General features: G+C 50.3%; 13 protein-coding genes across 13 annotated transcripts; 6 read left to right on the plus strand and 7 right to left on the minus strand.

The window, feature by feature from the left end:
• Positions 1-4069: 4069 nt before the first annotated feature.
• Positions 4070-4799, plus strand: MIND_00987400 (Avidin family protein; the record flags this gene model as incomplete). The annotated part of the gene is made up of 2 exons (XM_037366479.1): positions 4070-4251; positions 4298-4799. 2 exons carry the CDS (start codon positions 4070-4072, stop codon positions 4797-4799), a joined length of 684 nt encoding a protein of 227 aa, XP_037217891.1.
• A 4435-nt stretch (positions 4800-9234) lies between these two features.
• MIND_00987500 (Streptavidin) lies at positions 9235-10068 on the minus strand (the record flags this gene model as incomplete). Its single annotated transcript, XM_037366480.1, has 3 exons — positions 9235-9723; positions 9768-9868; positions 9912-10068. 3 exons carry the CDS (start codon positions 10066-10068, stop codon positions 9235-9237), a joined length of 747 nt encoding a protein of 248 aa, XP_037217892.1.
• Positions 10069-11532: 1464 nt separating this feature from the next.
• Positions 11533-12036, minus strand: MIND_00987600 (Structural origins of high-affinity biotin binding To Streptavidin; the record flags this gene model as incomplete). Its single annotated transcript, XM_037366481.1, has 1 exon — positions 11533-12036. The coding sequence occupies one exon, from the start codon at positions 12034-12036 to the stop codon at positions 11533-11535; it is 504 nt and encodes a 167-aa protein (XP_037217893.1).
• A 12378-nt stretch (positions 12037-24414) lies between these two features.
• On the minus strand, positions 24415-25677 carry MIND_00987700 (putative zinc finger protein; the record flags this gene model as incomplete). Its single annotated transcript, XM_037366482.1, has 2 exons — positions 25603-25677; positions 24415-25551 (listed from the first exon to the last, which is right to left on the minus strand). Exons 1-2 carry the CDS (start codon positions 25603-25605, stop codon positions 24415-24417), a joined length of 1140 nt encoding a protein of 379 aa, XP_037217894.1. The 5' UTR covers positions 25606-25677.
• Positions 25678-29068: 3391 nt separating this feature from the next.
• On the plus strand, positions 29069-31386 carry MIND_00987800 (uncharacterized protein; the record flags this gene model as incomplete). The annotated part of the gene is made up of 14 exons (XM_037366483.1): positions 29069-29230; positions 29278-29349; positions 29399-29513; positions 29565-29602; positions 29649-29660; positions 29717-29782; positions 29829-29946; positions 30002-30144; positions 30202-30430; positions 30483-30522; positions 30574-30837; positions 30892-30978; positions 31031-31150; positions 31212-31386. The coding sequence occupies 14 exons, from the start codon at positions 29069-29071 to the stop codon at positions 31384-31386; spliced, it is 1641 nt and encodes a 546-aa protein (XP_037217895.1).
• A 5095-nt stretch (positions 31387-36481) lies between these two features.
• Positions 36482-37923, plus strand: MIND_00987900 (uncharacterized protein; the record flags this gene model as incomplete). Its single annotated transcript, XM_037366484.1, has 2 exons — positions 36482-37609; positions 37666-37923. 2 exons carry the CDS (start codon positions 36482-36484, stop codon positions 37921-37923), a joined length of 1386 nt encoding a protein of 461 aa, XP_037217896.1.
• Positions 37924-39040: 1117 nt separating this feature from the next.
• MIND_00988000 (uncharacterized protein) lies at positions 39041-39925 on the plus strand (the record flags this gene model as incomplete). Its single annotated transcript, XM_037366485.1, has 3 exons — positions 39041-39558; positions 39612-39620; positions 39661-39925. Exons 1-3 carry the CDS (start codon positions 39083-39085, stop codon positions 39923-39925), a joined length of 750 nt encoding a protein of 249 aa, XP_037217897.1. The 5' UTR covers positions 39041-39082.
• Positions 39926-45230: 5305 nt separating this feature from the next.
• MIND_00988100 (uncharacterized protein) lies at positions 45231-46398 on the minus strand (the record flags this gene model as incomplete). Its single annotated transcript, XM_037366486.1, has 2 exons — positions 45231-46113; positions 46175-46398. 2 exons carry the CDS (start codon positions 46396-46398, stop codon positions 45231-45233), a joined length of 1107 nt encoding a protein of 368 aa, XP_037217898.1.
• Positions 46399-72172: 25774 nt separating this feature from the next.
• On the plus strand, positions 72173-73337 carry MIND_00988200 (GATA-type domain-containing protein; the record flags this gene model as incomplete). Its single annotated transcript, XM_037366487.1, has 3 exons — positions 72173-72383; positions 72442-72516; positions 72565-73337. The coding sequence occupies 3 exons, from the start codon at positions 72173-72175 to the stop codon at positions 73335-73337; spliced, it is 1059 nt and encodes a 352-aa protein (XP_037217899.1).
• Positions 73338-73867: 530 nt separating this feature from the next.
• MIND_00988300 (uncharacterized protein) lies at positions 73868-74829 on the minus strand (the record flags this gene model as incomplete). Its single annotated transcript, XM_037366488.1, has 3 exons — positions 74696-74829; positions 73944-74641; positions 73868-73896 (listed from the first exon to the last, which is right to left on the minus strand). The coding sequence occupies exons 1-3, from the start codon at positions 74815-74817 to the stop codon at positions 73868-73870; spliced, it is 849 nt and encodes a 282-aa protein (XP_037217900.1). The 5' UTR covers positions 74818-74829.
• A 170-nt stretch (positions 74830-74999) lies between these two features.
• On the plus strand, positions 75000-76237 carry MIND_00988400 (uncharacterized protein; the record flags this gene model as incomplete). Its single annotated transcript, XM_037366489.1, has 3 exons — positions 75000-75629; positions 75679-75829; positions 75882-76237. 3 exons carry the CDS (start codon positions 75000-75002, stop codon positions 76235-76237), a joined length of 1137 nt encoding a protein of 378 aa, XP_037217901.1.
• Positions 76238-81858: 5621 nt separating this feature from the next.
• MIND_00988500 (GATA-type domain-containing protein) lies at positions 81859-82692 on the minus strand (the record flags this gene model as incomplete). Its single annotated transcript, XM_037366490.1, has 2 exons — positions 81859-82497; positions 82549-82692. The coding sequence occupies 2 exons, from the start codon at positions 82690-82692 to the stop codon at positions 81859-81861; spliced, it is 783 nt and encodes a 260-aa protein (XP_037217902.1).
• A 3349-nt stretch (positions 82693-86041) lies between these two features.
• MIND_00988600 (uncharacterized protein) lies at positions 86042-87367 on the minus strand (the record flags this gene model as incomplete). The annotated part of the gene is made up of 6 exons (XM_037366491.1): positions 86042-86053; positions 86102-86582; positions 86637-86737; positions 86798-86865; positions 86926-87150; positions 87199-87367. The coding sequence occupies 6 exons, from the start codon at positions 87365-87367 to the stop codon at positions 86042-86044; spliced, it is 1056 nt and encodes a 351-aa protein (XP_037217903.1).
• Between the last annotated feature and the right edge of the window lie 40522 nt (positions 87368-127889).

Below are 127889 nucleotides of genomic sequence, written 5' to 3' on the forward strand. Positions count from 1 at the left end.
TCCCTAGTTGATTTCGTTTATAGGTGCTTTGGTTTATGCTTTTTTCTTAGACTAGCTTGAAGGATAAGGGCTAGGGTGTAGTATCAGGTAAAACTCTCAGAGTTAAATGGCGTGTAGAAAGACCTGACAGAAGGTACAGTGGACTTTACTGTCATTACGGTCATTTTATTACCTGTTTGGCAATCTCTGAACTAACTAAATTTAGATCATACATATCATCTTTACTGAAACCAGCGGCAAAGCCTAAAATTATATAGGACGTCACAGCAAGATCAACTTGGAAGCTATATTTGATAAAGTTGTTCTACATTTGCAAATAAATTAGAACTCTCCCGAATGCAATTAGTCACACATGGCAGAACCATAACTGATTATGTTTCAGAATCCTTATAGACATTTAAATATCCTCATACACCTACCTGAAGGTCCAACACTCAGTCTATAGACCTTACTATTTATGTAAACCAGTCCTGCATGCGCATGTCTTAGAATGTTTATCATAATTTATCCTCCAAGAATATACAGAGATCACTTCACATATTCTGGTAGGTGTATACACCTCATTTGCCCAGTTTTACATATTTGACCTTTTTTGAAAATTTGTCTTTTTTTAGCATTTCACCCTCATTAGGGAACAGATCTTGGGTAAAAGATGCATTTCCATGACTTTCTGGGTAACACGGCATGAATCCGCGCCGTAAAAGGCCCAGTTTCTCACAATGTTTCACTTTTTGACCCTCACAAAATCACAACTCTGTCAATGCTTGTCCGATTTCTTAGATATTTTATTAGCAGGTAGCCACAACTAAAAGCTTTCGATTTAGACACTCATCAAAAATTTGCCAGGCCATGGGAAAATGAGAACGTGAATCCTTCGGGAGATGTTACATTGCCACTAACTGGCAATCAAGATGTGCCCGGGCGTACTGTACCCCTCAAATTATTCATCATTATTGATACTAGAATGAACTTGGACAAAAAACAAGTGTTGGAACTCAACATTATTCATCCTTATATCCAGGAATTATTTATTATTTGCCAGTATCCCTAGCTAGCAGCTGCAATACATTCAGGAATATGGCAATATAACTTGTATCTACAACTTAAGAGCTCCTTAACCTTCTAATGTACATCTTTTGCACCAAGACTAGTATGGCTTAAAGTTGGCGCAGATGGCGCAGTCTGGCGCAGGTCTGTGGCGCAGACTGTGCCACAACTGGCTCGGCTGCGTACTAGCGGCTGATGCCAGTGATGCTCGGCGCCAAGACCTTGTCACCCGGTCACCCACGTGCACATTAACCGATGTTAATCTCTTGATCTACAAAACGCGTGTTTGCCTTGTTTCTCGAGGATCTGTGGGCCCGATAAGCACCATTTAAAGACAAGCATGCTGCTGATGCCAGTGATGCTCGGCACCGAGACCTTGTCACCCGGTCACCTATGTGCACATTAGCCGATGTTAATCTCTTGATCTACAAAATGCGTGTTTGCCTTGTTTCTCAAGGATCTGTGGGCCGATAAGCACCATTTAAAGACAAGCATGCTGAGATGAACTGTCGCCTTCGACCCCGACCATTATAGCACGCTGAACACACCACGACATGGCTCTGCGGGCCTATATGGTCTGGATGATCATTCGTGACACCTTGCTTGGAGAAGGCGGCGCTGGGGACAATGGTGAGGATGACAAACTTGCGGAGTTTCTCGACAGGATGATGGCCGACATTAAAACACTCAAACTCCTCCAAAATACGCGCTATCTCAGCCCCCGCGAGTGTGTGATTAAGGCCGGCAATCTGCATTTGGCTTGGATTTATGCTCAGGGCACCAAAGATGACCAGAAGCGATTCAAAAACATGCTCCGTGTCTCGCCCTTTGTCTTCTCGCTTTGTCTTCTCGGTCCTTCTTCCTATCTTCTCCAACAACTCAAACAGCCCTCAAAAGCACGAACCCCAGATGTTGACGGCCGCAGCAGAGGTCTGCTCGTTTGGACCCTCGGCTGGGATGTACGAGTCGAGGTACTCGTGCACATTGTTTCTCTCACCCTCGGTATCCCCATCCTCCACGTTCTTGTCGTCGTCTGCGCCAACGCCTCCACCAGTGACCCACAGCTTCTTGGCCTCAGTCTTGTACTGGGTCATCGGCCTGTGGAGTTATTACTCAAGTCAACAAATGAACAGGAAGGTCAGTGGGGCACACACCAAACTTGGCCTTGATGCGGAGGGCTAGCTTGTTTAGTGAATGTTTTACGATTTTCGGACGGATTTCCTGGCCAATCTCCTTGAAGATGACGATCTTGCGCTTGCCAACAGTGTTCTGGAGATAGAGGTAAGTGATAAATAACAAGAACAGGACATAGGTGACTCACACCGTCGGCCGCAGTGTTTTTTCCAAAAAGCACTTTCCGGTTTTTCTCAGTCTGGATGGCAGCAGCGAGGGCCCAGGTAAGCACGCTATTATCCACGGTCCACGCAATCGGCGCAAAGTCGGGCTTGTGCTTGGCCCCACCTTTCGCACCACCCTTCCGTTTCTTTGAGGCAGCGGTGACGTGACAACAGTGACACTGTGACAGTGTTCTTGCCGCGAGGGGAACGGCGGACAGGAGAGGCGGTGACTGGATTGGCACGCGAGTGGCCCTTGGCCTTGGGGCTCTTGGGCATGGGAGAACGAAGCAGGAGGGTGAAAGGAACAAAAAGAGGCAGTGTTACTCGACGTGTCAGTGTAAGGGCAACCCTGGAGACTCTGGCAAAAGCCCACCAGGGGAGGATCCAAAGCATGAATATGAGCTACGGAAATACACAGAGGGACCGACCTAGAAGGGGAGGATCCAAAGAGAAGAAACTCTAACAGACTAAGGGTCCACCTGCTAGGGTGCCAACTATATACTGGTCGTCTGTAGCTGCCGATGTAGAGCGCAGAAGGCCTGAGCGGCGTCGCAGGCTCTGTCCCAAGGTGATTGTTGGGAGGGTCTTGATGGATCGGTGATTGTGCGGGCGAAGGAGGCCGTGGACGATGGTCGGGGTGGGTCGGAGCGTCCGAGGGGGCGCCGGTCGGATGCGCCTTGGATGCGTTCGGAGGGTCCGAAGGAGGCCGAAGTGGGGGTTCCCCTGACATGATCGCCTAGACAGTGCGGCTCCTGCCACTTGCGGCCTTATCCCTCCTTGTATATATATACCTTCAGGCCCATGAGCTTGGATAGCCTCCTATCACAGGCCCATCATCAGGTAATTAATGGGAGGTGAGGATATTGAAGAGTTTACATGGCCTGCTATGTGTGTTGAAAGGTTCCAGGTACATACATAGTATGTATTACACATGCACATACATGTACACGCACACATACACCTACACATATATAAGTTTTTAAAGAAAAGAAGTTTTGCAAAGATTGAATTTTTTACACCACTTTTTGATCAGATCTCCCTGCCCCGAGTGCTGTCCTAAGCGAGTTCCCCCCGAGCTGTCCACATTCCAACAATAAGTATTAATTTTGTCCTTTTAAAAATGTCAAGTTTTCATGATCTGTGTGGTATCTAACGACACCGTGGGAAGGACGCCGGTCGTGACGTTGTCACTGTGACCGGCGTTGTCACTGTGACCGGCGTCCCAAAATGGAAGACTTCTTTTTCTTTCGGCGGTCATGACGTGGCACTCCCTGCGGGCGCTATGCCCTGGTTTCGCGGATGGTGTCAGGTGGGACTGGCTTTGCGGGTCGATGGGAAGTCGATGGCTGGCAGCCAGAGTACGGCAGATGCCGAACGAGGAAAGGTGCGTCGCGCGGGTTCTCTGCATTGAATGTCCAGCTAACTTCGTTCTGCCGGTGCCAGCAGTTTATTGACTGCGAATGAATGGATGAATGGATGCGCTCCATGCGCACCCAGGGTCGGGGATGAAGCCCGCGCGGTTCTGGTTCTGCGGCCCCTGCGAGTTCTCTTCTGCGACGTCGACAGCGATTCTTCCGAGGGGCAATGATCGTGATGGCCCGGGCCCTCGGGGCGACAGCTTCTGCTGCATCTGAGCGTTCGTGCCTCGCACGTCGATGGCTGCAGCGTGCGTGACCAGCCGCTGAATGGCGCCGCTCGCGCGGTCTGTCCGGCGTGGGGGTATTCTTAGCGCCTGCTGCCGTACCGCCGCGGCAACCACTGAGCGTCGTCGTCAGGTGTGCGTCACCGTGCTTCTGCTGGCTCCGCGATATATATACGGGCTGGCAGCAGATCGCTGCCCCAACTTCTCGCCCCAGCTCCCTCCCAAGTGCGTAGCCTCCCCGCCAGACGGCCCGCGTCTAACCGCTCCACAGACAACTGCGAGTAATGAGCGTCGGCGCCGCCTTCGACTTCACCCGCCTCACGCGGGTCTGGTTCAACGAGCTCGCGTCGGTGATGAACCTCACCGCGAACGCCGCGGGCGGGCTGAGCGGGACGTACAACTCGGCGGTCGGCACGGCGGAGGACGAGTACGTGCTCACTGGTCGCTTCGACACGACGCCGCCCAGCGGCACGGGCGTCGCGCTCGGCTGGGTCGTCGCGTACAAGAACAGCCTGCTCGACGCGCACTCGACCGCCGCGTGGAGCGGCCAGTTCTACGCGGGCGCAACGGAGCTGGAGGACATCATTCTGACACAGTGGTTATTGACGACGAGCACGACGCCCGCGAACAACTGGGAGAGCACGAATGTGAACACGGACACGTTCATGCCCGTGGTGCCGACAACCGCGGAGGTGCAGAAGGCGCAGGCGCGCGGGGCGGGGTCGCCCACCGCGCAGCAGATCGTCGCCAAGAACGCAAAGCGCGGGGAGTAGGCAGGAAGCGGAACAAAAGCGTGTTGAGCTTCTTCCGAATAAATGTACTTGTCTGTTATGTTGTGTGTTAGTAAGTACCTCCTGGGTACTGGACCTTGGCGCATAGGAACGAGCACATGGATATACACAAACTGCACGATATCGTGTAAACTGAGAGTTACCAGAAAATCATATACATTGTTTTTCTGTACTACTTAAGCACTTCAAGTTCATTTTTTTACTACATGGAGATTATACAACTATGCCTGTATCGTTATAGATATTATCTATGATGCATAATAAGTACAGTCGCATTGATATGAGAGATAATAAGTAATATCATGGAATATTATTTTGTTCAGAAATACGATATCTAATAGCCGATCCGAGCTTGGTCCAGCCCTCAATTACAGGAGTTCCTGTTTGTAAGGACAATATGAAATTTTTTGCGCTTTTTGTCTGTAGTGTGTCCCAATAAGGAAATCAGCTGTTTCTATTCACCTATTCATTTCTTGCACCGATACCGAGTTCCTTTCGCTTCCAGGCATTCTTACAAACTAAATAACGCTCTTGGGCAACAGGAAAATCAGTCTCGACATGAAACAATGTGCCTTACGTCACCCGTAGGTGTAAGATTTAGCCTGGGCTCTAGGAATAGCTAGAATAGCGGTAGCCTAAAACTCTAGGAAGACTTTTCCCAGCCAAGAAAGACTTTAGAAATAGGTTATTAATACATCAAATTGATAGATATGATGCTAAAAATACTTTATATAGTAATGCTAACTCCTTTTCTTCAGGCCAATGACCCGGTATATAGTGGGGAAGGCCTGTGTCCAGAAGTATCCTAATTGGGACTAAAATGATGTAGCTTGACACAGTGATCAAAACTACTGATGGCCATCAAAAAATCGTTCCACATCAATAATATATATCAAGGACTACAATCCCCATCAAAATTAAGGCAATATAGAGGCAGAAAATAAATAAATAAAGAATAATATCATAGTAATTGCACTGCTAGAACATAGGGACTAGGAATACCTAGATTTCTAGGCTACCGCTATTCTAGCTATTCCTAGAGCTGTTTAGGCTAAATATTACCACTACAGCTCCTTACATCTCTGGGAATCTGGCTGGGCAAGAGATGACATTTGCTTGGCACTGAGCGTGTCTGCGACTAGTCTCTTCCGTTGGCGGCGTATCTTTGAGGAATGGGGTACACCGTGCAAACCTCCTTCGACTCTGATGGGACGGGATCACATTGTTTCAATGGCTGTTCTGACCGCGGTCCGCAATACGCAATATCTTCAAGAATGACCCCACTGTGATGCTCCATGAGCTTCAGTTTCACTTCACAATCCATCATGATCTCCCTATCTCTATCTCTGCCCTTCAAACAACTCTGGAGCGTGCTGGCCTGACTCGCAAGGTCCTCCGAAAGCTGGCCAAGGAGCGTGATGAAGCTCGACGCACAGATTTCAAGAATTTGATTCAGAACCCAGATTATTTCTCGGGCACTGGTCTTGAGTTTGTTGCAGTTGATGAGTCAAGCAAAGACGAGCGAACATTGTCGCGGCGCTATGGACGGTCTCCATCTGGAAAACCTGCCGAGTCAGCAGAAGTCTTCATCCGCAGTCAGCGATACACATTGACAGCTGCAATGAGCACCTCAGGCTATATTGCAACACGGATTGTAGAGGGTTCTATGAATGCATCCGAGTTTTTTGATTTCATCGTCGAAGATGTCGTGCGTTACTCTATTATTTTATCTTGCAACAACTCTAACCTGTCTCCAGCTTCCTGAGATGAAGTCTTATCCAGAGGCTCAGAGTGTCCTTGTGCTTGATAACTGCAGAATTCACCACACAGAAGCTCTGAAAGAAGTGCTGAATGACAATGGTACGAGACCTGGTATTCAAGTATCTATACTGTAGTATTTTATTCAATTCGGCACCCCGAATTGGGTGTGACATCGGCGCCGAAATGAAATTTTCGGCGTCCGGCGGCTCCGAGTGTGACCGCCGAAAATTTTCGGCATATTACGGTGCGGCCCGCAGGGCCGCGCCACCCAAAAATGGTAAATCAGCCAAGGGAATTCGGCATCTGGGCTGTGGGGTGTGACCGCCGAAAAAATTTCGGCATTTTGAGGCCGGTGTGACGCGTGACTGCCGAACTGAATAAAATGCTACAGTACTTACTCCCAGTGGACTCTAGGGGTTATGATTCTGTTTCTTCCTCCCTACTCTCCAGATTTGAACCTAATTGAAGAGTCCTTTTCAACATCTGCGTTGGCTGAACAATATACTATTTGTGCTGATTGTACTATCCGATAGGGAAAAGCTATCTACGCGCCAACAGCCGAATGATTGCTACCGAACCAGATCCATTTGATGCTCTTCACAAATCAACTGCATGCATCACTCCAGAGAAGGCGACTGCTTGGTTTAGACATGCAGGCTATATTTGGGACTGAACACTTGTATCAACGTGAATATGCGAGGGCAGACAGTAGACTACAGTTACAACAGCTATGATATACTAGTAAAAACAGTCAATGCATTGGGAATGTATAGAGAGAGGAAAACACTAGTAAAGTCCATGGTCAAACATACCAGCCTTCAAATCGGCTTTGAAGTGAGTATTGGCCTGGTAAACACGCTGCCATGACAATGTTTTGAACCCCGCCACCTCCGCATCTTTGTTGAACTCCGCTGAAATTGCATCCCCGGGACGGAAGTCCGCATCTCCTCAAGACACCGAGCGTCCTTTATATCCAAATTGTAGTGTGCAACAAAATCATCGACCGTAACATTATGAGGCTTGATTGGCGATGGTGGGAGAGGTTAAGTCGATGGTGTGTTCAGTGTATTCAGGGGAAACCCAAATGGGAGCCGACGGCCGCTTTGTGTCATCATTGTAAGAAGAAGAAGTTCAGGGAGAGAAGCTGAGGTTGGGAATGTAGAGACGGGAGTCGAGGGAGAGTGTGGTACAGCATGCTGGGTTTCAAAGGTCGATTTCCGGATCGTAAGTTTCTGACTATCATCGAAAAAGCGGCTGTCAAATGGCGGTGTGTGGATATCGGTTATCTTATCAGCCTAGAGACAGACAGGTCAGTGCTGAACAAATACTTAATGTCAATACACAATAGCCTTGGCCCACACATTGATGCGTGTTGTTGTGAGGTCGAAATAATGGTCATGGTCTTTGTCATGATATATACGTTTCTTCGGATCGATATGCAGAATATTGCCCTCCTGATATGTCGCAAGGAGCTGTGTCTTCTCATCAATAATAGCGGCATTGAATGTGCGCTAATTTTCTATAATCAGTTGGATGATAGAGAGAAAAGGCAACATACTGCTTGGGCTTGGACAGAGTCACTCAGAAAATCTGCTTGCAGTTTGTCATAGTCAAATGTTGCCTCCACCTTATCTTCTCCTGTATCCCAATGCTATCAAAGCTATAAGCAAGGATGACGGTCAGCAGCACAAAAGATGATACCAAATTCTCCGCTGGCTTTGTTGGTGGCGGCATAAAAACATGTACAACACGTTCCCCTGCCAGTGGCTTCAGTTGGATGACTTTGATGAGCAACGCCGTGAACGCGGGTTTGTCAGGTGTGGGCCGTGTGGCCTCGAGTTCGGGGACAACAAGATTAGTGGGAGGACAAGGGAGAATGGCAGCCATGCTGGATAGGAATTCGTTGAATGTCAAGTGAGATGTGAACTTGAAAGGGCCTCTTTTCAGATACTCTATTACTGTCTTCCGGCTGCGAGTCCCTCCCGAACGTGAAGCGGCAGCAGGTGGCTTCTGAACATGCGCCCAACCAATAATTGTGACCTCAGAGAGGTCTGCGGGGACAATATCCTCCTCAATTTTCTTCGCCTTCTTCTTTGGTGGTGGGCTGATGTCCGATTCACGGTCAGAGTCAGAGTCAGAGTCGATAGAGATTGTGTTGGAAGAATGTTTGGATGTGGTAGCTTTGGCAGTAGTTGTGGCAGTGGCTCTCTTCGATGGTGGCTTAGTCTTCTTCTTCTTCTTCTTTTTGCCCTTCTCCTGGGGTGGTGGAACCATGTCTTCAGTGTAATGGTAGGGAATGACTCGGAATCGATTATGGCCTGCATTTGCTTGGAGTCTAGAAAGAACGAGTGATAGTGACGCACCTCCTGAGAGCTCAAGCATAGAGTAACCAATCATCTGTAGGTCGGTTTCACCAGCTGGCATGGACAAGCCAGCATCGAGCTCGTCTTGCTGCATGATGACAAAGCAAGAGAGGTGCAATTTCCTTATTGGGACACACTACAGAAGAAAAGCGCAAAAAGTTTCATATTGTCATTACAAACAGGAACTCCTGTGATGAAAAGATTTTATATGTTCTCGGTTCCGGAAAGACAAGTAATACAATGACCCATGTTAGTTAGTACTTGGTTAGTACTACTAGTACTTAATCATATTTTTACAACACACGACTCCGCTTGGCGACTATCTGCTCGGGATGCGGGAGCGCGCGGCCCTCCATGGTGGCACGCTTCACCTGCGCGGCCGTCGGCTCTTGATGCTTGAACAGGTCCGTCCCGACCTGGGTGCTCTCCCAGTTATCCGCCGGCGCCGTGCTGGTGGTCAACAGCCACTGCGTCAATATGATATCCTCCAATTCACTGGCCCCGGCGTAGAACTGGCCGCTCCACCCGGCCGCGGAGTGCGCGTCGAGCTCGTTGTTCTTCCACGCGACGATCCAGCCGAGCGCGACGCCCTCGCCCGTGGGCGGGGTCGTGTCGTAGCGCCCGGTGAGCACGTAGTTGTCCTGCGCGTTGCCGACCGCGGAGTTGTACGACCCGCTCAGCCCGCCGCGCCCGTCCGCCTTGAGGTGCATCACGGACGCGAGCTCGTTGTGCCACGTGCCGGTCAGGCGCGTGAAGTTGAACGCGGAGGAAACGCTCATGGGCTGCGGAATGTGATACGAGGGTAGTATGGATGAAAAGACCGCACCTTCGATTGATTGGTGGGGAGTTTGGTTGGTTTGGGTGGTGAAGGGTCCACTGGAGCGGCCCCGGCAGAGTTGTGCTGTTTATATACCCCAAGAATGGCCGCTCAGCATCCAGAGCGCACGAAAAACGTCGAAATCTGACGCACGACTGGCGACAAGCTGCAACTTGAACGGCCGGCGCAAAAACTTTATTATCTTCTGCCGGTCTTCCATTCCGCCCGTCCGTGCACTTCCTAAGATGAATGATGCTTCGTTTCGTTGCGACCAGGCACCGATAGACGTGTTATGGATGCCCCACGCCATGCCAGTGGGGTGTGTAAGATCGACGTTGTGATGGCTTTGGAATGATAGCGTTGGCCAGCGCGGGGCGGCAGGGACAGTACTTAGTCCACCACCGAAGATGGGAGCGCCGATGCCCGTGCGTGGGACAGAAATGGATGGTGGTCGTCAGGAACAAGAAGCGGGTAAACGATCAGCCGGTGGTTGATGTGAGTGGCACGTAACAGATACTTAGGTGATGCGGCTGACGTCACGGCTGACGTGGCACCTTTTCTTCTTCTTCTGCTCTTCTCAGATGGGCCCAGCTCACGGGCCTTTCGGCGGCGACGGCGCTGCTTGCACTCTGAATCAAGATTCATTCGCGGTTAAACAACAACTTAAGGAGCGCATCGCTCACTGTCTCACGCGGCCCACATCCAGCCTCCAACGGCGTGTGTCAGTGCCTGCATCTTCCGGACTAGTACTGACTACCCTCAGGCCCTTGAACACGGAGCGATCTCCTACCCGCTCGCCGTTCGGCGCTCCGCTGGCTTCCGAGGACGTCTGTGCCCACCATCTTCCGACGGTCTCCAGGACATCGCCCTTCTCAGACTTGTTGGCGTGGTATAGCTCGTTATGTCGCACTTCAATCGTTCCCAACTGCTCCTCTTCGGCATAGATATCGATCTCCATGCTCTTCACTACTAGGTGGTCCGTCATCCAGAGCACTTTGTGCTGCAGCATCGGCGGCGGATGGAATACCGGGGGCAGTTGTTCTCCTTCTATTGTGGACTTGTCGACTCGGATTCGTTCAAGACATTCCGCGAGCCAACCCAGCGGATCGGGCGACAGGGCTTCAAAGGGAGGCACATATTTGAAGTCTACGGTGTCGATGAGCGCGAAAACATCGCGGACTCGAGACTCGGCCACTTCCGGCTGCTTTGAGCCAAGGGTACTGGCATATGCGCACAGATCGAAGACAAGCGGGTCACATAGCTCGTCGACCTCAGGATCCAGCGCGGGATGGAGTCTCGACTGCTCCCCCGCGTCATGGCCTTGCGATTCGGACGCGAATTCGGACCCTTCGTATTCCCATGTCCAGCATTCCATGGCACCCAGTCGCCCACTCACCCCTGGGTTCACTAGCTCCTCCAAAGCCGGGGCCGGGTCTGTCGGTGACGTTCGCCCCAACTCTTGCGGATCGACCTGCGAGTAATTCTTGCGACTGTCCATCCCGACTTTCCTGGGGGAACGTGGTAGAGAGGCCCTCGTTTTTATAGCTTCCTGGTGTGGACGTGCCACGCGTCGGATGACTCTGAAAGGCTATGCCGTTGATGGCAGAAGCGTCTATGGGCTTCGGTGAGATTCTTGCCGGCCTTGCCGGCAGCATGACTCGGATTTGATCCTTGCCAGTGGCCGCTCCTTGACGAAAAGCACTCATCAACTCAGCTAAAAGGAACTTCATTGTGGACTTGGTAGGACTGCACTATTACCGACAATACACGATATCTAGTCAAGATCGTTCAAGCTGCTTCTCTTGGCGACGATCTGTTCCGGAGTGGGCGACGCAAACCGCGCGACGACAGGCCCCTCGCTAGCGCTGCGCCCCGAAACAGCGGCCTTCGGCTTGAACAGGTCCGTGCCAACATTAGTGCTCTCCCAGTTGTTGGCGGGCGTGGTGCTGCTGGTGAGGAGCCACTGCGTGAGGATGGTGTCCTGGAGGTGGCTGGCCCCGGCGTAGAACTGGCCGCTCCAGCCCGTTGCCGAGTGCGCGTCGAGCTTCTTGTTCTTCCACGCGACGACCCAGCCGAGCGCGACGCCCTCGCCCGCGGGCGGGGTCGTGTCGAAGCGCCCCGTGACGATGTACTCGTCCTCGGCCGTGCCGACCGCCGAGTTGTACGTCCCGGTGAGCCCGCCGGTCTTGTCCGCGTGGAGGACGAGCACGGAGGAGAGCTCGTTGATCCACGTGCCAGAGAGCCGCGTGAAGTTGAAGGCTGCGGTGCCGATGCTCATAGTGGTTGCTAGGTGCTCGGTCAGAATTGAACGGGGAGCGGGAGGAGAAGGAAGACGAGAAGCGCACTTTAGACAGGGCAATAAGCACTAGTGGACGGGCGTGTGTATGCCCCCGCTTTATATACCCTGACGACTGGCAAGTGCCGAGCGCCGCGCGGGACTGACGCCAGACTGACGGCAGATGGCAGTGGGGCGAGCTAAGATGGCTGCCCGCGCGCCGCGGCGTAGAGCATACCGCGGGAGCTGATGCCCCGCATAGAGACGCGCTGACGGGGTGTAATTTGAGCGTTGAATGATGCAAGAGCACGGGACGCCTCCGCGCGTCGGATTCGAGGCACGACTGCCACCTGGTGAATACCCATGAGCGCTAATGAAAGCCAGTTCGACGGATCCGTTCCTTCATTCCCCAGGAACAGCAATGGAAACTAGCCTGGCAGATGCCATCATGCCAGCGCGTCTGTTCAGTCTGTGTGAGCGAAATCGAAGCCGCGGGGAAATACCGGGCGGCCCCGATGGTGTGTTTCCTGGGGAGAGCAGAATGGAGGACCAACATGGTCGTTGAGAGGGTCGCCAGCCAGCGTGAGCGTGCCACGTCACCGCTCGTCGTGGCAGCGGGAAGAAAAGAAGACTTCCATTTTGGGACGAGTGACATGTCACACACCTACCGGACCCGGGCCGATGGCCGCTTACGTGGCACTCACGACTTGTCTTCTCCCACCACGTTCTACCTCCGAATATGAGCACTCGCGGCCTCTAACGATGATGTACAGGCCGGCCTTCGCACCCTCCAGAAGGCCCTGCCCTCGACACCGCTGGCCACGGGTGGGGACAAAGTGGGGGACAAAGTGGGGACACATGCTACGAGCCACGTTGCAGCGAGGGCTTCCATATGGTGCGCCTTCTTCTGAATTTCATTCCGGTATCTCTTTTTAAACAATACATATAATCTATACATGTGTAGGAAAACCTTCTATGTTTTTAGTTTTGTCAAAAACTCTTTGTTGGTACCAAAATAAAATGAAATTGTAAATAATCACCTTAAGTTTGAGTACCTATAGTAGTTGAAGGAAACATAGACTTATGCAGGGCAAACTGTTACCTGTTAAGTAAGCTCCATCCCTACACCCCTGATCAATATCTAAGTCGCAGATTCATCCTTCACAGACTTTATCTGCACAAACTATAACTGATTGAAAATTGACATATATGGTCAGTTTCTTGTTGTATAACCTTAGAAATAAGGTGGTCAACTCTTAACACATATATCTTCACTCAAAATAACAGAGCATAATTCTTAGACCACTGGTTGCCTTACTGTGTGGATTGTGGCTGCCATCAAACCTTGTTGATTCAATCATTTCTTGAACATAGGCCAATATTGCAACAAGCAGAACATGTCTCCCACTCTAAGATGCTATCCATCAACCCTCATGGGCAATATTCCACACAAGTCTGAGTTTCTACTGTGTCAGATAGGCTGTAAATTGTTGGGTGAACTCGGTGTCAATGAGATCACATCAATATAGATTGAGATGCTGTGCACATCAAGCCACGTGTCCGTGGCCCTTATCTACTCACCGTTTTGCCTCACCATTGTGCGAAAATGCCTCACCGTCGAAAGGCGAGTATATATATATATAAAACAATGCCGGGCTGTGTGGGTGCCGGGCTGTGAAGCTGGGGGCTGAGTTGAGACGTGCTAGGTCGTTTTGTCGAGAACGGGGGGCCACGACGTTGGCAATGTTTCATCAAGAGAGACTTGTCAGGTGATTTCCCGTCTTATGTCAACAGTCGATGTTTGCACTTCCTTGCCAATAAACTCGCCAGCGTTATTCCTTGGATCACTCTGAATGAAGCTCGACAAGGAAATAAAGCAGCTCTGTTCCCTGGCAGTCCGTTCACGCCGTGATGCTAGCATCATCCCGGGGTATTGTGGGTGGATCAGCCAGGCATATTCATTACAATACCTCCTGCAGCTTCAAACTTTCAAGATCGCCTGAAGGCGACTTATGCCTGGGTCTCGGATAGACCACTCAAAGGGCAAGTCATAGGCATCGGGAGTGCTCTCGGAACCTCTATGGGGCTCAACAAGGAAGCATGTAAAGTAGATAAATATTAAAACAGAGGACAATCGTAGAGGTTCTATGAATTTTTTTCGAAATCCGAAAGAGCACCGAGTAAGGCCCGTCACGAGGTGCGATTGAGGATTGAGAAAAAAGAAGCCTAAATGTTTGTCGCAGTCGACTGTTGATGATTCTCCAGAGTGTCTCGATTGCACACATTCAATCGGTCACCCAGTGAGGCTGGTTTTCTGTATGATGCCATGAAGCTCACTGGTAGCAAGTGCAATGGCAGTTGGCTAAGGGGGGTCCAACGGGAGTTTAAAAGCAAATTTTTTTTTCTTTGTTTGAAACAAAGAAATCTTTGTCTTTCTTTCCACTCCCGTTGGGGCTCCCATTAGCAAACTGCCTTTGGGTTTGCACCCAGTGTGAAGCGGTATTCAGGGAAGCCGATTCCGAGATTTTTCCAGGCATCATCCAGCTCACTCCATATCGGGTGAAGGTCTATTTCATCCCAGATAGGGTTGTGGGTGACTTTGAGGACATGCAGTTCGGCACCTCCAGTCTGATCAGGGGTTCTACACTATGTTTAATAGGGTCAACCCAAAGTGATCACTCCTGACACTTGTTCCTAATAGGTGTAATGTATGAATCACCATAGATAATAGATAATATGTGACTAGACAGGGCTGGGGCTACGCCCCAGCTCTGAATATGACTTGAATAACTTGAAAGTGAATTTCTAAATCTAAAGAAATCCCACTAATTACTGGCACAATAACCCTCTTAAATATTTGGTCTACCAATATCCACATAGATTGCAATTTAAGTCTGTAAATTTCATATACCTAGTTATTCATTTGTGGACAAATTGACAATACTTAGTACACACTCAGGTATTAGCATGGGAAATAACTCTAGATATAATGTTTTTAGGGTACTGGGTGTAAGATATCATGTACAGCTTTGTATCCCAATTAGGATTGGTCCTATTTTACAGCTTTCATTACCAATTCGGGGCCTCAACAGCACTGATCCCAAAAATGGAAATGTGGAGCAAATGAATTGCTGGGGCCAGCGCCAAACATGTACATACATTCACACGACATCTGCTTAATATAAGAGTAATAACATTTATCAGAAGTAGGGCTAACTCAGACTAAGATTAGTACTATGACTGAGTACATGGACTAAGAAAATAGCTGTGATCATCCACCTTACTATATTTGAATATTCTGGGCCTATAATATAGTATAGTCATAATATAATATAATATACTCAAACATAATCATATTCAAGTGATCCACCAAGGGCATAATATATTCATAATATTCTGAATATATTCAATATTTAATCAACCATAATATAATTCTGGCCGGCACTACCTCCACAGCTGATGTTGGTCAGCTTTGGATTGAGCACGGTTGGGCGTTCAATGTCGTACTGGATCTCGTCAAAGACGTTCTGGAGCCAACGTCCTGGGTAGCCTCGTGCTCTTAAGCGTTCGCCGAACTTTACTGCAATAGTGAGGTAGTCGGTTCTGCGTGAGCAGATCCGTATGTAACGAATCAGCTCACCCTTGATCCAGGCGCGTTTGGATTCGGGTTAGTGGCTAGATAACCAGGGGATATAGAGGTACGCATTCAGTTCCTTCTGGTGCACACTAGTGACTATCCTGAATTGTGGGACAGACACTGGTTCCCTCTCGTCAGGTTTGAGGGAAACCTGGATGTCCAGGAAGGGAACCTGAAGTCAGGATGCATGCCATTCCAATTTCATGTTTGCGGGAGTCGGTAAGTCAATCCTGTTACCCATGTATCTATCACTCACTTTTCACAGGATGATCCACTCCGGGTGCAGCATCACCGTGATTCCTTTCTGTCAGAACTGCTCTACCAAGAAGGGCGAGGCAAGCAGCAATCCTCCGCTTGCGGCGTCTGTCAGAAGGAGCCGGGTCAGTATCGATGCCAAGACTGCTTAGCTGGTAGTAGTCTGCCGGGCCGGGCTTTGAGCCCAAAGCCCGGCCCAGCCCGCGTCGGGCAGCCCGAGCCCGGCCCGGATCAGGGCTCGGGCTTAGTCGGGCCTGAGGCTTGGGCCTGGTGGACTTGACTTCTGTGGCTGTTTGACCAGCGGAACACCAACTCAGCAGCTTCTTCGATCTGGCCTGTATCCTGCAACAACAATAAATCCACGCACCGCTGCTACCATCAATGTTTGCGTCACTTTCACCTCAGCTTCTTGGAGTCCAAATGCAGCGTTTATGACTACTATTATTTGCTTGCACGTCAAACCGATAATATGGGACTACTTGCGATCCGGGTATGCCATGTGTTATTGACAATCAGACGGTTAATTGTCGCATCAGGATCAGTATGACGAGTTCCTTCGAATGACAAAGCAATGGCGCAACCTCCAAATGCTCAAGCGCGCGGGCCGCGGAAACTCCTCGACTGGTGTTGCAGGCACCCAACCAGGGGAGTGCGCACTTCTTTGCCCTGCATGCCCTCAACCAGGGAAAAACCTTCCCGCTGATTGGGACAAAGCTCCCGAGGATCAACGTAGTATGATATGAGTGCATGGACGATCGGCATGATTAATTTTTTCCAGGTTTTTATTTGTGTTGTTCTTGGCTATCGATGCAAATTTCCGCTTGAAATGGAAAGATGTATCATCTGAACAAAAAGACCCTGGACTGGGTCATGGTTGGGCATTCTATTGTGAGGTTGAAGAGTACATGTCCCATGTCAAGAAGCATTGGAACGATTGGCAGCCAGTGTGTGTTTGATGTCATAAAGATTTTCCCACTAACCGGCATTAGAAAAGTCGCTGTGTTGCCCACGATGCAGTCGATAAGCCGGATCGTGAAGCCCGCGGGACCGCATCATCGGGAATTGGGGCGGTGGACTGCGCAAGGCACAACATGAAACGGCCATTGAGTGTTGGTGATTTACAGCTTGGTGAACGGTGTGTTTGTTGCCGTACTGCAATGCGCACACTAGGGGCATGAGATACGGCGTGGCTGGCTCGTACCTACCGCATAACAGCGGCGTACCTCCCAAGTGGCCACAGTATGAAAGAAAAATGATGTCATGCCTCATGGCTGGAGTTCGGTTATCCGGTTGGACTAACTGCCGACTTTCACATGCGGTATGTATGGGTGGCCGTGACATGCGGCTGTGCATCCCTCTTGACTCTTGACGGCAATGACCATTGACAACATGACTCGGACGACGTGAAACCACTGGCAATGGCCACGGAAGGAATTGAATTGTCATGAGTACGATTGGGCCAATGGGCATCTGGAACAAGGGCAAGAGATGTACTGGGAAAATACTGTGGTACATAAAGCGGGGCAAACTTAAGAAGTGTGTCGCAGTTCCTCCCCACTGAAATACTCACGCAGATCGATAGTGCGACACACGGGGAGCTGGAGCGAGCGCGAAAGGTGATGAGGACATACTGGCCACCGAGAACGAATGTAAACCAAGTTGTAGGGACCCACCAATCGACAATTTTCATCCCAAACAACAGTCTGTGAGAACGAACGACGCTTGCAGGGCGGATGGCAGTCAAAACCTGCCGCCCGGGCCCAATTGTCGTGTGCGGAGGAGGAGGAGGAGAAGATCGATCGGCCATCGGGATGTGACCTGATGCACCTCCCCGATCGGCGATCTCCTTCTCCTCTCCCCGGCTCGCTCAACCGTCCCGCCAACCGCCAACACCAACACCAGGCACAAGCGGCCTCTATCCGCCTGCCCTGGCCATCCCCGCTGCCGCAAATGGCAAGCCGACTACTGGGTGCTAAGGTGCTAAGTCTAACTATGGCCGTCTCGCTCGACTAACACGTCTCACACGATCTCCTGCATCCCGGGACCCGCCGAATCGAGTCTGCAAAGGCCAAATTGGTCAGCGATCTGGGCGACAGCGACAAGTACAGCCTACGTGGGACGGTCTGGGCGAGCGAGGGGCATTGGCGCTGAGGCGGAGGGCGGTTCTGACCGCTGGAACAAGGTCAGTGTGTTAAACGGGCAAAGTAATGAGAAACTGACCTTGTTTCTCAATGTTGAAGCCAGCGGGCAGCGGTTTTGGCGTTGCTGAAGGAAACAGACAATGGGCTGGAGCTGTGGAAAAGGATAACGCACGTCTGGGACGAGGTAAGCACGGTCAACGACGTCCTTGACGATAAACTGACCATTTGAGCAGTGAATGGGTTCGGCCTGTCACAATCTCAGTTTGGGCAACGCCCGGACTGAGGTTATCCCAGCATTTGAATCGAATGGAGGCGAGCGCAAGGGTTGCTCCGACCAGCGGGAGCATCTGGTGCAATCTCAGTTCGATGACCAAAATCACAAAGCTGTCAGGGGAACCTCCCTTTCGGCCCGGAGACGCGTCCGATTCCGGTCCGATTCCAGTTCCGACTCCGGTCCAGCCCTCCATCTCGCCCGCACAATCACCGATCCGTCAATGCCCTCCCAACGGTCGCCCTGGGACCTCGCCTGCGACGCCGCCCAAGCCTTCTGTGCCCGACAGCGGCAGCTACGGACAAGCAGTATATAGTCAGCTCCCTAGCAGGCGGACCCTTAGAGTTTCTTCTCTTTGGATCCTCCCCTGCTAGGTCAGCTTCATTTGTATTTGCTTACCAATGTTCATTCTTTGGATCCTCCCCTGCTAGGACCTTGATCTCAGGCCTCCGGAGTTGCCCTTACAAAAGCCTAAAGATTATTGGCCTTGGCACGTAATATTGCTGACCCTTCGGATCAATTCGGCTGAATCTTCGCAGGAACAACGTTGCTCAAGAAAATCAAAGAGGCCGCGCCATTGGTAATTGAAACCAAGCAGGCTTATATTGACTTGGAAAGCAACTTCGAACGTGCATCTATTGCTCGATGGACGGTAATGATGGAGCAATGGGAGTCTGGTGCATCGCGGCAAGCAAATCCATATCGCAACCCATTTGAAAGTGAGGGAAAAGATACATTCTTGGCAGGCGTGCATCATACGCTGGCGGAAGAAGCTGCCGCACAGGGAGGCGGTTGGAGCGGAGTCTGCTGGGGCGGTCCGGGAAGATATGCATGTCACCGAGTTGATTGCCGGCGGTCTTCAGCTCAAGGAGCAACAGTGAGTGTCACGAGCGGCAAATGTGATCCACTAACAGCCAGCAGGCGCACACTCTCAGCTGATATGCGGGCAATGGGTGATCGGCAGCGCACCTCACTGGTGGAGCGTGCGAGCAAGCTTCGTCTGAAAGTTCTTGCTTAGGCTGATATTCAGGTGCAGTTCTTCCCTATAGTTGATCAGCTACGGCAACAAGAGGACGAGGCACGAGCAGACATTGCTGCGTCGCAAAGTCAGGCAATCCCAGGCCTTGGCGTGGCCGACATTAAGTTGTGGCTACCTTCGGCAATTCATTCTCGCGCAGGGAGCAATCATATGACCCGCGACGGTTGTACGGAGGAGATTATGACGTACAAGTTTCGTCTCCGGATTGGACAAGCTAATGAAGCCCTGGACACCGTCCGCCGTCTTCTTTTGATCCGAACTCACCTGTACAATCAAAAGGACCGATATGCCCGAGGTGTCAAGGCAAATACCCGATCAAACACAAAGATTGCATCGACAGTGGAACAAATCCGTCGGGCTGCTGCCATGTACCAAGCAGCCTGGAATGCTTTGCGAGTACTTGGCAAGGAGATGCTCACCGACAGGCACAGCAACAGCGTGATTTAAGAGGCATGTTTACTCATATGTGGGCCGCTCTGCCAGCAAACTTGGTGTTAATGGCCTGTGTCAAATTATTCACCTTTATTCTGTTAATGGCCTGTGTCAAATTATTCACCTTTATTCACCCATACATGTTGGACTTAGCGAAAAAATGACCTTGGACTTTGGAGATATTCACCCCCATCTCCACCAATTATTCACCACTTAGGCAAAAATGAAAAGACTGGCTGTTATCAGTGCCAACCCGCTGGGTTGCCACTGATAATGTACAGTGGTGTCGAGCGTGGAACACGTCGAACGGTGGAAACTTGCTGGAACGGCCATCCGGGCCATCTTTGACCGGTCGGACATCGGCCGACACGTGACACGACCGGGCCGGGGCCGGCCGAGCCAGAAACACAAAACTAGCCAATGGCGGACGCGTTTCGGCTCGAACGGCGTCGCGGGTGGTTCAAACACACACCCAAACGCAGGGAGGTGGATAAAACGCAAGGTGAAACCAAACGTGTGAGGTGCGACGCGTCGCAAGTGGGCGAAATATTACAGTGAAACAGCACGTGACCGTGGCCGGGGCGGCCAGGGCCATCAAAATTAGATAAGCGAGTAGTATATATTGAGCCCGAGTTTGTGCTAGATACCTCAGAATTCAATGCACCCCCATAGCGGTTGTCTTGCTCCCCATAGTGGAAAGGTCTTTGACATTGACGACGACGACGACGAACACTGTGATTACGTGATCCGAACACAAGAACGCTACCCGACGACACCGAGACTACCTGAGAACGCCGAAACTATCGCCAATTTGTCTGATATACTGGAACTATTGTCAAATTTTGGACATTGAAGTGCCAGGTTGATGTGAAGACATAAAGATGGGGAAACTATGCTCAGATGTGCTTCCCTTTATGGAACGTCGCCCTCTTTGGATGGAGCGACCCATATTGGAGTTGTTTATGCCATTTATGGTGTGGCAACTGATGCTCTTGATGCTAGCTGTTCTACTCTCAAGGATGAAGACAACACAAGGGACAGGTAATGTATCTACTTTCATTAACAACATACCAGCTGTGACTGTGACTGTGACTGTGACCACTACCATTTTGGGTTTTGGTGTTGGTTTTGGGTTGGGACCATTGTGGAGTGGGTTGTTGTTGTGGGGATGTTTGGCCACAAGAGGCATACTCTGTATGTCATATTTGTCCTATCCTACATCAACACCTCCTTCCTCTCCACCCAACCTAACATCTTCACTACCACCACCACCACCACCACCACCAGCTTACAAACTATCAACATCATCACTGTCATCAGTGATCCCATCACACACACACCACCTCAACTTAGTCATCATCATCTTGCTGCAATGGGTTGCAGCATGGATATACTTTCTATGGAGCCCCGAACACACAGACCTTGATTTAGGTGTTTTGGTTGTTTGTGGAGTTGTTTCTGCATTCACCATTGCTCTCATGTCACGCCTTTCAGCAGGATTAAGTTGCAGGTGCAGGTGCAGGATAAACAGGTGCAGGTGCGGTTAAATTGCAGGTTACCAACATTGCAGGTGCAGGGGAGTCGAGCCATATTGCTCCTCCATCAATACAATCACATAACTCTTTGTTTTTGTTCATTGCAATTGAAAGCAAACCCAAACAATTAACAACAATTCTTTGAAGTAAACTTTAAATTCGCTAGTTGTTTCCTGCAACTCAAAACCCCGAACTCACACACACACAATAGTCAGGATTTGGTAAGCTAGCTGGTCACACTTGGCTAGCATCACGTAGGTAGTATATAGGATGTAGGTAGAAGGAATATGATAAGTAATATCTCCGAAGAGACTGGAGAAGACAAAAATTCATGTATGAATGCATAAGCACATTATACATAGATGGAAATGTGCCTGGCTTGGCCACAGGCTACATGAAGCACCCCCAGCCCTGAGCGTACTGAGGCGACTCCAGGGAATGGACGACGCTCACCTGAGGCGCTCCCAGCCACAAGAGCGCAACAAGGCAGCTCTGGGCGGGAGACCAAACTCGAGGCAGCCTGCGGCCAGCACGACACACGACTGGGTGGGAACCGACGCCAGAAGCGAGCAGCCGGCCCCCTCAAAGGAGCAGCGCTCCAAAGCGAAGTGCGGCCGGCAAACACAAGGCAGCAGCAGGCACCCCACCCGGAGTGCTGCGACAAAGGGAAGGGGGAAGTGGGAGAAGAGAAAGGAAAGGAAGAACAGGATGATAGAAGCGCACCACAACCCTAGGAAAACTCAGGGACAGCTGTCTTCAGCCTAAGAGGAGGCTCCAGCAGTGCTTGAGGTGACAGAGACCCAAGAGTTGGTGAGCTTGATGCAAGACCAGATAGTGCTGCCAGTAAGCAAGAAAAGGAAATGTCTCAAGGACAAGGAGGGGAAGGTGTCACAAGGACAAAGAAGGGGATGTGTCACGAGGACAAAGGAAAGGGAGGTGTCTCAAGGACAAAGAAGGGGAAGTGTCTCAAGGACAAGAAAGGGGAAGTGTCACAAGGACAAAAGAGAAGAAAAGTGTTAAAATGTCACAAGGACTGGTCTCAAGGACCAAGAAATGAAGAAGGAACAGAAGCAATGTAAAGAAGGAAATAAAATGTCACAAGGACATGTCTCAAGGACAGAGAGAAAGAGAAAGGAGTCACAAGGACTCAGGAGAGGGAGATGTAACCTAGACAGAGGGTAGAGAACCAGAGAACGCGCGAAAAGGCTTGAAGGCGAGGCTAGATGGTGGTGCCGAGCTAAGGATGAATGGGAGTGACCTGTGTGACATATCAACTGATGGCCGCCGCCGAGTGCTCTCCAGCTAGCTTATCTCTCGCTAACCGCGGCTCGTTCCTCGCCCTGGCTAGCTGCCAATTTGGTTAGACTTTGATTGATCATTGATCTGCTCTACTGCTCATTTTCTAAAGTGTATTACCGGAATCGAAGTTTTCGGCTAGGCAATGGCACAGGTAAGCCATACCCGCATGGGTACACGGGTTTTACCCCCGTGGGCACGGGTATGGATTGGAAAATTCTTACCCGCCGACCCATGGGTACATGACTCATGGGTAGATCAGATAAGATATGCCATATCAATTGTTCACCGCATGCAAGCAAGATCATGTCCGCATCCAAGCAAAAGCACTTCAGCAGCATCTATAAAGCTCAAGCAAAAATGTTAAACTAGGAAAAATATCAGTCTTTTGGGTTTAGAATTGACAATACCCATGAGTAAAACCCATACCCATGGGTATGGGTATGGGTATGGGTATGGGTATGGTGGCTGTGCAGGTATGAGTATGAGTAAGGCTCTGGATACCCAGGGGTTTACTCATGCCATTGCCTACCAGCAATGATGTTTGGGGTCCGCCAGTAGGGCTTGGCACCGTAGGTACCATACATGGTACAGGGCCTTTTACAGGCAATATGGACCTTACGGCGTACGGACAAGGCACTGGCCGGCCTTACCGTACGGTACGGTGTACGGGATACGGACATCTACGTCGGGTAGACCGGCCGCGTATCACGGCCTCAGCAATGCCAAGCCTGTGTTTTCGACCGGATTGACCGTTTCCAGGCGGACACCAGTCATCAATTACAAATCCGTGGCCCAGGGAGCTGGAACAGTGGCCCAGTGATCCCATCACCATATCAGCCCCCACATACGGAAACCTGGCAATCCTGTCCAGTTTAGGGTGCTGTGAGTAATGCAAAAAGCATTACTCACACCGGTTTCGAAACCAGTTTCAAAACACCCCCCGTTTCGAAACAGTTTCGAAACCGGCCGGCCGGGGAGGCCTGCTGACAGTCGGCAGCTGGGGACGGGCCCGGGTATGATAATTCTGAGGAGTATGCCATGGGCCAAGGCCAGCTGGTGGCCGAGACGGCTCCACTGCCGCGGGAACTCACCTGCTTGGCCTTCGGTAGGTGATCGCAGGTGATATTCTGAAGGGATCAAGCCCCGGCAGTCAGGCCCGGGCCGCCCGGAGGATCACATGTCGGTTTCGAAACCAGGTCGGCTGGCCATCGATTTCAAAACTAACACGTGTTTCAAAACCGGTTTTGAAACTGTTTTGAAACCACCATTACTCACAGCACCCTAGTCCAGTTGATCCTGTAGAGAGTTTCTTCTGCTGTAAGGGCAACCCTGGAGGCCTGAGATCAAGGTTCATCAATGCACCTAATTGAGGCGGTGATGCGATCATCGGAGTCGGAATCAGAATCGGGGCGATTCCGGCGGGCCGAAAGGGTGGTTCCCCTGACAGATGCTACCAGATGCAAATTTCTTTTTCCTGATGAACAGGCCTTGGTTGGTCCGGAAAGCCACTTTCCACTCATCACTTTCTTTCATCTGGACGTTGTTGAAGTCCCAACAAATGTTGAGTTTGGTGAAGTAACAAGCACAGTTGAGCCAGTTGATGAGATTTTTGATCAGTGGAAGGGGGTACCGGTCCTTGATAGTCATTGCATTCACACTCACTAGTGCAGACTATTACCAGGATGCAGGCCGCTACAACTTGACATCAACTTGCAAAAACAAAGTTCAGGACTATTTGCAGTAGCATTGGTAGCCGGACATTTGTCCCTATACTACGAGAAGTGCGGGTTATCGTGATCTACTATTTGTTGCAGATTCAGATTTATCACCAGCTGCTCAATAGCCGTCTTCATATCCTCGCAATTCCAAGCGTCACATTGCATGCTCTCGACGTGTGCCCAGAGACCACTCAGCGTGGTGAACCGGCGCTCACACTCAGGGGCGCGACAGATGAATGTCGTCGCCCCATGCCGGGGACTTTTAAGGTGCTGTTCGAGCGCGGAGCGTGAAGGGAACTCCGTGAAGCAGATAGGGCAAGGCAGGCCGTCGTGGTTGCTTGCTGGGTCTTTAAGATCAAGTAAGGCGAGCTTGAAGTCAGGATAATCCCCGCGGACCGCGCGTGGTTGGACTGTAATCATAGACCGAATGTCGTGCGTGCTGATCCAATCGATGATGGACTCGAGATTTGCACCAGACACACAGCCGCCGGACTCGAGGTGCGCTACCGCGGCCGGGCGGGTGGCGAAAGACTGATGGCACCATGGACACATGATGGCATAGCCGCTCAATTTATCGTCTAGATGATCTTGGAGCGCTTCGGCAGAGTCAAAGAGCTCGCTGCAGGGCACACAATAGTAGGGATGGACTGTGGACAGTGATTCAATGTAATGCTCGTGCAGCGCTTCCTCGTCCTTGAATGCCTCCTGGCAGGGACTCGGATCGCAGTGTGCGCAGCGGAAGTCATCATCTCGACGGAAGTCATCATCTACTCGATGCCAGTGGTCTTGGAGCGCTTGAGCAGAGAAAAATATTTGGCGACACGGAACGCAATAGTAGGGATGGACTGTGGACAGTGATTCGATGTAATGCTTGTGCAGCGCTTCCTCGTCCTCGAAAGCCTCCCTGCAGGGATCACAGTGGAAGTGTGTGTTTTTCATGTGCGACCACCCAACAAGAGAAGCCTTATTTTCGAGGTCCGAGTACTTGTCGCAAAATCTGCAGTATGCATGTGCGACGCTTTGGTGTTTGCGCAGCCCCGTCCGGGTTCGGCAGTCGATGTCACATTTTGCGCAGAAGAAATCGAAAGTTTCCCCGCGCATATGACTCGCAAGCGCGGCGTAAGTCTTGAAGTACTTGCCACAGCAATCGCAGCCGCCGTGGATACGATTCAAGTTGGCTTTCTTCGTCACCTTCAAGATGGTGGTCAGCTGGTGGTCGGCACCGGAAAGCACAAGGCGCACCATTTCAGTGGGCGATGTACATGAGGTCGGACTCCTAGGTGGTGGTGGTGGTGGTCTGCCAGCAAGCAAGGCGTGTTACAGGTGTCACAGCGACGTAACACGCCTCGCACAAACCTCGTGGCGACTCTTCTTCTTTCCCAGGTCCCATGGTCGTCATGGGGCAGCCTCACGTACGCCTGTCGTCGACGACAACCTAGTTCGGCTGAAGTTTCCTGCCTTTCTCGCCTTCTGAGTCCGCAACTTCCCTCCAGAGTACGGGCACCCAGAGCGGATCTCGCGACTGGCGCGACGACCCATCGATGAATCCAGGGCCCCGGTCATCGGCTGGCCAACACGCCGAGCGCCTAAAGGCTGTGCAACACGCCGTCGCAGTGTGGCGCCTGACGTGTAATCCAGGGCCAGTCCTGCCCCACGATCCACGGCAGCCAAAAGGTAATCGAGTTTAATCGCGTTCGAGTATACTTATACTTTCACAGCTGCATTGCGTGTGTGCATCGCCGTCCGCCCATCGACAGACTTCAGGCTGCCCGAATGGAGCGCATAGCTCCGCCGAGCTGGTATTCGATGTGCCATAACCGCTGTCGCCGCCGCTGGCCGGTAGTAAGTGTGCAACGCCATGCCTTATGCTCCGACCCAGCTGCGTCCCTGTCCATCTACCTTATCCCAATCGTATCCATCGATGGCGATGGGGCCGCCAAACCTAAATCTCCAGCTACTCGCTATTTTCTGCGTGCGCCGCCCTCGAGGCACACTTTTGCCTCGATAGAGCGCTGCTGTTGCACCCACCACCGCAATCCTGCACTTTTCTTGTCGAATGGCTGCCGGTGACTCCGATGCTGGGCGACGACGCGGCGTTTAACGCAGTGCCAGCGCTATAAATGGCACTCGGTTGCGGAGACGGGGATGCTTTAAAGATGGGCTCCGTAGTCTCCGCTTTCCAGACACAGATTTAGCTGCTCTACCCTCCCGATGGCCTCCAATCATGCACCTGCAGGCCCTAGCAGCGGCCCATATCCCTCGACATCGCGGCGCCAGCGTCGCCGCGAAATTGTTGGTGAGTTCCAGTTCGCTGCTGCCTCCCCGCTTCCACCTGACAAACACGGCAGACGACCGCGAGGAAACCAAGTTCGTCCCGAGCCCGCCCCGTTCCCATACGCCCCATCCTCGAGGCAGCGAATTCGACACAGCGAAAATGGGCCGCGAGCTCGTTCGCCCGCTCACCGCACCAGGCACCGCACCAGGCCATCGTCTGCCTCGGCCAGCCACAACCAGCGGTATATATCGGCCCTGATGATTGTTTCCCCCACTGAGCGTTATCAGGCCAGCGTTCCCGCCATCCAGGTAAATGCTATTCAATCGGGGGTGCAATGGGGTTGTTGAAGCAAGTTGGTAGCGGATATGCACGGCGCAGGACATCGATCGCCGAGCCCAGATGCTAACGCCGGTCGCCCAGCTTCGCACCGCGACTACGAGCAATACAGAGCCCAGACTCCGTGTATGTCGTGTTCGTGACATCCATCGCGCTCATAACACTTGGCAGTCCAGCTTGCACCGCCCGTGCCCCCGCTTCCGCCTCTTCCACCCCCGCCTGTCGGCCCAAGCCCGGTCCCAGCGGTTGGCCGTCCCGCGCGGCGCGCGTGGCCGTGTAGGCAACTTCATCGTGGCGACTCCCGAGACCCAGGGTGCACCTGCAGCGCCACCGAAAGCGTGTCCCGTGTGCTTCAACCCTTCGCCAGCAAGCTGGCGCTTCGGCCAAATTAGCGACACGATGGTGTGCCAGCCGTGTAGCTTGTATGAGCGCCGTCTGGGCAAGAAACGCTCGCCAGAGTTGGAGGCGAAAAAGATGCTTCGGGACATGTCCGGCTGGAGAGGATAAAACATGCTATGTTGTATTTCAGGTACGATTAAACTCCAATAATGAATGTGCGCACCGGTATCATAATAATCCTTTTGGTGACCCGGTTATGAGATCCGTATAAGAAGGGAGGTATCAAAGAGCCGAACAACAGCAGGACGTGGCGTAGCAAGTTGGAGATGGTAGAGCGAATACAGCAACTTTGCCAACGAATGTGTGAAATGGATAGAAGTCGGCCGTGATTGGGGCTTGTAGTGGAAAAGTAGGGACTCAGAAGGGAAAAGACAAGTATAATGAGGCGGGGGGTATAGTAAGTAAGAAAAATAGAGAGCAGACCAGAAGCTGGGGCGATACGGATGGAAACTTCAAGAGGCATATGAGGTCAACCTATCGCCGGCGCAGAGAAGTTTTTAGGGTTGGAAGGAGAAGGAAAAGGGATGGAAGGGCGAAAAAAGGCCCTCGGCCAGCGAAATTTGGGCCTGGGACTGGTAAAAAGTACTTTTTAGATACCTGGTTTGTAAACCGGCCTATAAACCTGGTTTTTGGGTTCTCAGTACATATAAACTGTTTTTGGACCAACTGAAAAATATAAACAGCACCCTATCAATGGTGTAGTAAGGTGGCTGGCGCGAAGGCTGAATTGGGAGGATAGAGCGTTGCAGAATACATGTTGCAAGGAGATAGGATGAGTCTGAACAAGGCATGAGTATAGCGCGGTGGAAAGAGAGATGTTGGGACGCACGGTGCATCCGCCACCAAAAAACCGCTCTCCACCCTTCTGATTCCCTTCATACTCTTGTCGTGTGTTCATGGTGAGCAAATATGCCCATTGGAGCCGCACGAAAGCGCCGTTAGGCCGTCACCGGCTGGGTTGGTCGGCGGGCTCGCCGCAGTGTCATTGACAAGGCCCGACACTACAGCTGTCGACAAGTGGGCTGCGACGACGGTGAGGTGGCATAGCAAGGGGTGACACATGGCGGACCTTTTGTCTTACCAGCATGCTCGAGTGGCGCAACAGGTCGAAGGGAGAAAAAAAAAAGTGTGACGTGTCACATTTCCAAAACGGATATCGGTTGCTTCCGCCCTCCATCTCGCGTAAGTTATCGATGGGTGAACACTGACTCACATGCCACAGACCTGGCCTCATGTATCCTGACTACCCTCCGCGAAGCTTTGCGTGGGTCAACGCTTACGTCGTCCACTCGGCGCACAGTCAGCGACGCAGTCGGGATATGTCATACCGCTCAGCCGATAGATTACTTGGAGCGCCCGCCGCTGTGCAGGTCGAGTAAGCGGCCAATTGTCAATGCTGCTTCTTTTTCCACGCCTCCTGCCATGCTGCTGCGCCGACGAGCTTTCGAAGCTTGTCCGCCTCGAAAACGTCCCACGACATGCAGACCTTGACTCGAAAACCGTGGAGGGGTGGCTTCTGCCGAGACATAATCGACGGTCCTGGCGGGAAATGAAGACGCCTTCACCTGCGTGCGCTTACTCGACGGGGCCCTGCGGCACCCGTTTCAATGAATCCTGACGAACATACTCTTGACAAAGCGAGAAAGCCCGTCAAGATAAAACTTTGGAGGCCCTCTGCCAGCTCCCCTCACTTTCTCGATGCTCTTCCAAATACTCGTCCCAATCTCAATCACGCTCGCCGTTTACGTCGTTCTCCATGCGGCACATCTTGCATATCGGACTCTATCCTCGCCGTTGCGCAACCTCCTGTCTGGGCCGCCCATGACCAGTGTCATCTTTGGGAACTTTATGGAGATGGCTGTATTTGCTCGCACTAATGGTATTGTTTATTTATTGAATATGCGTAGGACAATTTGAGCCGGCCCAGTGCATGGCGGAAAGAGTATGGACCCACCTTCATGTACCATGGGTTATTCGGGGTAGCCTTCCATCATATTCTCTGATCTCGTGCAACTCACTCTGTTCCAGGTTCCGGAGCTGCATACATCCGATCTCAAAGCGTTGAACCACATGATGGCCCACCCCCAGATATACCAACGAGCTGATACCGAACGCGATATGTCGCGGCGCCTAATGGGCGAAGGTAAGTACCCCGCCTGATCACGCTGGACTCTGTTCACTCACTCGGGAATAGGCATATTGTACGCAGAAACTGATCAGCATCGGCGCCACGTAAGTTTACCGAATTTTCCCGTTCCTTTTCTGATGACATTTTCAGCGACGCGTTTTGGTCAGAAATTGCAGAAATTCTTTTTTAATGGATCAGATCACTCATTGCCCGGACAGAATCCCGCCTTCGGCGTTGCCCAGATCAAGTTGATGACTGAAATATTCATAGAGAAAGCCCTGCACGTATGTCGGACGTTCGATACAACGATCGTTCAACTCACTTTTCTAGTTGCGCGATGTATGGGCCAGAGAAATCGAGCGTCAATCCAGTGACGAAGGCGAACACGGGACTATCGAAGTCCTTTCCGGTCTTCGTAAAGTCACCTTGGACATTATCGGTCGCGCAGGTGTGTTGTTTCATTGTGGTAGAATTGGACCTGCTCTGATCGTTGTTCTCCTCAGGCTTCGGCTATGAGTTTAACGCTCTGGAAGGCAAAACCAACGAGCTTAATCAGGCACTCACCGATCTTTTCCATTCACCTCAGGCCAACTTCTACGGAGCAATCCGGCTTATCCAGAGTTTTATTCCGATTTTGAAGCTTGTCGTGAGTCCCGTAGCACTAACTGGCTGCGGCTGTGATCAGTCTGACTCAAATCAATAGCCACTCCCGGGCACACGCGTTCTGCATATCGCACGTACCCGGATGGACGATATTGGGAGCCATATCGTCGAAGACAGCAAGGCGGCGCTGATCGCGGACAAGACTATTCCAGACGATAAGGGCAATATGCTGAAGGGACGGCGTGATCTTCTATCTGTGCTCCTGAAGGCAAATATGTCGGATGGGTTACCCGAGAGCCAGAAGCTGGCTGATGACGAGGTTCTTTCACGTACATGGCCACTTTCTCATTTCCTGATTCGAGATTCCTGACCTATTGGTAGAAATTCCTGCATTCTTCCTTGCGGGTCATGAGACAACAAGGTCCCTTTTGTCATTATCTTCTCGCCATATCCAACTCAATCCCGCCTTCAGCGCAGCGACATCCTGGGCCCTCCACGCTCTCTCGGTGAACAAGGCAGTTCAAGACCGACTCCGCGAAGAACTCCTCTCCGTCGGGACGGACAATCCGACGTTGGATGAGTTAAACGCGCTTCCGTTGTTGGAGAAGGTGATCCGTGAGACGATGCGCTTGCACGCGCCAGTCACGCATATACTCCGCAAGTCCATGATAGACGATATCCTGCCATTGAGCAAGCCCATCGTCGATCACACTGGGAAAGAGCACTGGAGTTTGCCGTGCGTAATTCATGGTTCGCTTGAAGCTTCTTGATATCATGATGCTCTTCGTAGGATCGCAAAAGGTCAAATGCTCCATCTTCCCCTTTGGGCGGTCAATACGTCAACCGAAACATGGGGCGAGGATGCGTTGGAATTTAAGTGAGTATCACAAACTCAACAGTTCTCCGAGTTAAAGACTGATTTCCCCGAGACCCGACCGCTGGGACCACATCCCCGAGGCCGCGAGCGCCGTACCGGGTGTCTGGGCGAACCTGTTCACCTTCTTCGCCGGACCACACAATTGCATCGGTTTCCGGTTTTCGTTGGCGGAGTGCGTCTCGCCCGTGTTGTAACTTCCGAGGCTTTCACTGACCCGGGCCTGCTCTGTCCAGATTGAAGGCCATTCTCTTTACCTTGCTTCGCGCATTTGAGTTTAGCCCGGCAGTCCCTGAGGGCGAGATTGGGCCTCTGGTAGCCGGAGTTCTGCAACACCCGGGATTGTTGACCAACAAGGAGCAGGGATCGGGACTTCCACTGGTTTTGACACCTGTGAAGTCGGCTGCCTAAGTTACTTCCTTACAAAAATTATAGAGGCAATGTCAGACCAGTTTTTCATATATGCGTGGATAACGATAAATTGTGGTTCCGAGTAGCCCGGTTGACTCAATAGTTCAGTGTTATGGGCAGTATATTGTATCAAAAGTTTTACAACAACTCTTCCCAAAAACAGTCAAAATTTAGGTACAACTTTGATTGTACCCTAAATTCAATGATACAACTTATTTTTACAGGTGCAACTTGCAACTTTTTATGCACAACTTCATGGCTGACAACTATTCCTCTCATCAGCAAGTTCACAGGAAGATGTTGCAGCTTAGAACTACTTGTTGCAACTTTTAACATGCAACTTGTAACTTTACACATGCATGTGCAACTTGCAACTCAGCATCTGCAATTTGTTACTTACTTTTAGCAACTGACAATCTCTTATAATGCAACTTTCAACAAGTATGATACAACTTTTTGACTTGATTCTGATGGAAGTAGAAACCAGGAATTTCTGAAAGATGGTCTTAGATATATGATAATATTCAATCATATCCATCACTTTGATCTACAATCATGGTAATTTTAGGCTAATTTCCTAGCAATGGCTAGACTAGCTGTGGGCTCGTAGGCAATAGTCTCTCACCTGAATGCCAGGGAAAATATATGAAAATATCTTGTGCACTTTTGAGGAAGCTATCTACCTCTTGCATTGAATACATTATTACAATTGATTAAATAAATGAGCTTCTTTAACTATCACTCTAAGTTCCACATTGCTCTGCATATAGTATATTATACTGTTTTTTTTAGTATAAGACTTGGATTTATTGTAGCAGTATTGCAGTTGTAGAAAGGAAGTTGCAGCCAACAACTTCCAAGTTTGTGTTGGTTGTTTAAAAGTTGCAGTCAACATGTTTGAAGTTGTAGTGATAGTAGACAAAAGTTGCTAGCAAACAAATTGAGGTTGTAGTTATAAAAATAAAAAATGCAGCTAACAACTTGCAATAATTGGGAGTTTGCAAGTGTCCTAAGGAAATTGTTTGAATGGTTTTGGAAGTTGTTCTCCATTAAAACATGTTGAGACTGATAAATCAGAGTTGTATTCAAAAAAAAAAAGGGCAGAAAAAAAGTTGAAAGTTGTAAAATACTTATGATACAGTATGCTGCCCATACAGTGTGAGCAAGCTAGTACAAAAAGTATGATATTTGGAATAGATTTTATTATCAAAAATTGTTGGTTTTCACAAAATCAAAAATATAGCTTGTCTTATGACAGTCAAAGTGGGGAAGTATTAATTTTACACACACACTTTGTGAAAATTTGAGTTTTCTGCAACATTTTGAAGGAAAAATTATTTTCCGCAACTTTCTTTTCTAAATTGAACAGAAAGCTGCAGATCACAGCCATTCTCAAAATCTGCAAAATATTTTGAGAGTTTACTGTTTTTGGAATGAGTTTTTACAGATAAAAACCAAGGCTTTTGAAAGGGCAACCCCAGAGGCCTGAGATCAAGGTTCTCGCAGGCCTACTCGGATTTCAGTTAAATGGTTCCATAAGCAGAAGTTATATATATATATGCAATAATGGTTGAAAACAATGTTACCATTCCTTTGAACCTGTTTTGAAACAGGTGATTACCTTGGCCACATACCACCGCCAGCCGCCAGTGATCAAGAACCAGGCTACAGGTTGCCGGGGCTGTGACATCCCGGGCCTGTTTGAAACTGCCTTTGACCCCCAAGGAATTCAAAACTCACACCTATTTGAAAACTGTTTTGAAACGGGTTTTGAAATGCCTTCAACTGATAGCACCCTATATATTGTGACCACCCCCTGACTAGCCTTGTTTTGTAATTGTAGACAAGAAGTGCATCTCATTTAAGCCCAAATATTTGCCAAAGAATACTGTTCATTATAATTACTTACAGTTACACAAATTTTTCATCTATAATGGCAATTTGTGACTTATTTCTGATATGCTAGGTACCCTTTAATGCTAGCCCTGATTCTTGATTTTATATCTGTGACATATCTGGTGCATTAATTTGGTGCAAAACATAGCCACAAAATTGTCAACTAATAGTGGGTTCAAGTTGAGTCCCTTCTGCCCTTTTTTCTCTACAAATCAAGTCTACTTTCCTGGAGTCTATTTGTCATCATGTCAATTTGTTAAAATAAAGACTTTTTCTTGAGTATAAATCCAATGGGCCCATTCTTTGACAGAAACCCCAGTGTGAGGGAGGATCCAAAGAGTAAAAATTGGTCAGCAAATACAAAGAAGCTGACCTAGCAGGGGAGGATTTAAAGAGAAGGAACTCTAAGGGTTCACCTGCTAGGTAGTCACCTAGGAGAATTGACAAATCTGTGATAGTATGAGTGAGGAAGAGTATCAGACTGGATGTCTGGGGGGCCAAAAGGGAGGTTGTCCTGCCAGTCTTATCTCAAATTTCTAAAGAAAGAACTTTATTATTATTTCCAAAGATGTACAAGAAGATTGTCAGGCTTCAGGTCAGGATTTTTATGAAAAAAGGGAAAAAAAAAAGACATAATGCTAATCATAGGAACATACTGCCCTATATGGCAGCAGGGGAGGGGGGATCTCCGGAGGGTCAGAAAAAAAACTTTCCAACCCTATATCTGCAATCCACATCTTGAACCCCCTTGCTTAATGATTGCTTTCTTGGTCAAACTGTTCTTTTGTGGAAACTATTTTTGTGAGCAAAAAAGGATTTAATTAGAAACCAATACTATTAATACACCTAGAAAATGAGCAAACAAGGAGATTACCAGGACCTTCAACTTAACTAATCAACTGCTAACTTTGTGCAGTTTGCATTCGAGGCTTGAGCCGCAGGAAACGGCTAATGGATTCAGATGTTCTTATTGATATCAGTTGTAATTGGATGTTGTATAAGCTCACTGTGATGAACCGAAAATAGCAGTCATTGGGTAAGAGGTCTGAGGAGTTGATATTTGAGAGGAGCAATCTGGCTCTACTCTCTTAGCACTTGCACTTGCACTTGCACTTGCACTTGCACTTTGCACTTAAACCTGAACTTGCACTTTGCACTTTGCACTTTGCACTTTGCACTTTGCACTTTGCACTTTGCACTTTGCCCTTGCACTTAAAGAAATTCAACTGATGTGACGGTGGTGGTGTCACAATGGTGTGGCAATCAGGGACACCAATTGTATTGATTTGAAAATTTCCCCTCTAAACCTGACTGATATGACGCTGGTAGCTGTCACAATCAGGAGGTCCGCCAGGGGTTTCCTTGTCATTCTATCTAATTTACAGGGCTCCTTATATACTACTGTGGAAATAATTATGTAATGTGTGACACTGTGACATGATCCGCTGATCCGCCTCTGGAATGTTCTAGTTCTGATTTCTGGAATGTTCTAATGTTCTATCTGGTTCAGAGTTGCCAAATACAAACATGTTACCACTTATTGGGTTTGGTTTCTAGACCGGGTCCATACCTAGAATTGGTTCACAACTGTGTAGACCATCCAGATGGTCCCTTCTGGAACAGACCTAAAGTCCAGCACAATTCTACTGGAAGTTCTATATATATGGCATGATTATTGTGCTTCAAAATAAATTTATAGAGCCCTCCTGACATTATTTACTGGTTGTCATAATAGCAACCTTTGGTGCATGCAGCTGCAGGTGGAGACCTTGCTTCACTTTAAATTTCCATTATCAAATTCTGTGGAAAGCTGAGGCTTGGCCTGAGCTGGAGCTTCACTGGCACCAGATATAAATATTAGCCAGAAGCCAGAAAAGCACCATAAACTAATTCAAAAGATTTGTAAGGGCAATCCTGGAGACTCCGACGAAAGCCTAGCAGGGGAGGATCCAAAGCGTGAATAAAAGCTACAGGAAATACACGGAGGGACCGACCTAGCAGGGGAGGATCCAAAGAGAAGAAACTCTAAGGCTCCGCCTGCTAGGGCGCCAACTATATACTGGTCGTCCATAACTGCCGACGTAGAGCGCAGAAGGCCTGAGCGGCGTCGCAGGCTCTGTCCCAAGGTGATCGTTGGGAGGGTCTTGACGGATCGGTGATTGTGCGGGTGAAGGAGGCCGTGGACGATGGTCGGAGTGGGTCGGAGCGTCCGAGGGGGTGCCGGTCGGATGTGCCTCGGATGCGCTCGGACGGTCCTAAGGAGGGCGAAGCAGGGGTTCCCCTGACAAGATTCTTGGAGAAGCGGGCCAGGAGGATGCAGGCTATCATATTAGTTTGATATTAGTGTGACTTGTTTGTTCATGTTTGTTCCTGACATTTACACTTGTTTGGCTGATGGAATTTCAACTGGATGGGCCCTTGTGGAGCAAGGTAATTGACAGCTCATTACTGCCATTTAAAACTATCTCTGGGGACTCAAACTGTAGGGTGCAGGATTGAATTATGGGGGGTTATTAAAACCGGTTTGAACTCCCAGCTGATTTAGAAACCGGTTTGCAAACAGGGATTGATTAAAATTGCCTAAAATGGCAATTTTTGACCTTTTGAATCATTTTCTGGGCGAGCATATGTATTCACTTGTTCTTTTACACCATTTCTTAAGCTTTCAGGGTACCCCTTGCTATCCTAAGTTATATTCTATGTTGTCTGTATATGGAGAGTAACAATAGTTGATTAGGATGTTACCTTTATAGCTGTAAGTATAGCTGCTGCAGCATGAGCCAAAGTCTGTCTAAAACCAGTGAATTGCCTAATTTTCCCACGGGTCATGTGTTTTGAAACAGCACTTTTCCTGGAAATAATTAAAAACAGCGGTTTGAAACAGCTGTTTCGGAACGCGGTTTGAAACACCACTTCAATCCTGCACCCTAACTCAAAGCCTCTAGGCTTGGATTCACCGGAGTGATTGCCCCATTCCTTCATGTGAGACAAAACACCAAGAGGTCTTGGGTATGTACTTGTAGTACCAGCGCGTTCGATTCTTTGTCGGCGCTCCTCAAACGTGTTTCCATCCAATCGATGGTCCAGGCCCATTGGCCATTCCGCCAAGCCTGAGAAGGCTTGGCAGCGCACGTGCGGGCCTAGTATCAGATGTGATCATACAAATTCTCACGTCACCGGCTCTTCTCTTGACCACCACATGCTTCCCGACGAGCTTCTCCTCGAAATCCTTCGCCATCTCCCCAAAGGCGACCTTTTCAGTGTCACCTACGCCTCGCGGCACCTCTGTGCACTTGCCCGCACCTTCCTATATACGGGCTTCACCTTTCACCCGTATGTCTTCGAGGCAGAGGCCGCCGTGCTGCGCTGTCCACCGCCAGAGCAATGCAACGAGCTGTTGGAGCAGCTGGCGTTCTTAGCGTCACAAGAGATAGCGCCGTACGTCCGCTTCGTACACGTTAGACTCAACCGGCTGCGCAGGAACCATCCCGACTTCGTGCGGGTCAACAGCGGTATATCCTTTGCGCTGTTTGCGGACGAGGACGACACCGATGCCATGCTCCCGCCCTTCTTCTTCACCTTGGAAGCTTTCCGCAATCTCCGGGTATTCGATGCACAGAGACTTCTGTTCACATCCACCGCGCTCGCGGCATTGGCCCAGCTGCAATCATTGGAACAGGTATCCATGTGGGACTGTACCTTGGCACTCTCCTTGCCTCTTTTGCCCACTCAAGCCAAAATGCACGTGGTGTCATTGAGCCTACTTCAGGGCGATGACCCGGATCTCTGGCTTCAGCTCGTCGTCCCTGCCGCACTCCGCAAACTGTACGTCTCGGGGGCCCACGAGTTCGGTTGCGCCGATTTCTCGTCGCTCCCTGTATTCGCGAATCTGGCTGACGTAACGATCCCGCTGCGCCAAGCCGAGCTTTCCGCCATGCTACCCCTGCTGAATGCTGCATTCCCGAGCATGGAGCTCCTTCGAATCGACGGCGGAAGTCGAGGCGAAGCCGACGCATACGTGTCGCCATCGAATGCATTTGACCACTTGAAGGAGCTCCATGGACGACGAAACGCTGCGGTTGCATTCCTGGCCCTTGCCAGCATCCACGTGCTCACGCTGCATATCACCGACGCGCCGACGCTGCTGGCCTCATTCGGTGTGCTGCCGTCCGCGGCGTTTGCAGCTCTCACAAATCTCTCCTTGCAGCTTGAACGCTGCGACACGAGTGAGCTGCTGGGCTCCATCTTGGGCCACTTCCCCGTGCTGCAAGCGTTTACCGTCGACCTCGCGCTTGATCGCCATGCGCACCGCGCGGCCCGCCATTCGGTGCGTCCCTTCTTTGCTCTTCCTTGTTGTTTGTAGCCAACAACTGTCCCCCACAGATCCTCGCGCTGGTGACGACCCTCCCGCCGCTGCTCCCTCCCACGTTGCACATCCTCCGACTCTATGCCCAGGCATACGGGCGCCCCGATGCGGTTGGCCCCGATGCGGACTACGCTATCCCGGACCCTCGCGTGGTGCACACGCAAGCCGTGGAACGCTGTCCCAAGCTCGCGGTCGTCGAGATTCGTGTGCCGCTATTTCGACTGCGTTGGACGGAGGGCCAGGGGTTTGAAGGGGAAGGCATGGGGAGCGAGTGATGTGGAACGAAAACGAACGCCACTGAAAAGCCTCTGGTGGGGGCTGATATAAAAAAGGCTCATTGAGCCCACGTCGGAAAAGTAGAACCCTGTCTCTTATCACGAAAATTGCGTCACTCGATTGGCCACCTTAGGCCCCAATCGCTTCTTCTTAGAATCCATATTATATATACATAGACGGTGAATTTTGAACAGAATTATAATAGAGGTACATAGCCATGAATGGCCACTGGCATTGATATTCTAGCTCTAATATATATATTATATTTCTCGATATATATATATATATATATATATATATATGTATGTGTGTGTGTATACACCGAAATTTACAATTTGTTTTTGTTCAATTTATCCCCCCCTTTTTTAACAGCCTACTTCCATCCTTCCAGAGAGTATACTAAGCAACAGCTGACTGGAAATCTGGCGGTAATCGAAGGGACGTGAGAATATGTGTCTCATATGATCACCGGCGGCTCTTTCTCGTTGACAGCGCGCCGCCCAACCGCCGCGAGCCCCGAAGCTATTCTGGTCTGTGGTACCACGCTCCGGTATGGACAGCGCCCGTCCGGCGGCCCCCATTGGTTTAACGGGGCCCGCGTCGTGCCATGATGCTGATTTCCGCTGATCCTTCGTGAACGACTTGTGGCGCTGCCCGCAATTGATAATCGCGGCGCCGTTTAACTTAGCGTTTGGGCATGCGACGGGTTCTAATTGAGGACGGACCGCCGCTATGTATTTGCCTACGGACGCAGTTGGGATGCAGTCTTCTGCGCTCATGCCTGCTACACCGACAGATTGGCGGGAACCGCATCCACAACTCGTGTGCGGTGCAAGTGTCCAAGAATGACCACGATCGGCAGAGTGGGTAGTGATCTTCCGGCGCCACTGGCATGCTGGGCTTCTTGACTGGCAGAGTGTCGATCCGTCGCGTTCATTTAGCCGCGCGGCATGTCATCTACATCCCCATTCAGCAAACGGGCGCGGATCGCACACCCACACAGCTCCCGATTACACAAGCTCCCAAGCATGATGCCTGGAAAGCCCGAGGTGTCGGCTGTATACCCGACAGTATTAATACTGCCAGGGCATAGCTTGACAATTTCCCCTCTTCCCGCGGATCCCCCCACCTCACCTTCTCCTCGCCACCGTCTTCCGTATGGCCACAATCCAGCCAGTCGTCTTGCCGAGCATCCACGAGATGTTCCCTGAGCATCTTATGCACGGCAAGCCTTTAATCCCTCGTCACCGAAGTCACGCGTTCCCCACAAAGCCATACCTTCGCGCCACTCCACTGCCCAAGCCTCTCACCATCCTGCCCGTCGACCTGAAGGATTTACCCGTCCCTTTCTCTGCGCGGCGGACGTCCAGCTCTAACTCCCCTATAACCGCCCCACGTGTTCCGCCTTCCCCGTCCTCCTCCCGCTCCCGTTCGCATTCTCCCACCGGCAGCCACTCCGTCGGGAGCGCAGAAAACGCCGAGGCGGATACTCCGAGTCACGACCCGGAGGAGCCCCGACGAGCGCGAGCCACGCGCGGCGACAGACCGGAAGCACGTCTGCCTGCAGTGCCAGAAACGCTTCAACCGCCCCAGCAGCCTGCGCATCCACCTCAACACCCACACCGGCGCGACGCGTAAGTGCATCGTGCCCCGTCCCCCTTTTAGGCCGCTCACGTGCCGCCCACAGCATATCTGTGTCCGCATCCGGGCTGCGGACGCGCGTTCAACGTCAACAGCAACATGCGGCGCCATCTGCGGAATCACGGTGACTCCGCAACGCAAGTGGCAAGCCCGAGCCCTCCGATGACGGCGTCTGTCATCGCCTCGCCGTCATCCCCGCATTCGCCGCATTCAGAAGTCGCAACGCCGTCAAAGGGCCAGCGCTGGTACTTGCGCGGCGATAGCGGTTCCCCGCCGGCAGGTGCAGGAGCGACAGCGACGTCGCCGCGCTACAGCCCGTGGATATCGCATGCGGAGAGCGACATGCGGAGCGCGCACTGAGCCGGGCCGGCGCGCCACCATCAGTCCAAGGGTTCTGTCATTCGCACACCCACCGGGCCGAGATCCGTGGAATATTCGATTCATTTTGCTTCCCACACCTGCGGCGGGCGAGGCGCTTTATTTGTGGCGCCGGCGCCCGACGCCGCGCCCAATTCTCACATTTGACTGTTTTACGCGCTGTTTTGTTCATTGAAATATATACTTACTTAGAAGTCAGCTTGTATCTGTGTTGTATCAATAATCTGTGTCCCACTGTATCTTGCCATGCTATGTGTTCAAGAATTCAAGAAATAGTGTAATTCTAAAGTCAGGGGCAAAATTTATGAAAAATTTTGCGGCTGCTGATGCTTTTTCCGACTCTCATGCAACCCCTCCCGGGCCTGCTATATTGGGTAATATGCCCGCCATGTGTAGATGCAATCAAAGGTGGCACCAAATTTGACGTTTGTAAAACTTTCATGAAATGGTATATGTACACCTATCTATATATGTACCTACACCACAAACCTGTAGTGATATCTGGGGTACATATATCCCTAGAGAATATCCTCAGATATTAGCACTATATATCAGACTAATGTCCTGAAAATATACTGTGAATGCCAAGTCAGTCAACAGTCATTTGACATTGACCTATGATATACAGATAATATTCTCTTCAATAATGCCCTGATTGTTGTTATGAGATCCCACCGAAATATTGATTCATCTCTTATAAATATTATAGCTAATCTTTCACATATGTCTAGGCCAATATTTTGTAGACTGTTCTGATATCAAGAATATGCAGGAAGAAGATATACATTAGAGTATACGACATAGGTTACTAATCAACAGCTATGCCCTCCACATTTCCCTGGGTCTTATAATTCTCCTTCTCACTGTCAGGGGAACCTCTCTTTCAGCCCCTCGGAGACGATTCCGGTCCGATTCCGGTTCCGACTCTGGTCCGGCCCTCCATCTCGCCCGCACAATCACCAATCCGTCAACGCCCTTCCAACGGTCACCCTGGGACCTCACCTGCGACGCCGCCCAAGCCTTCTGTGCCCGACAGCGGCAGCTATGGACAAGCAGTATACAGTCAGCTTCCTAGCAGGCGGACCCTTAGAGTTTCTTCTCTTTGGATCCTCCCCTGCTAGGACCTTGATCTCAGGCCTCCGGGGTTGCCCTTACACTCACCCTCCTCATCATCATCTGACTCGACTGCCTGATTACGTGTTCTCTTGTGCCCAGTGATAGTGGGGTTTGTCACCTTGGCATTCTTGACCTTGGGAGCTAACTTCTGGATCCCTTGCCACCACACAGACCAATATTAAGATAAAATACCACTAATGAGTAAATACACTACATTCTCAGTATTATGTTCAGTTGGAATTGGGAATGGACATACTAGAGGCTGAGTTTGGAGGCTCTGGATATATAAATCCTCTACCGGGCTAGATATTCCATTTTATATGACGGAATGGTAACTGCCATGATTATATCATAGGATGGTGATCAAATACCATGGTTTAGAAATAATACTGGTGAGAATGGTAGTTATGAAGACTTTTTGGAAATTTGTCATACTTATCGCTCACAATAGTTGTTTATACTTGAAAATAGATAACTTTCATTTGTGTGACATATGTGACTACCCATGACTCCTTAGCTGCTTGCCTAGAATTTTTTTTTGTGAACGTCAGACTATGTGATAAATATGACATACCCGTCATTTTGTTTATTCAGTATACTAATACGGTGCATGTGACCACCTGTTGAACACTGGATCAGTGGTGCTGTCATCCAAAAAAAAAGATGACCACTGTTCTTTTTTTGGTAATAACCATACCATAGTATTCCAAGATTGTGGGAAATGAAAGCTAGATATCTTGAAATATCTAAGGAATTAGTAAAGGTTTTCAGAAATGTTACCTCGGAAAAGGTCACCCGGCAGATCAGCAGTCATCACACCCATATAGGGAACGTTACCACCTGATGAGTCTCTTTAGACAAAACACCCAGCGTCATGGGTCCCCGCCTGTCTTCTCCTACTCTCCCATGTGATTGCATCAATATATATTATAATTTTGTCAGCATAGCATGACCATGCTCCCCATCAGCACATCCGTCGGAACCTTAGTGGATCAATGTATACTACTGCCCCTTGTTAAAGCATGCAAGCTCATAGTCCTACCTCCAGCTTCAACCACCCAATTTTCATCTTTCAGAGCAGTTTTGAGGCTTGTCAGTCAGCGGCAGAGCCTCTGGCCCGGTCTTCTGAAGTGGTGAAATCTGGTCAAAAAGTGATACACCGTGGGAAATTTGAGTCTGAAGTGATAAATTAATGTTTTTTTGCAGCTGATTTCCAAAAAAAAAAATGTCTCAAATCTTGAAAAAAAAATGACCCATCAGACAAGTGGTCACACACACTGTAGACTAGCTGGGTAAAGCCCCAGCTTAAAATATTGCCTGAATTTTTTCTTGAAGATCATATGTTCCAATTTGTCTATGAGCTTATGGAATCTCAAGACTAATGTTATGTCTGTATACAAGTATAATCATTTGTGCCTGTGTTATGGTAATAAAAAAAGAATTTGCAGCACCTATAGAGCCACTCGCCTGTGGCTTGCGACTGGTAGGCAGTATCCAAGGGATGCTCACATGAATTTCACATGACATCAATCAAAACACATGACTTTTTGCATGACTTTATTAAAAGGTGATATTTGCGTTCATCTTTCTATAGGAAAAGAAAGGTTTTAATTTACCATGTATATGTATATTAGTTCATAATCTCGGTCCCAGATCATTTGATAGTGGTGGGGGACATGCCGGACGTGATGCAGGGATGTACCATCACCCATCACACCAGAGAAATCAGCCCTTGAAGATCTGGTGCAATTTCACCAGGCGGGTTGTGCGTGCTTATCAGTTGCTTATCAAACAGACCAAAATTCCTTGCTTTCTTGCTGTTACGGCTTTATTTACCCCATTGAGGGCAGACTTACTTAGTCGATCTATACTTATACCTATTCCCCCAAGAAAAAATAGTATCTTCAACATCTTTGACTAATTTTTTCACTATTTGACATCATTGGCCCATGTAATAAGGCCCATGACATGTGAATTGGCTGCTAAAAATTTGCATGACTGCTTGAGAAACCCTTGCCTTGAGTATACACCATGAATTATTGACACTCTGAGGCTTATGGGCCACGACTGAGCCATTCCAAGGTGACCACCAGTAAATGTACATTGAAACGCAAGAAAACAGCACACCAGCACTAACAAAACTCCAACACAACACACAAAATCAGCACACAAACACAACAGAACACAAAACCAAAGAGCCTAGTACCAACACACGCGGGCCGAGTCTCGGATCACTCGGATCACTCGGATCAGATCGGATCAAGAACGGATCACGTCGGAGTTTGAAGTGGGTGGGTAGTTTACTGATGCGCGCAAGTACGGGGGTTCCAGCTAAAGTATATAGCTGTTGCAATCCAAATAAACACGTTTAACGGCTCGGAATGATGGGGTTGGGGTGATTAGGTAAGCGAAACAACGGGCGGGACCAAGATCAACAGTGGGCGGGACGGCGGGCGGGTACTCGGAACAACGGGACGCAATGACAGAGGTTCTCCAATACAAACGGCGATAGTGGACACGGCGATAACGGCGACAACGATAACGGAACGGCGATAGCAGACAAAACCCGCGCAGAGCCGGGCACTCGAATTCTCTACCCTAAAGCCTACAAACGCTGCAAATATATACACCTTGGACCACAGCCTTACCACTGCCCACCGGCGCGTCGAATGGCCTATCTAGCCTGTGCCCACAGCACGCACAGCGCGTACTGCTTGCCCTCTTACGCGTCTGGCCCTTTTCTGCTTACGCGGGCTTGCTTACGCGCGCGTTTCACCTTTGCGACGCGTCTGGGACGCGCCTCGACGGCGGCGGTGCCGGCGTTAGCCACCCCCGGCGATCCTCTATGGTCGTCCCGACTGGATGGACACGCGCCAGACGCGTCCTGTCCTCCCCAATAGCCTCCCATGGCTCACCATCCTCTAGGTCGCGGAACGGAGCTCGGTGCGGCCTTCGGACCGGCGGCTACCCAATCGGGAAACCCCCGCTCCGGTCCGGCTGTGCGGCGGCGTCTGCCAGCGAAAATGGCGCATGCCAATTCACAATGGCTGTGGTCGGGCTGTGTGGCCCGATCCCACAGCTGCGCAAATCTCGCGCGCGTCAACATCATCAGATATCAGCACACGGAATCATCTCTGATCAATTTGCACCAGATGTTCGTGAGTGGCCTTATCCATTACCTCTCCCATCAAAAACTACCCTGGCAACATCAAGTGTATGTTCCAGCGAGCTTCAGTCCCCCCCCCCACTCACGAACGTCTGGAATCGAGACTAATTGGTTCAGGTTGAACATCCTCTCACCCTAGTGGTTAATAGTCCAATATATATCATATGTAAGTCTTCCTCTTCAACTGACAGTATCATTGTCAAGTTACAACAGGTAACAATCAACCTGATCTATAAAAACACTACCATGCCAGCATTGACAGAAAGTCATGTGGAAACATGTGAAACTCACGTGACCACCTGCTGGCTGCGAGCTGCAGGCGAGTGGCCGTGTGGGCGCTGCAAAAACCTTTTGTTATATTCCATGCCACAGGCACGGACATATATGCTTGTCACTATGAAAAAGAGGACCATTCATAGTATGAGACAAGCATAGGAGTAGTACTGGTTAGTGTACAAGCTGGTTTTGTACAAAGTTCATAAATTTAGGACTGATATATAAGTTGCTAGAATGATATATTATAAGATATTATGATGAAGCCATAATAATAATATAATAATATCATAATATAATATAATATAATATAGAATAATTTAATATTTGTTCCAGCCCCCAGCCATAGTATAATTGTAATAATGATATGGAAATCATCATATAATAATGGGAAGCATGCCAGCATCGGGCTCGGGCCGTATAAGAACAACACATAAGTATTGGTTGTTTGCTCGAGCCTCGAGCTCAGGCTGTATCTTCAAGGAAACTAGCAAAATCTCAAATGAGGGCGGTGAGAATATGGCAACAAGTTACAAGCTAAAGGTTGATTGTTTGTAAGTAACAACTTCCACTGGCACCGGGCCAATATACAAAGTATTACAAACAATCAACCTTTATCGCTGACAAGGGAGAAAGCACACTTGCTCGGACAGCGCCATAAGTGGAACAGCCTGCGGCACATAAATTGCGGAATTCCGCCTCACTCTACAAGTCGCCTACACGGTACATAGCCTAATATCCCCTCGGCCGGAACTCGGAGCGCCAAATAGCCTCGAGCTCCGCCAACGCCTCATCAGAGACATCCGTCCACCCCTCCGTCTGCTCCTCTTTCCCCAGCCATTCCCCGCCGACGATATCGAAGCAGTGCCCCGCCCAAACACCCTGGCAGATGTTGCCGTCATAGAGCATCGCTGTCGAGTCCACGCTGCTCCAGCATATCCGGCAGTGCAGCAAGTCCCCCAACGTCGTGTCCCATAGCTTGAGACCTGGCCCGTGGGGGTCGAACTCGGCGCGCAGCTCGTCGGACCCGCGGAAACGCTCGCACATTTCCACGAGCGCCGCCTCGCGGACGTACACTTGCAGGGTGAGGTTGCGGAGGACGGCGGTGCGAGGCGCGAGGGGCGGGTCGCACGTGATCGCGACGTCGAGCAGGCCGTCGCAGACCCACATCGCGTCGCCTTGGTACTTTGCGTGTCTGAGCACAGTGTTGTGCACCGCCCCAGCCGTGCGGTGCACCCACGATCTCTGTCCGCACTCCGTCCACCACCAGTCCGGGATCGGGCCCCTGTCGCCGCCGTCCTCCTCGTCGCTGTCGCTGTTGTCCGCCCCGGTCGGTCTCCCCCGGCGCATCTCCGCGCGCTCCTCCTCCGACAGTATATGATCCGGCGCCTCCCGGAGCAGCATATAGTCGCCGAGACACGCGATGCGGTCGCCCGCCCAGTTGCACGTCTCCGCGGCCTGCTGCACAAAGAGAGTGTACACATGTCGGCGCGCGACGGCCCACAGCGTCTGGCACGTCATCCCCAGCATCAGCCGCTCCACCACGCCATGAATCGTCTCGAATATTGCGTCCAGCAGCTCCACAGGCAGCGCCACAATCCCCGTCGGCGCCACACTAGTACTCTCCCGGACCCCTATTAGCACCCATCTGCTTCGGGAAGTGGAAAGAGACACACCTGGAGCGCTGCGCCAGCCGCACCCCCCGCCCCCATTGATCCAGCATCACATGGGCCCCTGGGATGTACGGTTTGATGCACTCGTCCAGCGGCCGATGCGCCACCTTCCGCAGAAAGAGCAGCAGCTCCTCCCCGTTGCCCTCAAACAGGATCTCCCCGAGCTTTGCGCCATACTTCTGCTGCCGTTTCGTCAGGTTTGACATCCACCAGCCCTGGCCGCCCATTGTTGTCGGTGGAGGAGGAGGACAGAGGAGGGAGAGGGAAAAGGAGAGAGAGTCACCGGCGTCACACAGTGAGTTGAGTCATGCGTGACTGTGAATCATGCCGCCAAGCGAGACACCCTCTCACAATTGCATCTGAGCTGAAGTGTTTGCCGGGCATTGGCCGGGCAACTAGCGAGGGGCGGAGAAGTATCCTCATCTGGGGAAATAATCAGTGATTGATTCTCATTGTAACAGCGGAATCACATTATATTTTCTATCTGCAAGGACGTGCTAGGAGGGTGGAAAGCAATCAAGCCAGCGTGTACATCGGCGGTTGCGTATCGACATCAGTGCCCAGATTACTACGATGCAACAGCGCCGCTTCGAGCTCTCGAACGCGGTTGCGAAGGAGATCGTTCTCCGCAAGATACCTTGTCTCGCGCACTTTGCGTAGCGCATATTCGTCATAATCATGATAGTCGCTGCGTTGCGAGACACTGCTACTTGTGAATGGTGTGGGATTTCTCGTGCGTGCGTGAGAACGGGTGCGGCGGCGACGGTGAAGCAAGATAACGGCCAATAGGAGCGCGAGAAGGACAAAAAAGACTCCGGCCACGATGCCGCTGATCGCGCCGCGCGAAAGTGTCGACGTTTTCATCAATGGAATGGAGGTGTCCCAAGAGGAGGTACCGGCGGGGGAAGGGGACGGCAATGATGATGATGACACCGACGATTGAGGAGTGGAGGAGCCAAAAGACGACGACCCGGGCTCAGGATTAGCCATGTTTGTTACTGGCGAAGTTATGGTCATTGGGGGAGGGCTGTTGAGTAGAGTCGAGGTTGACCTCGTCTGCGTGGTCTGCACAGTCACCGTAGATACCAGTGTCGTAATAGTTGTCGTGTGAGCTGCCGCCGCTACCACGGGACAGCTGCGCGGGCCAGAAATCAGCGCGCCGTCCTACATGGATGGTAAACTCGCAGGAAACGTCAGAAACAGATGCGGCACGTACTGACACGGCGTAATCGCACTCGAGTGGCTCGCCGGAAAATCCACTGCCCAGCGGCGGGATATAGAAGCACCTGAAGGTCGATGCCCCGTGATCGCTCTGGAAGGGATCTAGAGGGTCCCCGTTGTTGTTGTATGGCGCACACCCGGGCCTGCGGGAATGTTGCATGAGGGAGCGTGTTCTGAGCTACTTGCGCAGTGGTTGCGTCCAAAGGCAAGACATGATTGGGGCATGCTGTGAGTCTGGAGAATGATGGGTTGCCGACAGAGGTTGACAGGCTCGTGAGCAAACGCGACAGTGGGTGACCAGAGGTGACGCTTTCGCCGAGGGGCATGTATGGCGCCGGTTTGACCGATCCTCGACGCGAACGAACTAGTAAGGAGACGGACGATAGACACAGAGCATGAAGTGCACCACATTCATCCAAGATGGCCTGCCGCCTGCGCGCTCAGGCGGTGCTCTTCTCGTCGAATGGGGTGTATTCTAGGTGAGGGCTCATTGTGCTGCACGAAACGGCGCAGCACCTATACGGGAAGGCAGATGGAAGGAGATGGAAGGATTGAAAAGATGAGTCATCAGCATCGTCATGGTAACGTGACAAAAATCGTCACTCGGTCACGTTTCCTTCTCACGCTTCTCGATCTTGTCCTAAACAACGGTGACTCTCAAAGACCACCAGCTCTCCATGATCTCACTTTTCACATACCAGGTATGGCACTACAAAGTGGCTCTCAAAGGACATTTTCAAAGATTATTAAATCAAGATATAAAATACCTGTACATAAATCAACTTTTATCAATATAGAAAGAACCCACCTGTTTAGCCCACAACACACTGTACATTATCAGTGGCAATGACGCAGGTTGCCACTGATAAGCCCCAGTGTTATCAGCAATTCCCCAAGTGGCGAATAATTGTTGGTCAAGGGGGTGAATAATTGTGAAGTGAAGTCCAAGCAAGTCCAGCATGTAGGGGTGAATAAAGGTGAATAGTACGATCTAGGCCATTTTCACCAAGTCTCCCGAAGTCACACTATGTGACATGTGACACAACATCCCAAAAAGGAACTTTTGTCAATAGATAGTAGAGCTGGTAGTTTTAGTGACTATGTGATATGGTTGTATACTGCAACATAGAGTGATACATGACAAACTTCCAAAAAAGGAATTTTTTGCTATTGGACAGTGCAGTCATCAGAGAATGTCACAGATCGTCACAAAACCAAAGTTGTATATTTTGTCTATACGGACAACTTTCATTAAGTAACCTATAGTTACAGCTTAATGATGGTGTCTGGACTAGTCAATCACCAGCTGAGATATAACTGATAACCCTCTATCTCTATAACTGAACAGGCCACAGAGCTGATTGAAGTACTACTAGGGATATCTGGATGGTGGGGTCAATGTTCCTATCAATAAAATATTATCAGGATATCCATAGTAGCTAATGATTATCTATCAGACATTGTAATCTAGCCATATCTCCACCAGTTCTCCATGGATTCAGATGATTGTTTCATTAGTAGGCAGGTGGTCATATTGCCTTTACACCGGGCGCAATAGCAATGGCGGCTGTCAGATCGGAGCATGTGCAGCAGACCCAACGGCGGTTTGCACGTCGGACGTAAATGCAGTAGTAGCCTCTTTGTAGTCTCTTTGTTCATTTTGCCTCATGTAAACCATATGCACCATGAAAGGGGAACATGGGTAAATTTGAATATACCAGCTGTCGTCTTTGTTCAGTTGCAGAGACCAATAATTATTAAAAGCAAGTGAAAGCTTATTCGAGGGCCATTGCATCCATGGCCCCCGCAACTACATACCGCAGGAAACGTAAGACAACCGACACTGCCGATAACGCAGGCCAAGGTCGCGAAAAGCGTGCTCGGCAGCCGGCAGCCGGTCCGAGCACTGCTTCTGCTTCTTCTTCTTCTTCTCATCCTTCCACGACTGCCTCTGGCCCACCAATTAGCCCAAGGCCTGCAGCTGCTTGTCGCCGTCCCAAGACTAAAGACGTCAAGGACATTGAGGAGGCTACTGCAGTGTGTCATCCTTCCAGCAAAGACCATTCTCACCGCTCACTTTTCCATAGGCAGGATTTAGGCGCTGGGTTCATGTACTCAGTGGGGCAATCACACAGTCCTCGGCGCTTGGTCGCGCAACGGACGAGATGGTCTGGTTCGAGCGGCGGCACATGCCTGTCGAAGACATGCAGGCCCATGTTGATCAGCTTGTCGTCCAAAGTAAGCAGCCTATTGCTGCTGCTGCTTACCGTGCGACACGCGTTCTGGCGCAGATCCAGGAGGCAAATCAGGACAGTGCTGGACGACAAGCCAAGGGGACAAATGCGTTGGCCCTGGGCCAGATTCCACATTCGTGGCTTGCCCACGCCTTTACAGTCATTGCTGCTGCTGGGCTGCGTGCTTTTCTGCCCGACGTCTTTGGCCCACTCCGCTCCCCATATAACGAGCTTCACTGTCTTCTCGCCATCTCCACATTCCAATCGGCTGCTCGTGCAATGGTCTTCACTGAGCAATCAGTTTCTTCGGTGCTGGCGATGGACGGAGTCTTCCTCAGCGACATATTCTGGAAATTTCTTCAGTGTACGCTGGGCCCCGATAGTCACAGTATCGAGAACGACCCCGATAGTCTTCACCTGCGGTAATCAAGAAGCGTCGTGATGGGGTGCGTGTTGCTATTCTCTTCGCTATATTTTGTTGACCTCGCTCTTCGTAGTTGTGTGCCCGTCGCCTGGCGATAGCCGCACGGAAGAATTTCCGCCCGACCGGTCCTTCGCATCGTTGCCCAGCCAGCCTGTCACTCGGATGATGAGGACATCCCACCTGAGCAGCGGGACCGACGGGAGAGACATGCACCTACTCGCGTTGCACGCGAGAAGCCGGGCCGAAGTCTTTGTGTCGAGGCGCTGTTCCGCTATCTTGACCACGAAGGCAAGGTCAAGTGGGAGTCAAATCCCTCAGGCAAAGCGTAAGACTTGGTGGACTTGCCTATATATTGCTTTACTAACAGATGTCATGCAGGCCACCGAACCGCAAAGTTGTTGATTGACTGGAGCCCAGTCATCTCTCGCGCATTCTACCCCCCGCCATCTACTATGCCCAGGGTCAGGACGACCAAGAGCAGGAACTCATTCTCCCAATGGACTACTTCGAACCTGCCTTCTTCAACGCAATGGACCTGCATGATCGCGCCAATTACTCTGATGAGACCACAATTGCCTTGCCCGACATCGCATACTGCCGCAGCACAGAAGGCTTCGACATGTGGAAAGACAAGAAGACCTCGATATTCATGCACCAATTCGGCAACACAGTGCGCCAGTGTTACAATGTCCCGACCGACGAGCAAATGGCAGAAGAGAGAGCCCGTCGGGACCACGAAGCAGAGGGTGAGCCAGAGATTAGCGACATGGAGGATTCAGATAGTGAAGAGGACGAGGATACATCCACTCCGCCCCCGCCCCCGCCCCCGCCCCCACCTCCTCCAGCACAGTAAATGCGACGCAGTTCTCCCATTAGATGTAGAAATTGATTTGTTGTGGTGTTTACAGTACATATCTCTTATAATTTCGACTTGTCCTTTATTCAGAACTTGTTGTGCATGCCCAAAAATATCTGTGGAGAAGAAATTGGTCAGGAGTAGGACGGCGAAGGTTGGAGACGAACATTATCTCAAGACTTCCCTATCCCCACCCTTCGCCTCCATATCAACGCCAAGGCCGCAACGACTAGCGTTTTCTCTCTGCTCTTCTGCCGCTTCACCACCTCCATCTCGAATCAGTGGTGCACCAAGGCTGTCTACTATGGGGTTATAGCTCAATCAGTGATCTTCAGGATAGCCGTGCTTGGAGAGATATGCAAGACTATCTGACTTCCAAATATAATTTGGTCTTTAGGCTATATATTGACTGGTTCAATCCTCTAATGAACAAGACAGCAGGTGAGCTCAAATATAAATTGTTTATAGAATATTTAATTTTTGCTATGTCTTAGGAAAAGTAATATCCTGTGGAACACTCTGCCTCTGTTGCTTGAACCTACCTCCTGAAATACGCTATAAGCTGCAAAATCTTTTCCCAATTGGACTTGTCCCATCACCTTCCAAGCCTGACTCTACCACCTTACCTCATGTCATAGATCCTATTGTTAAGAAGGTTTTAGAGTATGAACCACCTGGAAAGAAGGTGGCTACCTACTTTCACCCAGATGGTGTCTTTGTGCAGGCAAGAATCAAGGCACTGATTGCAGACTTACTTGCCTCAAGAGAGGCCAGTAGCTTCTTATCTTATGCAGCTACCTGCTATTGCTGGTATTGCCTTCTACAAAGACCAGAGAATGCTCGTCTAGACTATCAAAACTGGGAACTGCGTACTGCAGAGAAGGTTTTAGAGCAGGCTGCTACTTGGAAAGCCAAGACAACCATCAAGGCAAAAAATCAACAGGCTACAGATACAGGTGTTAGACACTGCTCTCTTCACTTGCTTCCATATAGGGATCCTATCAAAGATACAATCTTAGGCTTTATGCATAACTGGCTAGAGGGAATTTTGAAGTTCCATCTTCGTACGGTTTGGGGTATTGGCCGTACAAATGAGAAGGATCTAGAACTTCTAAACAAGATTCAAGATTTAGACTCAACTGAGGAAGAACTTAACCCAGATGATGATTCTAGGGATCTCAGATGGGAAAGCTCTACAGACTCTGTAGCATCAAATGCTACTATCAGACCAATTGGTCATACTATCCTAGACCAGGATATTGAAATGGAAGACATGCATGACTCAGTTTCTGCAGTTTCAACACCTAGGCCCTCAAGTGATAGTGATTCTTCCTCTTCATCTGGCTCAGATAGTGAAGAGGAAGAGGATAGTGATATAGATGATGACTTTACTGGAGCTGCTGTCTTTGGCAACTGGAAGCTCTCAAAAGCTGTAGTGCAGAAGTTTCAGACCTGCATCCAGGAGATTGACATGCCTTCATATGCAACACGCCTTCCTCATAATCTGGGGGAAAAGGATCTTGCTGGCAGCTCTCAACAGATTTATACAAGCTTCTACTATCATTTTTGAACAGAAGTGGTGCTGGATACCTGGACAATAGTGCTGGAAATGCAGATCTTGTACATTTTCAGATGATTGTTCCTCCTGTGGCTAGATACTTGCACAAATACAGGGTTGGTGAAGTCACATTCAGCTCCTGCAAGTCTCACTATAGTAACAGTCTCATCCAATACTGGGACCCTGTGGACTATGAGGAAAGCACTGGTATTATTCAAACAATCCTTGAACTTCCTTCGCATGGGTTTCTCAGAAAATTCATTGTTGTCCAAAGAGATTGTCCACTTGATGTCACAAACACACCCTATTCACACTCTCCACATCTGCTATCAACACTTGTTGCTTTTGAGCCAAACCAGAAGCTTGAAATGATTGAGCCTGAACATATTATTACACACCTTACCTCTTGGACACGGCCAGCTGGAACATATGGAATCCAAGAAAAGTTCCGAGTTGTATGTTGGGCACTCAATCGTGGAAGGAAGCACAGAGGCCATTAGTAGTTATGACATACAAATGTTATTTAATTGTAAATGAATACTTATACTACTTCTATCCAAGTCCTTTATTCCCAGATTCACTATGGATCCCACATCGGGCCTGTCCCAGTAGCAATTTTCACCCTCAAGTTGTCCACAGGTGGCCGTGCACCTGTCAAAACTTGCGCCAAATGGCCCAGAGCGCTGATTCCGGGATGCACACGACTCGGACAGGCGGTAGGCATTTGGTCGTTGACTGTGACAGCACAGGTCAGGTCACCGAAGCTGAGCAGCAAACAGGTGCGTCTGCCGTCCTGTCTCCGACTCGGATTCCTGGCATGCCGGGCCCAGGTTCGGTTCTGCTCGAAGGTACAGTGAACACGTGAGATGCCTGCATCTTGTGTTGTCGCTTGTGTAAACGAGGCACAGGGCCTCCGGGGCTGGGAGGTGGCGGGTATGGGAAGTGCAGTGGGGTTGGCCAAGGTGCCGGCTGAACACCTGTTAATCCCACATATCCCTTGTAGTTAGAATGTACGCTACAGCGCGGTGTGCATTCTAACTATAAATGTTTCTGTAAATGGCCCAATGCTGCAATAAATAGAGTTTAAAGTTGTAATAAATGTAATAATTCTGGGGCCTAAGACTTGAATGCTAAGTCGGCAACCTATGCTGCAATATCTACTATAAATATTAAGCTAACAGATCATTGAGGCTTGCCAAAAAAGGCAATTTCAGTTGAAAGGACTATAAGGTGTGTAGACTGTAATATCTACTATCTCTGTGATATATTATGATTACATCATTGAAAGTTAGCAAAAGAAGAAATACTTAGTATTAAGGATCTAGTACTTAAGTAACTATAATATATGACACTGTTATATGACATCTTACTATATTTGTTATATTATGTCATACTATTCATATTGATGGTACTCATTTCAGCTCTATATGTGCTGTTATATCATATGTGCTGTGACAGGTGTAACATATCTCTTAAAAAGGAAATTTTCGCCATTTGACAGTACAATTATCAGATAATGTCACAAAGCATCACAAAATTAAAGTTATATATTTTGACTATATGAACAACTTTCATTGAGTGACCAATAGTGGCAGCTCAGTAATTATGTTAACATTGGCCAATTATTAGCTGATCTATGCTTTATACAGTGATACTTTACTATGTAGACAACCCACATAGGTTATTGAAGCACCACTAAGGGTACCTGAATATTAAGACCAGTACTCTTTAAAATATAATGTTATTAGTATACCTATACCATCTCATGATGATTCATCATATCTATTGATGTTGAAATTTGTCCACCAAATCTGTATGAATTCAAATGATTGTTGTACTGATAGGTAGCTATTTACTTAAGCTTTAGATGTTCTGATGTGATCATAGTCCTATATCTTAATACTCCAATATTATGCCACTTTTCCCTGGTTTCCATGTTTTAAATTGGATCAGGCACAATGATCACTTGATATCTTGCTGAGAAATGCATGGATAATCATGATCCAAGTTGCATTCAGGTCTCATAGATGTCTATAGTAGCTGTGTGTACCCCCCATAATTTTATATATCACATGCACCTGTATACATGGCATAAATTCTATCACTCTAATCTCTTAATAACCTACTTGAAGGTGAGGGGCCCCCTAATGGGATTAAGGTGGGAAACATGTAGAGGGATACCCCTATGAAATGGTATGCCTTACATCACATACTATGTCCAGAAAATCCTGTTATGCTCTATTAGACTGATGAATACTACTATATATTATATTGGCAATGAAGCTATGATCTATCATTTGATTGGAGATCAAATATGTAGAACTCAACAAATATGGTGTATACACATACCCACATACTCTGATTGATCTCTCTATATTTCCAGAGGATGAATTGGGGTCAATATTCCGAGATGAGTTGAGTGCAGAACAGGTTTACATGAATGGTGGGGTCTATAGACTGAGCACCAGACATTAAGATGTATAGATAAGGATATTTGGATGTCTAGTAGGACTCCATACTATAATGCATTGTGGTTGTGGCATGTGTTGCTACAGGTAGCTGAACAGAGGGTAGGTATGCCTAGAGCAAAAGAGAGTGCCTTCGCTATTACAATAGGTCAGAAATTAATTTCAAGTATGATGCAAGCCTTGAGCCTAGAATTGTATAGGGCTCCAAATGAACCTGTCCAGCACTTGAATCAACCTTATATCTGTTCTGGATCCCTCACAGTACTATTATCAGTGTTATCTACCACAAAGATGATGGGTTCACCATGGTATCACCCATGCGGTTCAAGGAAATCTAAGGATATATACTGGTAGGGGTATGCTCCACCTCCCAGAAACTGGTGGCCCTGACCCTCTAGCATATCTCTATCCTGTGCTATATAGCACCTAAGGTCTTTGGGAATTGAATCACCCTAGCACCTGCTGTGTGGTTATAAATGAGTGGAGGCATGGTGGACCATCCTATGGTCTCAGATCAACTTAGATCATGAGATTCTATGCATGTGGCCCTAAGATATCAGCAAAATACTGTTCAACTTGGTATTTTAACATGCTTGGCAGTGAATAGCTCAGGGTAATGGTAATGAATGATACAGAGACAAGGGCTGAAGGATAGATGGATGGTACACCTTTCAAATGAACTCTCTCCCAGCTTTATCCACCAAGGCTAGCTGGAGATCTGTGCTTATCTTCCAAGGGTGATAGGGATCAATACCACTGATGAGTGGATGTATTGCATTATCAGTGCCACATTCACTGGGAATTAAGAAGGGACACATCAGAGCCTTAGGTCAGAGTAGGCAAACTTACAAGTCAGCTATCTTATATTTTAAAAGTACCAGATATTCTCTTTTTCAGGACCGAAGGGACAATGTAGTAATTATACAATATGATAATCATCAATATATCTGATCAATCAATAGTACTTTTGAGACCCTTCCTGCTAGTACTTGATTCATGCTTTTAGCTCAAGTAGCTATAAAGATAGAGGCCCATCAGTTATACATGAGCTGGTGATGGGTTAGTGCTCACACATTTATTGAGCTGCCACCATGGGTTACTTAAAGAAAAGGTGGTTATATAGTTAAAATATACAACTTTGATTTTGTGACGATGTGTGACATTCTCTGATGATTTCCCCGTCAAATGGTGAAAATTTCCTTTTTAAGAGATATGTGACACTTGTGACCTCATATGACACTGTGTAACAAAACTAGTACCATCAATACATATAGTATCATATAATATCACAAATATAGTAAGATGTTATATAACAGTGTCATATCTTATAGTTACTTAGGTACTAGATCCTGCTGTATAGTAATACCAACTCTTTCCTTTTTTGGTAACTTTCAATGATGTAATCATAATATATTACTGGAGATAGCAGATATTACAGTCTACAAACGTTATAGTGCCTTTGAACTAAAATTGCCTTTTTTGGCAAGCCTCAACAATTTGTTAGTTCAAGATTTATAGTAGATATTGCAGCATAGGTTGCCGACTTAGCATTCAAGTCTTGTGCCCCAGAATTATTACATTTATTGCAACTTTAGACTCTATTTATTGCAGCATTGGGCCATTTACAGAAACATTTGTAGTTAGAATGCACACCGCCGCTGTAGCGTACATTCTAACTACAAGGGATATGTGGGATTAACAGGTGCGGCTGAATCGCTGGGCCTTGGTTGCCAGTGGGGCAGCAGCGCGCACGGTTGACTGCAATTAAGCAGTCAGTTTCTGCATATATCAGCCAGTGTTTGGGAATCCAGAACCTACCCTGGGGTTGCGTGGCAAACACCTAACAAGGCTATGACAAGGGGAACACAAAATAGGGACGGCCGGTTGGCCCGGGTAGGATTGATTGTTTTTCCCGGTGCGCCTGGGACGCTCTGGGCCGGCTGGCCCGAGGCACACCTTCCAGCGGGTGCCGGACGAAAAGCAACGGTGTAGACATTGCAGAAGGAGTTCCCGACTCGGAGCGCAGCAGCGACAGGACATGTGCGACGTCAGCGCAGAGTCTGCGGACCGAGACCACCCGGCGCCGAGCTGTCCGAGTCGGCCCAGTGCTAGGTGGGAATCGTGGGATACAGTGCTCAAATGACTGTGAAACCCCGCGCGGTCGCAGGGCCCATGTAGAACGTGCAGTGTGTGCATTTTCACGCTGATTGCGCGGCTTAACAGCATGCTGTGGCAAATTTCTGTCAGAAGGGGGCTTAATGGCGCACATGGCGCACCACGTCGCGCGGCTGTCAGAATGTTTAGAGGTTTTGAAGACCGCAAGAAATGGACTATGCGGCGTTGCCTAGCGAACTTCAAATAGGTAGTTGAAGAATTGGGCGGAGGAGAGCCGCATGTGCTGCCAGAGCCTGTGGTGGTGGTTAAAAGCAACAAGGCCGCTGTGACTCAGTAGGTGACGTCAGCATATTAGAACCCGTAGGGACGGCTCAACAGCATGGGGGACCTACCACAACCACTGTAAACATGCGCCTGAGCGCAGTTCCACTGGCCATGCTGATGTGTGCTGCTGGCCGGGGGCACGTGTGCGGTGGACGCCACGCAGGCGCTCAATTATTAGTATGCTTATCAAGGCCAACTTAAATTAAATGTGACTTTAGAAGGAACAAAGAATTCTCTTTGTTCAACTGGCTCCCAACCATACCGCCGTTTGGTCCGCCATGAGGGCTGCCAGCCACGCTGTCAGCGGACCTGTCAACCGGCCGTCATCCGCCAGCCGCCATTGGCATTGCCACCGGTGTTATATAGTCTGATATGACCCTAGTGTCATACCTTTGAAATAGACTGTTATACCACTTTTTGGTAATTTTTCTATCTCAAATTTGATCAAGCACAATGATAGCTTGATATCTGGGCAAGGAATGCATGGATAATCATAATCTAAGTTGTTTTATAGTTTGATGAATCCCTATAATAGCTTGGAGAGGTATATATATTTTTAGACATTCTGTATGCCTATGTATATAGCATATTGTGTGTTATGCCAATCTCCTAATATCTCACTTGAAGGCAAGGAGTCTCCCATGAGATAAAGGTAGGAAGCATACAGAGGGTTACCCCCAAGAGATATTATGCCTCTCATAATGTTTTATCTATGTAATCTCATGTAATTCTCATTTATACACATGACTGCTATTACACATTATATTGACAATACAGCCATGACAGAGGGTTACCCCCAAGAGACATTATGCCTCTCATAATGTTTTATCTATGTAATCTCATGTAATTCTCATTTATACACATGACTGCTATTACACATTATATTGACAATACAGCCATGATCTGTTCGTTGATTATGGATCAAAATATGTCAAGTGCAGTCAATGAGGTATATCCAGGTACCCACATACTCTGATTGATGACTGTGTGTTCTTGAATGATGAATTGGGGCAGACATTCGACTATAGGTTTGGTGCAAAACTGGTTTACATGAATAGTGAGGTCTATAGACTGAGTATTGGACATTAATATGTGCATATGAGTATATTTGGATATCTACTAGGACTATGTACTGTAATTAGTTGGGGTTCTGGCATGTGTTACAGAAAGTAGCTGAAGAGAGAGTAGGTATCCATAGAGCAAAAGAGAGTGCCTTCGCTCTTACAACTGGTCAGAAACTAATTTCAAGTATGATCTAAGACTTGAATGTAGGGTTGTATAGACTGTCAAATGAACCTGTCCAGCACTTGAATCAACCTCATAACTAATCTGGATCTCTCACAGTACCATTATCAGTGTTATCTATGCTAAACATGATGGGTTTACCATGGCATAGCCTTTGTGAATCTGGATAACCTGAGTATATGGACTAGTAGGGGTATAATCCACCTTCTAGAAAGTGGTGCCCCCTCATCACCAGCATATCACCATCCTAGGTTATATAGCACTAAAGCCTAAAGGTCTTCAGTAATTAACTAACTCTAATACTTGCTGTATGGTTGGGAATAAGTAGGTGTGTGGTAGACCATCCTATGGTACTATATCAACTTGGATCATGAAGTCTTATGCATGGGGTCCCAAGATATCAGTAAAATACTCTGTAACTCAGTATTCAATCATGCTTGGTAGTCAATAGGTTAGCTAGAGATCCATGGTTATCTTTCAGGGTTGATAGAAATCAAATATCACTGATGAGTAAATACACTGCATAATTGGGATTATATTGACCTGGGATTATAGATGGATACACTAGAGCCTCAGCTTGGAGTCTCTGGCTATATAAGTTATCTTTCTTATAATGTTAGAGTACCAGATATTCTCTTTTATATGATGGAATAGCAACTACAGTGATTATATTATATCATGCTGACGAGATACCATGTTTTATTGATAATACTCCTTGAAACCTTCCTGACAGTACTTAAATCATATATTTCCATCAAGTACTTATGGAGATAGAGGCTTATCAGTTTTAAATCAGCGAATGATTGACCGGTACTGCCACAACTATTCAGCTGCCACTATAGGTTACTGAATGAAAGTTGTTCATATAGTCAAAATATACAACTTTGGCTTTGTGACAATCTGTGACATAGTCTGATGATTGTACCGTCAAATGGTGAAAATTTCCTTTTTTTGGAAAGTTGTCATGCTTATCACTCCGTATTACGGTATATAACAGCACAGCACAGGTACCGTGGTTATTGACCAAAAGTTCCTTTTTAGGACACTCTGTCACATGTCACATAGCGGACTTGGTTCCAATAGCCTATGTCGTATTATTCACCCAGCAGATGTTCTTTGGAATGCTTCTGCAGACTGAAGTTTATCACTTCAAATGCTACAAAAAAAAACCAGCTCTCCGGCCGCCAATGCAGCTCCGAACAGTTCAATGTGCCACTCTCATCAGACTATCTTTTGCGGCCTCCTAGTACGGTTGGTTTGTTTTTGGCACTTACGATGGGATGACGTGGCAGCTTCTGCTGTCACCGCTTTCGTGCGTCGATTGATGTCTTGCAGCAGGACTACTGTAAGCATATTTCACAGATTTCGACATGCTCCGCAAAGAGGTTATGGCGGCACAATGAGAACGGTACAAGGACTGGGGCGGCCCACAGGAAGAAACCTGGCCCTCCACGCTGCTTCAGCTAATTCCGACAACCAATACTTGTGTTTGCTAGCGATTGACATAGGCATAAAATCAGTATCACGATGGTTGGGACCCCGTACACTGCCCGGCCAGCAAATGCAGGAACACAGGTTGTGATGTGATGCAGCAACACTGTGTCGGTCAAATGGTGTGTGTAAACATGCTCTCTCTTCTCTCCCATGGCCTTCCGCGACAACAGGGCAGTGCAGCAAGGGGCAGCCGCGCTCTGCCCTAAACGTGACAAGGCCGGCAACACAGTGGAAGATTCCCATTTTGCGAAGGACTTCACAGTTGTTTGCACATTTCATTCACCGGTGGGGCATGTACATATGCCTTCGCCCAGCGCCCAAGCCCCTCGTCATGCTTGTTTGACGGATTTTACCCTGCCATCCACACTGTGCACTATCTCTGCTATACTCATCTGTTTCAACCTGACTCTACTGGTAGACCGATTGTCACTGTTACCAACACCCAGCTACCTTACTCGGTGATAATTTCCACAATGATCCCAGTGTCTGGCACCTTGGCATTTTCCTCCATCCCCAAGACACTCGTTACAAACACAATTGACAAAGAGCCGAATCTACCAACTGCAACAGTATTTACGTGTGCCTCCCTTTTATACCTATTTATCCTATCATATCGATCCAATGACTAATCCATGTTATCCCAGCATGATTGCACTGTCCTCAGAGTTAGCAGCTGTGCCAAGTCCCTCAAACTAAAATGTGACACCTTTGCCAAGCCCCACTATGTTGTTGTCCCTATTTCCTTACTTTAAATTACACATCGCTCCACCATCCTATGCATCTGACCTGCCTGGTGGGTATTCATATCCCTTTACAGGACAGTGGCTGGAGGAGAAGTTTGTTGTTAGGGGAACCCCCGCTTCGGCCTCCTTCGGACCGTCCAAACGCATCCAAGGCACATCCAACCAGCACCCCCTCGGTTGCTCCGACCCATCCCGACCATCGTCCATAGCCTCCTTCCCCCACACAATCACTGATCCGTCAAGACCCCCCCAATGATCACCTTGGGACAGAGCCTGCAACGCCGCTCAGGCCTTCTGTGCTCTACGTCGGCAGTTATGGACGACCAGTATATAGCAGGCGGACCCTTAGAGTTTCCTCTCTTTGGATCCTCCCCTGCTAGGTCGGTCCCTCTGTGTATTTTCATAGCTTTTATTCACACTTTGGATCCTCCCCTGCTAGGCTTTCGTCAGAGTCTCCAGGGTTGCCCTTACATTTGTGGATATGAAGAGGTTGAGGGAGCGAGAACTTCAATTCAACTATGAGTGATCAATTGTGATTATTAGTTGAACACATAATGTATATATTTACTGTATAATTATACTTCACAGTGCCAACAGATAGTTTAAACAAGAGTTCAAGATTCTTATCAGGCACATGGAGTAGGGGGTCCCTGAGGGGTAAAAAAAAACTTTTTATATATAAAAGATTTAAGCCTTACATAGGTGTAAAGACAATAAAAATATAGTATAGAGACTCTAACCTAACCCTCTTTGAAGTCAGACACCCCGACAGCCTGATATGGCCCGAGCCCAATGCTGATAAAACATCTGGGGGGCTTTATGGTTAGCTGGGCAAGGTGTTGGCAGAGCACATACACAGTCATGATAGTCTAAATTAAGAGTGATAAAATGTGACAATGCGACATTTGTGACTAGTACAGTTTACACTAAAGGTCGCTGTTGTTGGAGGAAAACTGCTCAATAAGGGAGGAAGAGCACTCAACCACCTGGGACTGGTCAATTCTGCTGACTTAATAGTAAAGGATAAAGAGAGGGCTGGAAAGGAACATACAGGATATGTGCTGCCCTTTACTGCCTTAAGCAGTAAGCTTAAGGCTATAGTAGACCCCATAAAACTCGAGAGTATAGGCCACTAAGTTATAAGTACATGTAAACACACCACTACATACAGCTATGAAAAATGTTATAAGATAGAGAAGTAAGCAGGCAACGGCTCATAATACACCACTAGGAGCACTAGATATAATAAGAAGAAAATGTGACTGTCACAGCCAAGACGTCCTAGCCAGTCACTTTTGCTACAGGTGTTAAAGCTGCCAGTCACTTTTGTCACAGGTGTTAAAGCTGGTTTGATCAGCTGGGCTTGAAACTAACTGCTAAAATTAAGACAGCTCTAATGACAGGTGTTAAACTAGCCTCGATCACCTAGGCTTGGAAGTAAGTGGAACAACAGATGTTAAAGACACTATAATTAGCAAGGCTTAGAGGCAGCACCCATGACTCGAGTGACAATGGTCATATCACTTAAGTAACTATTTTTTTCCCACACTCCCCTTTGATATTACAGAGCATATTATTAGTCTCTGCACCAAGTGGTAGTGGCTAGCAATATAAGAAACCTCTACAAGTTAGCAAATCCCCTGCTTTACCATTCTATTATAGTTAATAATAGCCAAACAGCTAAGTTTCTTTTTAAGTCTATTCATACCAAGCCTTCTCTAGTAGAATAAATTATAGGCTATGCTCGCAGCAACGGAGAGTGCCTATTAGCTAAAGATATCAATTCTGTATCTTGACATGGTTGACATTACTGAAGAGACCAGTAAGAAGAGTCGGGGACTTTGCAAGATGGAAGCTCTAGAAGAACTTTTCCTTTGCATTAAAACTTCCACTTATAATACCTATAACATCTTTACCATGCTCGCTAACGTCCCCGTGGGTGTGTATCTGAATGGGAATGTGCCTCCCGACCTTATAAATTATAATCTCGCTCTCTGTACCCCCATGCACTTTACCCAGCTTTAGAAGCTTATAGTTCTTAATACTAATAGCTATGACACCAGCATGTTCAAACAACTTATCCTGCCTTATTTCCAGCTGTAGATCCTTCCCAATACTCTAAAGATATTAGTATTTGCAGTATGTGCAGGCAGCATACTAGTGTCACTTGTACAGCTGTGGAGGGGAATTAATTATCGAGCTTGACCTTATAGGTCTGCAAGTTATAAAGGGCATACTGCTTATAATTAGGGCCTTAGTGATAAATATGGTGCTGACCTATTTACAATACTTCCAAATCTAAAGTGCAGACAGAGTTCTAAAATCTAGTGCTAGATAATAGTAAACTGCTAGAGATTTATAAAGTGCTAAGCTTTAATAACAGCTAGACAAGCAGTTAAAGTGTTAGAATATGATAATCCCAAGGATAATAATAGTATATATACTATTGCCCAAGTTAAAGTATTTAAGTTAAAATGTTAAAAGTTATTAGTAATAACAGCTCTAAAGCTTATATTAATGCTCCCCTCCTTAATAGACATAGCTATTTCTGTGATCATTCTTCTCTTCCAGTGATTTAAAACTCTGAAATAAAAAGGTGTTGGTATTAAAATGAATATAGTACTTATCCAAGTTAAAAATTACTAGTTCTTAAATACAAGATAAATATAACATAATTATAATAGCAATCTCTGTCTTTGTCTAATAATTGTTAATAAATGTGGTAAAGAAATAGGGAATGTTATGCACAAATTGCTGGAAGAGCTTGCAAACCTGACTAAGCTGCCGTTCAGTTCCAAGCTCTGTTATAATGATACCGCCAACAAAAAAGTCAGCCTCTGCATTGAGAAACTGAGCTATAAGATATATCCTCCTACTCCTCCTCTGCCAGCCCTTTTCTATGTATAAGTTATCTACTCTTTACACTCTGCATCTAAGTTATCAATCAATGCTTTGCATGACTGTGCGCCAAACTTCTTGAACTATATTAGGACGATTGCTCAGAACCTTAAGTGGAAGAGTAAACCAGATCCTTGCAAAGAGAAAACAGTACATGTTCTTAACATATAAAAACATCTATTTAATAGGCACTATGTCGGTTTTGAGGTGTTATAAGCACTATATGTTGCACTTTCTGCTGGAATATGTTCTATACTCAGCTCATCACTGAGGTCTATAAAGTAATATCATAGGGGTGGGCAGTAAGAGGGTTCATCAGGCCCATTCCCAGTAACTCTTTACAGCAAGAGGAGAATTCGGAGTGCTTGAACCTGGTAATGCAGTATCAGGCTTCAGGTCGGGCCATGCAAAGCTTCTTATGAGAACATGCACCGGGAGCAGAACAGATGGATTATCAGACCCACAAGCAGAGCGAGCAGGGTAGATCGGCACTAAAAGGGCTGGTTAACTTGGTCCCTTGGCATTGTCGGTGGTTGAAGGTTCGAATTAGGTTGTTTTAGGCCTGATAAGTCGGTGATTCCTCCTTGCACAGAGAGAAGTAGCTTTTTTAGACAATCCAAGTGATAGAGTATATGGTAAGCTATCACGTGTTTATATATGTGGGCTAGCAAAGGGGTGATCGGACACCCTGGCCTCTCCTGTTCCTCCTTGCCCCCGTTCCTGTTACCCATCATCACGTGCTGCATGTTGTGGGCCCGCAATAGCCTGACACCAGTGCCAGAGCAGACAGGCCAGGTCTTATCCCTGACATGCGGCTCGACAAGGTTGTTACATACATGCAAAATGTGTGTACCAGCTATATATAGTGGAAGCGCATATGACCAGCATCTGGTCATAGTGGTCTTTTGGCCCAGTTAGATTCTGTGTTAGCACTTCTGCACAGATTTCACAAAGGTACTGATTATATATATATATAAATCTACTGCCGAACAATCTTTTAGATTATGGTAGATGCTGATAACGGCTCTTGTAAGGGCAACCCTGGAGACTCCGACGAAAGCCTAGCAGGGGAGGATCCAAAGCGTGAATAAGACTACAGGAAATACACGGAGGGACCGACCTAGCAGGGGAGGATCCAAAGAGAAGAAACTCTAAGGGTCCGCCTGCTAGGGCGCCAACTATATACTGGTCGTCCGTAACTGCCGACGTAGAGCGCAGAAGGCCTGAGCGGCGTCGCAGGCTCTGTCCCAAGGTGATCGTTGGGAGGGTCTTGACGGATCGGTGATTGTGCGGGCAAAGGAGGCCGTGGACGATGGTCGGGTGGGTCGGAGCGTCCGAGGGGGCGCCGGTCGGATGCGCCTCGGATGCGTTCGGAGGGTCCGAAGGAGGCCGAAGCGGGGGTTCCCCTGACATCACCCCCCCCTTTGAATGCGGCGTCCCGACGCATAGTTCGGAAGGGCAAGGAGTCGAAGGTCGCTGAGGCGATGTGCCGTGGTTTACCTGGGTACCTCCGATAGAAGTCCGCAATTTTGTCTGGCGCGAAGACACGGTCGAACCGAACCCACGAGTCGTGTGAAGCATCGTAGCCTTTCCACCTGACGAAGTAGTTAAGACGCTTATACCTTATCCTGGCATCCAAGATTTCCTCGACTTCCCATTCGGGGACTCCGTCCTCTAGTTCGGGGGCGGTTCGTCGTAGCCGGGTCGTCCATTGAAGGGGTCGTCCTGAGCGAGCCTCGAGTTTAACAACGGGGAAGACGGGGTGGAGCTTGGAGTAACGCGGGGGGAGGTCGAGCTTGTAGGCACCTTTGCTAACCTCTGCGAGCACCTTGAACGGTCCGAGGCGCTTGTGGGAGAACTTCTCGGAGGGCCGAGTTGTTCTGATGTCAGAGGCATCTAACCAAACCTTATCACCAACTTGAATATTCGGAGCGTCCGATCGTCTCCGATCGTAGTACCGTTTATACTCGTCTTTGGCTTTGACGAGCGCGGCCTTCGCCTCGGGAGACGCCGTTCGCTATCCGATCGCGAAACTCGTTCACTGACTCCAACTCTGAGCGGGTGCCCGGCTCGAAACCCATTCGGGGGAGCCGGCCAGTGTCCGTCATAAAGGGTACCTGTTGAGTGGAGGAGTGAACGTGGTTGTTATAGGCGAACTCAGCGGCAGGGATAAGCTCGTCCCAGTCGTCTTGTTGGTAGTTGGTGAAGATTCGGATGTACTGCTCGAGTTCCTGGTTAACGCGTTTGGTTTGTCCGTCGGTCTGCGGGTGGTAAGCCGTAGAGGTAGCCGGCTTGACACCAATTAAGCGCCAGAGTTCGCGCGTAAAGTCAGCGATGAACTGCGAACCGCGGTCCGAAATGTACTTCTCGGGGTTCCGTGGTGTCTCCAGACGTTCCGATAGTACAAGCGGGCAGCTCCGACCGCGTCTATTGTCGTATGGCATTCGGTGAAGTGAGCGCGTTTCCCGAGGGCGTCAACCACTACCATAACCGCGTCATACCCATGGGCCTCGGGGAGCTCGACGATGAAGTCCACAGTGACGGTGTGCCAGCGCTCGGGGGGGACTTCGGTTGGATGTAGCTCCCCGTGCGGAAGCCTTCGGAGGGCCGTGACGACAGCATAAGTCGCAGGTCGCGACGTAGCGTCCGATATGGCGGGACATCTGTGGCCACCAGTAGTTGCGCGAAACCAACTCCAGGGTCTTGAACCGCCCGGCATGTCCGGCGACACGCGTGTCGTGGCAGAGCTCTATAATGCGCCTCCTCAGGTCTTTGTCTTTGGGGACTACGACCTTGCCGCGGAAGTACAGGAGGTCGCTTGAGACGGCCCACTCGTCCGAACGCGATGAGCGGGGGCCCCGAGCTTGACCTCGGACCTTCAAGAGTTGCCGAGCCGCAAGTGCGACGGGTTCCTCTAGGTCAGGCTCACCGGATAGCGCTTCCTTGATGTCGCGGACAAGTTCGGAGCCAGGCCCAGAGACAGTGACGGCCTCAAGCGCGCGAACGTGGAACAGCTCGGGGCGTAAGAGGGTGACATCCAAGTTGTCGTCAGAGATACCGTGGTCAGGCCGGCGGGAGAGAGCATCGGGACGGCCCATCTGGCGACCTGGGACGTGGTGCAGCGTAAAGTCAAACCTGGAAAGGTACAACGACCATCGGGCTTGCCGACGATTAAGGTGTTGCGCCTTTCGGAAGTATTCCAAGTTCTTATGGTCAGTCCAGATCTCAACCGGATGCGCGGCGCCCTCGAGGAAATGCCGATACTCCTCGAGTGCGCGGATGATCGCGAGCATCTCCTTGTCGTGAATCTCGTAGTTGCGCTGGACATCATTTAAGCTTTTTGGAATAGAACGCTACAGGGTGCCACTTCCCGTCCGGGGCGGATTGTTGTGAAAGAACCGCCCCCATCGCATAATCTGAGCTGTCTGCTTCAAGTCGGAAAGGCCGAGAGTCGTCCGGGATCGCTAAGACAGGTTCTGATACGACCGCGTCCTTGATGGCTTGAAAGGCGGCGGCCTGGCGTCTCCCCAGGTCCATTTCTGGTCTTTCTTGGTGAGCGCAAAGAGAGGTTGCGCTAGGGCCGAGAAATCCCGAATGAACCTGCGGTAGAAATTAGCAAACCCCAGGAACTGCTGAACGTCCTTCTTGTTTTCGGGCGGAGGCCATGCGGAGACTCCGGCGACCTTAACGGGGTCCATTTCGACATGGTTGTGCGAGATAATGACCCCCAAGTACTCGATTGACGATTTCCTAAGTCGCACTTTTCCTTGCGAAGGTACAACTTGTGCATTCGAGCCGCCGAAGGACCTCCCGGACGATCTCGCGGTGCTTTGCGGAGGTCCGAATGTGCGATAAGGATGTCGTCGAGGTAGATCATAACGTCGCCTGAAAGAATGAGATCCTGGAAAATGTCATTCATCATCGTTTGGAACGTCGCGGGGAGTTTGTCAGGCCGAAATACATCACCAAAGGTTCGAACAACCCTCGGTTAGTCCGAAAGGCCGCCTTCCACTCGTCTCCTTCTTTAATCCGGACGTTATTAAAACCCCAGCGAACGTCGAGTTTGGTGAAGTAACGAGCGCCCTTGAGCCTGTTGATAAGGTCGTTAATCAACGGAAGGGGGTACCGGTTCTTAATCGTCATTGCGTTGAGGGCGCGGTAGTCCTGGACAAACCGAAGCCCTCCGTCCTTTTTCTTAACGAAGAAGACGGGGGAGGCCATCGGAGATTTCGAAGGGCGAATACGGCCTGTGGCAAGTCCTTCCTCGATGAACTCGTCAAGTTCGCGCTGTTCGAGGGGAGAGATCGGATACACCTTGCAGTTAGCGGGCTTCACGTCGGGGACGAGTTCGATAGCGTGGTCCCAAGCCCTTCGTTCTGGTAACGTGTCAAAGGACTCCTTGTCGAAGACGTCTTGGAACTCCTTGGCCCAGTCCGGGATCTCCGAGGCGGAGGGGCCGAGTTACGGGCGAAGGCCTCTGCAAGGCGTTGGGACACTGTACTGCCAGCGCGGATCTCCTCAACTGGGCGAAAGGAGGTGTAGAAGATGCGGTCGCCGTCTTCAAGATGCTCGTCGCCGTCGAGATCTGGTGAGGGCTCCGGAGGGTCCGAAGCAGCTCCGAGCTCGTCGTCAGCATCATCTGGGCCAGCGATGTCGATAGCGCAAACAGTGGGGAAGGCGCCCGCAAGTAGTCGTGATTTAAGGAGTCGGAGCCGCCGAACCTCAGCGCGTTCGGTCCGCTCTTCGTCACGGCAGGTAGAGCAGCTGCGGGGGCAACGACTCATTTTCACCTCCTTTGTTTCCCAGTTGATCTCGGGGTTATGCTTTTTGAGCCAGGAGTATCCGAGTATCAGGTCCTGTTTCCCAAGGTGGGTTACAGCCAGCTGAACGCGTTCAGAGTGTCCGTTGTACCGTAGAACGAGGTCCGCGATTTGGCGAATAGACCCAGCATCATTGGGGGTGCTGTCGACGTTGTAGACCGGGATGGGTACTGAGAGATTTCGGACTGGCACATTATTCCGGTTGACATATTCTGTGTCGATAAAGTCCGAAGTAGCTCCGCAGTCGACCAGACCCGAGAGGGAGAGCTTGAGCGCGTTCGCAGTGGACTCAAGTTCAAGGGGGAGGTGCAGCGAGTTAACGCCAGGAGCGGCAGAGATGGTATAACTGCCAGGTAGCGTTTTCTCCCAGGCAAGTCGGCGAATCCGAACGGGGGGCTTCGGAGGGGGCAGAGGGTGCGTCTTTCGTTTCGGGCTCGTTGTAGGGCAAGGGAGTTGATTCATCATACAAACAAGTGAAACGATTTATGGACGCGAACGAGGGCACACCAGTCACTCGTCGCGGGGGCAAAATCCTCTGCCGGAGCCTCCGAATGCGCCTCCGCTAAGGCCGCAGTATCGGACAACCGCGCAAGCAGCTCTCCCAGCATCTCATCGCCAAGTTGCTGGATTACCTCGTCGAGGATGTCCACATGGCGGACGTCGGCGGGGAGCGGACAGTCCCGAGCCAAATGGTTTGGGGTCGCCGCATCTGAAGCAGGCTCGACGAGGGGCACCCCGAGCCCTAGTACGATCCAGCTCCATAGGGACGGGAGCCGGAGGTACCGGGACGGGGGCGCGGGCCGCGGGTGGCACAGGCGGGGCCACCGGGCGGATGGGGAACGGAGTTGCCGAAAGAGTGATGGGGAAGGCGCCGCGCGGAGCTCCCGAAGTGGTCCGCGGGGTAGCCGTTCCCTTAATGAGCTTCGCTCGCACCAGGGCTTCATATTGTCGGAAAGCCCGAGTGCGCCAGCCCAGATAGTCACGGAGGTCTGGGGGGTCGTTCGAAGAGGTGATGCCGTTGTTGATCAAGGGGTCAAGTCCGTGGCGGTACTTGGTTACCTTAACCAACGCGTCTTGAAGCCAGCGAGGTCCATCAAGTCCTCGAAGTCGTCGGTATATCCGTAGACATCCCGCGTTCCCATGTGATAACCCGCGCTTTCCAACTTAGCGGCGCGAGGTCCTGTTCGTTCTCCTCGACGAACCGAAGGCGAAACTCGGAGAGGAACTGGCTCCACCGAGGGAAGGGGAAGGGGTTTTTGCTCCCATGACGCTCTGCCCATTGCTGAGCAGGTCCCTCCGCCATATAGGACATGGCGTAGCGGGACGGCCTTTTCTTCGCTCGGCTCTCCGTTAACTACGAAGGCCTCTGGGGCAAGCCGAGCGTAGGTTTTGACCGCGTATAGGAAAGGCGCGGCCGCGTTTGCGATCTCCGTTAAACGCAAACGGGGGGGTTTGGTCGTAAGACCAGTTTTGAGGCGACAGTAATGTCACCAAATAACGCATCCCGTCGGGGGCATTCGGAGATGCCAAGGCGGTTCGGGAGCTGCCGGAGGTGGTGCGGCAGCGGAAGCCTGGGAAGCAAGGTGGGTGAGGATATTGGTGAGGTTGTCTAGTTTTGCCTCAAGTGCGTCCATGCGCGTCAGCGTCTGGAGCAGCTCCGGTAGACATAGCGGGCGTAAAGACGACAAGAGCAGAGGAGGAGGGGTCAAGTGGCAGGGGCGGTGACGAGGGGGGGTACGGACTCGTACTCCGAGCCTGAGTCAGCACCAAACCTGGCAATCTTGACCGGTTAATCCCGTAGAGAGTTTCTTCTGCTGTAAGGGCAACCCTGGAGACTCCGACGAAAGCCTAGCAGGGGAGGATCCAAAGCGTGAATAAAAGCTACGGAGATACACGGAGGGACCGACCTAGCAGGGGAGGATCCAAAGAGAAGAAACTTTAAAGGTCCGCCTGCTAGGGCGCCAACTATATACTGGTCGTCCGTAACTGCCAACGTAGAGCGCAGAAGGCCTGAGCGGCATCGCAGGCTCTGTCCCAAGGTGATCATTGGGAGGGTCTTGACGGATCGGTGATTGTGCGGGCGAAGGAGGCCGTGGACAATGGTCGGGGTGGGTCGGAGCGTCCGAGGGGGCGCCGGTCGGATGTGCCTTGGATGCGCTTGGACGGTCCGAAGGAGGCTGAAGCAGGGGTTCCCCTGACAGAGGAGTTCAAGGATAAGAACATCTTGGACAACTTCGAAGCTTGCTCCGTGCGTATAGATATACTGCTGTATAGAGACTATGTGCAATGGAAGGAGCATAAGCATAATTGTAAAACTATTGCTCAGAATGACCTTTTGGAGGCTTATCACCTAGTGAGTTGCTGCTTTCCAAGCAATATATTCGAATGTATTGACAGCTAGGACCACATATGTTTCTCAATCCCGACTTCTCGCTTGAATACCTGTGACCTAATCATACTTCCTCGGGGAACCTGCTCTATACTTGTACAAGCTGACTGAATTGCCTGCTCCCTGTCATATATTCTTATCTAAAGTTGGCAGTTGCCCATTTGGTGCGGACATTAGCTATAGTGTCTGGTGCAGACTTCTTTTATTGTTTATTTTTTAAACATACTGTGACTAATGACTTGAATGCTGCACTGTTCTAACCCAGCTATAGGCCAGTGAGTGGCACCAGGATCTCCAATAGCCCCGCCACACAGGTGGAAGTTGATCACCCTGCCCCACAAGTGGAAGCCGACCATAAACTTGCCAGTTACCCGTTCGTCCCGGGCATCGGCCCTGACAGTTTGATAGAGGTCTCCTGTTTTTTGCTCTCTCTCTATATCTCCGTGCCCGCGCATACCGCTGTCGCAGCTCGTAGCCAGGACCGCCGGCCCGGCCCGCCGGACACAGCGCCGCTGACCACGGAGCGCTGACTCATCGCCTCGATGGCCAATCAAGACGCCATCGATGGCCAATCAGCGTCCTGGGAGGCCGCGTGATAGCGGATCGCGGCAGGCGCTTCTGGCGCGGCGTGCTGGCAGCGCGAGAACTGTTTATCGTGTTCGCGTGAACTGTTCACCGTGTTCGCGTGATGCACCACGCGGCGTGCCGGGCCCGGCGCGGGGATGACGTGGGAAGCCCCCGGCTTATCTGCGCGGTGGGACGGGGTTGTGCGCCTTTGATCTCCGCGCCGCTGGAGCGTGCTTGGCGCTGCACGATCGCTAGCGCAGGAGGGATGCCAGCATGCCCTTGTCCGGGAATAGCAGGCGCCGGGCCACGCGTTGGACTAGGGAACCAGAGCAGCGGGAGCCAATGGGCGCGCCTGGGATCAGACGGGAGAACGGTGATATCAATGCTGTGCATCATTCAGTCAGTCGCTCACTGGGCGCCCGTCGCCCGCTGGCCCTGCCTGCGCCCGCACGCTTGCCTGGGGAGGCTGGTGGCCCCCGGGTGTTTAGCGCCCGGGGGGCTAGAGAGCGAGGCGAGGCGAGGAGGGAGGGAGGAGAAAAGGGCGCCGGCCCCCGGAACGCCGACGCCCGTTGGTAACAATAGATTCGGTGTTGCGTGTTCCAATCAGAAGATCACGCGATGACATCTATCAGCGAATCATCACCGATGCCACGAGCGGACCCGGGACAGCGGGTCGCGGTGCCGTGGGTGTTGATAGTATATAATCGCCGTGGCGGGGGCATTTTGCGACCGCTTCCTGCCCCCCTCCCTCGCCCCGCTCGCCACCCCGCTGTGCTTGGCGCCCCCGCCCGTCGCCCGCCAACGCCCGCTGATCCGCATAGGAGGAGCACAAGTTTTATCCCCGCCACTGGTACATGTCAGCGCCCACAACCGCGTCTGCCCCGTCCTCGTACCCGCCCCCACCGCATAGCCAGCGCAAGCCCATATCGCCCCCGCCGATCGCCACCCTCCCCAGCCCCAGCTCCAGCATGTCCTCCGCCGCCGACCAGGTGCGTCCGTCACAATGTCTTTATACTCGCCGCTAAGACGTCACACAGCGTCCCAGCGCTGCCAACACCCCGCCCGCGTCCAACCCGGGCACCCCGCAGGCCCCCCGCCACCCCCGCCCGGCGCCTACCCGTACGACCCGCGCTACTACTACCCGCCGCCGCCGGGCGTCCAGGGCTACCCGCCGCCGCCGGACCCGAGCCACCCCTACGCGCACTACGCGATGCACCAGCACCCCGGCTACGCCATGCCCTACCCGCTCCCCGTGCACGCGCAGCACCTGCCCCCGCCCGGCCCCGGCCCGCAGAGCCTCTCCGCCGGCCCGGCCCCCGGCGCGCCGCCCGGCGTGCAGGTCATCCACACGGACGACGCCGCGACGAAGCTCTCCGACCGCGTGCGCCGCCGCTGCTTCAACTGCTGCACGACCGACACGAGCACGTGGCGCCGCAGCAACCTCTCGCCCGGCAAGGTCCTCTGCAACAAGTGCGGGCTGTTCGAGCGCACGCACTCGCGCCCGCGCCCCGAGCAGTTCCCCCACAAGCGCGGCCCGCTCGCGACGAGCTCGCTCCCGCCGGCCCCCGGGTCGACGTCCCCGGGAAGTGCGGCGCGGGCGCCGGCCCCGGCGGGCGCGCCGTACCCACCGCCCAACTACTATCCCCCGCCGGCTGATGCGCCGCCCGCCGGGACACCCGCCCCCGCGCCGACCTCCGTGTCCGCCCCGCCTGCGCCTGCCACACCCGCCGCTCCGGTCCCCGCTCCGGCCCCCGCCGAGGAGAAAAAGGACGGCGACGACGGCAAGAAGGACGCCCCTGCCGCTGCTTAGAAACCCTTATCTATATACCTCTTGTATTGCCTGCCCTCTCTGTTTCGTCTAGCGCTGTTGTCTGCTGTCGTATCGTAGAACTGTTTGTTTGTGTATGTATCCCGAATGCTTAGTCTACCGCTCTAAAAAATTCAAAAAAGTCTCGTAACGCCTTTCATTCGAATCACTGCATGCGCCGGGGTCGATCTGTGCGACGTCGGGTGCGCCTCCGCCCAGCGCCGCGGCACTGCGAGTTCTTCAATGGATGTTGCATATGATTATAATAAGCTCAATGGACACTAGGGAGACTTCTGATATAGTTATAAGCTGAGCATGAATGTGGTTCTACAATAGAGTCGAGAAGACGAGAAGTGGAGGACACGCTAGAGAGTGCGGCTGCCCAGCGGGGAAGTTGTGCGGTTATCTTGAGCCAAAGCTCGGGCGGTAGCTCGGGTGCAGGCGACATGAGGAGTGGCACTACAGGCTCGGGAGATGATCAATACTGATATTGATGCTGCGACGGGACCCACACAGCCCAAGGTATACATCCGCTATTCAACGCTCGCCCAGGATTCATCATCTGAAAACGAGTAAGACCATTATGTGTTGTAAATCACAACACCTCACCCGGAATCTCGCGCCGGACCTTTTTGGCAACATGACCTTCCGCGAGCTCCCAATAGCTGGGCCCGTCCACGATTGCATCGAACCACTCTTCATAGAGACACATAACGACCCGCGCGTCTGTGAATACGAACTGGGACGTGGATTTGCGACGCGTGGACCACCTGTTGATGCTCCATACGATGCAAAACACCTGCAGATGCGGCAGCGATCGCATTATGTCGTTTACTGCCCGTTGGCCGTCGATTGAGGGCATGCTTATAGCGATGTGCGTGAGACAGGGGAGAGCAGTGAGCAGCGGAGTCGCATCGCGCAGCTCGTCAAATACTTCGAGATGTGTCACCGCGCCGAACAGGAGCCGTAAGCTCGAGAAGGGCGCAGCGCCAGCGGTGCCGTGGCCGGTGACGTGGCCGGTGACGTGGCCGGCAAAGCGCGTGAGGCGGATGCCAGCGGCGGAAAGGTCGGCTAGAAGCGCGGCAGACCATATACAGGAGCCGACGGCCAGTCTATCGAGTCTTTTACAAGCACTCAGCGCGGTTCGAAGGGCATCCTGAGCCGCCGTTGTTCCCGGAGTACAAGGGAGAATGACTTGTCGCACAGTACCGCGCGCCATTTCAGGATTGCGCGCGACTATGCGCAAAAAGGCATCCAGGTGAGACTTCTCCTCCAGTATCGGGGAAGCATATAACGTGGGCTCAATCCTGGACGAGAAGCATTTAGCGGTCGGTGTGTGTCAGCAAGCAACGAAGAGTTACCAAATCAGCACACGGCGGGCAACCAGGAGCAGCGGGACAGTTATCGATGGATAAAGAGCCGCCGCCATCGCGAATATTTGTCGTTCGAGTTCGGGCGGGAGCCGTGGCTGGAGGTCCGTCATGGCGAAAACCAAGTGACAGGGCGTGGGAGAGCCACGTCATCGTCACATGATATTGCGTGACGGTGTGACATGCTTCTGACGTGGTCGTCAACAACCACAAGTGAGCTTTTGGCGGACCTTCATTGCGTTGGCTGAGAGGGACACTCTCACTAGCAACTGGCTCATTGCCTATCTGGTCGCGCATGCTTTGGCTGCAGACGTCGCCGCCGGCGTGGTTGGCGCCCCTTCTCTTTCCCCCCTTCTCGCACCCGGCTCAGCCCACTCCCATTCCCTGCATCACCAACGGCGCCACCTTCCAGGAAGTCATTGCTTGCTTCGACGCGTACACCGTCCCCCCAGCGTTCTACACTCCCGAAACCTATGCGGTAGCCCAGCCGTCGTCGGACCAGCTGGCCGCCTGGGCTGGGGCTATCAAGGCGCTCCTCTCCGTCGACGGAAACTGTTCATCTATTGTCATCTCCCCATCCATCTCCGATCTGTACTCTGTCTCGCTCTTCACCGACTCCCGCAGTTCCCAGTCATTCTGCATACTCGCGGAAAGATACTCGCTCGACGGTGTATATGAGAAGGGCTGGGGCATTTTTGCGGTACCAGCCACCGCGCTTGCCGTGAAGCGGGACCTTCATCTGTCTGCACCCCATCCTCAGTATGATCTCTACACGCCAGAACAGGCCGCTGCGCTCTTTCAGGCCGTCTCAGCGCGCAGCCTACTCATCCCTGGCCGGCAGCGGATGTCGTATTCAGTGCCGACGGATTGTGTGGTCTCCAAGGGCAGTTCCGTGTACTATAAAACGGACCCCGCCCATGATAACGTGCGTGGTTTTTATGAAGCTGATTTCGTTACGCTTGACTACAAGACAGAGCGAGCCATTCTTTGCAGGCAACGTCGCTATACGTGATTGGCAATACACCCACAGCAGCTGCCCATCTTCGACATGCGCCTTCATCCAACTACACGGAAAATCCTCAAGCACCTGCCCCAGCGACACAGTGTTTCTCTCGAGCGGTCTAGGTGGCCATGTCCCATCGTTTTTTGTTGATGACTCTGATTGTCTCTTGTTCAGGCCGGGATAACTCCTCGTTGGCATGGTATACCTCTTCCGCCGACCGGCCGGTGAAGCGGCTGAAACAACGGCTTATCTCCGCCTTTGCGCATATCAACGGAGGGAACTTGACGTTCTCGCTTCCTTCCGATAGCCCTTGCGCGCTTGTGGCAACGGACAACGTATTCGGCCGACTGGTCAATGGGGTGGAGGCGGCCAGCGTGTGTGTGCAGACGGCGAGCGCAGAGAATGCCCTCGGGGAATTTGTGCATATCGAACAGGCAATTGGCATGCGGAAGCAGAACGAAACGATCTACGGTGCATGGGCAGAAGCACTGGGAGAAGCGTTTCCAGACCTGAAACCCGCAGATCAATAAATCTGGATATGGATTCTTTGGTCTTAGCATGCCGTTCGCTGCCGGTGCTAGAGGCTACATTCTTGTTCGCCGCTGCCCTGGATTATAATCTCGTCCACCTGAACGGCTAGAACATCGTGCGGCCCTGTCACTGGGGGAGTTTGGGAATAAACAGTGCCCGTTTCGATTCATTATACACCTAAAATCAATGTACCAAAACAAATAAATTTTTTAATACCTCTATTTGCACCCAAAAAAAAATTATTCCAAATTTGCCTGCTTATATGAGAAATAGATGCTATAAACAGACTCAGTTTTGTCAACCGGTTCTGAGGCAGATCAAACAGCCTTTTCTAGACCAACTTTTGTATCAAAACAAGAACCAAAAATATTTATGTATATTCACTTATATAATATATATCAGGGCCCTGGACCATATTTTTTGGTCCCCATTTTGATGCAAAAGCTGGTCTCAAAAGGGTGTTTGATCTGCCCCCAAAGTGGGTGACAAAACTGAGTCCGTTTATAGTATCTATTTCTTATATAAGCAGGCAAATTTGGAACAATCTTTTTCGGGCGCAAATAGAGGCATAAAAAAACTTCTTTTTTGGTGCATGGATTTTAAGTGTATAATTGATCGAATAGGGTGCCGTTTATTCCCGAACTCCTGCAGTGTGTCAGGCTAGGGCTGATTTACATATTGTGTTGCAGCATGTGTAAATACTGAGTCGCTTGATGAACCAGAGTATACACCATTTCACATGTTTTCGACTCAGGGCTTGCAGGCTCTGACTAGAGTGAGTGACAAGCATTTGAAACTGATGAAGCGAAACCTGGCCCACTTCTATGCCTTGCCAAATGCTCTGTGTCACAAGGTTAAGCTCTTACCTGGTATTAACTCTAGCACAATCCCGGTAAACATGAATTTTGACATATATTAATATTGGATCTCACCTATATTATGATTGTCTCTTATGGCCAGACTATAGTATGATTTTCCAAGTTTTTTTAATTTTTGAGTAACAATTGATGCATTATATTGGTTAACCCAGCATCAAAACAAACAGCATGATTACTGTATCATAAGATTTGACTCAATTTGAATATCATTTCTGTATGACATTCAGTACAAAAATTTCAATTCGAATTGTTTCTGTGCCTGTTTTGGGACGTCTTGTTGCTTAAATCGGTATAATCTGCAAAAATAGAAAAAAATAATAATATCAGCAGTGTGACACATGACATGTAAACTGAGTAAAATACTATTGTATTACATAGCCGCTGTTTATAGTCTTCCTCTACAATACAGGATAGTAATACTAGATTATCTCAACGACCTGCCCACAAAATTTCAAATCATTTGGGCATGCTGCCAGCTGGTCATGAGAATAAGTAATAGCACTCCCTCACATTGAAAACAGGCTTTCCAAAGGCAGTAAAACAACTTTGCATGTAGTGTGGTACATAATAGTATGACACAAAGATTCATGTCCACCACTTGCTGATGCTATTGAATTGAGATGTAGCTTGGGCAACTTCAGTTTTATTGCATTGAGACATGCAAGGGGTTCAAGATTCTTATCAGCTACATGTCAGTAGTGTTCTGCAGGGCCGGGCTTAAGCCCTGAGGCCCGGCCCAGCCCGGCCCTCCGGAGCCCGGCCCAGCCCGAGCCCTGCACCGGGCCTGGCAGGGCTCAGGGCTTGGGCTCAGCAGTTGGCAAGCCCTGAGCCCGGGGCTTCGGCCCTGTCAGGCCCGGTGCCTCGGCAAGCACGGTTGATGTGACTTTCTGTCACATCGGTGCTTGGTAATGACCTCTGGACAGGCCGGGACGGCGTTTGCATGGATCAATATTGATCAATCGCCACCTGCCGACTGCAGTGTCCATCGGATTCCTGCCCACCGGTGTGTTGATGCGCGTGATGGCGCATCATCTGTGCTGGTTTCGCTTGGCCTGGGCTGTCCAATGGCTCAACATGGTGTCAGTAACTCACCAGTGGGTAAACTAGTTAGTATAGCATGATTTTACAACCATTGCATAGGTATATTGACCAAACAAACATGCCTTGCTGTCAGACAGGGCCTAAGCCCGAGCCCTGGGCTTGGCAGGGCTGGGCCGGGCTCAGGGCTCGGGCCTGGGGTGTCGACCGGCCCAAGCCCTGAAAGCCCGGCCCAAAACAGGGCCGGGCCCAGGTAGCCCGGCCCTGCAGAACACTACATGTCAGTATCGCGATGTGTATCGCCAATACCAGTTCCGAGGTGATTGCGTCCTTGATCGCTTGAAATGTGGAGGCCTCTGCATTGCCCCATGTCCACTGCTGGTCCTTCTTGGTGAGCCACAAAGAGCGGTCATGCGAGGGCCGAGAGGTCCTGAATGAACCTGCGGTAGAATCAGTGAACTCAAGGAACTGCGGAATATCCTTCTTGTTTTCCAGAGTTGGCTAAGCGGAAACGCCTGTGACCTTGACAGGGTCCAGTTTAACATAGTTGACTCTGAGGTACTTGCTTGACAATTTTTCAAAGTCGCACTTCTCCACTCGAAGGTACAACTTGTCCTCTCAGAGTTGCCATAAGACCTCCTGAACGATCTGCCAGTGTTTCCGAAGGTTGGAATGGGGGATCAAGATGTCTTTGAGGTAGATCATAACGTCTCCAGAAAGGATGAGGCCCTGGAAAATGTCATTCATCATTGTTTGGAACGTCTCAGGGGGGGTTTCTCAGGCCGAAATACATCACCAAGGGCTCAAACAGGCCTTGGTCCAGAAAGCCGCCTTCCACTCGTCACCTTCTTTGATCCAGACATTACAGGGGAGGATCCAAAGCATGAACATTGGTAAGCAAATACAAATGAAGCTGACCTAGCAGGGCAGGATCCGAAGAGAAGAAACCGTTGGAGAGGATTGACAGTTTCCCTTGTTGTTGTCGGCATGAGGCTTGTCCTTCAACTAGACTTCACTCCAGTTGCAGTTCTTGACCGCTGTGACTCTGCTCCGATCTGGTTGGTCTTGTGTTTATTTGTGTCAGGCAGCTACTGGCTTGTTGACTATAGTAGAAGCCCCCTCTGTTCTGCACAGCACCGGGCAAAACACCAATTTGTGACACTGAGAATTATAAACTATTGACCTATTTAATTCAATTCTGTAAGGGCAACCCCGGAGGCCTGAGATCAAGGTCCTAGCAGGGGAGGATCCAAAGAGAGGAGGATCTAAAGAGAAGAAACTCCGAGGGTCCGCCTGCTAGGGAGCTGACTATATACTGCTTGTCCGTAGCTGCCGCTGTCGGGCACAGAAGGCTTGGGCAGCGTCACAGGTGAGGTCCCAGGGCGACCATGGGGAGGGCGTAGATGGATCGGTGATTGTGCAGGCAAGATGACAAATTCACAGTCAGATTGAATTTTTTGACCAATATATTCCACCTCATAGCTTTTTTTTTTTTTTCAGTCCCAAAGCAGCCCAATTTGGAAATTTGCTAAGGTTTTTGTGCCTATGGTGCACCGGAGTCTCTAATTGGGTACTATGTCACATGAAAGAGGCCTGCGGCTGAATTACTAATTTCAGCCAAACTATCACGGGTCACAGGCCTGCTGAACCATAAAGTTCAGATACAAAAATCAGTCTCTAAATATTTTCCAATACTATAGATGAGATTATTGCTTAATGTTTTAATGTTAGTATAGTAGCATTCTACTCTGTTGGATATCATGTGTCACCTGCATCACGGTGCCACTATTATATGAAGTTTTTTCACATGTCACACAGATTTTACCAAATCGAAGTCCAAGAATGTTAATTTCTGTCAGACTGCGGGTCGGGCCGTGCAAGGATCTCTCCTAAGAACGCACGCCCGGAACAGAACAGACGGATAGTCGGGCCCGCAAGTATGGCGGGCGGGGTAGATTGAAACCGAAAGGGCCCGTGAACTCGGTCCCTTGTCGCTATCGGTGGTCGAAGGTTTGAATCGGGTCGTGTCGGGCCCGATGAGTCGATAACGCCTCCTTGCACGGAGTATGGTGCCGCCGGGCTTGTCACCTCCAAATCGGGACAGCTGACTAATGGCTGACTAAGCCGCTCAATCCCAGGGCAGACAAAATTATTGGCAAGCCTCAAAATTTTACCCTGTAGGTTTGAGGGCAAACCCTCTAACAGAGTTGTTTGTAGGTCTAATACAATAACTTTCATAAGAGGAATAAGCTTTCTCTACATCAGGTGTTGAGCTCATCGCCTTGTCCAAAAGTGGATGTGACAAGCCTGGCGGCACCATAAGGTAGTTCTTCAGACGATCTAAGCGATAGAGTACAGGGTACACTATCGCGTCTTATATATGCAGGCCCGCAAAGAGGGGTGATCGGACACCCTGGCCTCCCCTGCTCCTCCTCGCCCTCGTTCCTGGCCGCAGAGGGGACGATCGTACATCCCTTGCAGGCCAGGCGCTACTCCTAAGCTCCTAGCACTCCTCCCCAGTCCCCTTGTGTCGAGTTGGGCTCGGCGACGGCTCGACATGTCGTTCTCGGTCACGTGCTTCCCACGTGTGCGTTCCTCCTACTGGGGCGCATGTTCCCCGTCGTCACGTGCTGCGTGCTACGGGCCTGCAATGGCCCGACACCAGCGCCAGAGCGGACGGGCCGGGTCTTATCCGTGACAATTTCTGATGTTTTCCAGCTCCAAGAGTTGCCTAATTAGATAATATTATATATTTTTATACCAAAAAAAAATTGTATGCAATTGTCAGGGAAACCCCCACTTTGACCTCCTTCAGACCTTCCGAACACATCCGAAGTGCATCCGACCAACACCCCCTCAGATACTCCAACCGATCCTCACCATCGCACATAGTCTTCTGCGCTCTACATTGGCAGTTACAGACAACCAGTATATAGTTGCGCCCTGGCCGGGGACTGGTCCGCAGCCGGTGATTCTGCACAATGGCGCTTCGAGGTGTGTCCTTCCACTAAATGCAATTGTTTTTGACCAACGCGGTCAGTTAGAATGCACTAAACATCTTGGAAGTCTTGGGAGCCGCGTTTGCGGCGGCTGTGACTTAGATAATACTGTAGGCGTAGACATGCATAATTAGAGTTGTACACAGTACGGTACACTCAAATCAACTCTCATTTGCGAACTGAACTTGTTGGACTGCAAGCTGAGCGGCACAAATAGTGCAGCATTTTGGGATGCAGAGTGCAGTCTTTTGAGCAATGTGCCGTATTTTGTGGGCATGTGCAGTATTTCCTGATTAGGCGTGCGGGCCTAATCTGGTCGGGCCCGATTTACCAAAGCTCCTCCAAATAGGCACATAGATTCACACAACATATAAGTAACAGACATGATAATACACACTATGCAATTTGTGAATCATGCTGTGAATGTAATTTTCCTTTGACTGTATGTGTATTGTTAGTTAAAGGGGCAATGGGTGTAGGATGTCTACAGTACATTACCCCTGTACTGATTCCTCTATATACCTGTCATAGTTACATTGTCATAAACAGTCTTTCTTCTCCTGTTTCTCCCACCATTAACCCTATTGGTTGGCTCCCTCTGCTCATGGCTTGATTCCCAACATATAAGATAGCAGATAACAGTACTAAATAAAAGAATGAGACATCCAAACAGACAGACAATACTTACAATATAATATGTATAAGTTAGGAAATGGAGGTATCCTTCGCACTCTCATCGCCGTCCATTTTGTCGTCGGTAGTGGCGGGACTGGGGGCCGCGGATGTTGTCGGCACAAGCGGAGTGACTACGGCAGTCGGCGCGGGGTCCGCCATCCGGGGATGGTAGTTTGGCGGTGGGTACGGCGCACCCGGGGGTGCCCTTCGGCGAGGAGCAGTCAGGCCGGAGCCATGCGGCAGCGAGCTCTCCACGATGAGTCGGCGCTTGCGGGAAAGCCGCACGGGGCGGGGGCGGGAGTGCATGCGCTCATAGAGGCCGCACTTGTTGCAGACGACCTTGCCCGGGGAGAGGATGCTGCGGCGCCACGAAGGCGGCTCCGTTGTGCAGCAGTTGAAGCAGCGGCGGTGCAGGTGAGTAGAGACCTTGCTCGCCGCGTGGTCGGTGTGCGCTACCTGTATGCCGGGCGGCCACGCGCCGGAGCCTGGGCCGGGCAGCGCGTCGGGCATCGTGTAGCTCGGTTCCTGTTCCGGCAGGTAGTGCGAGTACGGGTTGAGGTCCGGCGGCTGCGGGTAGTAACACTTCGGCACGTATGCACTGGGCTGGGGGAGCTGCGGTGTGCGCGGGGTAGACGCGGGCGGGGTGTTGACAGCGCTCCGGCTGGGCTGCTGTGCAACACGTCAGCGTTCATAACGAATCTGTTTGTGACGGACGCGCACCTGGTCGCCGGCGGAAGACATACTAGAGCCGGGGGTCGGGAGGGTGACAATAGGCGGGAGCGACGCAAACTTGCGCTGGTGTGGAATCTGCTTTTGGGGTAGGTTAGACAACGGGGCACTGGACGCTGTTGGGAGCGCTGCCATGCAGATGATATGGAAAGCGGCGGTCAGCACCGAGATGAGGAGCAGGCTCCAGGAGGGTTGTGGTTGGCGACTGGAGGTCTGACGGGTACTAGTACAATGACATAGCTTCTCCCGATCTGATGCGTGACTATGGCAAATTGACATGCACTGCCTCCGGCGCCTGCCATTGCTATTGAGCAAACAATCCATGTCTGTTGAGAGGGTGTGGCGTGGTCTGCGATTAGTCCAGTGTCCACTGGCAATGATGACTTTGATATGAACATGCTACTACCAAGTTTGCATCCCAGATGTAGTCAATAGTGCTGCCCAAATATGATTATATTATTTCGAGGACATAATATATCATAATCACATCATATTGAAAGCTTCAACATACATAATAATATCTCTGTCATATAGTATAATTGTATTCAGCTGTACAATATATATATATATATATTATAAATATATTCAACAGAAAGTTACTTTGTATATCCTTAGATGTATTTGACATATTGGTTGCATGAAAAATTCAGAGCATGATAGAGACTATCGGGCAACCCTCCTTTAAAGCCTCTCTAACTCTAGCCGAGTCTAGCAGTCCCAACTCATGTCAACAGGGGAATGGAGAGGACCAGGAGGACTAGGAGTAGTGCCTGGAGCGGACGAGAGAAATATAATCGTCTCCTCTACAGCTAGGGACAGGGATGCAGGGAGGAGCAGGAGGGTTAGAGGGCGTCTAACTATCCCTCAGTAGGGCCACGCATATAAGGTGTAGTATACCACATACTCCATCACTTGAATCATCCATTGTACCGCTTCTCTTCATGCAAAAAGGTGCCAACAACCATATAGGGCAATATTTTCCCATGATCAGTATCATGTGACCACTGATGTGATCAAGAGATCAAGTGTCCGTGTTACGCGTTACATGCGGTCGCGGCGCGGACACTTGTGGTCTCCGTTACGCGTTCAAGGCCGGATTCCCATCAAAAACAGGCCGAAAAAGGAAATTTTTCGGACTTGCCTTTTTCGGGAATCCGGACACCTTGTCCAGCGGACAGTGTCCGTTACGCGTTACACGCGGCGGACACTTGATCTAAATAGTACAGTAGCACAAGAATTCAACCTTTGGATTTTTTTTTAAAATTATGGTATGTATATGTGTATACCTGGAGCCTTCAAACACACATGGCAGGCCATATCAACTTTTCAATATGTTCACCTCCCATCATAAGTATAGGGTTATGAACTACAGAAATTAGAGTCTATACACAATATTTTCAGGGGTGTAGGCAAGGGATGTGGAAAATTTTGACAATAGTAATGTAGGACAAGGGTTTTTGATGTGGTGGTAATTAGGAGGTGGTACAACAGTACAAAGGTAGAAGGATAGTCTTTGAATTATGTCACAAACAACACTAAATCAAAACACCAAATCAAAAGATGCCAGTTGGCCAGTGAAGGTAAGCAAGATGCATCAAAGGATATTGTAAAGATTGGAACTTGGATTCTTGTGACAATGTATAATTATATATTCTTTGATGGTTCTGCTGTTGAACTGTGAAATTTTCTTTTGAGGAAATATGTGCCAACACTGGTATATGACATTGTGTAATAGAATGTAAGGAGCACTTACAGTGCTTTGCAACTGAGATTATCTTTTTTTCAGCAAGCATCAATGATCTGTTAGCTTATCCGAGTCATAATATTTATAGCTGATATTGCAGAATAGGTTACTGTTTTAGTCGTCAAATATATCCTAGAATTATTATTATTATTATCATTTTGAGATTTAAAATCTATTTATTGCAGCATTGGGCCATTTATAGAAATATTACTGTAGTGTATATTCTAATTACAAGGGATATGGGGGATTAATAGGTGAAGATTTCCCATTTCAATTCTAGATGTCTAATGAATTTCATTGTTTAAAGATTTCAAGTCAACCAGAAATATCTGCTCTTGCATTAATATGGGTACTTATCTACATAACTGACGAACAGTCATCTCAGACTCCTCTGTGCATAGCAACAAAACTTCTACCAGTTTACTTTACTAATAAACACCCATCATTTTGGACCACGGCTTGAGACTTGAGTACTATAGTAGTGCAGCTGTCTGATAGGTGTTGACCTAAGTACACGCGCTGACATGCTACGCAGGGCCCGGGTGTAAGATCTTCCTTGCCAGACGCCGGGACGCGTCATCGAACTAGCCGCTACCCTGGGACCGGTCAGGGCTGGCCATGCGAGGGATGATTTGCGGGATCGGCGCTACTCGGAGTCGGTGTGTGTGCCTCACTTAAAGTATTTTCAAGATGATGTAATCTGTGTTTTGGGGGTCGACGGCGAAGATGGCGATGCCATCAGCATATTCGTCTCCGGACGTCCGCGGAGAGCCGTACTAAGCAGTTTCATGGTATACCCGTTTAGGCTTCTGAGTCGCATCCATTTGACTCAGACGCACTGGCACTGAGCATTTCTAGTAAACCATATACCGATTGATTCTGAGTCGTGCAAATGCTCATTTCCTTGACGACGACACCAGTTTGACGGCGTTGACGTCAACAACTAAATCCTGTCACATTCATCCAACCAATCACATGCCGGATTATTCATAGGCATGCTCACAAACGGTATCTGGCGCCATCTGCCGCCCCGCACCTAGCCAACCCCCGATGGGCCGACGGCCGCGGGCTGGCCGAAGAGTCCGAGCTGCGGTCAATGCCTTCCGTCGACGGTTGCGAGCGTTCTCGACAACACGCCATTCATGTGGCGTGCGATGGGTAATCAATTACCGATCTGCGAATGGAGCGCTAATCACCCGCTCGCATGGCACAGTGAGGTGAGTGACGGCGTCACTGCCAGGTGTCCACGCGCACGAAATGTAGCCAATGTTGCGCGAACAGCTTAATTATGCGAGTCGGCGCTGGCAGTGGGCGCAAGGCTGGCATAACGCACACCATATCCGAGTCCATTGGATTCAGCTCGCGTCGCCCCATCTGTTGTTCAACGCCCGTGCTAGTGCGCATGACATAATGCTTGTTACCTCCCGGCACGGACCATGTCTCGACGGAGCCCGGGCCCCAGGTACTCGTGTGCGCAGCGTGATTGCATCGACTCCTTTTCACACAAGTCCATGATCCAGTGCGGGAGAGACTCGTCAGGAAGCACCGTCTGCATGTTCGTTGGCCAAGAAGAGGGTAACGCGGAATCCAATGTTGTAGCGATACAATTATACGTTGGTACATGTACATATAAGGAAGTCCTAAACGCATAAACGTTGCAAAAAGTAAGTATGTAAATAAGTAGTGCATAAGCAGCAGTCCTTCGTGAATAACGAAATTAAAGGTTATCATATGGTCGAGTCAATAAGGGCCCTGGAAGGAATTAGGTTCCGACGGGAAACGACCACGGCAGATACGCACCCATGGTGATGCTGGCGCCCGAGCCTGTGCCCGATGGTCATTCGAGAGATGGAACGCTCCCGGTGGCGTATCGTAACTGGCGTTGTTGTAGCCATACTGGTGTGGCGGGAGTGGAGTCGGCGGAGATGGGTAGGCCGTCGCCGGGGCCAGAGAGGGAGATGGAGATGTGGACGAGAAGTATCCCGCCGTGCGACCGTGGGCAGAGGGGGCCGCGAACAAGTCCTCGCTAGGCGCGTATCCCGCCATGCCCGCATTGCGCCCGCTGACAGCGTGGAAGTCCCCGTGAGCAAGTCGGGAGTGTGGCCTGGAGATCGGGTATGGCGCGGGCCGGGTGTAGCCCGCCTGAACAGAGGCTTGCATGAAGGCTTCAGCGAACTCTGCATCTGAAGCATCTAAGTCTGCCGAGGGACTGGGCGTAGAATCGGGTGATGAGCGCCGGCGGGAGGAGGACGAGCCCTCAGAGCGGGTTACGCTGTTATATCTAATCCAAAATCAGTATAGATATCATAGGAAAGCGGAAAGCACTGATACGCACCGATTTTTCGCAGCAAGGCCCGTGCGCCCTGGGAAGTACATCTGCACAATTTTTGTCCACACCTTGCCGTACTCGGCGACGGCCTGGATCAGCAGGTCATCCTGACATTACAAAGCCACGGTCAGCGTCGGGCCCGTGAGTAAGAAGGCACCAATGCTAACCTGACTCGATGTCCACGCCGTGCGGTCAATGGCGGGATTCAGCGTGTCGCACCATCGTTTAGCGCATTCTATTCCCGCGAAATGAATACTTCGGGCCGAAGAATGAATATAGAAATGCAGATACTCACGGTCGCTATTCCTTGTTTGCACCATAGAGGCCACCAGTGACCAACGGGTACCGTAGACGTTAATCGCCTGCAGTAAACGCGCGTCCTCGTCCGGAGCCCACCCGCCCTTGACAACGTCTGAGTTCATTTTTGCGTACCACCGCTTGCGACAGTCTTTGTTGGTGCGCTGCGGGACATGTTGCGCGATCGCGTGCCATTTGGACGGCGTTGGATTACCTGGTTCCTCTAGGAGAACAGATTAGCACTTTTCCTTAGCGTGGAAGTGGTGCCTACCGCGATCGACGGCCTGGCGCAGTAGGGCATCCTCTTCCTGGGTCCACTGACGGCGCTCGCGCGTCGTCTGCGACTGCGGTGAATACGAGTATGAGTAGGGGAGCATTGGTGATGGTGACTTTAGTATCTGCGGTGGGGAAGTTGCGGGATGACCGTCGCAGACGAACATTATAAAGGATGTGCCTGTTTATAGAAACGCTGTCAGCAACCTGTCACATCTAGCCTAACCAGATCTCACAAAGATTGCTCTCGTAACAGGGGCGGTGCACTATGCTGACGCTGAATGAAGCTGATGTCAGATGCGGGAGCTCAAACAGATGAAGTAAATGGAGCTGACCAGCCATGGACAACGACGCGGCAGATCACGCCCGTCTGCAATCGTTCAGGCTTAATGCAACCATTGCGTCGAGCGCAAGCTGCGTACCAACTACCCTCACGATGCCTGCCCGTTGCGCCGAACGCAACGGACGTTCTGCTCTCGGGCCGGACCCGCCCACCCTTGCTCGTTTTCCGACACAGGCCATCGAGTCGAAAGTTATCCGATCGGCACCGACGTCAAGGGCCGCGGCGACTTGATTCGTATGGACTGTGCTGACCACAAATAAGTTTTGACGTGGAAAGACGATAGAATAGGGATAGAGCTTCTTTCTTTCCCTGCATCTTCCGTTCCCGTTGCCGGGATTCCTGGAGGATGTCCACCCCATTGATATTTGGCCGACAGCCTGAGATAGACGGTGGGTGCAGTCTGCGAACAGACCTTCGTCCGCGATGAGGAGGCATAGCACATGGGAGGAATGAAGACCTCTTGGATGGCGAAGTAAGCGAGGAAGATGAGGTTGGGGTAATCATTGGCGGCTACGTTTCCGTCGACAAGGTTAATCGATGACGCGTACGGGGAAGAGAAATCGCGGCTTCATTCCGTGCCGAGGGGATTCGCCGCCTCTGCTCCGATCTCTCGTCAGGTCCGTGTTACGCGGACCTGAGTACCGTCAGCTCTTCATCATGTGTGATTCCACGATTGCCATCGATACTCGCATCACCACCTACTCGGGCAAATTCGGAATCATCTGTCTGCAAAAGCCATATACGACTGGGATTCGCGCCCGGAAAGCACAAGGAAGCTGGTCGCCGCAGGGTGATTTCCACACGGGTGAAGGGAGTCCCGATACTGGGCTGTGCATCTGGGTGTCGTTTTGGAAGGTGTTCCACCGCGACAGATATGGCAAGCAAGTCCAGGTGCGGTATGGTTTGAGATATGAGTTACGCGAGCGAGGACTATAGAAGTGTCCATAGTATAACGCCGGAAGCAGGGCCGGACGCAAAAGCTGTGACGCTGGGAAGTCTCGCAGTATGTATTATCGAGGGGTGGCATGTCTCCGGCGTGTCGGAGGGTCGAGGATTTGTTCAAACCAAGAAGGCGAGGCAGGAACACAATACTAGCCAGAGGTCAGTCCGAGATGATCGCAGACTGGTTTGAGTGGACAAACAACGACATACCAGTGTCGAGGCTCCGCTTCCTCAGGACACACATCCCGACACGGGCGGGCGGTGGCGCCATCCTTCGTGTCATTCGGCGCATCCGGGCCGTGGAGGAACGGGCCGGCAGCGAAACAGTGCGCGGGTGCGTGCGTGTGTGCGAGCGAGCCATGGTGGGAGGGAAAAACTGAGTCATGACGTGGCACGCGGCGTGACACCCACGTGCGGATGTGTCAGCTAGCGAGTGATGGATCCGCGCACTTGGCGAGGTCGGCGACTCGTTGGTATTTTGGATCACCGCTTATTGTCCGGGATTCCCACTATCTGAATACCGCCCGCCCGCGCACAAAGGTGCCTTCTCGAGCCATCCGACTCGCATGGCGCGCTGCGGGTGCAAAGCTGCTGCGTTAACATGACTAGCTGTGCATTCTTTCTCGTCAACGCCGCCCCCAACCCGCCGCCTGCTTGCTTCTAGAAACAGATAGACCTGCGCCGTGGCGAGGGAGTTGTTGAGCTTACCGATTTCCGACTTCCGTCCTTCGCAGATGATCGGCGCCGGGCGGGAACTTAGCGGCGTTCAAGGTTTGGGGTCCACGGAGGAGAAATGTTGTCCAAGATGTTTACCGGCAACTGTTACTCCCTAACAGCTGTTGAATAGTGGCACGGCTGGCCATATAGCCGCGCGTCTCGTTCTCGAGACGCGTACTGACACCGATTATCCCCCTCGATACCATTTCATATCTCCCCGATCGCATACTTATACTCGACGTAACCCAGGAGCGTATCTCAGTCGTCCACCAAGGTGTCCCGACTGAGGTACGCTCCAACTTACTTACTTCTACTATATCTCACACAAAGTGTAGTGTTATTTCTACAGGTATAAATACAGTCGTCCACCAAGGTGTCCCGACTGAGTGTTATTTCTACAGGTTATGGGCCCCGCGCGTAACCACTAGAGATCTGAACAGCTCGAGACACACATCCTGATATAGTACGACTCACGAATTGACCTGCGAAGACCAGCACCGACTTATTCGTTGCAGTCGCAGCCCCTGACTTGATTCGAGATGAGCGCCAACTCGAATTCCTTGACTATTCTCCCAGATGGGGAGAAGTTCGACGGCAACGGCTTTGTAGGCTTCGAGACGAAGTTTTTGGCCATTGCAGATGCGCGCGGGTTGCGCGGATACATCCTAGGAATTATCACTAAACCGACCCCTCCTGCCCCTATCCCACAAACGACGTCGACGACGGCAACCACTATACCACCTGCGGCAGTCCCGCTTCCCCCAGACCCCACATCCATCTACTCCAGTACACCCAGTTTTGACGAATGGGTCCATCGCGACGCAATGGCAAAGGCCTTGCTAATCCTAAACGTCAAAGACCCTATTGGATTAGGAGTGAAGACGGACGGTAGTGCAGCCGAAGCCTGGAAATCCCTCACAGACAACCACAAACGCGTCAATGCCATGGCGCTGATTCAGGCCAACCGCGAACTGGTTTCGCATTTCCTCCAGCCAGGGACCCCGATGCAAGAGCATATCGCGTGTATGCGAACCTTGTGGCGAAACGCGAATGACCAGGGAGCCAACGTCACCGACGACGCCTTCCGTATCATATTTATCGGATCGCTAGGCGAAGAGTGGGATAGTATTGTCCCTCAGCTATACCCGCTCCAGTCATCTGCGGAGGTTATAAGCTTAATCGTCATGCACTCTGAACGAATCAACAACCGGGTAATCACAACGTCCCAGTCGACAGCGCAAGTCCTAGCCGCAGACGCAAATCCAGCTGCAGCCCGACGTGCAGCTCGCCGTAACCTGGTTTGCATCAACCCGCGCTGTGGGGTAGAAGGGAAGAGAGGTCACCTAATCGGCGACTGTTTCTGGCCCGGAGGGGGAAAGGAGGGCCAGTGGCCATCGTGGTGGAAGGGGAAACGGTCAACCACAGCACCAGCGGCAAACGCAGTCGATACTTATGCCTTCGTTGCATATACGCTCGGTGTTGATTCCACCACATGGTCCATCCCAGCAGCGACCATCAATTCCTACGACCCAGACGGAACCCAGTCTGTCGAGTTCCAGGGTGAAGAAGTATTGGCGTCGCCAGAAACAGTCATGAACTGGCGCGAGGCATCAGACGCGACCACCCACGTGACCGTTCCTCGCGTTGTGAAGTCGAGCTCTTCGATCGAGTACCTTGATTCAGATGCTTCCTACTCCATTATCGGCAGCGAATCCGAGTCTTGCATATGCCCCGACCACGATACTGACGACGAAGAGTCAGTATTCGACAACGACAACTATCGAGCTCTGAACTCACTCGAAGAGGCCGCCGCACTCGCACTTCAACGTGGCCAACCCTATCCGGGAGATCCCACTGGCACCACTGCCCACGAAGACCGCTTCGTGGTGTACCGAACATCCGAGACTGAGCACGTTCTTCTCGACAATGTGCTCGACCGAGACGTCTGCTTTCCCTCGGTGTGGATTGACGATCCGTCCCCTGGTTTCGACATCGCGGAATGGTACTCAAGCCATCTGGGGGCCCCACCCTCCAGTGTGAACGTAATGGCAATCGCAACCACTCGCTCATACATCGTCGTCGCTGACTCTGCTGCGACTGACCATTGTTTCTGGCGTCGCGAAGATTTTGTCGACTATGTCGCAACCGAAAGCGAAGGGAGCGCTGCAGAAGGATCAAAGTTCAGGATACTTGGGCGAGGCACTGTGAAGAAAACCTACGTTTATAATGGACGCCGCAAAGAGATTCTTCTGCATGCGTTGCACACCCCCGATATCGTCTACAACTTGATATCCATTTCGCGCCTCGATGAGAAGGACTTCGGAGTCGAGTTTCGCAAGGGCAAAGCCACCTTCAAGACGCCAGATAGAGAGCCATTCATGGAAGGGAAGCTTGAAGGGGGAATGTATCGCCTGGATTTTGACGACGCCGATGTGACTGTCGCGGCTGCGAACTCGAGAGAGGCCCCGACTGACAGAGAGACGTGGCACCGACGTCTCGGACACATCGGCGAGAGTGGAATGGATGCACTTGTGAAGGGCGAGCATGTCAACGGCATGAGTGTGCGAGAAGGGGACACTCACGGCTTATGCGAAGACTGCCTTGCTGGGAAACACGCACGACGACCTTTTGATGGGGTACATGAGCCAGAGAAGGCAATTGGGGAGCGGGTTTATATCGACTTGTGGGGGCCAGCGCAATTAGTCGGCGTAGGGGGAGCACGCTGGGTCTTTCATGCCGTGGATGGCTTCTGTGGTGGGCCATGGGCGTTCTTCCTGAAGGACAAGACTTCCTCATCATCGCTGGACGCCTTCAAACGGGTGAAGTCAGAAATCGAGACCCAGACTGGCTGCAAGGTCAAGAAAGTCCGGGTCGATGGAGGTCGCGAGTGGATTAATGAGGCGTGGGACTCATTTTTGGGCGAAGAAGGGATTATCCTGGAGGTAACGACTCCTCACTCCTCAGCACAGAACGGTGTCGCTGAACGTGGAATACGTACCACCATCTCTTTCGCTCGCGCCCTACTCGCTGACTCAGGCCTTCCGAAGTCGTTATGGCCGAAGGCAGTGGAGACGACGGCCTACCTTCAGTGGTTTCACCCTAAACGGCGAGCTGGTGGGAAGACCCCGTGGGAAGTCTACCACGGAAGCAAACCGGATGTTGCGCACCTCCGTGTCTTTGGCTCCACGGCATATGCCAAAATAGTCCCTATCTCCGAGGCCGGCGGCAAGCTGAACTCCCGATCTGTCAAAGCGGTGATGATCGGCTATAACGGAACAGCTGGCTATCAACTCTGGGACGCCACGAGGCGTCGACTCTTCTCTGCCCGCGATGTGGTCTTCGACGAGGGGGCTGGACATTGGTCCCGCGCTCCAGCAGGGGGAGGTGGTGATGGTGCTGGAGACTTGGGAGAATTGGGAGATGATGAGGACGAGATTACACCGCACGTTTCGCTTGGCTCTGATCGTGAAGTTACTGACAAGCTTGGTACCGCGGACGCAGATCCCTCCAAACCGAAGACGCTTGAAGATCCCGAGTTGCCTCTCGCTTCGGGCGCTGCGAAGATACGTCGATCCGGTCGCACCCAAAAGCCCACCCAGGCTATAAACGAGTCGCTCGAATACCAGTCCCATGAAGCAGCGGCGAAAGCTGCAGGCGAGGACTGGACGAATAATCGCAAGCGACCGAGAAGGACGCCGGGCGGCTGCCGCCTTCAATATTTCGACTCTGGCGGTCCCGACAAACTATAAGGAGGCTATGCTGCATCCTGAGGTTTGGATGGGGCCTATGGAGAAGGAGTACGCGTCTCTTGTTGGTCGTGAGGTGTGGATCCTTGTGGATCTCCCCGCCGGGGCGAACGTCATCGACAGCAAATGGGTTTACGCTGTCAAGTACGACGCCGACGGTGCGATTATCAAATGGAAGGCACGGCTAGTTGCCAAGGGCTTCCAACAAATCGCAGGAGTTGATTTCTTCGAGACATATGCGGGTGTCGTCCGCTATGAATCCCTGCGAATCCTCTGGGCAATTTGTGTGCACGAACCGGGCTGGGTCATGTGGGCAATGGACGTCGTTAGCGCCTATCTCAATGCTGAGATGACGGGAACGGTCTATATGCGCCAACCTGAGGGATTTGTCGTCCCAGGGCAAGAGGGCAAAGTGTGTCTCATGTTGCGCTCGCTGTATGGGATGATGCAGTCGGGTCGTAACTGGGCACATGAGCTTAACACCACTCTAACTGCTCTCAAATGGGTTCGGTCGCGCGCTGATCCAGCCGTTCGCATTCGAGTTACCGACGCCGGGACATCTATTATGGGAGTGTACACCGACGATATGGACGGTATCTCATCGTCAAGCGCAGCTGCGGAGGAGGCAACTACTGGCATCAAGACGGCGTACGAGGTGACCGAGGTTCCGCGAACGGCGCCCTCGCTTGGCATGACTGTCTCGTATGACGAGTCCAACGGGATTATCACGGTGTCGTCTCGCCCTTATCTCGAACGAGTACTAACACGTTATCATATGCTGGAATGCAATCCCAAATCGACTCCCCTCCCAGTTGGGATTGTTCTAAGCAAGTCCCAGGCAGCGTCTACACCTGCTGAGGTTGCTTTCATGGCCGATAAACCCTATCGCGAAGCGGTGGGGTCGATTCTTCACGCGGCAAATACCACTCGTCCCGACATCGCATTTGCAATCAACCGACTGGCAGCATTCGTCCAGAACCCTGGGCCGGCACATTGGAAAGCTGTACAGCATTTACTTGCATACCTCAAAGGCTCCCTCGACTATCGGCTCACTTATCGTCGTGGGACTCCAACAGGCATCGAACCTATCGGTTGGGTAGATGCAGACTACGCGTCAGACATCGACACTCGCCGATCGACCTCAGGCGAGATCTTCATGATGTCGGGAGGACCAGTGTCTTGGTCGTCAAAGAAGCAGGCAACTGTCTCTACATCGACCACTGAGGCCGAATACGTGGCGCTGTCGCGTGGAGCGAAACAGGCCATGTGGTTGCACAGTTTCTTGGACGAACTACGAATGACACAAGCTCGACCGGCGCTAGTCAAGACCGACAACATGGGAGCTGCAGCACTGGCGAGAGACGCGAAGGGGCATGCGCGCGTCAAGCACATCGACGTTCGCGAACATTACATCCGCGAGCGTGTAGAAGCGGGTGATATCACCATCGAACACGTCGCTTCTGGCGACAATATTGCCGACATTTTTACCAAGATACTCCCGCGGGATCTGCACCGTATGCATGTGCGTGCGATGGGTTTGATGGATTGAGAACGGTGGCGGAAGCAAGGGCGAGGAGGAAGGGGGCGGGGCGGCGATGCCCGTACGTACATTCGAGGGGGAGTTTCCTTTCCCCTTTCGGTTTCTTTTTCTTTGTCTCAATTTCTACTTACGATACCTATGGACCTTCCGCGCCAGGGGGAGTGTTGAATAGTGGCACGGCTGGCCATATAGCCGCGCGTCTCGTTCTCGAGACGCGTACTGACACCGATTATCCCCCTCGATACCATTTCATATCTCCCCGATCGCATACTTATACTCGACGTAACCCAGGAGCGTATCTCAGTCGTCCACCAAGGTGTCCCGACTGAGGTACGCTCCAACTTACTTACTTCTACTATATCTCACACAAAGTGTAGTGTTATTTCTACAGGTATAAATACAGTCGTCCACCAAGGTGTCCCGACTGAGTGTTATTTCTACAACAGCCTTTGAGAGTCTGAGACCAAAAGAATCGGAGACACCGACTTGATCCGACCACTTGGCGGACTCCGGACCGGACCACCGTATTTGCTCAGCGCTTGCTTTATGGCACAGTGAGTGATACAGTATACTCCCCCGGCGCCGGGCCGGGCGGACGACGTGCCGGGCGCCAAATGGTCCTGCACCACCTTGAAGGCACCTTTGACTTGATGCTTCATCCATATCCATAATCCACCCCTCGCCGTTCCCGTTCCCAGTGGCATTGCCACATGTGGAGAAGCCAGGCCCTGCGCGTCCCGGTGCAGTATTCGTGCCTTCTTAATTGCTGACTGATCACGCCCTGCCAATTTATCCCACTGTAATTGAGCGCTCCCCGCCGTCGATCATGATGTCCGGGGAAATGATGCGCCGGAGGAACATTCCGAATCCCGAGAGAGAAGATGCTGACAAGTAAACAGAATAGAGCAACTTGAAAGGCTATCAGTAAAAGTACTGGCCTTTCATTCTGCTCAAGCTCTCCTGTTGGATTTCCGCACCGTCAAGTCTTTAAAAGGTTCAGCAAGAAGAGAAACAACAATTTACAGCAAATTTACATATAAAATTGCAATTCATATTAGTGCTGGCCAGATTTAGAATTATATTATGTTTGGGTAACTGTTGATTATATTCAGAATATTTATCAAGATATTATGCTTTTGGTTGATATATTCAAGTGATCATGTTTGAATATATTATATTATATTATGACTATACTATATTATAGCCACAGAACATTCAAATATAGTAAGGTGGATTATGCATTTATAGCCATTTCTGATGAAATTTTTTATCAGTCGCACGGTCCCATGAGAATTTGGGCCTGAAACTTGTCTAAAAAAGGCAGTTTCTCATCATTTCCTCATGGGGATGGCATTGCGCATGTCACCCACCTTTGGGGGTGACAAACTGAATAAAATAGTACAGTACTACTGCTAAGTATGATTGAATTTAATCTGATTTTGACATACAGTCACATATTTTGAATCAATGTTATAAATTATTCACTATACTGTGCCATTTCAATCAATGGCTTGTAACATGTAACACTCACTGTCTGCAATCATAGCTGTCTGGAGCTCTCCTGAAAACCTAACAAGTCAAAAATTGTCTGTAAGGGCAATCCTGGAGGCTCTGACAAGAGTCCTAGCAGGGGAGGATCCAAAGAGAAGAAACTTTAAGGGTCCACCTGTGAGGGCACCAACTATATACGGGTCATCCATAACTGTAGATAGAGCACAGAAGGCTTGAGCTGTAAAGGCAACCCCAGAGGCCTGAGATCAAGGTCCTAGCAAGTGAGAATCCAAAGAGAAGAAACTCTCAGGGTCTGCCTGCTAGGTGGCTGACTCAAGGGGGGTTCAAGTCTCGAATCATGGATATAGGGTCGGAAAGTTTTTTTCCGACCCCTGGGGGACCCCCCCCTCCCCCCCTCCTGCCATATCGGGTAATATGTTCCCACAATTTGCATCATGTGACCACTGATGCGATCAAAAGGTGGGATAAAAAATTCAATCTTTGTGAAACTTTTTTTTGCAAAATTTTTTTATATATGTATATGTGTATATGTGTATGTATGTATGTACCTGGAACCTTCAAACACATATGGCAGGCTATATCAGCTCTTCAACATGTTCACCTCTCATCAATTACCTGTCAATAGACCTATGACAGAGTGGGCTATCCAAGCTCATGGGCCTGAAAGCATATAGATATAAGTATGAGAGTTGTGCACTATAGAAATTGGAGTATATACACTATATTTTCAGTGGCTTTACACCCATATAAGGCCCAAATCTTTCATATACAAAAAGTTTTTTTTACCCCCCCTGGGACCCCCCCCCCCCTCCCCCCTACCCCATGTGCCTGATAAGGATCTTGAACCCCCCTTGGGCTGACTATACTGTAGCAATTTATTTAATTCGGCAGTCACGTGTCATCCCGGCCCCTCTTGCAAAAATGGTTCCACACACAATAGATTACACAAGGACCATTGATCCCATCACTATATACATGATATAAGACACCAAAACAGTTAAAAAACATAAAAATGAAATACAGTAATTCTTGTGTTGAAGGAGACTGGGTTAGATCCCATATGTTGTACATTGCACTTTTGGGTTATAACCAAGATGTTGCGCATTGCACCAGGTGTTCCAGCTGGCGGACAGCTCTGATTATGCGACGGGGGCGGTTCTTTCACAATCTGCCCCGGACAGGAAGTGGCCCCTGTAGCATTCTATTCCAAAAGCTTAAATGATGTCCAGCGCAACTACGAAATCCACGACAAGGAGATGCTCGCGATCATCCGCGCACTCGAGGAGTATAGACACTTCCTCGAGGGCGCCGCGCACCCTGTCGAGATTTGGACTGACCATAAGAATTTGGAGTACTTCCGGAGACAGGCCCGGTGGTCCCTGTACCTCTCCCAGTTCGACTTCACGCTGTCACCCGAGAACTTTGGTGTCTAATCGGCATCAAGCCTGCCACGTCCACGGCGTAACACCCGCAGACGGATGGGCAGACAGAACACGTCAACCAGGAGTTGGAGCAATACCTGCGGATCTTCACCAACTACCAGCAGGACGACTGGGATGAGCTGATTCTGGCCACGGAGTTTGCCTACAACAACCACGTTCACTCCTCCACGCAACAAGTCCCGTTCATGACGGACTTGGGCCGACTCCCCCGTATGGGCTTTGAACCTGGAGTCCGCTCCGCTAGAGAGTTTGTGAAGGAGTTCCGCGACCAGATTGCCACAGGTGTTGCCGAAGCGAAGGCTGCGCTTACAAAGGCCAAAGAGGAGTACAAACGCTACTACGACCAGTCCGTCTCCGGAGTTTAAGGTTGGCGACCATGTTTGGCTGGATGCCTCTGACATCAGGACCACTCGCCCCTCGGAAAAGTTCTCCCACCACCGCCTCGGACCATTCAAGATAGTCGCCGAGATCAGCAAAGGTGCCTACAAGCTCGACCTCCCTCCACGCTACTCGAAGCTCCACCCGGTCTTCCCCGTCGTCAAGCCTCAAGCTCGCCCAGGACAACCCCTTCAATGGATGCCCCGGCTACGACCAGCCCCCTCCGGACCTCGAGGACGGAGTCCCGGAGTGGGAAGTAGAGGACATCTTGGATGCAAGGGTGAGGTATAAACAGCTGAACTACTTCGTCAGATGGAAAGGCTATGACGCGTCGCACGACCAGTGGGTCCGCTTTGACCGCGTCTTCGCCCCGGAGAAAATTGCGGAGTTCTATCGTAAGTACCCTGGCAAGCCATGGCACATCGCCTCCGCGACCTTTGACTCGATTCCGTTCTGGTCTATGCGTTGGGACACCGCATTCAAGAGGGGGGGGTGATGTCGGGGGAACCCCCTTTCGGCCCCTCGGAGACGCGTCCGACTCCGGTCCGATTCTGGTTCTGACTCCGGTCCGGCCCTCCATCTCGCCTGCACAATCACCGATCCGTCAATGCCCTCCCGACAGTCGCCCTGGGACCTTGCCTGCGACGCTGCCCAAGCCTTCTGTGCCCAACAGCGGCAGCTATGGACAAGCAGTATATAGTCAGCTACCTAGCAGGTGGACCCTCAGAGTTTCTTCTCTTTGGATCCTCCCCTGCTAGGACTTTGATCTCAGGCCTCCGGGGTTGCCCTTACATCGGACTGGGATCAGGATTGGGCCAAAAGGGAGGTTCCCTTGACATGAGCAGTATCACAGGCTCTGTCCCAAGATGGATTTATGGGCCCTGGCCTTGATAAATCCTGACTTATGTAGTGCTGTCCTCTTATGATTATGAATGCATTTTTTGCATAATATATTTCATATTCCTAATATATTTATCTTTATATTTATAATATATTTATATTTATATTTATAGTATATTTTTATTTATATTTATAATATTTATATTTATATTTATAATATATGTATATTTATATTTATATTTATAATATATTCATATTCCTGAGAGCATAATATAATTGTCTTCATGATCTTGAATATATATTCACTTATATTCACAATATGTTCAATTATGGTCAACCCATCAGAGTGCTTCCCACAGTGCTCTTGAGACCAGGTATTACTGTGATAATTTATTCAATTCGGTGGTCACATGTCACACCGGCCCGCTGGCACCGAAATATTTGGTGTGTCACAACTCCTCATTCAAATGCCAAATGTCAGACAGCCATTGGGGCATCAAAGGATTTTCGGCGCTGATGCCACACAGTTTTCCAACACCGAATTGAATAAATTGTTACAGTATATTCTTTTGGCTTGAAAAATGTTATTAGTAGAATTTTATGTTAAAACCACTGTTCCAAGTCAACTCATTGCATGATGTGACTTGTAATTGGGATAGGTCAGTGGTTCTGAGGGGCAACAAGAAAGCCTTCAGAGTAAGTTTCTTGTAGATTAAGCAGGTTTATCAAGGGCTTGAATGGTACTGCCATCAATCAATATATAACAAATATAACCATGGCATAATATAATTATAGTCATATTTAAATTTTTTCCAGTGAATATATATAATCATATTTATTTCAATATATTCAAAACATAGTCTGGCATAATATAGTTGTGGACAACACTAGACTCATGACATCGCGGGGCACGAAAACGATGCCAGCGCACTCACGGAACCAGGGAAGGAACAAGCAAATGAACGATGTCATGGTGGTGGTTGTTGACAAGACAGCAGGTTTTGGAAGTCGCGGGCGGCAGATACAGGAATCGGCATGGTGGCAGAAGGCGGCAGTGATAGAAATTTTCCCGGGCTGTCAAAACCTGTCAATGATATATCCACTGAATGAGAGGAAGATCCGACGTGTCCGATGGCAATAGTTCAAATCTTATGATGCACCTAAGATATTCAAATATAATTGATTACGGGGGAGTCATAATATATTATATTCATAAAATATTCATATTCATAATTGGGCATATTCAAGTTCAATGAATATGTAAGGGGCATATTATAATCATATTTATTTGAATATATTCAGAATATATTCTGCCATATTATAATTATGGACAGCACTATTCGAGTTGGGTCCTACCGTCCTCCGAAACCTCACGGCGCGCCAGTGTGTGCGCAAGGCTGCCCTCATGGCGATGCACGCGTTGTATGGCGCATCCGCAGAGCACCTACCAATTCCACATATCTCTTCATATTAGAATGAACGGCCCGCTGAGCCGGCGCATTCTAAGATGAATAGATGAGCTTAAAAGCCCTATGCTGCAATAAACAATACAATAAAACTGCTATAAAGCTAATAATTCTGAGACATAAGACCTATGCTGCAAATATAACACCTTCGCTGCAATATCTGCAATAATTACCACTTAATATGCCAAAGATATCATGACTTGTGATAAGATCACCTGTTTGCCTAATAAGGCAATTATTGCCAGCACCAAAAACGCGTATTTTTTGCACAAGACAGCTAAGTTGCTAAAAAAGGAAAATATTGCTACCTCCTTATCCCAGAGTCAAAAATTCAGATTGCTTCATTAGATGTATTAAGTAGACAAAATTCAGGTAGTACTAGCAGCAAGACAACACCAAAACTAGCAGGCAAAGCAAAAACATGACGACCATTTACTCACGCTGGCCTGGCGGGCCCTTCCCTTTCCGGCCTATGACAAATCCTCGCTGACTGATGGCTTTGTTCACGTGGTTCTTGCCGAAAGCAGGGCGGGGGCGAGGGCGTGGCACAGACTGAGTGGGTGGAGTGGTCTTCTTCATCTGCTTCTTCAAGCGGGCCAAAGCCTTACCCCCATCATTGGTGGGCTGCTTATTCTCCTTATCGTGGCGTGACTTCTTCCGCGCGCTTCCTCCCTCGTCATTGTCGTCAACTCGTTTCCGCTTCTTACTCCCACCACTCCCCTTGTCCTTCTCTCCTGCCCGCGTCCGTGATGCAGTTCTCTTCTTCTTCTGATGAACCGAGGCCTTGGCGGCTTGACGCGCAGCTGTCGCGCGCGACAGCGCCCGTGAGCATCTTGCGCTTGCGTTCGGTTGGCGTCGAGGTCGCATCATCATCACTCTCCTTGTCCGACTCCGGGTCCTTCTCCCCACCAGAACCCTCTGACTCCGAGTCCTCCACGACCTTGCGCTTCTTGGATTTCGATGCACGTGTCGTTCCGACATCACTACGTGTCTTGCGTCCTTTTGCAACAGGGAGGTTGCCGCTCTTCTGCAGATCCTTCAACCGCCGCAGCTCCGACACCAGCTCCTCAGCTGTCAGCCGTTGCCATCGGCAACTCTTGTCCTTCAATGCCGCATATATAGCCCGAGTGTCTGTGTTGTTTTGCAGAGACAAGCGCTTGAATGGTGTGTCCTCGGGCCAACGCAGTGTGACGCTGTGGAGCGCGACGATCTTCTCGGGGAAGCTCTCGAAGTTCATCCTAACCGGCTTGCCAACAATATCCTCTGAGGTGAGTATCAGTATAACGGTCTCACTTGTTCATGATCACCATACCTAAGCTGCTCTGGATCATCGCCGCCTCTACTCTCATCTCCGGGACACTCGGAGCATGTATCGTTCCTAGCGCAATAGTTTAATATATTAAAGAAAAAAAAAGGAGCCAAAAGACGAACCGTTTTTACGCGCTACTGCCCACAACTCGAGGAGGGAGGAGATCTGAGGACCATCTTTCTTGAAGATCTCGAGGAAAAAGCGAAGGGCGCCGCCGGATTCGATGGTAACGGGAATGATGGAGTCGTTGATATGCCCCGCGTGAAAAGAACGCGGCCCCAATCATGCCGGTGCGCTGCTCAAGGCTGATAAACTAGACAGAGTTGGTAAGCACACACTCTAAACGCGACGCGCATGTACGAACCTCCTCCGCAAACCACTGGAGGGTGTCAGCTGCATCCATCGTCGCCGACTTGTTGTCGGCACGGACACCCGCTTTTTTTGTCTCGCGTTGTGTTTTAATTGCAGAGATAGTTTCGTCGACATCCTCCTTGGAGATCTCGTCGAGCAGCGCCGGATTCTCCGCAATCATTGCGTGAACATCTTTGAGTTTATATTTCTGGCCGACAGGCAAATCTGCGTGTATTGTTAGTCATTTGAGTGCGCGTTATAGGATAGAATACTACCTTCGTTAAGCTCAGCCATTATAAGCTTGATTTTGGCATTGTGCGAGTTAACGGCTCGTTGTTTTTTGACCCGTCGTGAAGCATTGGTAATCCGTCGTAGGACTTCGGCTTGTGCAAGTCCGTATTCTTGAGCAAGCTGAGGGACTGCGTCGCGCACTGGCTTCAGCAGGTTGTTGATTGCGTCAGCAAGGCTTTGCTTTTGCTGTGCCTTCATTGCCTTGCGCGAACGCGTGGAAGCACGATGATTTGCAGCCTTCTTCACATATCGGCGAGGACGGGAAGGTATGATAGGCCGGTTGGGGTTGCGACTAGCGTGCGTCGACGTGACTTCAGCCACAAGGGATTCATCCACCCAGCTAGGGTCCCCGTCGTCGACAAGGGTGCTGGACAATGCCGGGGGGTCTTCGGGAGGCGGAGAAGTAGACATTGGATTGCGAGCGCAGCGTGTAGACGATAGAGAGCAAGAGTAAGCTGTGAAGCGAATCAGGGTCTTGTCCAGGCTTGTGCGTAAGTGTTTCAGTCGCTCCATTTCAGGGATCTGCCATTTGTGACCCGTTGTGCCGATAGTCGAATGTGCTAATGTGAAGGCGCATGGGTGACGGAACAGTGGACGGGACATGGCTGTGAGCGTTGTGTGTGTTGATGTGAAGAGTAATAGAAAATCTGGCATGATTACTTGGTAAACTAGAAGCTGAAACTACAAGGCGCGCAAATCACCGTGACCACGCAAGCGAGCTTTGAGGCTCTCTCGGGAGTGGAGCTCGATTCTTCCGGTTTGTAGCTCGTCGAGAGCGGTATCACTAATATAGCTTGAATATTCGACGAGGTAGAGTGTGTGGGGAGTACTTACTGGTCCCGATAGACATTCCCGGTCGCTGAGTTATACGCAAAGATCGTCTCTCTCCAAGCCATCAGGCTCTTGGCCGCAGTCTTTTCCGTGCAGGCACTTGTCGCGGTCGAGGCACTTGTCGCGGTCAAGGTACTTGTCGCGGTCGAGGTACTTGTCGCGGTCAACGTGCTAGTTCCGGCGGGTAGCGCTTCCGTATGACTGTCGACGGCAGCACGTTTTCCGCGTCCAAGGTGTCCGGCCATCGAAATGGAATCGCTGAGGTCGTCTTCTGGAATAGAGAGGAGTGACGGAGAAAGGGAAGAGAGCATTGGAGATGAAGATAATGGCAGAGGCTTTTTCGTGGCCATATATTTGGAAAGTTGCGATGCAGGTAAGAGGAACCTCGCCCCGGGTGGAATGTCGGTGGTGGAGAACGTCTTTTTAGTACTGGACGACATTTTCGTGAGAGCGGCTCGATGTTATTGCTGAGCTGTGGACAGTCGAAGTAGGAGTTGGTGCCGAAGAACAAATTGCGCCTTTTGGCACCAATGAAAGCTGTTGGTGGAGCCCAGTTACGATGTCATCGTGGTCCAAAGCGCACAGTATATTCCAGTAAGAAACGAGGCCGGCCCATGTTGCATGCCCAGTGATCGTATCGCGCGTGGCACCTGGGGCGGCCAGAGCAGCGCTACTGCAATATAGTAAGAAGGCGCTCAGCAACGATTTGTGAGAAACATACAAAATGGTGAATGCACCGACACCACGGGCCAGCCAATAGAGGAGCTTGTCCGATTCCTCGTGGTTCTTGAAGGACTGGTAGTTGGTGCTGGGGAAAAAATGGCGGATGGCAGAATGTCATTTCCCAAGGCGGGTCTTCTGCGCTACCGCTATAGAGCTATGAGAAGCCTGACTTGATTCTAAGTGTAAACTTACACGGGAGACTCGATGCGCATCGCGCTGTCGATTGGGTCAGCGAAAGAGTCGAGACACTGATCACGCGGTCACACAGAAAAGAAAAATCAAGACGACATGGATTAGAAGCACTTCAAGCCACAGATACGAGAAATTCTACGAGCGAGGAAGACGAGATGGCACCCATACATATAATACTCGCGTGTACTTGGTGGATATAGTATTTGGTTTTGCTGTAGATCCTCCCAATCGACGAGTAGCTGCTCCACCATACGACGGAGCTCCTTCAATTTAGCTTGACTAAGAGTGCGAGTGTTTCCCATCCTATTGCGCAGATCGGCTTCGAAACGGGATTCGCGACGTCGAAGGAGTCCATCGACCGTGCAGCACAGGCTTTCGATATCGCACTCCTCGGCCGGCCCATCAACTTGAGCGATGATATTAGTGTCGAAGGGAGGGGCTGAAGCCAGTGGCAGAAGGGTGCTTCATCGAAACCGTCGTCTTGTGCATCAATGAAAGAGTACCGTGCGGTATGTAGTTCGGAACAGGCCCACTCTTCAATGAGCTTCGGAAGAGTGAGAAGAGGAAGCCGTTTGGCAGCTTTGCGGCCGCTACTGTATCGTTGCTGACGAACAGAGTGTCCACTGGTCGAAGTGTTAAGATTTCAATCTGGAAAGAATGTAAAGGCTTACCGTTTGCTGCTATCGTATTTCTGGTTTTGCGAGGCGGCGAGCGCAGCGTCGTTCTTCATCGGTGTTATACTTGGATCGACGTCCCATAGCAGGGTGAAGAAGGAGTCGACAGATTGAGAAGAAGTAACACGAAAGAGAGGCCAAGTGTGACAACGACTTGAAAAACTGGTATTGAGACATTGCGAGATTTACTTGGCGTATCTGAAGACCAGAACTTAGTGGAGTATGAGTGGGCAAGCTATTGAAGACAGATACCAAAGTGTTTGAGCCATAGACTAACGACGATGCTGAGATATGAGGGATATCGACACCCGACTTTTATTTTTGATGAGCCAGTATTGGCAGTAGGGTTAGGGTTAGCCTTTGCTCCGCACAAAATTTCATCCTGTGACATGGGTGCCACAGGTAGAATAAAAAAAAAAAAGGAAATGGTACAGTAGAAAGAGAGAGGCCATAGTGTAGAGTAAAGGCAAGGATACCCAGAGAGGCCATGTGTGTATAGTAAGGGGAAGGTAACACTAAGAACTAGAAAGGCCATCGCTATGTAGAACGGCCATTGAGCTTTCCATGCTCCAATAAGTAAGATGACAGTGTAGCGTGGGTTGAAAGTGAATGGGAGACAGTGTAGACAGTAAGGGATTGGTGTGGTGTCGTGTGGGAGAGGTGTGGACTGAAGTGTGGTCGGAAGGGGTGTACGGATCCATCTGCGTTGGAAGAATCAGCGAGAAGTGTCCACAAGAGCGAGAAAACGCACCTGGAGATGCTCGAAGAGAAGCTCTGGCCACTCCACTTCGTCTCCGAATCTACCCACTTCGTCTCCTCGAACGTCGAAACTGGAAGACGGCGGTAGGCTCTAACATGGAGCACGACAAGCTATATCGAGATTTGTGAGCATGTACTAGGACGGGTAGCATGAGTGACTTACCAGGTATGTAGGAACAGCGAGAAAGTCGCGACGAGGAGGCGGGCGGTTGTTGGGTGAGACAGCTGCTCTGTCACCCTGTCACACTTCGGTGTCAACACGACCAAACAACCGACAGCCCACCACCATATGCGCAAGTCCAGCGCGCGGTCAAGGCGTCAACTAGTCCTTGGCTCCTCGGTACCCACCCCAGCCTTGTACTCTGTTTCAACACAGCGGAAGATACTCACCACCCATGGAGTACAAGAGTACCGCAAGCGCCAGGCCCAGGCTGTGGATGCAGACATGGCAGGCAAGTCTTAGCTTGTCTTGTCGGTCTCCGTTTCCCCATAAACTAACCGCCTCACCAACAGTCATGAGTCGTCCGTCGCTAAATGCATTACAAACACTCCAAGAACTTGCTGTCGACGACGACTTCGATGCGACCGACATTGGAGAAGAGAACCTCATCACATTCAGCAGCATTCTCCGTGGCACTCACCCCGCTGAAATGAGCCACGGGTGGGGAGTTTGAAGGGATAGAAGAAACGTTACGTCCAAGGTCGGTTCTTGTTTTCAATACCCACTTTTTTTTGATCAGATTTCCCAGCATAAAACGTCGTGACTGGCGAACGCGCCCGCGAATCCACACAGCGACGTGCGGAAGCATTTGCGGTTCAAGCACCCGCTATGCTTAAAGCATACTACCGTTCTTGTGCCGGAGACGCTTCAACCATTCCACAAGCCGACGACGAGAATGCTGACCGGTATGTGGTAACTATTGTGGGTATCTTTGGTGAGTCAAGGGGTTTCTTTCTTATTAGATTAACTCTGACGTCGCTTTCGCTTTGTAGATACGAAGCATAACGTCGAAATCGGGCTTGACCCGACTGCTGGTGGAATCGCGCCTGCTCTTATCGCGCAAGGACTCTTTCCTTGTGCGCCATGGACTCCGAGTGTGGCTTTCACCCAACAGGCTTTGGACTTTTACCGTGTTGCTCATTCGCGGTGCCCGCAATATACTATTCAAGCATTTATTCGGACTTTGAGTGATCTTCATGGGGGTATGCGCGTCAATTATGTTTGTTCTCATTACTGACTTCAATTCGCAGCTTCCACATCGTCCTTATCTATTTCAACAGTTCTCCATTGCGTACGATGTGTTCCTCGACCTGCGTCGACGCGCGGAATCACAAGTCTTGGCCATCCTAAACCGGAACAACGGCACTTGGCGGGTCAAGAACGTATGTCCGGCCTGTACCTACAAACTCGAGGACGAGCCCAAATTGAAGTTTGGCATGCTCTTTGCCATGGACGGAAATGACTCTTTGAAAAGAGTGAAGCGGAAAGAACTCAGTGACGACGGGGAGTCGTTCCAGAGCACAGAGCGGGTTGATTATAGGGATGCCAGCAATGGCTATTTGATTTCGCGGGAGAGGGTCAACACGTTTGCGAGGGTGCGAGGCGGCACAGCGCTCACGACAGATGGTCAAGTGAGTATTCTTTCGTGTCCTTACACGAACTCAATTTATTTCGTAGGCGAGTCAAAATCCTTGCGCAGATCGATGGAAGAATATCAAAAATGAAGTCACCGCCAAGATGTGGGGGATGTTCGACGAAACAGGGCTCTTCTTGTCCCTCTGTCGGCACGGTTTCGTTATTGTCGGTGCCGATATGGTCCAAAGCGGAGAGCTGTAAGTCTCCAAACTTATATATCATTTTTTTTAGTCTGCTTATCAGATGCCCTAGTTCCAAGTATGCGCTCGCAGTCGTTGACACAATCCTACGACTGATCGACGACGACGACTCGGTGGCTGGATATGATGTCGCGTGCAACGTGGAAACGACCATCGCCAACAGTAGCCTTGGGCCCTTGGCTGCTGAGAAGGGCCTCCGTTGTGTTGTTGGGTCTTTTCATGGACACGCACACAATCGACGATGCCAACTGTCTTTCCTCGCATCATATATTGAAGGCCTTGGTCTCGAAGATCTCGAGACCTTGGAACGCTTCTTTTCTCGTTCCAACGCCCTTGCCCGCGCCTGTCGAAATGCCAGCGCATTCCACCGCCAACAAGAAATCACCACGTACTTCAAGCATGTCGACAGCTTCGAGACATATGCCAATCTCAGTAAGTCGTGTATCTTTATCTTCGCTCGTTCTAACAGACATTTAGGTAAATTCATCTCGGACAACTACATTCAAGCCCTTAAAATCCTCGAGGACAAGCCCATCCTGCGGGAGCTTATGACGGAAGAAGGCATCGAAGATCCCAGCGACTTCCTTCGCGCGCTCGAGGAGGAGAAGGCGTGTCTCGAAGCCCTTAAAGCTGCTGCATCCAAAAGCGAGACACCTTCAATTCGTTATGTCAGAGCCCTCCAAAAGCTCGAAGCTTCAAGGTATATTGGCTTTCCTTCATCGCTTTACCATGGCTAACTTCTTGTAGTACTCATCTTCGCGAATGTCGCAGCGCAGCACGTAGGGCCCGCGCAGACGATGCAACGTATACTCCGAGTCGGACTAAGGCTGAGATTAGTGCTCGTCATGCCGAGGAACGATTCGAGCGAGATATGAAGGTCGTTCGGGATCTTTATCGTGGAACGCTGGAAGCCGGGCGAAGAGGCTTATATCGTGGCCGAGCGGGAGGCTATCAAGATGCAATTCACGCAAGCACTTGATCGACTAGAGCTTCTCCTTGTGCAGCGGATCCTGGAGCTGTCCAAGCTGTCGCAGTCGGGTCTATGTGCGACATTCTTGTCCTTTTTTGTAATTATTGCTCACACAATTGCAGGTTATAAAGTACGCGCTCACCTATCGAAGGCGGTACAAGTACGATCGAAGACAATCAATCGGGCGCTCGAAGTATACAATGGTCTTGCACTGCTGCAAGACCCGCCGAAACCTCAGATTGACCCTGACGACACCATTTCGCGGACGTTTTTGGCCGACTTCGACCTCTTACGCGATTCGACAACCAACATACAACATCAAAGATGGGCGCGGCCTGTCTATCGGCAACTCATGCATCGCTACTTCAAGATTGTTCGTGCTCAGGAGGAGATCTTACGGCTCAATAGGGAGATTCGTCGGGTGCTGACGTGGATGCGGGACGATTATGCGTTCATCAAGAAGAAGGAGGAAATGCTACGATGTGGGACAGGGAAGTCTCCCGAGCGGGCCGCCCAAGATATCCTATTGGCTACTCAACTCCAGTGGTACGCAATGGAACGCCATCGCTTTGACCAAACCCATCGCGACCGCTTCAGAGCGCTGTCAAAGAAGGAAGGATTTACTGGTTGCCTGGACCTGGGTGTTGCTGTGCGACCGTTTGGTGCGGAGGTGGTTGATGCTGGTGACCAGGACATGATGTCCTTCTTATCTCAAACAGACAACAACACAAGTCTGGCGGCCGATGAAGCAATGGTCGTTGATGGCTTTGATGAAGTTGCTGATGGATCTGATGACGAAGGAGATGAGGCTGAGGATGAATACATATCGGACATTCTTTACAATCTAGCAGGGGTAGCATTTGATGAGGAGGACCGTGCCTAGCAATATTTTCCTTTTTTAGCAACTTAGCTGTCTTGTGCAAAAAATACGCGTTTTTGGTGCTGGCAATAATTGCCTTATTAGGCAAACAGGTGATCTTATCACAAGTCATGATATCTTTGGCATATTAAGTGGTAATTATTGCAGATATTGCAGCGAAGGTGTTATATTTGCAGCATAGGTCTTATGTCTCAGAATTATTAGCTTTATAGCAGTTTTATTGTATTGTTTATTGCAGCATAGGGCTTTTAAGCTCATCTCTTCATCTTAGAATGCGCGGCTCAGCGGGCCGTTCATTCTAATATGAAGAGATATGTGGAATTGGTAGGTGCCGCAGAGATGCGTTACGATGCTGACCCGCGAATGTGGGCGGATGTGCCGCTGTGGAGGACAACGCTGGGCGACGTGCTGTACTGCCGCATCTGCTGGTCTACAGACAACTCCACGAACATGTCATATGAAGGTACCCTGGCGCAGGGTCCGTGGGCGGGGGCATCGGTTCGATGTTGTGGGGGAAGCATGGCTTGAGGATGCGGAGAAGGATGGCTGGCTCGATCTTAGTGAGGAAGCCCTGGGAGATTTGCAGGCGATCTGGTATGCCGAATATGGCCGCGGAGTGTTGGAGTCGGAGGCAAATTCAGCCTCGAACGACCGAACGGACTCGGAATCGACATCGGACTCAGACAACGAGTCAGATGAGAGCTAAGACTCCTAATCTTCGACTACCTATTCATAGATTCTTGATCTTTGTCTTCACAACTAATTTAACTCTACTATTGTCTTGGGTATAAGATTGACAGTGTTTACTATACTATTTCGTTCACTGCTGCGGGCCTGTGACCTGTGGCGCATGGGGCAGAAATGTGCAGCCCTTGGCTCCATTTTGACCTCCTGCCTTATATGGAAGTTCTGAGCAGGCGCGGAACTTTGTGGCAATTACCATTTTGGGATGGTTTGCAACCAAAAAATGTGCTGTGACCTGTTACAGGGAGAAAATGTTCGGCCAAAAAAGGCAATGTGACCGTGACATGACTAATTGATTAAAACAGTACAGTATATATTTGATCCTTTAACCTGCTATCATATTGTCATGTAAGAACAAAATCAGTTGGTCTATTTGTCTGCTGTAAAATAGACATTTGTACAAAAAATTTCAAATCATCTTTTCAGGGCAAAAGTTATAGTAAACTCCAGAGGAAATTCTCAGAGTTATTATCTTCTACCACGTTGAAAGAGACCCTGTCACAGTTACCAGTGTTTCTGCTTGACTGTCTTGGCAGAACAAGAAGGATGTCCAACAGTTCTTGGGTAGAATCACTGGGAAACTAATTTAGAAATAATATTTCATCACCACAAGCTGTCATTTCTGAACCATAGAAACACTTAAAAAAATAATATTTAATCATCACACGCTGTCAATTGCATCTTCTTAGTACTGAACAGGATTTTATCTTTCTTAATTTGGAGATATAATCAGCAGGAATTTTATTTGTTAAATATTTATCTGACATTCAAAAGCAATATTACATCACAAAGAAACATGTTTCTCAATGTATATTATTATATAGATTGATAACACACATACCAAAACTACTGCTGAATTTTGTCTGCTTACTAAAAGTGTTTTCAAATAGTTTTAACCATTTGTTACTATTTATATTTGTGTTTCTATTGTATTTGAATTCTTAGCAAACAGAAATGTCATAGTTGAAGCTGTAAACAAGCAAAGAGTGGAATGAGCGACATCATGGCAGTTGCTGTTGATTGCCTGTTGACAAGAGGATGTAATAAACACATGGAACGGTGATCAGCTTCCTCTTCTTCACTCCCCCATGTTTGGATGTGCAGTGCCCATGTGACGTGCAGCTGTGGTCGAGTTATTGATGTCATCCTTGATAAACCTGTTTATTCTATAAGAAACTTAGAGACTGGTTGTCTACTGACCCATTTTGATCAATTCAGCGGGCCTGTGACCCGTGACCGTTTGACCGAAAAGCTTTCTGATTTGGACATTTTGGGACTGAAAAAACTTGGCTGTGACCTGTGACCCACCGAAATATTTCAGCCAAAAAATCCGATGTGACCCTTCTGATGTGACCATGACCAGCCTAATTGAATGAAAAGGGTCAGTAACTACCACTGTTCCTTTATTTCAGACAGTTTACTCACTAATGTCCCAAATACAAGTCACATGATGATATAATCAGTGAACTTGAAACAGTTGTTTTGACATATTCTGGCACCACTAAATCCTCCTAAAAACATTTGTCCAGCCAAAAGAATATAATAGCTAGTCTTAACAGCACTCGGGGAAGCATTCCAATAGGTTGACTATAATTCAATATATTCTGAATATAATTGAATATATATTTAAGATTATAAATATGTACAATTACATCATGCTCTCAGTAATATGAATATATTATGAATATCAATATATTATGCAAAACATGTATTCATAATCATAATTGGATAGCACTAACTGGTTACTGCACACGCACGGCATCTCAATTTGGATGCTGATTGATTCTGGAAACAAGCGAGTATCATGGCACGTCTGACTAGCAACAGGCTCTTCCGTTGTGTGTTCTGTACCCGCATCCACACAGCTGCCACTGGTGCTGTTTGCTGTCCTTCTTTGGATGCTGATTGATGCAGGAAACGAGCGAGTATTATGGCACGTCTGACTAGCAACAGGCTCTTCCGTTGTGTGTTCTGTACCCGCATCCACACAGCCGCTGCTGCTGCTGTTTGCTGTCCTTCCACTGTCTGCCGGCGGGCCAAACAACACACTATTCGGACGGAATCGAATCCACTTAGAGGCCGCTTGCAACGGCTACCAGTTGATTCTTCCGTTGGTTACTTCTGCGTATCATGCTTTGTATCGGCTACTCGATTAGACACAGCACAGCCGAGCCCTTCGCTTTGAGAGATGTTTGCGCATGTACGACCCGGTCGATTCATGTTGAATCAATAAACTGCTAGTCTTGGTTCCATGGGTAGCATGGGCTGCGCTTTGGTTGGGTGGTTCCTTCGAGTGAGGGCTCACCGTTGCTGGCTCACCGTTTGCGTGGATATCCGCATCGGGAGCGGCGGACAATTGGCATGGTCAGGCGACCACCGACCATGTGGTCTTTATTTGCCGTGGTCGTTACGATGTGGTCGTTACGATGTGACAGCATTTGCTCCTTTCTTCTCGACCACCATGGGCCAAACGTGGCAACTCGCAAACCTGTCGAAACGCTGCAAGACATACGGGGGCAAGCTCGGAGAGGTCCTTTTTCAGGGAAACAAGCATCTGTGTGCTCTTCTGTGTAAACTAAGCTTGCCACCGCTCGACCTGTGCATCCAGGCGTATGCCGCTGGAGCATCTGTGAAAGTCTTTGGGAAGATGTGTCAGCTTCAGGGACGCTGTGATAGGGTGTGTGGCACGGCGTTCATCCGTTATACAAACTGACTGCGATGGCAGGCAACCTTCAAATGGGCTCGTGGCGCTTCCAGTGGAGCTTCTCGACCTCATCTTTGGTCTTCTGGACGACTTTGTAGATGCCACAGTGCTTGCTATGACCTGCCAGGCTTTGTGGGCGGTCGGTCGGCGACAGATCTACGCGCTCTTATGTGCGCACCCCAATCTGGTTGATGGATCGTGGGCGGGTGACCACATTGCTGTCCTAGGAGAATACATCCCGCTGTCTGATGTTCCAACCCACCTCTTCTCCGAAGCCGAGTGCGCAGAGATGGCGCTGCACCTACCCACCAACCTCGGAGACTCGCTCTACCTTTCTAATGTCCCGTGGGAGTATTGCGGTGTTCCCCCCTTGGATGTATCTAGAATGGGACTCACTGTGCAGTTCGCACTTGAGGACCGTCTTGGCTGGGGCCCTGAGGCCGACTGCCGGTGGCTCTTCCGTGACAGCCTGCTCTGCAACATATCTGTGGCGAGTGATCCACCCTTCGAGCCACCCACCACCATCCTCCGAAACCTCGCTGCGCGCCAATACGTGCGCGAGTCCGCCCTTGTAGCGATGCAGGCGCCGTATCTCGCATCTAAGAAGATGCGACATGATGCTGACCCGCACAAGATCGCGTCCGTGCCGCTATGGAAAACCACGCTTGGTGATGTGTTGTACTGCCGCATCTGCTGGTCAACCGACAACTCGACGAATATGGCATACGAAGGCACACAGCTTTGGCAGGGCCCGTGGGCGGGGGATCGGTTCGATATTGTTGGGGAAGCCTGGCTTGACGACGGGGAGAAGGACGGCTGGGTCGACGTCAGTGAGGATGCGCTTGGCAACTTGCAGGCAATCTGGCGGGCGCAATTTGGCGCGCTGGAGTCTGACCGCTCTTACGCAAACTTTCAAAATGACCTGGAGTCGAACTCAGAGTTGGACTCGGATTCGGATTCAGACTATAACTACCGGTTATGAGACAGTGACACTGTGGGTTGAAATTCAGTAAATTTGGGAGTGAACTACAGTACTGTATATGCACAAGCCTGGGGGTTTTTCCCGAAGAGCGAAATGGTGCAAATCCTTGGTCAGGGCTCAAACATTTTATTTTCCACTTCCACATAGTTGCAAACAGGAATTAACATTTGAATGACTGGTGTATTTGTGAACCAGGGGAACAGCAATGAAATTCAAATAAATAGTTCACCACTTCAACTGGTTTCAATTGGCGCTGGACTATTATAATCTTCGTATGCTGAATACATTATAATATGATAACTGATACTTATATCCATAATATAATATGATGAATATAATGTGAAATATTGGATGATAATTTTATTATAATACTAGACAGGCTGGGGCTACGCCCCAGCTTCAAATGTTGTTTCACAATTTTTTGCAGACTGAATGTGCCAATTTTATTCATGAGTGTATGAAATATCAAGGTCTGCATGTATAGACTAAATAAATAAGGGCTAAATGAAATAGAAACTCAAATCAAATGGAAAATGAGCAACAAAGTCAGGAAAGATAGGGAATGGAAACTAAGGTAGGGAATGGAAACTAAAATAGGAAATCAAACCGGGTGACAAAGTGTGACTTGTGACGAGCAGGCTCGTCAGGGGTAAAATGTTTTACAATTCTGTGGTGAGTGACGACATGATAGCTGCAGGCAAGATACAACAACTGAGAAGCTTGGATGACAGTCATGGAAGAATACCACGAGAGATGGGGTCTGCAGGATTGGCTACTGAAGCAATATAAGTGATCGACGCAACGATATTGTGTCTAAGTAACAGTTTGGACGAGCGCCGGACGCAGAGGTTGAGCTCTGGGTTGGTGCTACGGCCTTTGGAATATGCGCCAATTGCGCCGAAATTATCTGAATGCATTTTCAAATAAGAATTTGCATGGCTGAGTTCGACAAGTAGCGTGATAAGGACTTCGAGGGCCACCGCTTCAAGCCAACATATGTTGCGAGGGTGCGAGCCGGCACATCTCCAATTATCTCGCAGTCTGAGAGCGAACCAACGGTCGCCAATCATGATGCCAATGCCCCACGAAGTCAATGCGTCCACGAAAAGGCTGAGGTTTTGCAGCAGAGGCAGGGGGTGGATGCGCCGGTGCCCCAACAGGTCCTCCAGCCGGGTCAACCACCATTCCAACGCAGTGCAGAAGCAAGTACAAAGCCTATATAAAGTTAATTTTCTCTGTTTGTATGTTTCAGTTAGCTAGTAATCTGTTTTCTGGGATTGATCACATAAGGTGAGGATGCCTTCTAAAAAGTCAGAAAATGCAACAAATTCTACCAGCCCTTTCTGGAAGTGTCAGGGGAACCTTCTGTTCCAATCACCACCACTGTGCAGCAGTTGTCCAGACAATCCCCCTGGACCTGACATGCCCAATGAGTCCTAGGGTGCAGGATTGAAATACCTAGACATTTACATCCTGGTTTGAATACCTGGGGCATTTAAAAACCGGTTTCAAAACAGGGATGTATTAAATTGCCTAAAAAGTCAATTTTGAGCTCTCAAACTAGTTTTCAGCCCAAAATAAATCCTCATTTAGAAGGCCAAGAAAAATTTTAAGGCCAACTATCCGGCAAACACTTATGAGCACACTCACTTTTCCCACCCCCTTGCTGTTTCAAAACAGGTGTTTTTCCCTGAAGAATTCAAAACAGTGTTTTGAAACAACTGTTTTGAAACATGGATTCAATCCAGAATCAAATCCTGCACCCTGTAAGGGCAACCCTGGAGACTCCGACGAAAGCCTAGCAGGGGAGGATCCAAAGCGTGAATAAGACTACAGGAAATACACGGAGGGACCGACCTAGCAGGGGAGGATCCAAAGAGAAGAAACTCTAAGGGTCCGCCTGCTAGGGGCGCCAACTATATACTGGTCGTCCGTAACTGCCGACGTGAGCGCAGAAGGCCTGGGCGGCGTCGCAGGCTCTGTCCCAAGGTGATCGTTGGGAGGGTGTTGACGGATCGGTGATTGTGCGGGCGAAGGAGGCCGTGGGACGATGGTCGGGGTGGGTCGGAGCGTCCGAGGGGGCGCCGGTCGGATGCGCCTCGGATGCGTTCGGAGGGTCCGAAGGAGGCCGAAGCGGGGGTTCCCCTGACATCACCCCCCCCCTTTGAATGCGGCGTCCCGACGCATAGTTCGGAAGGGCAAGGAGTCGAAGGTCGCTGAGGCGATGTGCCGCGGTTTACCTGGGTACCTCCGATAGAAGTCCGCAATTTTGTCTGGCACGAAGACACGGTCGAACCGAACCCACGAGTCGTGCGAAGCATCGTAGCCTTTCCACCTGACGAAGTAGTTAAGACGCTTATACCTTATCCTGGCATCCAAGATTTCCTCGACTTCCCATTCGGGGACTCCGTCCTCTAGTTCGGGGGCGGTTCGTCGTAGCCGGGTCGTCCATTGAAGGGGGTCGTCCTGAGCGAGCTCGAGTTTAACAACGGGGAAGACGGGGTGGAGCTTGGAGTAACGGGGGGAGGTCGAGCTTGTAGGCACCTTTGCTAACCTCTGCGAGCACCTTGAACGGTCCGAGGCGCTTGTGGGAGAACTTCTCGGAGGGCCGAGTTGTTCTGATGTCAGAGGCATCTAACCAAACCTTATCACCAACTTGAATATTCGGAGCGTCCGATCGTCTCCGATCGTAGTACCGTTTATACTCGTCTTTGGCTTTGACGAGCGCGGCCTTCGCTCGGAGACGCCGTTCGCTATCCGATCGCGAAACTTCGTTCACCGACTCTAACTCTGAGCGGGTGCCCGGCTCGAAACCCATTCGGGGAGCCGGCCAGTGTCCGTCATAAAGGGTACCTGTTGAGTGGAGGAGTGAACGTGGTTGTTATAGGCGAACTCAGCGGCAGGGATAAGCTCGTCCCAGTCGTCTTGTTGGTAGTTGGTGAAGATTCGGATGTACTGCTTGAGCTCCTGGTTAACGCGTTCGGTTTGTCCGTCGGTCTGCGGGTGGTAAGCCGTAGAGGTAGCCGGCTTGACGCCAATTAAGCGCCAGAGTTCGCGCGTAAAGTCAGCGATGAACTGTCAGGGGAACCCCCGCTTCGGCCTCCTTCGGACCCTCCGAACGCATCCGAGGCGCATCCGACCGGCGCCCCCTCGGACGCTCCGACCCACCCCGACCATCGTCCACGGCCTCCTTCGCCCGCACAATCACCGATCCGTCAAGACCCTCCCAACGATCACCTTGGGACAGAGCCTGCGACGCCGCTCAGGCCTTCTGCGCTCTACGCCGGCAGTTACGGACGACCAGTATATAGTTGGCGCCCTAGCAGGCGGACCCTTAGAGTTTCTTCTCTTTGGATCCTCCCCTGCTAGGTCGGTCCCTCCGTGTATTTCCCGTAGCTTTTATTCACGCTTTGGATCCTCCCCTGCTAGGCTTTCGTCGGAGTCTCCAGGGTTGCCCTTACAGCAGAAGAAACTCTCTACGGGATTAACCGGTCAAGATTGCCAGGTTTGGTGCTGACTCAGGCTCGGAGTACGAGTCCGTACCCCCCTCGTCACCGCCCCTGCCACTTGACCCCTCCTCCTCTGCTCTTGTCGTCTTTACGCCCGCTATGTCTACCGGAGCTGCTCCGGACGCTGACGCGCGCATGGACGCACTTGAGGCGAAACTAGACAACCTCACCAATATCCTCACCCACCTTGCTTCCCAGGCTTCCGCTGCCGCACCACCTCCGGCAGCTCCCGAACCGCCTTCGGCATCTCCGAATGCCCCCGACGCGGATGCGTTATTTGGTGACATTACTGTCGCCTCAAAACTGGTCTTACGACCAAACCCCCCGTTTGCGTTTAACGGAGATCGCAAACGCGGCCGCGCCTTCCTATACGCGGTCAAAACCTACGCTCGGCTTGCCCCGGAGGCCTTCGTAGTTAACGGAGAGCCGAGCGAAGAAAAGGCCGTCCGCTACGCCATGTCCTATATGGCGGAGGGACCTGCTCAGCAATGGGCAGAGCGTCATGGGAGCAAAAACCCCTTCCCCTTCCCTCGGTGGAGCCAGTTCCTCTCCGAGTTTCGCCTTCGGTTCGTCGAGGAGAACGAACAGGACCTCGCGCTCGCTAAGTTGGAAAGCGCGGGTTATCACATGGGAACGCGGGATGTCTACGGATATACCGACGACTTCGAGGACTTGATGGACCTCGCTGGCTTCGAAGACGCGTTGGTTAAGGTAACCAAGTACCGCCACGGACTTGACCCCTTGATCAACAACGGCATCACCTCTTCGAACGACCCCCCAGACCTCCGTGACTATCTAGGCTGGCGCACTCGGGCTTTCCGACAATATGAAGCCCTGGTGCGAGCGAAGCTCATTAAGGGAACGGCTACCCCGCGGACCGCTTCGGGAGCTCCGCGCGGCGCCTTCCCCATCACTCGTTCGGCAACTCCGTTCCCCATCCGCCCGGTGGCCGCACCTGCGCCACCCGCGGCCCGCGCCCCCCGTCCCGGTACCTCCGGCTCCCGTCCCTATGGAGTTGGATCGTACTAGGGCTCGGGGCGCCCCTCGTCGAGCCTGCTTCAGATGCGGCGACCCCAATCACTTGGCTCGGGACTGTCCGCTCCCCGCCGATGTTCGCCATATGGACATCCTCGACGAGGTGATCCAGCAACTTGGCGATGAGATGCTAGGAGAGCTACTTGCGCGGTTGTCCGACACCGCGGCCTTAGCAGAAGCGCATTCGGAGGCTCCGGCAGAGGATTTTGTCCCCCGCGACGAGTGACTGGTGTGCCCTCGTTCGCGTCCATAAATCGTTTCACTTGTTTGTATGATGAATCAACTCCCTTGCCCTACAACGAGCCCGAAACGAAAGACGCACCCCTCTGCCCCTCCGAAGCCCCCGTTCGGATTCGCCGACTTGCCTGGGAGAAAAAGCTACCTGGCAGTTATACCATCTCTGCCGCTCCTGGCGTTAACTCGCTGCACCTCCCCCTTGAACTTGAGTCCACTGCGAACGCGCTCAAGCTCTCCCTCTCGGGTCTGGTCGACTGCGGGGCTACCCGGACTTTATCGACACAGAATATGTCAACCGGAATAATGTGCCAGTCCGAAATCTCTCAGTACCCATCCCGGTCTACAACGTCGACGGCACCCCCAATGATGCTGGGTCTATTCGCCAAATCGCGGACCTCGTTCTACGGTACAACGGACACTCCGAACGCGTTCAGCTGGCTGTAACCCACCTTGGGAAACAGGACCTGATACTCGGATACTCCTGGCTCAAAAAGCATAACCCCGAGATCAACTGGCACTGCGGGCAATGGAGCATATTCCGCCCTGGAATATGTTGAGAATATTATGAATATTCCAGGCTGTATTCATTCCATCTTCTAGACTGGAATATGACAGGAATATCCGTGGAATATTCTCAATTTTCTCACCATCTGCCAAGTATATGACAGCCCGGAAAATGTTGGGCAGATCCGTAGAATATTCTCAATCTGCCACATGTTTTCATTCAATATTCCGGCCTGGAATATATCACATGTTCCAGCCTGGAATATTGTGACCAGATTCTAGGACTATCATTGATTAGGATTCTGATTGGGATTCTATGATTAACTCCATTTAAGCAACCACATACTATATTCTTAGTACGTACTTAGATACCATGAGAATTAACCTAACCACCTCCACACGTAGTCCACAAGCAAGAACTTACCTGTCTATTCCACAAAAGAACAGCACCAACATCAAAAGACTTCACAGTCTAAGTTTCTACCCAAGTCCGTCCCTCCCGACATCCTCTTCTCCTCAAACAGCAACTCCGACCGCCCTCGTTGTCTAACGTGCTGCAAAGCGTTGCTTTCGCCAGAGGCCTTGCCAATGATATGTGACGAAGACATTGTCAGTATCCCGCATTCCCCAACACGGACCGAATAACATTATTGCTCCGAAACCTTGTAAACTATATCTACAAGACGACAACTGTCAGCAATGTGATCTTCGTGGTCGCAATATATGGCCGTTTGATGGCTTGTACTCTTTGGGCCTTTGCGAGGGTTTGTAAAGATATCATAAGCCCTTGTATGTTTTTTTCCGATTTTGCTGATGGCCAGTCACAGCGCCGCCGCGCGTGCGCGCCGGCTGCTCTAGCTAGATCTACCCCCGCGCGACCACAAACAAACCATGACTAAGAAGCGGAATCGTTGACTTTCCGACAATTGAGCAGGGGACCCCATTGGTGCCAACAGCACGCCTCATTCTCAAGTTCCCGACACAATCCCTCCCATTCTGAACCCTATGCGACTTCTTACCGCTTTCAACAAGGCTCTCAATGATGATGTTGTTCTCAGAGGTCATCTTATCCTTCTTTAAGAGAACCTCACACCGTCCAACAGTTACTTGAAAATGAGCATTCAACCTGCATTAATGCTGTCCAGCTGTACTCCGACTTCGTGACGGGGATGAACCGGAGCTACACCCTGCATGGCATCGTATTGTTGTAGCTGGAGCTACAAACAACTCCACTAGCAATGGCTAAGTCACTCCCTCTTGTTGCCCTTCACCTAATGTTAACAATTCCTCCGAGTCTGTGACCAGCACCAATCGCGAGTTAAAGACTCTGGCTCGTTCTTACGAGTCGTTCTTACTCGTTCGCGGCAAAAGCCTGATTGTCACCCCTGCAACAGCTGGCACAAGTGATTGCAACAGTAGATTTCAGTCCAGCGAGCGATACAACAACACAACGAGCGATACAACAACACAACAATACGATAGCCTGAGCGAGTCGTCAACACAAACAAGCAAACAAACACAATTTATATGTCCGTCTCAGAGTCGCACGAAGCTAGCAGTACATCACACCCACGGGCGTACTTCCCCGCCACCAATCAAGGTCCATGGGTTGACTGCAACGACGGCACGGCCCAGGTGATGAATTTGCGTTCCGACAAGGGCAAAACGGCCAAATCGACGGCAATTTTTCCGGTTGCGTAGTCCAGAGTCTCGATCGGATTCACTTCCCACATGTCCATCCCCTGCACTTCCAGAATATTCTCAGCCCAGACGCCCTCAATCCGGAGAGGCTCGCATTCAAAGTGGTAAACCACAGATAATGGCATCAAGCTAGTCTCGATTGCCATTGAAGCCATCTCCTTGACTTTTGTGAACGCAACACTTTCGAAGTAGTGCTGAAACACCTGACGCATGTACCTGCGCTCCATGTTGGCAATGCCCCAATGTTCCGCATCTGGATCATGGTCAGCAACATGAAGGACTGCCCGGTAAAACTAGACGCACGCTGCCGGTGCTGCGACAGCGTCGGGCAGCACAATCTATGTGCTCGTAGTCCCCCGCCGCTGGCACACTTCATCGCAGTAGTACATTTGTAGACAAGCGGAGCAAGCTTTCAGATCGTTTTTCAATTTGACCGCCTTGCACTGGAAGCTGGTAGTAAGATCCACGAGAACGCTGACTGACACCGGCACTCACAGATTGGCAAATTCCTCTTCTATTTTCAGCGCTATCCTTCGAGCCTTCGATGAGATTAAACAATTGCATCTGAGTCATCGAGCTGTCAGGTAATGCCGCCTGCACCCCAAGGATAGCCCACGTACATTTTGCTTCACGTGTGAGCACAAGCGCCTCAAGACTGCGTTTGAACCGTTGTAGTTTTCGAATATTGAAGATCTAGCGTTGAGAGCTTTCACGAGCCGTGGATTCCATATCGACATCGCCAACGCACAGTAAATCACCTCGACCAGGTCTTCCCTTTGGCTGTCGAAACACTTTGAAAAATCGAGGTAGCGCAGAAAAATCTGGACCCCGGATACGACGCCAGTACCAATAAGCATCGGAATGCCGAATTGAAGGTATGACTTTTGCTCTTCCGCTAGCCTCAAGAACGTAGCCACTGCAGCATCCATTGCCAATGACATGTCCGGTTCGCTGATTTGCGCGCAGTCGGAGTCCAGCAGCGCCACCAACATATGGAACAGCCTTTTGTATAGATTCTGGGCAACCAACGCATCATGCAGTTGAGGGTCGGAGATCCCTCCGTCCTTGTAGATCCGGTATGTAAAGCCCAAGACCTGCATAATCATCTCAGGCAGTCCCCAGTGGTGTTCGGATTCCGGCGAGGCACAGATAGCTAGCGCAATATCGATCGCCTGTATGAGACGTTTGGCGAGCACGGTAGGTCCCTTGTGACTCAGGAGGCCTGATATGGCGATTATGTGCGGTTTGGCCAAGTAACCCATCAGGCGCAGAGTGCCTATTCCAAGTACAGTGATCTTGTTGTCGGTCACCCCGTTGTTGTCGCTGGATGAAGTGCGACAAGAATTCAGCGACAAGCTGTATGTCAGCTAACAAGACTGCAGATAAACCAGATATGAGTCGAACAGCCCTCTTCTGAGTCTCCGACTCTGCCTCGCTCTTGAAGTTGCTTTCGTCTGCAATCGGCGCCAGTACGGCTGCGATATCGGTGAATCGTATGAGCGCACAGCCGGTTACGGTCTGGATTTCTTCTCGAGACGCAGGACCTTCGACAGCTTTACCTTGCGAGTCCACAGCATGCGTCGGCAGTTCCAGATCGGCTCCAAACCATACCAAGTTGAGTCTCCACTTCCAGAACGAGGGCCATGCTTCAACTGCCTCTAGCTCTGACATGCACTTATGTTGGGCAATGAGACCCATGAGCTCCCACACTATCGCATACTCTGTCTGTCGGGCGGCCCAGATGGCGTTCGGAATTTTCGAGTCAGCATCAAGGCATGGTTCGTTTCTCTTCGAGCGGAGCGGTTGCTCGGGCATGTTTGAGGAGTTCAAGTAGGATTGAAACCATGGCCACACTGAAGTCCAGGGAGTCCCCGAAATTTTTGGCGCCGAAGTTCTCAGTCGGCTGTATTCTGCATAGAATAAATGAAGGCGAGTATTGAACGGGGAATTCTAGGAAACAGCAGCTGAATTATGGCACTTCTATAGCTGTCCAATCGTATTTCTTACCCAGAGTGGCTCAGACATGAACGCGAAAAACTCAAGAAAGTCACTCGTCACACCATCAAATTACATAATTTGATTGGAAGACTCAACCACAAAAACTTTGAATCAGTAATTCATTGTCTGTAAGTCCATCGAATGCACCATCCACAACACCTTCATCCTCCTTGACACGCCAAACTTGAATGCTTTTGGTTATATAATTAAGGTGAGTTCGTGAACTTGCTCGAAGAATGGGATACCTTACCAAGATTTGAAGCTGCAGGCTGCAACCATGACGATTCCGGCCTGCTAAATGTACCAAATGCTTTTGGTAAAGGTGAGCTCATGCATCATGAACTTGCGCAACTGAAAAAATGGGATAGCTTACCAAGATTTGAAGCTGGCAACTGCACGCCTCTGCGGCAATAACTGCCCGAACTAGCCGACACAAATAAACAACGGCTAGCCCTACCGGAAGGTGAGGCACCTTGGATGGGGATGGGATCCTGGAGCCCGACATGGCTGGCGGTCAAGAAGAGAGTAAATGTGGTTGTGGCATCTTGGTGATTCTGACGCCATACTCATCGCTCGCAGGCCCATCTCGTCTCCGTCACTGCCCACCACACCCGAGAAACCGCAACAGCATTGGTGAGGAAGAGCAGAAGACACGGCATGGCATTTCCCAGAGGTTCCGCCTAGCCAGTCCGAACACAGACAAGGACGCCAGCTTTGCGACAACTAGCAGAAGCCTTGGCCACGACCCAGCATGTGCATGACAGGAGCCTAGGGCTGGTGGTTGGTGGGGAACTTGGGCGAGCAGATGACTGGCTTAGTCAGAGTCTTCCAGTTAGACTCTGACAAATCACTGATCATAATGACGCTGTGCCGTCACAGCGCCAGGACTTTCACCCCAACACAAGGCGGACGACAACCTAGGAAGAGAGGACGGCGGATGCGGCGGGGATCCGCGTGTCCGTACCACCGACTTCGATGTCCGGCAACTAAACAGCTCTACTCGCACTTGCGCTTAGAACCATTTGCTGGTTTGAACATCCAACTCGACGAGCCCTTCAATCAGCGCGTGGCTTCGCGTCGCTATGTGAAGCTTAGCGATGAATATTTTGAGCTCTGGTCCCCGAATGAGTCGGTGAAAGAGTTTCTAGCTGGGCTACCGCACCCTATAAACCGTCTCCGTATGGAAACTAACGACGATTCGACAGCTCCTGGGGACGCTTTGACTACATTCATCATCCACAGTATCTCGGTTCCAACCCTCCTTTCATCCCCTATATCCGTCGCGCTTATACTATCAAGAAAAACGACTACTTATAATTATACATCGTATATGCCCCACTCATGGATTTCTGGGAGAAGTCGACGAATCACCTAGGACGGCTTACCGCCAAGGGTATTCAACTTCTCCAGCAAGTCGTGAAAGCAATGCAAGGCACAATTCAAGCGTTGCTCCGAGTCAAGAAATCTACTACAACGAAGGAGGCTTTTTCATGCGTTCCCGCTACCACCTACAACGGATATGTTGGAGAATTTGTCCCGTATTCGGTGGTGGGACGACGTCTTGGATGATTTTACGACTGTCCAAAGGCATTTACGACTTGCCAATGCTTGGATCAATTGGGTCAATAAGGAACTTTCAACCGAATCGAAGTCATCAATTATTGGTTTTTCGAGCGCGATGGGTGAATGGAATGCCTGCTGAACGTATCCGCCGGCTGCTTCTAGCAGGAATCCCATGTTTTATCGTTGCCGCAGTCAATCAAGATGACTTGCCGGCGAAAGGGCCCATTTTAACTTCTTTCTTGAGCAACACCAAAGCGGAATGTCTCTTGGACCGTAACAACCCATACATGAAGTTTGCCAGGCAAGCAAAAGGCTTTCGGGTCGGGCGAACCAAGCTCTCGAGTGCTCTATGTACTGACGCCGCAGGCTTTCGATGGGGATAAAATGCATAGGGCTTGCTCGCTCTATCGCCCTCCCGGCCCTCCCCCGGTCAAACTTCCTAATTGTCCAAAAAAGATACAAGTCACGGATCAACCACTCATTCCAACCAGTTCGCTACTCATTCCAACCAGTCGGCCATCTCTTTCCCACCATGCTCCAGGTACCCATGGCCATGGCCAAACGGCTTCGATGATTATTGACCAACTCCAACAGAACATGAGTCACTTCCTAGATAGTGCGCAGAGGGATGCCCCGCTACTCTACTAGTAACGCTGGCTCGCAGATGAACCTACTCACAGCCGGCCCCAGTGTTGTGCTTCAAGACGCGTCACTCGTGCGGCGGTCACCACTTACGCTGGCCCTGATGTCAAAATATGATCTGTGCTTTCTATCCTGGATTCAGATCCTCTCCTCTCCTCAAACTGTCCAAAACAACTCCTCGCAATCGACTTTTCTGTGACTCGTCTAGCAATGGGTTACCATGCTGCCTTCTCTAAGTTCTCTTTCCCTGCGATCAATCCTTATTCTCGCTAATGTATCACTCAAGACTCCCGCTTCGTCTGTACTTCTCCAGCCGACCCAAGCGACAAACAATCAGGAGGGTGCAGTTACAGAAAACACCAAATCTGTTATCCCGGAGGCATCTTTATTGCAGGTCCTGTAATCATAACAGCAACAGTGAGTGTTATGAATCATACCATTCTAGAGTTCCGCCTAATTTACCTTTTCAGATCGTCGTCGACGACAGGTCTTGCATATTGGCGTGCAGCATTTGGAGTGAGGCGGTCAAGCCCTCGCTTTGAAAGCCCTCCACAGTAATATTGCAACTGTCCATTGTTTTTCTAAGTGTGGAACCGGGGCATCGTTATGCGAGCTCCTCGGTCGCAAAATTGATGCGTTCGAGGCGCAGAAGAATGTCCGTGTGCTGGCCTTCTGCACCGACGCCGACGGGGGTTCACTGGCGGGGCGGAAGACGCTGGCTGCTTGTCCCATCATACTGGGCACACCAGGTGCGTGGCAAGCGCTCATTTTCTCCGTTCTTGTGCTTATTATAGGACAGTTCCAGCTTATCCTTGGAGATTATTTCGCTGTCTATGACCTGGCAAACGAGACGGCCGAGGAAGCAGCGGCGCTCGTCAGCTGGCTCAATAACCATGGCAAGGTCCGCACAAACTCGATCAAGCAACCTCTCCGGCTCGCATCGCTCAAGTCGCACGATAAGATCATTGAAGCGCAAGTCGGGGCGGCGAAATCGACTGTGGCGGCCAACCTGCGTGCCAGGGCTAATGGGTCTTGCAAGGTGATGTTGGATGAAGAGCTGGCAGGTAAATTTCCTGAGAACCCATATTCCGTATGCAAGGGGCCACTTACTGTGGCTATGAGAGGAACTGAAATAAAGACACTGGGGGTGAGTCAGATTGCTTGACGCTTGGGTCGACTGGACAAACTGGGGTACAGACGAAGATGTATCATCCGTTCCAAACTTGGATAATACAGTGACGAGAATAAGAATTGGTTGCAAGGGAAGAGTTCATGAACTAGCCAGCATGGTACCCATGGCTAGACTGATCATAATGCAGTGGTCATGGGAAAGAGCAAGTTGCAAGGCGTTGTTGTGGAGAATTTGAGGAGAAACAGTCTCTCCGCAGATAGCACAGATGCGATACGGAGAACGTATTGGAGTGGTCACTGTGCAGGGAATGTAGCATGGGATCCTTCAAGTTACTGCACCGGTTGAAGTTGGTCAGTCTTCAGTTTGGAGAGAGCATGTAGCAAAATGAAATATTTTGAATTGATTTCCAGGTAGAGCACCAATATAATGTATACTTGCAAGCTATTCAATTCGCGGCTGTGCATGCGCAAGACGTCGGAGTGGCACGTGAAAGCCAGCTGTGTCACGTGAGAGCCAGCTGTTCCAAGTTGACTCTCATGTTCTCGTTGGTCTTTGTCGTCTCATTCCAAGATCATGATCGTGACAAGTCCATGATATATGAGAACTACACTCCTGAAGATCTCCGAATAGACAATGCCCAGAATCTCGGCGACATCTTGCTCAGCGTTAAAGAAGTCGCCAAAAAATCAAAACCCTCATCTCTCCCTCTCTCCAGTCTCCGAGGGTATTTGCGATCAGATAACAAGGCTTGGACGGAAGAAATGGTTAGCGACCTCATTCTCTTTGAACGCAAAGATCCCAGAGCAAAAGAGATTGAACAGAAGTGGACGCAAATCACAGGGGGCACTCCGGCTTCTGACCTCCAGAGGGACCCCATCCTTCTCATCCCTAAGGACGCTTTCTCGCGTCTGCCACGGTTTCTGCGGGAGGAGGATAAGGATGGGATAACGGAGATGGAGACGCCAAGCACCATTGCCGGCAGTGGACCAAAAGCAAAAGTACTCTACGAGGGACCGAGTGAAGAAATTGCGCCATTCAACGGTATCTACCCCCCCGGCAAGCACCGTAAGGAGCTTCCAGTAGGGATCTACGACCAACGCTTCTTCAACCTAGAGGTGGACCTTGGCCATTACATTAGCAACGAGATGGACGAGAGTAAATGGGAGGGATGCATAAAAGCTCTCATTGTGAGATATCTCAGCTAATTTCTTGCTCCCCTGACTAAGCGCCGCTAGAAAAAACTTCAACCAGAAATTACTCCAACCGACGAAGATCTAGATGCCTCCTTTCGCCGAGTTATGGAGTCCGCCTCCGACTCCCTAAAAGCTGCAAGCGTGCCATACAAAGATGAAACCAAGTTCTCGAAGGGCGTGCGCGACCCATGGAATCCCATTTTAGCCTTGGCTGGTCTCACCCAAGTGTTTCAATATGAGGTTCAGGATCCTTCAGACGAAGACAATGCAGGGGGGAGGTTTGATGCGGTTTGGCAGGCAAACTCTACTCTCCCTGTGCCTCTGGTGCTGGCGTTTGGGGAGGACAAGTTTGTTGCAAAAGGAGATCCGGAGCTGCAAGGTCATCTAACAAAGCTAAAGTTCTTCACATTCACGCGAGCTGCAAGTGTCTTGTTTTCAGTCTTGAGGGTGCTTTCTCACGATTTTCTCAGAAAGCCGGCGTGGGGGAAATTAAAATGGCTTTGCCTGGCCTTGAAATCTCCGTTGTCAGACGCACTCTCCACATCTTTGGCACTATCCACATAAACAACCACTGGATTCTGGATGAATTAGCAACCTTACCCTTACGCTCGAACGGAATGGATGCCAAACCAGATCAGCGCCGAATTTTTCAACTCGCTGCGGTGCTCCTGCGACTCGGTGAAACAACTCAAGAGCTCGCGACTTATTATAAGTCGCGCTGGGCAATGGCTGAATACTCAGAGAGTCCAGTCTTTCCGGCATATCCTCTGTACAATCCAGGACCGGATTCTTCCTTCCTTTTCATCGAGGGCGTCCAATATGAGTATAAAGGTCCACTCAACGAAAATGATCCCTACGTCTTCCTCGTCCACTCCAAAAACCGACAAGATGACCTGGTCATGAAAATATTACGAAATGATTACAAGGGGGCAGAGGCTCATAATCTGCTGGCCGACGATAAATATAAGCTTGCTCCAAAGTTAATATCGAGCGGACAACTAGG

This window comes from Mycena indigotica, assembly GCF_014461135.1.
Source record: "Mycena indigotica strain 171206Taipei chromosome Unknown Mind.scaff0008, whole genome shotgun sequence".
In the NCBI taxonomy this organism is placed as follows: Eukaryota; Fungi; Basidiomycota; class Agaricomycetes; order Agaricales; family Mycenaceae; genus Mycena; species Mycena indigotica.